Genomic DNA, 144,179 nt, shown 5'->3' with positions numbered 1-144,179 from the left:
AGTGCACATAGTAGAGTTCTTACATTTCCAGGAGGGATTGCAGAGGAAGTGCACAAAGTAGAGTTCTTACATTTCCAGGAGGGATTACAGAGGAAGTGCACAAAGTAGAGTTCTTACATTTCCACTATGGATTACAGAGGAAGTGCACAAAGTAGAGTTCTTACATCTCCAGGAGGGATTAGAGAGGAAGTGCACAAAGTAGAGTTCTTACATTTCCAGGAGGGATTACAGAGGAAATGCTCAAAGTAGAGTTCTTACATTTCAAGGAGGGATTACAGAGGAAGTGCATAAAGTTTTTACATTTCCAGGAGGATTTACAGAGGAAGTGCATAAAGTTCTTACATTTCCAGGAGGATTTACAGAGGAAGTGCAGAAAGTAGAGTTCTTACATTTCCAGGAGGGATTACAGGGGATGTGCACAAGGTAGAGTCCTTCCAATTCCAGGCGGATTTACAGAGGAAGTGCATAAAGTAAAGTTCTTACATTTCCAGGGAGAATTAAAGAGGAAGTGCAGAAAGTAGAGTCCTTACATTACCAGGAGGTATTACAGGGTATGTGCACAAAGTAGAGTCCTTACATTTCCATGAGGGATTACGGAGGAAGTGCACAAAGTAAAGTTCTTACATTTCCAGGAGTGATTAAAGAGGAAGTGCATAAAGTAAAGTTCTTACATTTCCAGGGGGAATTAAAGAGGAAGTGCAGAAAGTAGAGTCTTTACCTTTCCTGGATGGATTATTGAGGAAGTGCAGAAAGTAGAGTTCTTACATTTCCAGTAGGATTTACAGAGGAAGTGCATGAAGCAAAATTCTTACATTTCCAGGAGGGATGACAGAGGAAGTGCACAAAGTAGAGTTCTTACATTTCCAGGAGGATTTACATAGGAAGTGCAAAATGTAAAATTCTTACATTTCTAGGAGGGATTACAGAGGAAGTGCATAAAGTAAAGTTCTTACATTTCCAGGAGGATTTACAGAGGAAGTGCATAAAGTAGAGTTCTTACATTTCCAGGAGGGATTATAGAGGAAGTGCATAAAGGAAAGTTCTTACATTTCCAAGAGGGATTACAGAGGAAGTGCATAAAGGAAAGTTCTTACATTTCCAGGAGGGATTACAGAGGAAGTGCATAAAGGAAAGTTCTTACATTTCCAGGAGGGATTACAGAGGAAGTGCTTAAAGTAAAGTTCTTACATTTCCAGGAGGAATTATAGAGGAAATACATAAAGTAGAGTTCTTACATTTCCAGGAGGGATTACAGAGGAAGTGCACAAAGTAGAGTTCTTACATTTCCAGGAGGGATTACAGAGGAAGTGCAGAAAGTAGAATCCTTACATATCCAGGAGGATTTACAGAGGAAGTGCACAAAGTAGAGTTCTTACATTTCCAGGAGGGATTACAGAGGAAGTCCAGAAAGTAAAGTTCTTATATTTCCAGGGGGAATTAAAGAGGAAGTGCACAAAGTAGAGTCCTTACATTTCCAGAAGGATTTAAAGAGGAAGTGCATAAAGTTCTTACATTTCCAGGAGGATTTACAGAGGAAGTGCGTAAAGTAGAGTTCTTACATTTCCAGGAGGGATTACAGAGTAAGTGCACAAAGTAGAGTTCTTACATTTCCAGGAGGATTTACAGAGGAAGTGCATGAAGTTCTTACATTTCCTGGAGGATTTACAGAGGAAGTGCATAAAGTAAAGTTCTTACATTTCCAGGAGGGATTACAGAGGAAGTGCATAAACTAAAGTTCTTACATTTCCAGGGGAATTAAAGAATAAGTGCATGAAGTAAAGTTCTTACATTTCCAGGGGGAATTAAAGAGGAAGTGCATAAAGTAAAGTTCTTACATTTCCAGGAGGGATTACAGAGGAAGTGCACAAAGTAGAGTCCTTACATTTCCAGGGGGAATTACAGAGGAAGTGCAGAAAGTAAAGTTCTTACATTTCCAGGAGGGATTAAAGAGGAAGTGCATAAAGTAGAGTTCTTACATTTCCAGGAGGGATTACAGAGGAAGTGCACAAAGGAGAGTTCTTAAATTTCCAGGAGGGATTACAGAGGAAGTGCACAAAGTAGAGTTCTTACATTTCCAGGAGGGATTACAGAGGAAGTGCACAAAGTAGAGTTCTTACATTTCCAGGAGGGATTACAGAGGAAGTGCATAAAGTAAAGTTCTTACATTTCCAGGAGGGATTACAGAGGAAGTGCACAAAGTAGAGTCCTTACATTTCCAGGAGGATTTACAGAGGAAGTGCATGAAGTTCTTACATTTCCAGGAGGATTTACAGAGGAAGTGCATAAAGTAAAGTTCTTACATTTCCAGGAGGGATTACAGAGGAAGTGCACAAAAGTAAAGTTCTTACATTTCCAGGGGGAATAAAAGAGGAAGTGCATAAAGTAAAGTTCTTACATTTCCAGGAGGGATTACAGAGGAAGTGCAAAAAGTAGAGTCCTTACATTTCCAGGGGGAATTACAGAGGAAGTGCAGAAAGTAAAGTTCTTACATTTCCAGGAGGGATTACAGAGGAAGTGCATAAAGTAGAGTTCTTACATTTCCAGGAGGAATTGCAGAGGAAGTGCATAAAGTTAAGTTCTTACATTTCCAGGAGTAATTAAAGAGGAAGTGCACAAAGTAGAGTCCTTACATTTCCAGGGGGAATAACAGAGGAAGTGCAGAAAGTAAAGTTCTTACATTTACAGGAGGGATTACAGAGGAAGTGCATAAAGTAGAGTTCTTACATTTCCAGGAGGGATTACAGAGGAAGTGCATAAAGTAAAGTTCTTACATTTCCAGGAGGGATTACAGAGGAAGTGCACAAAGTAGAGTCCTTACATTTCCAGGAGGATTTACAGAGGAAGTGCATGAAGTTCTTACATTTCCAGGAGGATTTACAGAGGAAGTGCATAAAGTAAAGTTCTTACATTTCCAGGAGGGATTACAGAGGAAGTGCACAAAAGTAAAGTTCTTACATTTCCAGGGGGAATAAAAGAGGAAGTGCATAAAGTAAAGTTCTTACATTTCCAGGAGGGATTACAGAGGAAGTGCAAAAAGTAGAGTCCTTACATTTCCAGGGGGAATTACAGAGGAAGTGCAGAAAGTAAAGTTCTTACATTTCCAGGAGGGATTACAGAGGAAGTGCATAACGTAGAGTTCTTACATTTCCAGGAGGAATTGCAGAGGAAGTGCATAAAGTTAAGTTCTTACATTTCCAGGAGTAATTAAAGAGGAAGTGCACAAAGTAGAGTCCTTACATTTCCAGGGGGAATAACAGAGGAAGTGCAGAAAGTAAAGTTCTTACATTTACAGGAGGGATTACAGAGGAAGTGCATAAAGTAGACTTCTTACATTTCCAGGAGGAATTACAGAGGAAGTGCATAAAGTTAAGTTCTTACATTTCCAGGAGTAATTAAAGAGGAAGTGCACAAAGTAGAGTCCTTACATTTCCAGGGGGAATTACAGAGGAAGTGCGTAAAGTAGAGTTCTTCCATTTCCAGGAGGGATTACAGAGGAAGTGCATAAAGTAGAGTTCTTACATTTCCAGGAGGGATTACAGAGGAAGTGCATAAAGTTAAGTTCTTAAATTTCCATGAATAATTAAAAAGGAAGTGCACAAAGTAGAGTCCTTACATTTCCAGGGGGAATTAAAGAGTAAGTGCAGAAAGTAGAGTCCTTACATTTCCAGGAGGGATTACAGGGGATGTGCACAAAGTAGAGTCCTTACATTTCCAGGAGGATTTACAGAGGAAGTGCATAAAGTAAAGTTCTTACATTTCCAGGAGGGATTACAGAGGAAGTGCACAAAGTAGAGTTCTTACATTTCCAGGAGGGATTACAGGGGATGTGCACAAAGCAGAGTCTTTACATTTCCATGAGGGATTACGGAGGAAGTGCACAAAGTAAAGTTCTTACATTTCCAGTAGTAATTAAAGAGGAAGTGCAGAAAGCAGAGTCCTTACATTTCCAGGAGGGATGACAGAGGAAGTGCACAAATTAGAGTTCTTACATTTCCAGGAGAATTTACACAGGAAGTGCAGAAAGTAAAGTTCTTACATTTCCAGGAGGGATTACAGAGGAAGTGCATAAAGGAAAGTTCTTACATTTCCAAGAGGGATTACAGAGGAAGTGCATAAAGGAAAGTTCTTACATTTCCAGGAGGGATTACAGAGGAAGTTCCTAAAGTAAAGTTCTTACATTTCCATGAGGGATTACGGAGGAAGTGCACAAAGTAAAGTTCTTACATTTCCAGGAGTATTTACAGAGGAAGTGCATAAAGTAATGTTCTTACATTTCCAGTAGGAATTATAGAGGAAATGTATAAAGTAGAGTTCTTATATTTCCAGGAGGGATTACAGAAGAAGTGCAGAAAGTAAAGTTCTTACATTTCCAGGAGGAATTAAAGAGGAAGTGCACAAAGTAGAGTTCTTACATTTCCAGGAGTATTTACAGAGGAAGTGCATAAAGTAAAGTTCTTACATTTCCAGGAGGGATTACAGAGGAAGTGCACAAAGTAAAGTTCTTACATTTCCAGGAGGGATTACACAGGAAGTGCACAAAGTAGAGTTCTTACTTTTCCAGGAGGGTTTACAGAGGAAGTGCAGAAAGTAAAGTCCTTACATTTCCAGGAGGGATTATAGAGGAAGTGCACATAGTAGAGTTCTTACATTTCCAGGAGGGATTGCAGAGGAAGTGCACAAAGTAGAGCTCTTACATTTCCAGGAGGGATTACAGAGGAAGTGCACAAAGTAGAGTTCTTACATTTCCACTATGGATTACAGAGGAAGTGCACAAAGTAGAGTTCTTACATTTCCAGGAGGGATTAGAGAGGAAGTGCACAAAGTAGAGTTCTTACATTTCCAGGAGGGATTACAGAGGAAATGCTCAAAGTAGAGTTCTTACATTTCAAGGAGGGATTACAGAGGAAGTGCATAAAGTTCTTACATTTCCAGGAGGATTTACACAGGAAGTGCATAAAGTTCTTACATTTTCAGGAGGATTTACAGAGGAAGTGCAGAAAGTAGAGTTCTTACATTTCCAGGAGGGATTACAGGGGATGTGCACAAGGTAGAGTCCTTCCAATTCCAGGAGGATTTACAGAGGAAGTGCATAAAGTAAAGTTCTTACATTTCCAGGGAGAATTAAAGAGGAAGTGCAGAAAGTAGAGTCCTTACATTTCCAGGAGGTATTACAGGGTATGTGCACAAAGTAGAGTCCTTACATTTCCAGGAGGATTTACAGAGGAAGTACACAAAGTAGAGTCCTTACATTTCCATGAGGGATTACGGAGGAAGTGCACAAAGTAAAGTTCTTACATTTCCAGGAGTGATTAAAGAGGAAGTGCATAAAGTAAAGTTCTTACATTTCCAGGGGGAATTAAAGAGGAAGTGCAGAAAGTAGAGTCTTTACCTTTCCTGGATGGATTATTGAGGAAGTGCAGAAAGTAGAGTTCTTACATTTCCAGTAGGATTTACAGAGGAAGTGCATGAAGCAAAATTCTTACATTTCCAGGAGGGATGACAGAGGAAGTGCACAAAGTAGAGTTCTTACATTTCCAGGAGGATTTACAGAGGAAGTGCAAAATGTAAAATTCTTACATTTCTAGGAGGGATTACAGAGGAAGTGCATAAAGTAAAGTTCTTACATTTCCAGGAGGATTTACAGAGGAAGTGCATAAAGTAGAGTTCTTACATTTCCAGGAGGGATTACAGAGGAAGTGCATAAAGGAAAGTTCTTACATTTCCAAGAGGGATTACAGAGGAAGTGCATAAAGGAAAGTTCTTACATTTCCAGGAGGGATTACAGAGGAAGTGCATAAAGGAAAGTTCTTACATTTCCAGGAGGGATTACAGAGGAAGTGCTTAAAGTAAAGTTCTTACATTTCCAGGAGGAATTATAGAGGAAATACATAAAGTAGAGTTCTTACATTTCCAGGAGGGATTACAGAGGAAGTGCACAAAGTAGAGTTCTTACATTTCCAGGAGGGATTACAGAGGAAGTGCAGAAAGTAGAATCCTTACATATCCAGGAGGATTTACAGAGGAAGTGCACAAAGTAGAGTTCTTACATTTCCAGGAGGGATTACAGAGGAAGTGCAGAAAGTAAAGTTCTTATATTTCCAGGGGGAATTAAAGAGGAAGTGCACAAAGTAGAGTCCTTACATTTCCAGAAGGATTTAAAGAGGAAGTGCATAAAGTTCTTACATTTCCAGGAGGATTTACAGAGGAAGTGCGTAAAGTAGAGTCCTTACATTTCCAGGAGGGATTACAGAGTAAGTGCACAAAGTAGAGTTCTTACATTTCCAGGAGGATTTACAGAGGAAGTGCATGAAGTTCTTACATTTCCTGGAGGATTTACAGAGGAAGTGCATAAAGTAAAGTTCTTACATTTCCAGGAGGGATTACAGAGGAAGTGCATAAAGTAAAGTTCTTACATTTCCAGGGGAATTAAAGAATAAGTGCATGAAGTAAAGTTCTTACATTTCCAGGGGGAATTAAAGAGGAAGTGCATAAAGTAAAGTTCTTACATTTCCAGGAGGGATTACAGAGGAAGTGCACAAAGTAGAGTCCTTACATTTCCAGGGGGAATTACAGAGGAAGTGCAGAAAGTAAAGTTCTTACATTTCCAGGAGGGATTATAGAGGAAGTGCATAAAGTAGAGTTCTTACATTTCCAGGAGGGATTACAGAGGAAGTGCATAAAGTAGAGTTCTAACATTTCCAGGAGGGATTACAGAGGAAGTGCACAAAGTAGAGTTCTTACATTTCCAGGAGGGATTACAGAGGAAGTGCACAAAGTAGAGTTCTTACATTTCCAGGAGGGATTACATGGGATGGGCACAAAGTAGAGTTCTTACATTTCCAGGAGGGATTACATGGGATGTGCACAAAGTAGAGTTCTTGCATTTCCAGGAGGGATTACAGAGGAATTGCACAAAGTAGAGTTCTTAAATTTCCAGGAGGGATTACAGAGGAAGTGCACAAAGTTTAGTTCTTACATTTCCAGGAGGGATTACAGAGGAAGTGCACAAAGTAGAGTTCTTACATTTCCAGGAGGGATTACAGAGGAAGTGCATAAAGTAAAGTTCTTACATTTCCAGGAGGGATTACAGAGGAAGTGCACAAAGTAGAGTCCTTACATTTCCAGGAGGATTTACAGAGGAAGTGCATGAAGTTCTTACATTTCCAGGAGGATTTACAGAGGAAGTGCATAAAGTAAAGTTCTTACATTTCCAGGAGGGATTACAGAGGAAGTGCACAAAAGTAAAGTTCTTACATTTCCAGGGGGAATAAAAGAGGAAGTGCATAAAGTAAAGTTCTTACATTTCCAGGAGGGATTACAGAGGAAGTGCAAAAAGTAGAGTCCTTACATTTCCAGGGGGAATTACAGAGGAAGTGCAGAAAGTAAAGTTCTTACATTTCCAGGAGGGATTACAGAGGAAGTGCATAAAGTAAAGTTCTTACATTTCCAGGAGGAATTGCAGAGGAAGTGCATAAAGTTAAGTTCTTACATTTCCAGGAGTAATTAAAGAGGAAGTGCACAAAGTAGAGTCCTTACATTTCCAGGGGGAATAACAGAGGAAGTGCAGAAAGTAACGTTCTTACATTTCCAGGAGGGATTACAGAGGAAGTGCATAAAGTAGAGTTCTTACATTTCCAGGAGGAATTACAAAGGAAGTGCATAAAGTTAAGTTCTTACATTTCCAGGAGTAATTAAAGAGGAAGTGCACAAAGTAGAGTCCTTACATTTCCAGGGGGAATTACAGAGGAAGTGCGTAAAGTAGAGTTCTTCCATTTCCAGGAGGGATTACAGAGGAAGTGCATAAAGTAGAGTTCTTACATTTCCAGGAGGGATTACAGAGGAAGTGCATAAAGTTAAGTTCTTAAATTTCCATGAATAATTAAAAAGGAAGTGCACAAAGTAATGTTCTTACATTTCCAGGGGGAATTAAAGAGGAAGTGCAGAAAGTAGAGTCCTTACATTTTCAGGAGGGATTACAGGGGATGTGCACAAAGTAGAGTTCTTACATTTCCAGGAGGATTTACAGAGGAAGTGCATAAAGTAAAGTTCTTACATTTCCAGGAGGGATAACAGAGGAAGTGCATAAAGCAAAGCTCTTACATTTCCAGGAGGGATTACAGAGGAAGTGCATAAAGTAGAGTTCTTACATTTCCAGGAGGGATTACACAGGAAGTGCACAAAGTAGAGTTCTTACATTTCCAGGAGGGTTTATAGAGGAAGTGCATAAAGGAAAGTTCTTACATTTCCAGGAGGGATTACAGAGGAAGTGCATAAAGGAAAGTTCTTACATTTCCAGGAGGGATTTCAGAGGAAGTGCATAAAGTAAAGTTCTTACATTTCCAAGGGGAATTAAAGAGGAAGTGCAGAAAGTAGAGTCCTTACATTTTCAGGAGGGATTACAGGGGATGTGCACAAAGTAGAGTTCTTACATTTCCAGGAGGATTTACAGAGGAAGTGCATGAAGTAAAGTTCTTACATTTCCAGGAGGGATGACAGAGGAAGTGCATAAAGCAAAGCTCTTACATTTCCAGAAGGGATTACAGAGGAAGTGCATAAAGTAGAGTTCTTACATTTCCAGGAGGGATTACACAGGAAGTGCACAAAGTAGAGTTCTTACATTTCCAGGAGGGTTTACAGAGGAAGTGCAGAAAGTAAAGTTCTTACATTTCCAGTAGGGATTACAGAGGAAGTGCACAAAGTAGAGTTCTCACATTTCCAGGAGGGATTACAGAGGAAGTGCACAAAGTAGAGTTCTTACATTTCCAGGAGGGATTACAGAGGAAGTGCACAAAGTAGAGTTCTTACATTTCCAGGAGGGATTACAGAGGAAGTGCACAAAGTAGAGTTCTTACATTTCCAGCAGGGATTACAGAGGAAGTGCATAAAGTAAAGTTCTTACATTTCCAGGAGGAATTATAGAGGAAATGCATAAAGTAGAGTTCTTACATTTCCAGGAGGGATTACAGAGGAAGTGCAGAAAGTAGAATCCTTACATATCCAGGAGGATTTACAGAGCAAGTGCACAAAGTAGAGTTCTTACATTTCCAGGAGGGATTACAGAGGAAGTGCAGAAAGTAAAGTTCATACATTACCAGGGGGAATTAAAGAGAAAGTGCACACAGTAGAGTCCTTACATTTCCAAGAGGATTTACAGAGGAAGTGCATAAAGTTCTTACATTTCCAGGAGGGAATACAGAGGAAGTGCAGAAAGTAGAGTTCTTACATTTCCAGGAGGGATTACAGAGGAAGTGCAGAAAGTAAAGTTCTTATATTTCCAGGGGGAATTAAAGAGGAAGTGCACAAAGTAGAGTCCTTACATTTCCAGAAGGATTTAAAGAGGAAGTGCATAAAGTTCTTACATTTCCAGGAGGATTTACAGAGGAAGTGTGTAAAGTAGAGTTCTTACATTTCCAGGAGGGATTACAGAGGAAGTGCACAAAGTAGAGTTCTCACATTTCCAGGAGGGATTACAGAGGAAGTGCACAAAGTAGAGTTCTTACATTTCCAGGAGGGATTACAGAGGAAGTGCACAAAGTAGAGTTCTTACATTTCCAGGAGGGATTACAGAGGAAGTGCACAAAGTAGAGTTCTTACATTTCCAGCAGGGATTACAGAGGAAGTGCATAAAGTAAAGTTCTTACATTTCCAGGAGGAATTATAGAGGAAATGCATAAAGTAGAGTTCTTACATTTCCAGGAGGGATTACAGAGGAAGTGCAGAAAGTAGAATCCTTACATATCCAGGAGGATTTACAGAGCAAGTGCACAAAGTAGAGTTCTTACATTTCCAGGAGGGATTACAGAGGAAGTGCAGAAAGTAAAGTTCATACATTACCAGGGGGAATTAAAGAGAAAGTGCACACAGTAGAGTCCTTACATTTCCAAGAGGATTTACAGAGGAAGTGCATAAAGTTCTTACATTTCCAGGAGGGAATACAGAGGAAGTGCAGAAAGTAGAGTTCTTACATTTCCAGGAGGGATTACAGAGGAAGTGCAGAAAGTAAAGTTCTTATATTTCCAGGGGGAATTAAAGAGGAAGTGCACAAAGTAGAGTCCTTACATTTCCAGAAGGATTTAAAGAGGAAGTGCATAAAGTTCTTACATTTCCAGGAGGATTTACAGAGGAAGTGCGTAAAGTAGAGTTCTTACATTTCCAGGAGGGATTACAGAGGAAGTGCACAAAGTAGAGTTCTTACATTTCCAGGAGGATTTACAGAGGAAGTGCATAAAGTTCTTACATTTCCTGGAGGATTTACAGAGGAAGTGCATAAAGTAAAGTTCTTACATTTCCAGAAGGGATTACAGAGGAAGTGCACAAAGTAGAGTCCTTACATTTCCAGGAGGAATTACAGAGGAAGTGCATAAAGTTAAGTTCTTACATTTCCAGGAGTAATTAAAGAGGAAGTGCACAAAGTAGAGTCCTTACATTTCCAGGGGGAATTACAGAGGAAGTGCATAAAGTAGAGTTCTTTCATTTCCAGGAGGGATTACAGAGGAAGTGCACAAAGTAGAGTTCTTACATTTCCAGGAGGGATTACAGAGGAAGTGCACAAAGTAGAGTTCTTGCATTTCCAGGAGGGATTACAGAGGAAGTGCACAAAGTAGAGTTCTTACATTTCCATGAGGGATTACAGAGGAAGTGCACAAAGTAGAGTTCTTACATTTCCAGGAGGGATTACAGAGGAAGTGCATAAAGTAAAGTTCTTACATTTCCAGGGGGAATTAAAGAGGAAGTGCACAAAGTAGAGTCCTTACATTTCCAGGAGGATTTACAGAGGAAGTGCATTAAGTTCTTACATTTCCAGGAGGATTTACAGAGGAAGTGCATAAAGTAAAGTTCTTAAATTTCCAGGAGGGATTACAGAGGAAGTGCATAAAGTAAAGTTCTTACATTTCCAGGGGGAATTACAGAGGAAGTGCATAAAGTAAAGTTCTTACATTTCCAGGAGGGATTACAGAGGAAGTGCACAAAGTAGAGTTCTTACATTTCCAGGAGTATTTACAGAGGAAGTGCATAAAGTAAAGTTCTTACATTTCCAGGAGGGATTACAGAGGAAGTGCACAAAGTAAAGTTCTTACATTTCCAGGAGGGATTACAGAGGAAGTACAGAAAGTAGAGTTCTTACATTTCCAGGAGGGATTACAGAGGAAGTGCAAAAAGTAAAGTTCTTATATTTCCAGGGGGAATTAAAGAGGAAGTGCAATAAGTAAAGTTCTTACATTTCCAGGAGGGATTACAGAGGAAGTGCATAAAGGAAAGTTCTTACATTTCCAGGAGGGATTACAGAGGAAGTGCATAAAGGAAAGTTCTTACATTTCCAGGAGGGATTTCAGAGGAAGTGCATAAAGTAAAGTTCTTACATTTCCAAGGGGAATTAAAGAGGAAGTGCAGAAAGTAGAGTCCTTACATTTTCAGGAGGGATTACAGGGGATGTGCACAAAGTAGAGTTCTTACATTTCCAGGAGGATTTACAGAGGAAGTGCATAAAGTAAAGTTCTTACATTTCCAGGAGGGATGACAGAGGAAGTGCATAAAGCAAAGCTCTTACATTTTCAGGAGGGATTACAGAGGAAGTGCATAAAGTAGAGTTCTTACATTTCCAGGAGGGATTACACAGGAAGTGCACAAAGTAGAGTTCTTACATTTCCAGGAGGGTTTACAGAGGAAGTGCATAAAGGAAAGTTCTTACATTTCCAGGAGGGATTACAGAGGAAGTGCATAAAGGAAAGTTCTTACATTTCCAGGAGGGATTTCAGAGGAAGTGCATAAAGTAAAGTTCTTACATTTCCAAGGGGAATTAAAGAGGAAGTGCAGAAAGTAGAGTCCTTACATTTTCAGGAGGGATTACAGGGGATGTGCACAAAGTAGAGTTCTTACATTTCCAGGAGGATTTACAGAGGAAGTGCATAAAGTAAAGTTCTTACATTTCCAGGAGGGATGACAGAGGAAGTGCATAAAGCAAAGCTCTTACATTTCCAGGAGGGATTACAGAGGAAGTGCATAAAGTAGATTTCTTACATTTCCAGGAGGGATTACAGAGGAAGTGCACAAAGTAGAGTTCTTACATTTCCAGGAGGGATTACAGAGGAAGTGCACAAAGTAGAGTTCTTACATTTCCAGGAGGGATTACAGAGGAAGTGCACAAAGTAGAGTTCTTACATTTCCAGCAGGGATTACAGAGGAAGTGCATAAAGTAAAGTTCTTACATTTCCAGGAGGAATTATAGAGGAAATGCATAAAGTAGAGTTCTTACATTTCCAGGAGGGATTACAGAGGAAGTGCAGAAAGTAGAATCCTTACATATCCAGGAGGATTTACAGAGCAAGTGCACAAAGTAGAGTTCTTACATTTCCAGGAGGGATTACAGAGGAAGTGCAGAAAGTAAAGTTCATACATTACCAGGGGGAATTAAAGAGAAAGTGCACACAGTAGAGTCCTTACATTTCCAAGAGGATTTACAGAGGAAGTGCATAAAGTTCTTACATTTCCAGGAGGGAATACAGAGGAAGTGCAGAAAGTAGAGTTCTTACATTTCCAGGAGGGATTACAGAGGAAGTGCAGAAAGTAAAGTTCTTATATTTCCAGGGGGAATTAAAGAGGAAGTGCACAAAGTAGAGTCCTTACATTTCCAGAAGGATTTAAAGAGGAAGTGCATAAAGTTCTTACATTTCCAGGAGGATTTACAGAGGAAGTGTGTAAAGTAGAGTTCTTACATTTCCAGGAGGGATTACAGAGGAAGTGCACAAAGTAGAGTTCTCACATTTCCAGGAGGGATTACAGAGGAAGTGCACAAAGTAGAGTTCTTACATTTCCAGGAGGGATTACAGAGGAAGTGCACAAAGTAGAGTTCTTACATTTCCAGGAGGGATTACAGAGGAAGTGCACAAAGTAGAGTTCTTACATTTCCAGCAGGGATTACAGAGGAAGTGCATAAAGTAAAGTTCTTACATTTCCAGGAGGAATTATAGAGGAAATGCATAAAGTAGAGTTCTTACATTTCCAGGAGGGATTACAGAGGAAGTGCAGAAAGTAGAATCCTTACATATCCAGGAGGATTTACAGAGCAAGTGCACAAAGTAGAGTTCTTACATTTCCAGGAGGGATTACAGAGGAAGTGCAGAAAGTAAAGTTCATACATTACCAGGGGGAATTAAAGAGAAAGTGCACACAGTAGAGTCCTTACATTTCCAAGAGGATTTACAGAGGAAGTGCATAAAGTTCTTACATTTCCAGGAGGGAATACAGAGGAAGTGCAGAAAGTAGAGTTCTTACATTTCCAGGAGGGATTACAGAGGAAGTGCAGAAAGTAAAGTTCTTATATTTCCAGGGGGAATTAAAGAGGAAGTGCACAAAGTAGAGTCCTTACATTTCCAGAAGGATTTAAAGAGGAAGTGCATAAAGTTCTTACATTTCCAGGAGGATTTACAGAGGAAGTGCGTAAAGTAGAGTTCTTACATTTCCAGGAGGGATTACAGAGGAAGTGCACAAAGTAGAGTTCTTACATTTCCAGGAGGATTTACAGAGGAAGTGCATAAAGTTCTTACATTTCCTGGAGGATTTACAGAGGAAGTGCATAAAGTAAAGTTCTTACATTTCCAGAAGGGATTACAGAGGAAGTGCACAAAGTAGAGTCCTTACATTTCCAGGAGGAATTACAGAGGAAGTGCATAAAGTTAAGTTCTTACATTTCCAGGAGTAATTAAAGAGGAAGTGCACAAAGTAGAGTCCTTACATTTCCAGGGGGAATTACAGAGGAAGTGCATAAAGTAGAGTTCTTTCATTTCCAGGAGGGATTACAGAGGAAGTGCACAAAGTAGAGTTCTTACATTTCCAGGAGGGATTACGGAGGAAGTGCACAAAGTAGAGTTCTTGCATTTCCAGGAGGGATTACAGAGGAAGTGCACAAAGTAGAGTTCTTACATTTCCATGAGGGATTACAGAGGAAGTGCACAAAGTAGAGTTCTTACATTTCCAGGAGGGATTACAGAGGAAGTACATAAAGTAAAGTTCTTACATTTCCAGGGGGAATTAAAGAGGAAGTGCACAAAGTAGAGTCCTTACATTTCCAGGAGGATTTACAGAGGAAGTGCATTAAGTTCTTACATTTCCAGGAGGATTTACAGAGGAAGTGCATAAAGTAAAGTTCTTAAATTTCCAGGAGGGATTACAGAGGAAGTGCATAAAGTAAAGTTCTTACATTTCCAGGGGGAATTACAGAGGAAGTGCATAAAGTAAAGTTCTTACATTTCCAGGAGGGATTACAGAGGAAGTGCACAAAGTAGAGTTCTTACATTTCCAGGAGTATTTACAGAGGAAGTGCATAAAGTAAAGTTCTTACATTTCCAGGAGGGATTACAGAGGAAGTGCACAAAGTAAAGTTCTTACATTTCCAGGAGGGATTACAGAGGAAGTACAGAAAGTAGAGTTCTTACATTTCCAGGAGGGATTACAGAGGAAGTGCAAAAAGTAAAGTTCTTATATTTCCAGGGGGAATTAAAGAGGAAGTGCAAAAAGTAAAGTTCTTACATTTCCAGGAGGGATTACAGAGGAAGTGCATAAAGGAAAGTTCTTACATTTCCAGGAGGGATTACAGAGGAAGTGCATAAAGGAAAGTTCTTACATTTCCAGGAGGGATTTCAGAGGAAGTGCATAAAGTAAAGTTCTTACATTTCCAAGGGGAATTAAAGAGGAAGTGCAGAAAGTAGAGTCCTTACATTTTCAGGAGGGATTACAGGGGATGTGCACAAAGTAGAGTTCTTACATTTCCAGGAGGATTTACAGAGGAAGTGCATAAAGTAAAGTTCTTACATTTCCAGGAGGGATGACAGAGGAAGTGCATAAAGCAAAGCTCTTACATTTTCAGGAGGGATTACAGAGGAAGTGCATAAAGTAGAGTTCTTACATTTCCAGGAGGGATTACACAGGAAGTGCACAAAGTAGAGTTCTTACATTTCCAGGAGGGTTTACAGAGGAAGTGCATAAAGGAAAGTTCTTACATTTCCAGGAGGGATTACAGAGGAAGTGCATAAAGGAAAGTTCTTACATTTCCAGGAGGGATTTCAGAGGAAGTGCATAAAGTAAAGTTCTTACATTTCCAAGGGGAATTAAAGAGGAAGTGCAGAAAGTAGAGTCCTTACATTTTCAGGAGGGATTACAGGGGATGTGCACAAAGTAGAGTTCTTACATTTCCAGGAGGATTTACAGAGGAAGTGCATAAAGTAAAGTTCTTACATTTCCAGGAGGGATGACAGAGGAAGTGCATAAAGCAAAGCTCTTACATTTCCAGGAGGGATTACAGAGGAAGTGCATAAAGTAGAGTTCTTACATTTCCAGGAGGGATTACACAGGAAGTGCACAAAGTAGAGTTCTTACATTTCCAGGAGGGTTTACAGAGGAAGTGCAGAAAGTAAAGTTCTTACATTTCCAGGAGGGATTACAGAGGAAGTGCACAAAGTAGAGTTCTCACATTTCCAGGAGGGATTACAGAGGAAGTGCACAAAGTAGAGTTCTTACATTTCCAGGAGGGATTACAGAGGAAGTGCACAAAGTAGAGTTCTTACATTTCCAGGAGGGATTACAGAGGAAGTGCACAAAGTAGAGTTCTTACATTTCCAGCAGGGATTACAGAGGAAGTGCATAAAGTAAAGTTCTTACATTTCCAGGAGGAATTATAGAGGAAATGCATAAAGTAGAGTTCTTACATTTCCAGGAGGGATTACAGAGGAAGTGCAGAAAGTAGAATCCTTACATATCCAGGAGGATTTACAGAGCAAGTGCACAAAGTAGAGTTCTTACATTTCCAGGAGGGATTACAGAGGAAGTGCAGAAAGTAAAGTTCATACATTACCAGGGGGAATTAAAGAGAAAGTGCACACAGTAGAGTCCTTACATTTCCAAGAGGATTTACAGAGGAAGTGCATAAAGTTCTTACATTTCCAGGAGGGAATACAGAGGAAGTGCAGAAAGTAGAGTTCTTACATTTCCAGGAGGGATTACAGAGGAAGTGCAGAAAGTAAAGTTCTTATATTTCCAGGGGGAATTAAAGAGGAAGTGCATAAAGTTCTTACATTTCCAGGAGGATTTACAGAGGAAGTGCGTAAAGTAGAGTTCTTACATTTCCAGGAGGGATTACAGAGGAAGTGCACAAAGTAGAGTTCTTACATTTCCAGGAGGATTTACAGAGGAAGTGCATAAAGTTCTTACATTTCCTGGAGGATTTACAGAGGAAGTGCATAAAGTAAAGTTCTTACATTTCCAGAAGGGATTACAGAGGAAGTGCACAAAGTAGAGTCCTTACATTTCCAGGAGGAATTACAGAGGAAGTGCAGAAAGTAAAGTTCTTAAATTTCCAGGAGGGATTTCAGAGGAAGTGCATAAAGTAGAGTTCTTACATTTCCAGGAGGGATTACAGAGGAAGTGCATAAAGTTAAGTTCTTACATTTCCAGGAGTAATTAAAGAGGAAGTGCACAAAGTAGAGTCCTTACATTTCCAGGGGGAATTACAGAGGTAGTGCATAAAGTAGAGTTCTTACATTTCCAAGAGGGATTACAGAGGAAGTGCACAAAGTAGAGTTCTCACATTTCCAGGAGGGATTACAGAGGAAGTGCACAAAGTAGAGTTCTTACATTTCCAGGAGGGATTACAGAGGAAGTGCACAAAGTAGAGTTCTTGCATTTCCAGGAGGGATTACAGAGGAAGTGCACAAAGTAGAGTTCTTACATTTCCAGGAGGGATTACAGAGGAAGTGCACAAAGTAGAGTTCTTACATTTCCAGGAGGGATTACAGAGGAAGTGCATAAAGTAAAGTTCTTACATTTCCAGGGGGAATTAAAGAGGAAGTGCACAAAGTAGAGTCCTTACATTTCCAGGAGGATTTACAGAGGAAGTGCATTAAGTTCTTACATTTTCAGGAGGATTTACAGAGGAAGTGCATAAAGTAAAGTTCTTAAATTTCCAGGAGGGATTACAGAGGAAGTGCATAAAGTAAAGTTCTTACATTTCCAGGGGGAATTAAAGAGGAAGTGCATAAAGTAAAGTTCTTACATTTCCAGGAGGGATTACAGAGGAAGTGCAAAAAGTAGAGTCCTTACATTTCCAGGGGGAATTACAGAGGAAGTGCAGAAAGTAAAGTTCTTACATTTCCAGGAGGGATTACAGAGGAAGTGCATAAAGTAGAGTTCTTACATTTCCAGGAGGAATTACAGAGGAAGTGCATAAAGTTAAGTTCTTAAATTTCCAGGAGTAATTAAAGAGGAAGTGCACAAAGTAGAGTCCTTACATTTCCAGGGGGAATTACAGAGGAAGTGCGTAAAGTAGAGTTCTTCCATTTCCAGGAGGGATTACAGAGTAAGTGCATAAAGTAGAGTTCTTACATTTCCAGGAGGGATTACAGAGGAAGTGCATAAAGTTAAGTTCTTACATTTCCAGGAGTAATTAAAGAGGAAGTGCACAAAGTAGAGTCCTTACATTTCCATGAGGGATTACGGAGGAAGTGCACAAAGTAAAGTTCTTACATTTCCAGGAGTAATTAAAAAGGAAGTGCAGAAAGTAGAGTCCTTACATTTCCTGGATGGATTATTGAGGAAGTGCAGAAAGTAGAGTCCTTACATTTCCTGGATGGATTATTGAGGAAGTGCAGAAAGTAGAGTCCTTACATTTCCTGGATGGATTATTGAGGAAGTGCATAAAGTAAAGTTCTTACTTTTCCAGGAGGGATTACAGGGGATGTGCACAAAGTAGAGTTCTTACATTTCCAGTAGGATTTACAGAGGAAGTGCATGAAGTAAAATTCTTACATTTACAGGAGGGATGACAGAGGAAGTGCACAAATTAGAGTTCTTACATTTCCAGGAGAATTTACAGAGGAAGTGCAGAAAGTGAAGTTCTTACATTTCCAGGAGGGATTACAGAGGAAGTGCACAAAGTAGAGTTCTTACATTTCCAGGAGGGATTACAGAGGAAGTGCAAAAAGTAAAGTTCTTACATTTCCAGGAGGATTTACAGAGGAAGTGCATAAAGTAAAGTTCTTACATTTCCAGGAGGAATTATAGAGGAAATGTATAAAGTAGAGTTCTTACTTTTCCAGGAGGGATTACAGAGGAAGGGCACAAAGTAGAGTTCTTACATTTCCAAGAGGGATTACAGAAGAAGTGCAGAAAGTAAAGTTCTTACATTTCCAGGGGGAATTAAAGAGGAAGTGCACAAAGTAGAGTCCTTACATTTCCAGGAGTATTTACAGAGGAAGTGCATAAAGTAAAGTTCTTACATTTCCAGGAGGTATTACAGAGGAAGTGCATAAAGTAAAGTTCTTACATTTCCAGGAGGGATTACAGAGGAAGTGCAGAAAGTAGAGTTCTTACATTTCCAGGAGGGATTACAGAGGAAGTGCAAAAAGTAAAGTTCTTATATTTCCAGGGGGAATTAAAGAGGAAGTACAAAAAGTAAAGTTCTTACATTTCCAGGAGGGATTACACAGGAAGTGCATAAAGTAGAGTTCTTACATTTCCAGGAGGGATTACAGAGGAAGTGCATAAAGGAAAGTTCTTACATTTCCAGGAGGGATTACAGAGGAAGTGCATAAAGTAGAGTCCTTACATTTCCAGGAGGGATTACAGAGGAAGTGCAGAAAGTAGATTCCTTACATTTTCAGGAGGGATTACAGAGGAAGTGCATAAAGTAAAGTTCTTACATTTCCAAGGGGAATTAAAGAGGAAGTGCAGAAAGTAGAGTCCTTACATTTTCAGGAGGGATTACAGGGGATGTGCACAAAGTAGAGTAATTACATTTCCAGGAGGATTTACAGAGGAAGTGCATAAATTAAAATTCTTACATTTCCAGGAGGGATGACAGAGGAAGTGCACAAAGTAGAGTTCTTACATTTCCAGGAGGATTTACAGAGGAAGTGCAAAAAGTAAAGTTCTTACATTTCCAGGAGGATTTACAGAGGAAGTGCACAAAGTAGAGTTCTTAAATTTCCAGGAGGGATTACAGAGGAAGTGCACAAAGTAGAGTTCTTACATTTCCAGGAGGGATTACAGAGGAATTGCACAAAGTAGAGTTCTTACATTTCCAGGAGGGATTACAGAGGAAGTGCACAAAGTAGAGTCCTTACATTTCCAGGAGTATTTACAGAGGAAGTGCATAAAGTTCTTACATTTCTAGGAGGATTTACAGAGGAATTGCAGAAAGTAGAGTCCTTACATTTCCAGGAGGGATTACAGAGGAAGTGCAGAAAGTAGAGTTCTTACATTTCCAGGAGGGATTACAGGGGATGTGCACAAAGTAGAGTCCTTACAATTCCAGGAGGATTTACAGAGGAAGTGCATAAAGTAAAGTTCTTACATTTCCAGGGGCAATTAAAGAGGAAGTGCAGAAAGTAGAGTTCTTACATTTCCATGAGGGATTACGGAGAAAGTGCATAGAGTAAAGTTCTTACATTTCCATGAGTAATTAAAGAGAAAGTGCAGAAAGTAGAGTCCTTACATTTCCAGGAGGCATTACAGGGGATGTGCACAAAGTAGAGTTCTTACATTTCCAGTAGGATTTACAGAGGAAGTACATGAAGTAAAATTCTTACATTTCCAGGAGGGTTGACAGAGGACGTGCACAAAGTAGAGTTCTTACATTTCCAGGAGGATTTACAGAGGAAGTGCAAAAAGTAAAGTTCTTACATTTCCAAGAGGGATTACAGAGGAAGTGCATAAAGGAAAGTTCTTACATTTCCAGGAGGATTTACAGAGGAAGTGCACAAAGTAAAGTTCTTACATTTCCAGGAGTAATTAAAAAGGAAGTGCAGAAAGTAGAGTCCTTACATTTCCTGGATGGATTATTGAGGAAGTGCAGAAAGTAGAGTTCTTACTTTTCCAGGAGGGATTACAGGGGATGTGCACAAAGTAGAGTTCTTACATTTCCAGTAGGATTTACAGAGGAAGTGCATGAAGTAAAATTCTTACATTTCCAGGAGGGATGACAGAGGAAGTGCAGAAATTAGAGTTCTTACATTTCCAGGAGAATTTACAGAGGAAGTGCAGAAAGTAAAGTTCTTACATTTCCAGGGGGAATTAAAGAGGAAGTGCACAAAGTAGAGTCCTTACATTTCCAGGAGTATTTACAGAGGAAGTGCATAAAGTAAAGTTCTTACATTTCCAGGAGGTATTACAGAGGAAGTGCATAAAGTAAAGTTCTTACATTTCCAGGAGGGATTACAGAGGAAGTGCAGAAAGTAGAGTTCTTACATTTCCAGGAGGGATTACAGAGGAAGTGCAAAAAGTAAAGTTCTTATATTTCCAGGGGGAATTAAAGAGGAAGTACAAAAAGTAAAGTTCTTACATTTCCAGGAGGGATTACACAGGAAGTGCATAAAGTAGAGTTCTTACATTTCCAGGAGGGATTACAGAGGAAGTGCATAAAGGAAAGTTCTTACATTTCCAGGAGGGATTACAGAGGAAGTGCATAAAATAGAGTCCTTACATTTCCAGGAGGGATTACAGAGGAAGTGCAGAAAGTAGATTCCTTACATTTCCAGGAGGGATTACAGAGGAAGTGCATAAAGTAAAGTTCTTACATTTCCAAGGGGAATTAAAGAGGAAGTGCAGAAAGTAGAGTCCTTACATTTCCAGGAGGGATTACAGGGGATGTGCACAAAGTAGAGTTCTTACATTTCCAGGAGGATTTACAGAGGAAGTGCATAAAGTAAAGTTCTTACATTTCCAAGGGGAATTAAAGAGGAAGTGCAGAAAGTAGAGTCCTTACATTTTCAGGAGGGATTACAGGGGATGTGCACAAAGTAGAGTAATTACATTTCCAGGAGGATTTACAGAGGAAGTACATGAAGTAAAATTCTTACATTTCCAGGAGGGATGACAGAGGAAGTGCACAAAGTAGAGTTCTTACATTTCCAGGAGGATTTACAGAGGAAGTGCAAAAAGTAAAGTTCTTACATTTCCAGGAGGGATTACTGAGGAAATGCATAAAGGAAAGCTCTTACATTTCCAGGAGGGATTACAGAGGAAGTGCATAAAGTAGAGTTCTTACATTTCCAGGAGGGATTACACAAGAAGTGCACAAAGTAGAGTTCTTACATTTCCAGGAGGGTTTACAGAGGAAGTGCAGAAAGTAAAGTTCTTACATTTCCAGGAGGGATTACAGCGGAAGTGCACAAAGTAGAGTTCTTACATTTCCAGGAGGGATTACAGAGGAAGTGCACAAAGTAGAGTTCTTACATTTCCAGGAGGGATTACAGAGGAAGTGCAGAAAGTAGAATCCTTACATATCCAGGAGGATTTACAGAGGAAGTGCACAAAGTAGAGTTCTTACATTTCCAGGAGGGATTACAGAGGAAGTGCATAAAGTTAAGTTCTTACATTTCCAGGAGTAATTAAAGAGAAAGTGCACAAAGTAGAGTCCTTACATTTCCAAGAGGATTTACAGAGGAAGTGCATAAAGTTCTTACATTTCCAGGAGGGAATACAGAGGAAGTGCAGAAAGTAGAGTTCTTACATTTCCAGGAGGGATTACAGAGGAAGTGCAGAAAATAAAGTTCTTATATTTCCAGGGGGGATTAAAGAGGAAGTGCACAAAGTAGAGTCTTTACATTTCCAGAAAGATTTAAAGAGGAAGTGCATAAAGTTCTTACATTTCCAGGAGGATTTACAGAGGAAGTGCATAAAGTAAAATTCTTACATTTCCAGGAGGGATGACAGAGGAAGTGCACAAAGTAGAGTTCTTACATTTCCAGGAGGAATTATAGAGGAAGTGCATAAAGTAAAGTTCTTACATTACCAGGAGGAATTATAGAGGAAGTGCATAAAGTAAAGTTCTTACATTACCAGGAGGAATTATAGAGGAAGTGCATAAAGTAAAGTTCTTACATTTCCAGGAGGATTTACAGAGGAAGTGCATAAAGTAAAGTTCTTACATTTCCAGGAGGAATTATAGAGGAAATGCATAAAGTAGAGTTCTTACATTTCCAGGAGGGATTACAGAGGAAGTGCACAAAGTAGAGTTCTTACATTTCCAGGAGGGATTACAGAGGAAGTGCAGAAAGTAGAATCCTTACATATCCAGGAGGATTTACAGAGGAAGTGCACAAAGTAGAGTTCTTACATTTCCAGGAGGGATTACAGAGGAAGTGCATAAAGTAAAGTTCTTACATTTCCAGGAGGGATTACAGAGGAAGTGCAGAAAGTAGAGTTCTTACATTTCCAGGAGGGATTACAGAGGAAGTGCAAAAAGTAAAGTTCTTATATTTCCAGGGGGAATTAAAGAGGAAGTACAAAAAGTAAAGTTCTTACATTTCCAGGAGGGATTACACAGGAAGTGCATAAAGTAGAGTTCTTACATTTCCAGGAGGGATTACAGAGGAAGTGCATAAAGGAAAGTTCTTACATTTCCAGGAGGGATTACAGAGGAAGTGCATAAAATAGAGTCCTTACATTTCCAGGAGGGATTACAGAGGAAGTGCAGAAAGTAGATTCCTTACATTTCCAGGAGGGATTACAGAGGAAGTGCATAAAGTAAAGTTCTTACATTTCCAAGGGGAATTAAAGAGGAAGTGCAGAAAGTAGAGTCCTTACATTTCCAGGAGGGATTACAGGGGATGTGCACAAAGTAGAGTTCTTACATTTCCAGGAGGATTTACAGAGGAAGTGCATAAAGTAAAGTTCTTACATTTCCAAGGGGAATTAAAGAGGAAGTGCAGAAAGTAGAGTCCTTACATTTTCAGGAGGGATTACAGGGGATGTGCACAAAGTAGAGTAATTACATTTCCAGGAGGATTTACAGAGGAAGTACATGAAGTAAAATTCTTACATTTCCAGGAGGGATGACAGAGGAAGTGCACAAAGTAGAGTTCTTACATTTCCAGGAGGATTTACAGAGGAAGTGCAAAAAGTAAAGTTCTTACATTTCCAGGAGGGATTACTGAGGAAATGCATAAAGGAAAGCTCTTACATTTCCAGGAGGGATTACAGAGGAAGTGCATAAAGTAGAGTTCTTACATTTCCAGGAGGGATTACACAAGAAGTGCACAAAGTAGAGTTCTTACATTTCCAGGAGGGTTTACAGAGGAAGTGCAGAAAGTAAAGTTCTTACATTTCCAGGAGGGATTACAGCGGAAGTGCACAAAGTAGAGTTCTTACATTTCCAGGAGGGATTACAGAGGAAGTGCACAAAGTAGAGTTCTTACATTTCCAGGAGGGATTACAGAGGAAGTGCAGAAAGTAGAATCCTTACATATCCAGGAGGATTTACAGAGGAAGTGCACAAAGTAGAGTTCTTACATTTCCAGGAGGGATTACAGAGGAAGTGCATAAAGTTAAGTTCTTACATTTCCAGGAGTAATTAAAGAGAAAGTGCACAAAGTAGAGTCCTTACATTTCCAAGAGGATTTACAGAGGAAGTGCATAAAGTTCTTACATTTCCAGGAGGGAATACAGAGGAAGTGCAGAAAGTAGAGTTCTTACATTTCCAGGAGGGATTACAGAGGAAGTGCAGAAAATAAAGTTCTTATATTTCCAGGGGGGATTAAAGAGGAAGTGCACAAAGTAGAGTCTTTACATTTCCAGAAAGATTTAAAGAGGAAGTGCATAAAGTTCTTACATTTCCAGGAGGATTTACAGAGGAAGTGCATAAAGTAAAATTCTTACATTTCCAGGAGGGATGACAGAGGAAGTGCACAAAGTAGAGTTCTTACATTTCCAGGAGGAATTATAGAGGAAGTGCATAAAGTAAAGTTCTTACATTACCAGGAGGAATTATAGAGGAAGTGCATAAAGTAAAGTTCTTACATTACCAGGAGGAATTATAGAGGAAGTGCATAAAGTAAAGTTCTTACATTTCCAGGAGGATTTACAGAGGAAGTGCATAAAGTAAAGTTCTTACATTTCCAGGAGGAATTATAGAGGAAATGCATAAAGTAGAGTTCTTACATTTCCAGGAGGGATTACAGAGGAAGTGCACAAAGTAGAGTTCTTACATTTCCAGGAGGGATTACAGAGGAAGTGCAGAAAGTAGAATCCTTACATATCCAGGAGGATTTACAGAGGAAGTGCACAAAGTAGAGTTCTTACATTTCCAGGAGGGATTACAGAGGAAGTGCATAAAGTTAAGTTCTTACATTTCCAGGAGTAATTAAAGAGAAAGTGCACAAAGTAGAGTCCTTACATTTCCAAGAGGATTTACAGAGGAAGTGCATAAAGTTCTTACATTTCCAGGAGGGAATACAGAGGAAGTGCAGAAAGTAGAGTTCTTACATTTCCAGGAGGGATTACAGAGGAAGTGCAGAAAATAAAGTTCTTATATTTCCAGGGGGGATTAAAGAGGAAGTGCACAAAGTAGAGTCCTTACATTTCCAGAAGGATTTAAAGAGGAAGTGCATAAAGTTCTTACATTTCCAGGAGGATTTACAGAGGAAGTGCATAAAGTAAAATTCTTACATTTCCAGGAGGGATGACAGAGGAAGTGCACAAAGTAGAGTTCTTACATTTCCAGGAGGATTTACAGAGGAAGTGCAAAAAGTAAAGTTCTTACATTTCCAGGAGGGATTACTGAGGAAATGCAGAAAGGAAAGCTCTTACATTTCCAGGAGGGATTACAGAGGAAGTGCATAAAGTAGAGTTCTTACATTTCCAGGAGGGATTACACAGGAAGTGCACAAAGTAGAGTTCTTACATTTCCAGGAGGGTTTACAGAGGAAGTGCAGAAAGTAAAGTTCTTACATTTCCAGGAGGGATTACAGAGAAAGTGCACAAAGTAGAGTTCTTACATTTCCAGGAGGGATTACAGAGGAAGTGCACAAAGTAGAGTCCTTACATTTCCAGGAGTATTTACAGAGGAAGTGCATAAAGTTCTTACATTTCTAGGAGGATTTACAGAGGAATTGCAGAAAGTAGAGTCCTTACATTTCCAGGAGGGATTACAGAGGAAGTGCAGAAAGTAGAGTTCTTACATTTCCAGGAGGGATTACAGGGGATGTGCACAAAGTAGAGTCCTTACAATTCCAGGAGGATTTACAGAGGAAGTGCATAAAGTAAAGTTCTTACATTTCCAGGGACAATTAAAGAGGAAGTGCAGAAAGTAGAGTTCTTACATTTCCATGAGGGATTATGGAGAAAGTGCATAGAGTAAAGTTCTTACATTTCCATGAGTAATTAAAGAGAAAGTGCAGAAAGTAGAGTCCTTACATTTCCAGGAGGCATTACAGGGGATGTGCACAAAGTAGAGTTCTTACATTTCCAGTAGGATTTACAGAGGAAGTACATGAAGTAAAATTCTTACATTTCCAGGAGGGTTGACAGAGGACGTGCACAAAGTAGAGTTCTTACATTTCCAGGAGGATTTACAGAGGAAGTGCAAAAAGTAAAGTTCTTACATTTCCAAGAGGGATTACAGAGGAAGTGCATAAAGGAAAGTTCTTACATTTCCAGGAGGGATTACAGAGGAAGTGCGTAAAACAAAGTTCTTACATTTCCAGGAGGATTTACAGAGGAAGTGCATAAAATAAAGTTCTTACATTTCCAGGAGGAATTATAGAGGAAATGCATAAAGTAGAGTACTTACATTTCCAGGAGGTATTACAGAGGAAGTGCACAAAGTAAAGTTCTTACATTTCCAGGAGAATTTACAGAGGAAATGCATAAAGTAAAGTTCTTAAATTTCCAGGAGGAATTATAGAGGAAATGCATGAAGTAGAGTTCTTACATTTCCAGGAGGGATTACAGAGGAAGCGCACAAAGTAGAGTTCTTACATTTCCAGGAGGGATTACAGAGGAAGTGCAGAAAGTAGAGTCCTTACATTTCCAGGAGGATTTACAGAGGAAGTGCACAAAGTAGAGTTCTTACATTTCCAGGAGGTATTACAGAGGAAGTGCATAAAGTTAAGTTCTTACATTTCCAGGAGTAATTAAAGAGGAAGTGCACAAAGTAGAGTCCTTACATTTCCAGGGGGAATTACAGAGGAAGTGCATAAAGTAGAGTTCTTACATTTCCAGGAGGGATTACAGAGGAAGTGCACAAAGTAGAGTTCTTACATTTCCAGGAGGGATTACAGAGGAAGTGCACAAAGTAGAGTTCTTGCATTTCCAGGAGGGATTACAGAGGAAGTGCATAAAGTAAAGTTCTTACATTTCCAGGGGGAATTAAAGAGGAAGTGCACAAAGTAGAGTCCTTACATTTCCAGGAGGATTTACAGAGGAAGTGCATTAAGTTCTTACATTTCCAGGAGGATTTACAGAGGAAGTGCATAAAGTAAAGTTCTTATATTTCCAGGAGGGATTACAGAGGAAGTGCATAAAGTAAAGTTCTTACATTTCCAGGGGGAATTAAAGAGGAAGTGCATAAAGTAAAGTTCTTACATTTCCAGGGGGAATTACAGAGGAAGTGCAGAAAGTAAAGTTCTTACATTTCCAGGAGGGATTACAGAGGAAGTGCACAAAGTAGAGTTCTTACATTTCCAGGAGTATTTACAGAGGAAGTGCATAAAGTAAAGTTCTTACATTTCCAGGAGGGATTACAGAGGAAGTGCACAAAGTAAAGTTCTTACATTTCCAGGAGGGATTACAGAGGAAGTACAGAAAGTAGAGTTCTTACATTTCCAGGAGGGATTACAGAGGAAGTGCAAAAAGTAAAGTTCTTATATTTCCAGGGGGAATTAAAGAGGAAGTGCAAAAAGTAAAGTTCTTACATTTCCAGGAGGGATTACAGAGGAAGTGCATAAAGGAAAGTTCTTACATTTCCAGGAGGGATTACAGAGGAAGTGCATAAAGGAAAGTTCTTACATTTCCAGGAGGGATTTCAGAGGAAGTGCATAAAGTAAAGTTCTTACATTTCCAAGGGGAATTAAAGAGGAAGTGCAGAAAGTAGAGTCCTTACATTTTCAGGAGGGATTACAGGGGATGTGCACAAAGTAGAGTTCTTACATTTCCAGGAGGATTTACAGAGGAAGTGCATAAAGTAAAGTTCTTACATTTCCAGGAGGGATGACAGAGGAAGTGCATAAAGCAAAGCTCTTACATTTCCAGGAGGGATTACAGAGGAAGTGCATAAAGTAGAGTTCTTACATTTCCAGGAGGGATTACACAGGAAGTGCACAAAGTAGAGTTCTTACATTTCCAGGAGGGTTTACAGAGGAAGTGCATAAAGGAAAGTTCTTACATTTCCAGGAGGGATTACAGAGGAAGTGCATAAAGGAAAGTTCTTACATTTCCAGGAGGGATTTCAGAGGAAGTGCATAAAGTAAAGTTCTTACATTTCCAAGGGGAATTAAAGAGGAAGTGCAGAAAGTAGAGTCCTTACATTTTCAGGAGGGATTACAGGGGATGTGCACAAAGTAGAGTTCTTACATTTCCAGGAGGATTTACAGAGGAAGTGCATAAAGTAAAGTTCTTACATTTCCAGGAGGGATGACAGAGGAAGTGCATAAAGCAAAGCTCTTACATTTCCAGGAGGGATTACAGAGGAAGTGCATAAAGTAGAGTTCTTACATTTCCAGGAGGGATTACACAGGAAGTGCACAAAGTAGAGTTCTTACATTTCCAGGAGGGTTTACAGAGGAAGTGCAGAAAGTAAAGTTCTTACATTTCCAGGAGGGATTACAGAGGAAGTGCACAAAGTAGAGTTCTCACATTTCCAGGAGGGATTACAGAGGAAGTGCACAAAGTAGAGTTCTTACATTTCCAGGAGGGATTACAGAGGAAGTGCACAAAGTAGAGTTCTTACATTTCCAGGAGGGATTACAGAGGAAGTGCACAAAGTAGAGTTCTTACATTTCCAGCAGGGATTACAGAGGAAGTGCATAAAGTAAAGTTCTTACATTTCCAGGAGGAATTATAGAGGAAATGCATAAAGTAGAGTTCTTACATTTCCAGGAGGGATTACAGAGGAAGTGCAGAAAGTAGAATCCTTACATATCCAGGAGGATTTACAGAGCAAGTGCACAAAGTAGAGTTCTTACATTTCCAGGAGGGATTACAGAGGAAGTGCAGAAAGTAAAGTTCATACATTACCAGGGGGAATTAAAGAGAAAGTGCACACAGTAGAGTCCTTACATTTCCAAGAGGATTTACAGAGGAAGTGCATAAAGTTCTTACATTTCCAGGAGGGAATGCAGAGGAAGTGCAGAAAGTAGAGTTCTTACATTTCCAGGAGGGATTACAGAGGAAGTGCAGAAAGTAAAGTTCTTATATTTCCAGGGGGAATTAAAGAGGAAGTGCACAAAGTAGAGTCCTTACATTTCCAGAAGGATTTAAAGAGGAAGTGCATAAAGTTCTTACATTTCCAGGAGGATTTACAGAGGAAGTGCGTAAAGTAGAGTTCTTACATTTCCAGGAGGGATTACAGAGGAAGTGCACAAAGTAGAGTTCTTACATTTCCAGGAGGATTTACAGAGGAAGTGCATAAAGTTCTTACATTTCCTGGAGGATTTACAGAGGAAGTGCATAAAGTAAAGTTCTTACATTTCCAGAAGGGATTACAGAGGAAGTGCACAAAGTAGAGTCCTTACATTTCCAGGAGGAATTACAGAGGAAGTGCAGAAAGTAAAGTTCTTAAATTTCCAGGAGGGATTTCACAGGAAGTGCATAAAGTAGAGTTCTTACATTTCCACGAGGGATTACAGAGGAAGTGCATAAAGTTAAGTTCTTACATTTCCAGGAGTAATTAAAGAGGAAGTGCACAAAGTAGAGTCCTTACATTTCCAGGGGGAATTACAGAGGAAGTGCATAAAGTAGAGTTCTTACATTTCCAGGAGGGATTACACAGGAAGTGCACAAAGTAGAGTTCTTACATTTCCAGGAGGGTTTACAGAGGAAGTGCAGAAAGTAAAGTTCTTACATTTCCAGGAGGGATTACAGAGGAAGTGCACAAAGTAGAGTTCTCACATTTCCAGGAGGGATTACAGAGGAAGTGCACAAAGTAGAGTTCTTACATTTCCAGGAGGGATTACAGAGGAAGTGCACAAAGTAGAGTTCTTACATTTCCAGGAGGGATTACAGAGGAAGTGCACAAAGTAGAGTTCTTACATTTCCAGCAGGGATTACAGAGGAAGTGCATAAAGTAAAGTTCTTACATTTCCAGGAGGAATTATAGAGGAAATGCATAAAGTAGAGTTCTTACATTTCCAGGAGGGATTACAGAGGAAGTGCAGAAAGTAGAATCCTTACATATCCAGGAGGATTTACAGAGCAAGTGCACAAAGTAGAGTTCTTACATTTCCAGGAGGGATTACAGAGGAAGTGCAGAAAGTAAAGTTCATACATTACCAGGGGGAATTAAAGAGAAAGTGCACACAGTAGAGTCCTTACATTTCCAAGAGGATTTACAGAGGAAGTGCATAAAGTTCTTACATTTCCAGGAGGGAATGCAGAGGAAGTGCAGAAAGTAGAGTTCTTACATTTCCAGGAGGGATTACAGAGGAAGTGCAGAAAGTAAAGTTCTTATATTTCCAGGGGGAATTAAAGAGGAAGTGCACAAAGTAGAGTCCTTACATTTCCAGAAGGATTTAAAGAGGAAGTGCATAAAGTTCTTACATTTCCAGGAGGATTTACAGAGGAAGTGCGTAAAGTAGAGTTCTTACATTTCCAGGAGGGATTACAGAGGAAGTGCACAAAGTAGAGTTCTTACATTTCCAGGAGGATTTACAGAGGAAGTGCATAAAGTTCTTACATTTCCTGGAGGATTTACAGAGGAAGTGCATAAAGTAAAGTTCTTACATTTCCAGAAGGGATTACAGAGGAAGTGCACAAAGTAGAGTCCTTACATTTCCAGGAGGAATTACAGAGGAAGTGCAGAAAGTAAAGTTCTTAAATTTCCAGGAGGGATTTCACAGGAAGTGCATAAAGTAGAGTTCTTACATTTCCAGGAGGGATTACAGAGGAAGTGCATAAAGTTAAGTTCTTACATTTCCAGGAGTAATTAAAGAGGAAGTGCACAAAGTAGAGTCCTTACATTTCCAGGGGGAATTACAGAGGAAGTGCATAAAGTAGAGTTCTTACATTTCCAGGAGGGATTACAGAGGAAGTGCACAAAGTAGAGTTCTTACATTTCCAGGAGGGATTACAGAGGAAGTGCACAAAGTAGAGTTCTTGCATTTCCAGGAGGGATTATAGAGGAAGTGCACAAAGTAGAGTTCTTACATTTCCAGGAGGGATTACAGAGGAAGTGCACAAAGTAGAGTTCTTACATTTCCAGGAGGGATTACAGAGGAAGTGCATAAAGTAAAGTTCTTACATTTCCAGGGGGAATTAAAGAGGAAGTGCACAAAGTAGAGTCCTTACATTTCCAGGAGGATTTACAGAGGAAGTGCATTAAGTTCTTACATTTCCAGGAGGATTTACAGAGGAAGTGCATAAAGTAAAGTTCTTAAATTTCCAGGAGGGATTACAGAGGAAGTGCATAAAGTAAAGTTCTTACATTTCCAGGGGGAATTAAAGAGGAAGTGCATAAAGTAAAGTTCTTACATTTCCAGGAGGGATTACAGAGGAAGTGCAAAAAGTAGAGTCCTTACATTTCCAGGGGGAATTACAGAGGAAGTGCAGAAAGTAAAGTTCTTACATTTCCAGGAGGGATTACAGAGGAAGTGCATAAAGTAGAGTTCTTACATTTCCAGGAGGAATTACAGAGGAAGTGCATAAAGTTAAGTTCTTAAATTTCCAGGAGTAATTAAAGAGGGAGTGCACAAAGTAGAGTCCTTACATTTCCAGGGGGAATTACAGAGGAAGTGCGTAAAGTAGAGTTCTTCCATTTCCAGGAGGGATTACAGAGTAAGTGCATAAAATAGAGTTCTTACATTTCCAGGAGGGATTACAGAGGAAGTGCATAAAGTTAAGTTCTTACATTTCCAGGAGTAATTAAAGAGGAAGTGCACAAAGTAGAGTCCTTACATTTCCATGAGGGATTACGGAGGAAGTGCACAAAGTAAAGTTCTTACATTTCCAGGAGTAATTAAAAAGGAAGTGCAGAAAGTAGAGTCCTTACATTTCCTGGATGGATTATTGAGGAAGTGCAGAAAGTAGAGTCCTTACATTTCCTGGATGGATTATTGAGGAAGTGCAGAAAGTAGAGTCCTTACATTTCCTGGATGGATTATTGAGGAAGTGCATAAAGTAAAGTTCTTACTTTTCCAGGAGGGATTACAGGGGATGTGCACAAAGTAGAGTTCTTACATTTCCAGTAGGATTTACAGAGGAAGTGCATGAAGTAAAATTCTTACATTTCCAGGAGGGATGACAGAGGAAGTGCACAAATTAGAGGTCTTACATTTCCAGGAGAATTTACAGAGGAAGTGCAGAAAGTAAAGTTCTTACATTTCCAGGAGGGATTACAGAGGAAGTGCACAAAGTAGAGTTCTTACATTTCCAGGAGGGATTACAGAGGAAGTGCAAAAAGTAAAGTTCTTACATTTCCAGGAGGATTTACAGAGGAAGTGCATAAAGTAAAGTTCTTACATTTCCAGGAGGAATTATAGAGGAAATGTATAAAGTAGAGTTCTTACTTTTCCAGGAGGGATTACAGAGGAAGGGCACAAAGTAGAGTTCTTACATTTCCAAGAGGGATTACAGAAGAAGTGCAGAAAGTAAAGTTCTTACATTTCCAGGGGGAATTAAAGAGGAAGTGCACAAAGTAGAGTCCTTACATTTCCAGGAGTATTTACAGAGGAAGTGCATAAAGTAAAGTTCTTACATTTCCAGGAGGTATTACAGAGGAAGTGCATAAAGTAAAGTTCTTACATTTCCAGGAGGGATTACAGAGGAAGTGCAGAAAGTAGAGTTCTTACATTTCCAGGAGGGATTACAGAGGAAGTGCAAAAAGTAAAGTTCTTATATTTCCAGGGGGAATTAAAGAGGAAGTACAAAAAGTAAAGTTCTTACATTTCCAGGAGGGATTACACAGGAAGTGCATAAAGTAGAGTTCTTACATTTCCAGGAGGGATTACAGAGGAAGTGCATAAAGGAAAGTTCTTACATTTCCAGGAGGGATTACAGAGGAAGTGCATAAAGTAGAGTCCTTACATTTCCAGGAGGGATTACAGAGGAAGTGCAGAAAGTAGATTCCTTACATTTTCAGGAGGGATTACAGAGGAAGTGCATAAAGTAAAGTTCTTACATTTCCAAGGGGAATTAAAGAGGAAGTGCAGAAAGTAGAGTCCTTACATTTCCAGGAGGGATTACAGGGGATGTGCACAAAGTAGAGTTCTTACATTTCCAGGAGGATTTACAGAGGAAGTGCATAAAGTAAAATTCTTACATTTCCAGGAGGGATGACAGAGGAAGTGCACAAAGTAGAGTTCTTACATTTCCAGGAGGATTTACAGAGGAAGTGCAAAAAGTAAAGTTCTTACATTTCCAGGAGGGATTACTGAGGAAATGCATAAAGGAAAGCTCTTACATTTCCAGGAGGGATTACAGAGGAAGTGCATAAAGTAGAGTTCTTACATTTCCAGGAGGGATTACACAGGAAGTGCACAAAGTAGAGTTCTTACATTTCCAGGAGGGTTTACAGAGGAAGTGCAGAAAGTAAAGTTCTTACATTTCCAGGAGGGATTACAGAGGAAGTGCACAAAGTAGAGTTCTTAAATTTCCAGGAGGGATTACAGAGGAAGTGCACAAAGTAGAGTTCTTACATTTCCAGGAGGGATTACAGAGGAATTGCACAAAGTAGAGTTCTTACATTTCCAGGAGGATTTACAGAGGAAGTGCACAAAGTAAAGTTCTTACATTTCCAGGAGTAATTAAAAAGGAAGTGCAGAAAGTAGAGTCCTTACATTTCCTGGATGGATTATTGAGGAAGTGCAGAAAGTAGAGTTCTTACTTTTCCAGGAGGGATTACAGGGGATGTGCACAAAGTAGAGTTCTTACATTTCCAGTAGGATTTACAGAGGAAGTGCATGAAGTAAAATTCTTACATTTCCAGGAGGGATGATAGAGGAAGTGCACAAATTAGAGTTCTTACATTTCCAGGAGAATTTACAGAGGAAGTGCAGAAAGTAAAGTTCTTACATTTCCAGGAGGGATTACAGAGGAAGTGCATAAAGTAGAGTTCTTACATTTCCAGGAGGGATTACAGAGGAAGTGCAAAAAGTAAAGTTCTTACATTTCCAGGAGGATTTACAGAGGAAGTGCATAAAGTAAAGTTCTTACATTTCCAGGAGGAATTATAGAGGAAATGTATAAAGTAGAGTTCTTACTTTTCCAGGAGGGATTACAGAGGAAGGGCACAAAGTAGAGTTCTTACATTTCCAGGAGGGATTACAGAAGAAGTGCAGAAAGTAAAGTTCTTACATTTCCAGGGGGAATTAAAGAGGAAGTGCACAAAGTAGAGTCCTTACATTTCCAGGAGTATTTACAGAGGAAGTGCATAAAGTAAAGTTCTTACATTTCCAGGAGGTATTACAGAGGAAGTGCATAAAGTAAAGTTCTTACATTTCCAGGAGGGATTACAGAGGAAGTGCAGAAAGTAGAGTTCTTACATTTCCAGGAGGGATTACAGAGGAAGTGCAAAAAGTAAAGTTCTTATATTTCCAGGGGGAATTAAAGAGGAAGTACAAAAAGTAAAGTTCTTACATTTCCAGGAGGGATTAGACAGGAAGTGCATAAAGTAGAGTTCTTACATTTCCAGGAGGGATTACAGAGGAAGTGCATAAAGGAAAGTTCTTACATTTCCAGGAGGGATTACAGAGGAAGTGCATAAAGTAGAGTCCTTACATTTCCAGGAGGGATTACAGAGGAAGTGCAGAAAGTAGATTCCTTACATTTCCAGGAGGGATTACAGAGGAAGTGCATAAAGTAAAGTTCTTACATTTCCAAGGGGAATTAAAGAGGAAGTGCAGAAAGTAGAGTCCTTACATTTCCAGGAGGGATTACAGGGGATGTGCACAAAGTAGAGTTCTTACATTTCCAGGAGGATTTACAGAGGAAGTGCATAAAGTAAAGTTCTTACATTTCCAAGGGGAATTAAAGAGGAAGTGCAGAAAGTAAAGTTCTTACATTTCCAGGAGGGATTACTGAGGAAATGCATAAAGGAAAGCTCTTACATTTCCAGGAGGGATTACAGAGGAAGTGCATAAAGTAGAGTTCTTACATTTCCAGGAGGGATTACACAGGAAGTGCACAAAGTAGAGTTCTTACATTTCCAGGAGGGTTTACAGAGGAAGTGCAGAAAGTAAAGTTCTTACATTTCCAGGAGGGATTACAGCGGAAGTGCACAAAGTAGAGTTCTTACATTTCCAGGAGGGATTACAGAGGAAGTGCACAAAGTAGAGTTCTTACATTTCCAGGAGGGATTACAGAGGAAGTGCAGAAAGTAGAATCCTTACATATCCAGGAGGATTTACAGAGGAAGTGCACAAAGTAGAGTTCTTACATTTCCAGGAGGGATTACAGAGGAAGTGCAGAAAGTAAAGTTCTTACATTACCAGGAGGAATTATAGAGGAAGTGCATAAAGTAAAGTTCTTACATTACCAGGAGGAATTATAGAGGAAGTGCATAAAGTAAAGTTCGTACATTTCCAGGAGGATTTACAGAGGAAGTGCATAAAGTAAAGTTCTTACATTTCCAGGAGGAATTATAGAGGAAATGCATAAAGTAGAGTTCTTACATTTCCAGGAGGGATTACAGAGGAAGTGCACAAAGTAGAGTTCTTACATTTCCAGGAGGGATTACAGAGGAAGTGCAGAAAGTAGAATCCTTACATATCCAGGAGGATTTACAGAGGAAGTGCACAAAGTAGAGTTCTTACATTTCCAGGAGGGATTACAGAGGAAGTGCATAAAGTTAAGTTCTTACATTTCCAGGAGTAATTAAAGAGAAAGTGCACAAAGTAGAGTCCTTACATTTCCAAGAGGATTTACAGAGGAAGTGCATAAAGTTCTTACATTTCCAGGAGGGAATACAGAGGAAGTGCAGAAAGTAGAGTTCTTACATTTCCAGGAGGGATTACAGAGGAAGTGCAGAAAATAAAGTTCTTATATTTCCAGGGGGAATTAAAGAGGAAGTGCACAAAGTAGAGTCCTTACATTTCCAGAAGGATTTAAAGAGGAAGTGCATAAAGTTCTTACATTTCCAGGAGGATTTACAGAGGAAGTGCATAAAGTAAAATTCTTACATTTCCAGGAGGGATGACAGAGGAAGTGCACAAAGTAGAGTTCTTACATTTCCAGGAGGATTTACAGAGGAAGTGCAAAAAGTAAAGTTCTTACATTTCCAGGAGGGATTACTGAGGAAATGCAGAAAGGAAAGCTCTTACATTTCCAGGAGGGATTACAGAGGAAGTGCATAAAGTAGAGTTCTTACATTTCCAGGAGGGATTACACAGGAAGTGCACAAAGTAGAGTTCTTACATTTCCAGGAGGGTTTACAGAGGAAGTGCAGAAAGTAAAGTTCTTACATTTCCAGGAGGGATTACAGAGGAAGTGCACAAAGTAGAGTTCTTACATTTCCAGGAGGGATTACAGAGGAAGTGCACAAAGTAGAGTCCTTACATTTCCAGGAGTATTTACAGAGGAAGTGCATAAAGTTCTTACATTTCTAGGAGGATTTACAGAGGAATTGCAGAAAGTAGAGTCCTTACATTTCCAGGAGGGATTACAGAGGAAGTGCAGAAAGTAGAGTTCTTACATTTCCAGGAGGGATTACAGAGGAAGTGCATAAAGGAAAGTTCTTACATTTCCAGGAGGATTTACAGAGGAAGTGCACAAAGTAAAGTTCTTACATTTCCAGGAGTAATTAAAAAGGAAGTGCAGAAAGTAGAGTCCTTACATTTCCTGGATGGATTATTGAGGAAGTGCAGAAAGTAGAGTCCTTACATTTCCTGGATGGATTATTGAGGAAGTGCAGAAAGTAGAGTCCTTACATTTCCTGGATGGATTATTGAGGAAGTGCATAAAGTAAAGTTCTTACTTTTCCAGGAGGGATTAAACGGGGATGTGCACAAAGTAGAGTTCTTACATTTCCAGTAGGATTTACAGAGGAAGTGCATGAAGTAAAATTCTTACATTTACAGGAGGGATGACAGAGGAAGTGCACAAATTAGAGTTCTTACATTTCCAGGAGAATTTACAGAGGAAGTGCAGAAAGTGAAGTTCTTACATTTCCAGGAGGGATTACAGAGGAAGTGCACAAAGTAGAGTTCTTACATTTCCAGGAGGGATTACAGAGGAAGTGCAAAAAGTAAAGTTCTTACATTTCCAGGAGGATTTACAGAGGAAGTGCATAAAGTAAAGTTCTTACATTTCCAGGAGGAATTATAGAGGAAATGTATAAAGTAGAGTTCTTACTTTTCCAGGAGGGATTACAGAGGAAGGGCACAAAGTAGAGTTCTTACATTTCCAAGAGGGATTACAGAAGAAGTGCAGAAAGTAAAGTTCTTACATTTCCAGGGGGAATTAAAGAGGAAGTGCACAAAGTAGAGTCCTTACATTTCCAGGAGTATTTACAGAGGAAGTGCATAAAGTAAAGTTCTTACATTTCCAGGAGGTATTACAGAGGAAGTGCATAAAGTAAAGTTCTTACATTTCCAGGAGGGATTACAGAGGAAGTGCAGAAAGTAGAGTTCTTACATTTCCAGGAGGGATTACAGAGGAAGTGCAAAAAGTAAAGTTCTTATATTTCCAGGGGGAATTAAAGAGGAAGTACAAAAAGTAAAGTTCTTACATTTCCAGGAGGGATTACACAGGAAGTGCATAAAGTAGAGTTCTTACATTTCCAGGAGGGATTACAGAGGAAGTGCATAAAGGAAAGTTCTTACATTTCCAGGAGGGATTACAGAGGAAGTGCATAAAGTAGAGTCCTTACATTTCCAGGAGGGATTACAGAGGAAGTGCAGAAAGTAGATTCCTTACATTTTCAGGAGGGATTACAGAGGAAGTGCATAAAGTAAAGTTCTTACATTTCCAAGGGGAATTAAAGAGGAAGTGCAGAAAGTAGAGTCCTTACATTTTCAGGAGGGATTACAGGGGATGTGCACAAAGTAGAGTAATTACATTTCCAGGAGGATTTACAGAGGAAGTGCATAAATTAAAATTCTTACATTTCCAGGAGGGATGACAGAGGAAGTGCACAAAGTAGAGTTCTTACATTTCCAGGAGGATTTACAGAGGAAGTGCAAAAAGTAAAGTTCTTACATTTCCAGGAGGATTTACAGAGGAAGTGCACAAAGTAGAGTTCTTAAATTTCCAGGAGGGATTACAGAGGAAGTGCACAAAGTAGAGTTCTTACATTTCCAGGAGGGATTACAGAGGAATTGCACAAAGTAGAGTTCTTACATTTCCAGGAGGGATTACAGAGGAAGTGCACAAAGTAGAGTCCTTACATTTCCAGGAGTATTTACAGAGGAAGTGCATAAAGTTCTTACATTTCTAGGAGGATTTACAGAGGAATTGCAGAAAGTAGAGTCCTTACATTTCCAGGAGGGATTACAGAGGAAGTGCAGAAAGTAGAGTTCTTACATTTCCAGGAGGGATTACAGGGGATGTGCACAAAGTAGAGTCCTTACAATTCCAGGAGGATTTACAGAGGAAGTGCATAAAGTAAAGTTCTTACATTTCCAGGGGCAATTAAAGAGGAAGTGCAGAAAGTAGAGTTCTTACATTTCCATGAGGGATTACGGAGAAAGTGCATAGAGTAAAGTTCTTACATTTCCATGAGTAATTAAAGAGAAAGTGCAGAAAGTAGAGTCCTTACATTTCCAGGAGGCATTACAGGGGATGTGCACAAAGTAGAGTTCTTACATTTCCAGTAGGATTTACAGAGGAAGTACATGAAGTAAAATTCTTACATTTCCAGGAGGGTTGACAGAGGACGTGCACAAAGTAGAGTTCTTACATTTCCAGGAGGATTTACAGAGGAAGTGCAAAAAGTAAAGTTCTTACATTTCCAAGAGGGATTACAGAGGAAGTGCATAAAGGAAAGTTCTTACATTTCCAGGAGGATTTACAGAGGAAGTGCACAAAGTAAAGTTCTTACATTTCCAGGAGTAATTAAAAAGGAAGTGCAGAAAGTAGAGTCCTTACATTTCCTGGATGGATTATTGAGGAAGTGCAGAAAGTAGAGTTCTTACTTTTCCAGGAGGGATTACAGGGGATGTGCACAAAGTAGAGTTCTTACATTTCCAGTAGGATTTACAGAGGAAGTGCATGAAGTAAAATTCTTACATTTCCAGGAGGGATGACAGAGGAAGTGCAGAAATTAGAGTTCTTACATTTCCAGGAGAATTTACAGAGGAAGTGCAGAAAGTAAAGTTCTTACATTTCCAGGGGGAATTAAAGAGGAAGTGCACAAAGTAGAGTCCTTACATTTCCAGGAGTATTTACAGAGGAAGTGCATAAAGTAAAGTTCTTACATTTCCAGGAGGTATTACAGAGGAAGTGCATAAAGTAAAGTTCTTACATTTCCAGGAGGGATTACAGAGGAAGTGCAGAAAGTAGAGTTCTTACATTTCCAGGAGGGATTACAGAGGAAGTGCAAAAAGTAAAGTTCTTATATTTCCAGGGGGAATTAAAGAGGAAGTACAAAAAGTAAAGTTCTTACATTTCCAGGAGGGATTACACAGGAAGTGCATAAAGTAGAGTTCTTACATTTCCAGGAGGGATTACAGAGGAAGTGCATAAAGGAAAGTTCTTACATTTCCAGGAGGGATTACAGAGGAAGTGCATAAAATAGAGTCCTTACATTTCCAGGAGGGATTACAGAGGAAGTGCAGAAAGTAGATTCCTTACATTTCCAGGAGGGATTACAGAGGAAGTGCATAAAGTAAAGTTCTTACATTTCCAAGGGGAATTAAAGAGGAAGTGCAGAAAGTAGAGTCCTTACATTTCCAGGAGGGATTACAGGGGATGTGCACAAAGTAGAGTTCTTACATTTCCAGGAGGATTTACAGAGGAAGTGCATAAAGTAAAGTTCTTACATTTCCAAGGGGAATTAAAGAGGAAGTGCAGAAAGTAGAGTCCTTACATTTTCAGGAGGGATTACAGGGGATGTGCACAAAGTAGAGTAATTACATTTCCAGGAGGATTTACAGAGGAAGTACATGAAGTAAAATTCTTACATTTCCAGGAGGGATGACAGAGGAAGTGCACAAAGTAGAGTTCTTACATTTCCAGGAGGATTTACAGAGGAAGTGCAAAAAGTAAAGTTCTTACATTTCCAGGAGGGATTACTGAGGAAATGCATAAAGGAAAGCTCTTACATTTCCAGGAGGGATTACAGAGGAAGTGCATAAAGTAGAGTTCTTACATTTCCAGGAGGGATTACACAAGAAGTGCACAAAGTAGAGTTCTTACATTTCCAGGAGGGTTTACAGAGGAAGTGCAGAAAGTAAAGTTCTTACATTTCCAGGAGGGATTACAGCGGAAGTGCACAAAGTAGAGTTCTTACATTTCCAGGAGGGATTACAGAGGAAGTGCACAAAGTAGAGTTCTTACATTTCCAGGAGGGATTACAGAGGAAGTGCAGAAAGTAGAATCCTTACATATCCAGGAGGATTTACAGAGGAAGTGCACAAAGTAGAGTTCTTACATTTCCAGGAGGGATTACAGAGGAAGTGCATAAAGTTAAGTTCTTACATTTCCAGGAGTAATTAAAGAGAAAGTGCACAAAGTAGAGTCCTTACATTTCCAAGAGGATTTACAGAGGAAGTGCATAAAGTTCTTACATTTCCAGGAGGGAATACAGAGGAAGTGCAGAAAGTAGAGTTCTTACATTTCCAGGAGGGATTACAGAGGAAGTGCAGAAAATAAAGTTCTTATATTTCCAGGGGGGATTAAAGAGGAAGTGCACAAAGTAGAGTCTTTACATTTCCAGAAAGATTTAAAGAGGAAGTGCATAAAGTTCTTACATTTCCAGGAGGATTTACAGAGGAAGTGCATAAAGTAAAATTCTTACATTTCCAGGAGGGATGACAGAGGAAGTGCACAAAGTAGAGTTCTTACATTTCCAGGAGGAATTATAGAGGAAGTGCATAAAGTAAAGTTCTTACATTACCAGGAGGAATTATAGAGGAAGTGCATAAAGTAAAGTTCTTACATTACCAGGAGGAATTATAGAGGAAGTGCATAAAGTAAAGTTCTTACATTTCCAGGAGGATTTACAGAGGAAGTGCATAAAGTAAAGTTCTTACATTTCCAGGAGGAATTATAGAGGAAATGCATAAAGTAGAGTTCTTACATTTCCAGGAGGGATTACAGAGGAAGTGCACAAAGTAGAGTTCTTACATTTCCAGGAGGGATTACAGAGGAAGTGCAGAAAGTAGAATCCTTACATATCCAGGAGGATTTACAGAGGAAGTGCACAAAGTAGAGTTCTTACATTTCCAGGAGGGATTACAGAGGAAGTGCATAAAGTTAAGTTCTTACATTTCCAGGAGTAATTAAAGAGAAAGTGCACAAAGTAGAGTCCTTACATTTCCAAGAGGATTTACAGAGGAAGTGCATAAAGTTCTTACATTTCCAGGAGGGAATACAGAGGAAGTGCAGAAAGTAGAGTTCTTACATTTCCAGGAGGGATTACAGAGGAAGTGCAGAAAATAAAGTTCTTATATTTCCAGGGGGGATTAAAGAGGAAGTGCACAAAGTAGAGTCCTTACATTTCCAGAAGGATTTAAAGAGGAAGTGCATAAAGTTCTTACATTTCCAGGAGGATTTACAGAGGAAGTGCATAAAGTAAAATTCTTACATTTCCAGGAGGGATGACAGAGGAAGTGCACAAAGTAGAGTTCTTACATTTCCAGGAGGATTTACAGAGGAAGTGCAAAAAGTAAAGTTCTTACATTTCCAGGAGGGATTACTGAGGAAATGCAGAAAGGAAAGCTCTTACATTTCCAGGAGGGATTACAGAGGAAGTGCATAAAGTAGAGTTCTTACATTTCCAGGAGGGATTACACAGGAAGTGCACAAAGTAGAGTTCTTACATTTCCAGGAGGGTTTACAGAGGAAGTGCAGAAAGTAAAGTTCTTACATTTCCAGGAGGGATTACAGAGAAAGTGCACAAAGTAGAGTTCTTACATTTCCAGGAGGGATTACAGAGGAAGTGCACAAAGTAGAGTCCTTACATTTCCAGGAGTATTTACAGAGGAAGTGCATAAAGTTCTTACATTTCTAGGAGGATTTACAGAGGAATTGCAGAAAGTAGAGTCCTTACATTTCCAGGAGGGATTACAGAGGAAGTGCAGAAAGTAGAGTTCTTACATTTCCAGGAGGGATTACAGGGGATGTGCACAAAGTAGAGTCCTTACAATTCCAGGAGGATTTACAGAGGAAGTGCATAAAGTAAAGTTCTTACATTTCCAGGGACAATTAAAGAGGAAGTGCAGAAAGTAGAGTTCTTACATTTCCATGAGGGATTATGGAGAAAGTGCATAGAGTAAAGTTCTTACATTTCCATGAGTAATTAAAGAGAAAGTGCAGAAAGTAGAGTCCTTACATTTCCAGGAGGCATTACAGGGGATGTGCACAAAGTAGAGTTCTTACATTTCCAGTAGGATTTACAGAGGAAGTACATGAAGTAAAATTCTTACATTTCCAGGAGGGTTGACAGAGGACGTGCACAAAGTAGAGTTCTTACATTTCCAGGAGGATTTACAGAGGAAGTGCAAAAAGTAAAGTTCTTACATTTCCAAGAGGGATTACAGAGGAAGTGCATAAAGGAAAGTTCTTACATTTCCAGGAGGGATTACAGAGGAAGTGCGTAAAACAAAGTTCTTACATTTCCAGGAGGATTTACAGAGGAAGTGCATAAAATAAAGTTCTTACATTTCCAGGAGGAATTATAGAGGAAATGCATAAAGTAGAGTACTTACATTTCCAGGAGGTATTACAGAGGAAGTGCACAAAGTAAAGTTCTTACATTTCCAGGAGAATTTACAGAGGAAATGCATAAAGTAAAGTTCTTAAATTTCCAGGAGGAATTATAGAGGAAATGCATGAAGTAGAGTTCTTACATTTCCAGGAGGGATTACAGAGGAAGCGCACAAAGTAGAGTTCTTACATTTCCAGGAGGGATTACAGAGGAAGTGCAGAAAGTAGAGTCCTTACATTTCCAGGAGGATTTACAGAGGAAGTGCACAAAGTAGAGTTCTTACATTTCCAGGAGGTATTACAGAGGAAGTGCAGAAAGTAGAGTCCATACATTTCCAGGAGGATTTACAGAGGAAGTGCACAAAGTAGAGTTCTTACATTTCCAGGAGGGATTACAGAGGAAGTGTAGAAAGTAGAGTTCTTAAATTTCCAGGAGGGATTACAGGGGATGTGCACAAAGTAGAGTCCTTACATTTCCAGGAGGATTTACAGAGGAAGTGCATAAAGTTCTTACATTTCCAGGAGGGATTACAGAGGAAGTGCATAAAGTAAAGTTCTTACATTTCCAGGAGGGATTACAGAGGAAGTGCATAAAGTAGAGTTCTTACATTTCCAGGAGGATTTACAGAGGAAGTGCAAAAAGTAAAGTTCTTACATTTCCAGGAGGGATTACAGAGGAAGTGCATAAAGTAAAGTTCTTACGTTTCCAGGAGAATTTACAGAGGAAGTGCATAAAGTAGAGTTCTCACATTTCCAGGAGGGATTACAGAGGAAGTGCACAAAGTAGAGTCCTTACATTTCCATGAGGAATTAAAGAGGAAGTACAGAAAGTAGAGTCCTTACATTTCCAGGAGGGATTACAGAGGAAGTGCACAAAGTAGAGTTCTTACATTTCCAGGAGTATTTACAGAGGAATTGCGTAAAGTTAAGTCCTTACATTTCCAGGAGGATTTACAGAGGAAGTGCATAAAGTAAATTTCTTACATTTCCAGGAGGGATTACTGAGTAAATGCATGAAGGAAAGCTCTTACATTTCCAGGAGGGATTACAGAGGAAGTGCATAAAGTAGATTTCTTACATTTCCAGGAGGGATTACACAGGAAGTGCACAAAGTAGAGTTCTTACTTTTCCAGGAGGGTTTACAGAGGAAGTGCAGAAAGTAAAGTCCTTACATTTCCAGGAGGGATTACAGAGGAAATGCACAAAGTAGAGTTCTTACATTTCCAGGAGGGATTACAGAGGAAGTGCACAAAGTAAAGTTCTTACATTTCCAGGGGGAATTAAAGAGGAAGTGCACAAAGTAGAGTCCTTACATTTCCAGGAGGATTTACAGAGGAAGTACATAAAGTTCTGACATTTCCAGGAGGATTTACAGAGGAAGTGCAGAAAGTAGAGTTCTTACATTTCCAGGAGGGATTACAGGGGATGTGCACAAAGTAGAGTCCTTACAATTCCAGGAGGATTTACAGAGGAAGTGCATAAAGTAAAGTTCTTACATTTCCAGGTGGAATTAAAGAGGAAGTGCAGAAAGTAGAGTCCTTACATTTCCAGGAGGATTTACAGAGGAAGTGCACAAAGTAGAGTCCTTACATTTCCAGAAGTAATTAAAGAGGAAGTGCATAAAGTAAAGTTCTTACATTTCCAGGGGGAATTAAAGAGGAAGTGCAGAATGTAGTGTCCTTACCTTTCCTGGATGGATTATTGAGGAAGTGCAGAAAGTAGAGTTCTTACATTTCCAGTAGGATTTACAGAGGAAGTGCATGAAGTAAAATTCTTACATTTCCAGGAGGGATGACAGAGGAAGTGCACAAAGTAGAGTTCTTACTTTTCCAGGAGGATTTACAGAGGAAGTGCATAAAGTAAAGTTCTTACATTTCCAGGAGGGAATACAGAGGAAGTGCATAAAGTAAAGTTCTTATATTTCCAGGGGGAATTAAAGAGGAAGTGCACAAAGTAGAGTCCTTACATTTCCAGGAGGATTTAAAGAGGAAGTGCATAAAGTTCTTACATTTCCTGGAGGGATTACAGAGGAAGTGCACAAAGTAGAGTTCTTACATTTCCAGGAGGATTTACAGAGGAAGTTCATAAAGTTCTTACATTTCCTGGAGGATTTACAGAGGAAGTGCATAAAGTAAAGTTCTTACATTTCCTGGAGGGATTACAGAGGAAGTGCATAAAGTAAAGTTCTTACATTTCCAGGGGGAAATAAAGAGGAAGTGCATAAAGTAAAGTTCTTACATTTCCAGGAGGGATTACAGAGGAAGTGCACAAAGTAGAGTCCTTACATTTCCAGGGGGAATTACAGAGGAAGTGCAGAAAGTTAAGTTCTTACATTTCCAGGAGGGATTACAGAGGAAGTGCATAAAGTAGAGTTCTTACATTTCCAGGAGGGATTACAGAGGAAGTGCATAAAGTTAAGTTCTTACATTTCCAGGAGTAATTAAAGAGGAAGTGCACAAAGTAGAGTCCTTACATTTCCAGGGGGAATTACAGAGTAAGTGAAGAAAGTAAAGTTCTTACATTTCCAGGAGGGATTACAGAGGAAGTGCACAAAGTAGAGTTCTTACATTTCCAGGAGGGATTACTGAGGAAGTGCACAAAGTAAAGTTCTTACATTTCCAGGAGGGATTACAGAGTAAGTGCACAAAGTAGAGTTCTAACATTTCCAGGAGGGCTTACAGAGGAAGTGCTCAAAGTAGATTCCTTACATTTCTAGGAGGGATTACAGAGGAAGTGCAAAAAGTAGAGTTCTTACATTTCCAGGAGGGATTACATGGGATGTGCACAAAGTAGAGTTCTTACATTTCCAGGAGGGATTACATGGGATGTGCACAAAGTAGAGTTCTTACATTTCCAGGAGGGATTACAGAGGAAGTGCACAAAGTAGAGTTCTTACATTTCCAGGAGGGATTACAGAGGAAGTGCACAAAGTAGAGTTCTTACATTTCCAGGAGGGATTACAGAGGAAGTGCACAAAGTAGAGTTCTTACATTTCCAGGAGGGATTACAGAGGCATTGCATAAAGTAAAGTTCTTACATTTCCAGGGGGAATTAAAGAGGAAGTACACAAAGTAGAGTCCTTACATTTCCAGGAGGATTTACAGAGGAAGTGCATGAAGTTCTTACATTTCCAGGAGGATTTACAGAGGAAGTGCATAAAGTAAAGTTCTTACATTTCCAGGAGGGATTACAGAGGAAGTGCATAAACTAAAGTTCTTACATTTCCAGGAGGGATTACAGAGGAAGTGCAAAAAGTAGAGTCCTTACATTTCCAGGGGGAATTACAGAGGAAGTGCAGAAAGTAAAGTTCTTAGATTTCCAGGAGGGATTACAGAGGAAGTGCATAAAGTAGAGTTCTTACATTTCCAGGAGGAATTGCAGAGGAAGTGCATAAAGTTAAGTTCTTACATTTCCAGGAGTAATTAAAGAGGAAGTGCACAAAGTAGAGTCCTTACATTTCCAGGGGGAATTAAAGAGTAAGTGCAGAAAGTAGAGTCATTACATTTCCAGGAGGGATTACAGGGGATGTGCACAAAGTAGAGTCCTTACATTTCCAGGAGGATTTACAGAGGAAGTGCATAAAGTAATGTTCTTACATTTCCAGGAGTAGTTAAAGAGGAAGTGTATAAAGTAAAGTTCTTAGATTTCCAGGAGGGATTACAGAGGAAGTGCATAAAGTAGAGTTCTTACATTTCCAGGAGGAATTGCAGAGGAAGTGCATAAAGTTAAGTTCTTACATTTCCAGGAGTAATTAAAGAGGAAGTGCACAAAGTAGAGTCCTTACATTTCCAGGGGGAATTAAAGAGGAAGTGCAGAAAGTAGAGTCCTTACATTTCCAGGAGGAATTACAGGGGATGTGCACAAAGTAGAGTTCTTACATTTCCAGGAAGATTTACAGAGGAATTGCATGAAGTAAAATTCTTACATCTCCAGGAGGGATGACAGAGGAAGTGCACAAAGTAAAGTTCTTACATTTCCAGGAGGGATTACAGAGGAAGTGCATAAAGGAAAGTTCTTACATTTCCAAGATTGATTACAGAGGAAGTGCATAAAGGAAAGTTCTTTCATTTCCAGGAGGGATTACAGGGGATGTGCACAAAGTAAAATTCTTACATTTCCAGGAGGGATGACAGAGGAAGTGCACAAAGTAAAGTTCTTACATTTCCAGGAGGGATGACAGAGGAAGTGCACAAAGTAAAGTTCTTACATTTCCAGGAGGGAATACAGAGGAAGTGCATAAAGTAAAGTTCTTACATTTCCAGGAGGGATTACAGAGGACGTGCATAAAGAAAAGTTCTTACATTTCCAGGAGGGATTACAGAGGAAGTGCAGAAAGTAGAGTTCTTCCATTTCCAGGGCGAATTAAAGAGGAAGTGCATAAAGTTCTTACATTTCCAGGAGGGATTACAGAGGAAGTGCACAAAGTAGAGTCCTTACATTTCCAGGGGGAATTACAGAGGAAGTGCAGAAAGTAAAGTTCTTACATTTCCAGGAGGGATTACAGAGGAAGTGCATAAAGTAGAGTTCTTACATTTCCACGAGGGATTACAGAGGAAGTGCATAAAGTTAAGTTCTTACATTTCCAGGAGTAATTAAAGAGGAAGTGCACAAAGTAGAGTCCTTACATTTCCAGGGGGAATTACAGAGTAAGTGCAGAAAGTAAAGTTCTTACATTTCCAGGAGGGATTACAGAGGAAGTGCACAAAGTAGAGTTCTAACATTTCCAGGAGGGATTACAGAGGAAGTGCACAAAGTACAGTTCTTACATTTCCAGGAGGGATTACAGAGGAAGTGCACAAAGTAGAGTTCTTACATTTCCAGGAGGGATTACATGGGATGTGCACAAAGTAGAGTTCTTACATTTCCAGGAGGGATTACATGGGATGTGCACAAAGTAGAGTTCTTACATTTCCAGGAGGGATTACAGAGGAAGTGCACAAAGTAAAGTTCTTACATTTCCAGGGGGAATTAAAGAGGAAGTGCACAAAGTAGAGTCCTTACATTTCCAGGAGGATTTACAGAGGAAGTACATAAAGTTCTTACATTTCCAGGAGGATTTACAGAGGAAGTGCAGAAAGTAGAGTTCTTACATTTCCAGGAGGGATTACAGGGGATGTGCACAAAGTAGAGTCCTTACAATTCCAGGAGGATTTACAGAGGAAGTGCATAAAGTAAAGTTCTTACATTTCCAGTGGGAATTAAAGAGGAAGTGCAGAAAGTAGAGTCCTTACATTTCCAGGAGGTATTACAGGGGATGTGCACAAAGTAGAGTCCTTACATTTCCAGGAGGATTTACAGAGGAAGTGCACAAAGTAGAGTCCTTACATTTCCAGGAGTAATTAAAGAGGAAGTGCATAAAGTAAAGTTCTTACTTTTCCAGGGTGAATTAAAGAGGAAGTGCAGAAAGTAGAGTCCTTACCTTTCCTGGATGGATTATTGAGGAAGTGCAGAAAGTAGAGTTCTTACATTTCCAGTAGGATTTACAGAGGAAGTGCATGAAGTAATATTCTTACATTTCCAGGAGGGATGACAGAGGAAGTGCACAAAGTAGAGTTCTTACTTTTCCAGGAGGGATTACTGAGGAATTGCACAAAGTAGAGTTCTTACATTTCCAGGAGGGATTACAGAGGAAGTGCATAAAGTAAAGTTCTTACATTTCCAGGAGTGATTACAGAGGAAGTGCACAAAGTAGAGTTCTTACATTTCCAGGAGGGATTACAGATGAAGTGCATAAAGTAAAGTTCTTACATTTCCAGGGGGAATTAAAGAGGAAGTGCACAAAGTAGAGTTCTTACATTTCCAGGAGGATTTACAGATGAAGTGCATGAAGTTCTTACATTTCCAGGAGGATTTACAGAGGAAGTGCATAAAGTAAAGTTCTTACATTTCCAGGAGGCATTACAGAGGAAGTGCATAAAGTAAAGTTCTTACATTTCCAGGGGGAATTAAAGAGGAAGTGCATAAAGTAAAGTTCTTACATTTCCAGGAGGGATTACAGAGGAAGTGCAAAAAGTAGAGTCCTTACATTTCCAGGGGGAATTACAGAGGAAGTGCAGAAAGTAAAGTTCTTACATTTCCAGGAGGGATTACAGAGGAAGTGCTTAAAGTAGAGTTCTTACATTTCCAGGAGGGATTACAGAGGAAGTGCAGAAAGTAGAGTTCTTACATTTCCAGGAGGGATTACAGAGGAAGTGCAGAAAGTAAAGTTCTTACATTTCCAGGAGGGATTACAGAGGAAGTGCATAAAGTAAAGTTCTTACATTTCCAGGAGGAATTACAGAGGAAGTGCATAAAGTAGAGTTCTTACATTTCCAGGAGGGATTACAGAGGAAGTGGATAAAGTAAAGTTCTTACATTTCCAGGAGGATTTACAGAGGAAGTGCATAAAATCCTTACATTTCCAGGAGGGATTACAGAGGAAGTGCATAAAGTAAAGTCCTTACATTTCCAGGAGGGATTACAGAGGAAGTGCATAAAGTAAAGTCCTTACATTTCCAGGAGGGATTACAGAGGAAGTGCATAAAGTAAAGTCCTTACATTTCCAGGAGGGATTACAGAGGAAGTGCATAAAGTAAAGTCCTTACATTTCCAGGAGGGATTACAGAGGAAGTTCATAAAGTAGAGTCCTTACATTTCCAGGAGGGATTACAGAGGAAGTGCATAAAGTAAAGTCCTTACATTTCCAGGAGGGATTACAGAGGAAGTGCATAAAGTAGAGTCCTTACATTTCCAGGAGGGATTACAGAGGAAGTGCATAAAGTAAAGTCCTTACATTTCCAGGAGGAATTACAGAGGAAGTGCATAAAGTAGAGTTCTTACATTTCCAGGAGGGATTACAGAGGAAGTGCATTAAGTAAAGTTCTTACATTTCCAGGAGGAATTACAGAGGAAATGTATAAAGTAGAGTTCTTACATTTCCAGGAGGGATTACAGAGGAAGTGCATAAAGTAAAGTTCTTACATTTCCAGGAGGGATTACAGAGGAAGTGAGTAAAGTAAAGTTCTTACATTTACAGGAGGGATTACAGAGGAAGTGCATAAAGTAGAGTTCTTACATTTCCAGGAGGGATTACAGAGGAAGTGCATAAAGTAAAGTTCTTACATTTCCAGGAGGGATTACAGAGGAAGTGCATAAAGTAGAGTTCTTACATTTCCAGGAGGGATTACAGAGGAAGTGCATAAAGTAAAGTTCTTACATTTCCAGGAGGGATTACAGAGGAAGTGCATAAAGTAAAGTTCTTACATTTCCAGGAGGGATTACAGAGGAAGTCCATAAAGTAAAGTTCTTACATTTCCAGGAGGGATTACAGAGGAAGTGCATAAAGTAGAGTTCTTACATTTCCAGGAGGGATTACAGAGGAAGTGCATAAAGTAAAGTTCTTACATTTCCAGGAGGGATTACAGAGGAAGTGCATAAAGTAAAGTTCTTACATTTCCAGGAGGGATTACAGAGGAAGTGCATAAAGTAAAGTTATTACATTTCCAGGAGGGATTACAGAGGAAGTGAATAAAGTAGAGTTCTTACATTTCCAGGAGGGATTACAGAGGAAGTGCATAAAGTAAAGTTCTTACATTTCCAGGAGGGATTACAGAGGAAGTGAATAAAGTAAAGTTCTTATATTTCTAGGAGGGATTACAGCGCAAGTGCATAAAGTAAAGTTCTTACATTTCCAGGAGGGATTACAGAGGAAGTGAATAAAGTAGAGTTCTTACATTTCCAGGAGGGATTACAGAGGAAGTGCATAAAGTAAAGTCCTTACATTTCCAGGAGGGATTACAGAGGAAGTGCATAAAGTAAAGTCCTTACATTTCCAGGAGGGATTACAGAGGAAGTGCATAAAGTAAAGTCCTTACATTTCCAGAAGGGATTACAGAGGAAGTGCATAAAGTAGAGTCCTTACATTTCCAGGAGGGATTACAGAGGAAGTGCATAAAGTAAAGTCCTTACATTTCCAGGAGGGATTACAGAGGAAGTGCATAAAGTAAAGTTCTTACATTTCCAGGAGGGATTACAGAGGAAGTGAATAAAGTAAAGTTCTTATATTTCTAGGAGGGATTACAGCGCAAGTGCATAAAGTAAAGTTCTTACATTTCCAGGAGGGATTACAGAGGAAGTGAATAAAGTAGAGTTCTTACATTTCCAGGAGCGATTACAGAGGAAGTGCATAAAGTAAAGTTCTTACATTTCCAGGAGGATTTACAGAGGAAGTGCATAAAGTCCTTACATTTCCAGGAGGGATTACAGAGGAAGTGCATAAAGTAAAGTCCTTACATTTCCAGGAGGGATTACAGAGGAAGTGCATAAAGTAAAGTCCTTACATTTCCAGGAGGGATTACAGAGGAAGTGCATAAAGTAGAGTCCTTACATTTCCAGGAGGGATTACAGAGGAAGTGCATAAAGTAAAGTCCTTACATTTCCAGGAGGGATTACAGAGGAAGTGCATAAAGTAAAGTCCTTACATTTCCAGGAGGGATTACAGAGGAAGTGCATAAAGTAAAGTCCTTACATTTCCAGGAGGGATTACAGAGGAAGTGCATAAAGTAAAGTCCTTACATTTCCAGGAGGGATTACAGAGGAAGTGCATAAAGTAGAGTCCTTACATTTCCAGGAGGGATTACAGAGGAAGTGCATAAAGTAAAGTCCTTACATTTCCAGGAGGGATTACAGAGGAAGTGCATAAAGTAAAGTCCTTACATTTCCAGGAGGGATTACAGAGGAAGTGCATAAAGTAAAGTCCTTACATTTCCAGGAGGGATTACAGTTCACCTCTGGGAACAGTGTCTGGGAGGCTGTGGTGGCTGCTGCTCGCAATGTTGATAGAAAACAGATTAAGCAACTGACAGAATCTATGGATGGAAGGCTGCTGAGTGTCATCATAAAGAAAGGTGGCTATATTCATCACTAATTTTTTTTGTTTTTGCATGTCAGAAATGTTTATTTCTAAATTTTGTGCACTGATATTGGTTTACCTGGTGAAAATAAACAAGTGAGATAGAATTATATTTGGTTTTTATTAAGTTGCCTAATAATTCTGCACAGTAACAGTTACCTGCACACACAGATATCCTCCTAAGATAGCCAAATCTAAAAAAAACCACTCCAACTTCCAAAAATATTAAGCTGGGATATTTATGAGTCTTTTGGGTTGATTGAGAACATAGTTGTTGATCAATAATAAAAATAATCCTCTAAAATACAACTTGCCTAATAATTCTGCCCACAGTGTAGAAACATTTGTATCACAATGATATCACAATACGATCTTCTATTTAAAAAATGATGATAAGGAAACGCACATGAATATACAGCGCTCAGAAAGAGACCACTGCACAGTTTTCTAACAATCCCCATCTCTACATGTCTGACAGCCATTCTATTCCAGCGTCAGCTGAATTCCAACCACAGTCCACCTCATTCTACTTAATGTGCTTCTGATTAGGTGATCACCTGAACCAAATCTTATGTAACCAGGGAAAGTATAAAAAACACTGGTGTTTTCTTCACAATCCTCTTGCAATAGGACAAACTGGATGGCAAAACAAGTGCTAGGAAGAGCCCAAAAGTAATTTGAATGAAAAACTAACTTTTAACCATGCCAAAGGAGTTGAAAAGAAGTCTTGAGTGAGGAAAAGAAGGGCTCAATTCTGGCTTCTCTAGCAGAGGGATACAGTGAGCGTCATGTTGCCTCCATCCTTAAAATTTCAAAGACGGCAGTCCATTACAACAAGGTCAAGCAGCAGACATTGGGAACAACAAAGCTACAGACCGGCAGAGGGCGAAAGCGACTCTCCACTGACCGGGATGACCGTCATCTTATTCCAATGTCACTCAGCAACTGCAGGATGACATCAAGTGACCTACAAAAGGAATGGCAAATGGCAGCTGGGGTGAAGTGCACGGCAAGAACAGTTCATAACGGGCTCCTAGAGACAGGCCTCAAGTCATGTAAAGCTAGAAAAAAGCCTTTCATCAATGAGAAGCCAAGGAGAGCCAGGCTGAAGTAAGGTACTAGAGGACTGGAGTAAGGTAATCTTCTCTGATGAGTCTAATTTTCAGCTTTGCCCAACACCTGGTCGTCTAGTGGTTAGACGGAGACCTGGAGAGGCATACAAGCCACAGTGTCTTGCACCACTGTGAAATTTGGTGGAAGATCGGTGATGATCTGGGGATGCTTCAGCAAGGCTGGAATTGGGCAGGTTAATCTTTACGAACGACGTATGAATCAAGCCGCATACAAGGTTATCCTCGAAAACCACTTGCTTCCTTCTGCTCAGACAATGTTCCCCAACTCTGAGGACTGGTTTTTCCAGCAGGACAATGCCCCATGCCACACAGCTAGGTCAATCAATGTGTGGATGAAGGAGCACCACATCAAGACCCTGTCATGGCCAGCCCAATCTCCAGACCTGAACCCTATTGAAAACCTCTGGAATGTAATCAAGAGGAAGATGGATAGTCACAAGCCATCAAACAAAGAAGAACTGCTTACATTTTTGTGCCAGGAGTGGCATAAGGTCACCCAAAAGCAGCATGAAAGACTGGTGGAAAGCAGCCAAGACGCATGAAAGCTGGGATTAAAAATCATGGTTATTCCACCAAATATTGATTTCTGAACTCTTCCTGAGTTAAAACAGGAGTATTGTTGTTTCTAAATGAGTAAGAACTTGTTTTCTTTGCAGTATTTGAGGTCTGAAAGAACTGTTTCTTTATTATTTTGACGATTTCTCATTTGTTGCAAATAAATACAAAATTTTTAGCTTTGATTTTTGGAGACAAGTTGTCAGTAGTTTATAGAATAAAGCAACAATGTACATTTTACTCAAAAATAGACCTATAAAGAGAAAAATCAGAGAAAATGAAAATTTTGCAGTGGTCTTTTAATATTAACAACAGAATATAACTCCAAGTAAATCAAACTTCTGTGAAATCAAACTGTCCACTTAGGAAGAAACACTGATTGACAATCAATTTCACATGCTGTTGTGCAAATGGAATAGACAATAGATGGAAATTATTGGCAATTATCAAGACACCCTCAATAAAGGAGTGGTTCTGCATGTGGGGATCACAGACCACATCTCAGTACCAGTGCTTTCTGGCTGATGTTTTGGTCACTTTTGAATGTTGGTTGTGCTTTCACACTCGTGGTAGCATGAGACGGACTCTACAACCCACAGAAGTTGCTCAGGTAGTGCAGCTCATCCAGGATGGCACATCAATGCGAGCTGTGGCAAGAAGGTTTGCTGTGTCTGTCAGCGTAGTGTCCAGAGGCTGGAGGCGCTATCAGGAGACAGGCCAGTACATCAGGGGATGTGGAGGGGGCCGTAGGATGGCAACAACCCAGCAGCAGGACCGCTACCCCCGCCTTTGTGCAAGGAGGAACAGGAGGAGCACTGCCAGATCCCTGCAAAATGACCTCCAGCAGGCCACAAATGTGTATGTGTCTGCACAAACGGTTAGAAACCGACTCCATGAGGGTGGTATGAGGGTCCGACGTCCACAATTGGGGGTTGTGCTCACATCCCAACACCGTGCAGGACGTTTGGCATTTGCCACAGAACAGCAGGATTGGCAAAGTCGCCACTGGCGCCCTGTGCTCTTCACAGATGAAAGCAGGTTCACACTGAGCACATGTGACAGACGTGACAGAGTCTGGAGACGCCGTGGAGAGCGATCTGCTGCCTGCAACATCCTTCAGCATGACCGGTTTGGCAGTGGGTCAGTAATGGTGTGGGGTGGCATTTCTTTGGAGGGCCGCACAGCCCTCCATGTGCTCGCCAGAGGTAGCCTGACTGCCATTAGGTACCGAGATGAGATCCTAAGACCCCTTGTGAGACCATATGCTGGTGTGGTTGGCCCTGGGTTCCTCCTAATGCAGAACAATGCCAGACCTCATGTGGCTGGAGTGTGTCAGCAGTTCCTGCAAGATGAAGGCATTGAAGCTATGGACTGGCCGCCCATTCCCCAGACCTGAATCCGATTGAGCACATCTGGGACATCATGTCTCGCTCCATCCACCAACGTCACGTTGCACCACAGACTGTCCAGGAGTTGGCGGATGCTTTAGTCCAGGTCTGGGAGGAGATCCCACAGGAGACCATCCGCAGCCTCATCAGGAGCATGCCCAGGCGGTGTAGGGAGGTCATACAGGCACGTGGAGGCCACACACAACACTCAGCCTCATTTTGACTTGTTTTAACGACATTACATCAAAGTTGGATCAGCCTGTAGTGTGTTTTTCCACTTTAATTTTGGAGGTGACTCCAAATCCAGGTCTCCATTGGTTAATAAATTTGATTTCCATTGATGATTTTTGTGTGATTTTGTTGTCAGCACATTCAACTTTGTACAGAACAAAGTATTCAATGAGAATATTTCATTCATTCAGATCTAGGATGTGTTATTTGAGTGTTCCCTTTATTTTTTTGAGCAGTGTATATACACACAAACAGTTGAAACCAGAAGTTTACATACACTATATACTTACCTTGTAATGTCTTCACATCCTGTTCCGTCCAGATGTGTCCGGATCGCAAAATTCCAAGCGGCGGAAGTTCATCGACCGCTATATTGGGACACCCAAGTGATGGGTGGAAACCGCTGGTGGTACCAGCCTCTTGCGCGGTACCACCAGAGGAGCACCGTCGCGAACACGCCATACATGCCGCCGCCGGGATCAGCCGAATGATTCACTGACCGCTGCCATCTTTGTACAGGAGGAGCGCATGCACAGTTTTAATGTGACCGCCGCTATCTGCCTGCACAAAGATGGCGGCAGTCTGATTTACTGCGCGGGGAGACAGCTCAAACGAGAGAACACATGAGGGAAGAAGACAGCGCAGGGGTGGAGAGAGAGAGCAGACAAGGGGGATAGCACATGGGGTACACAGGTCAAAGAAGAGATCACATAAGAGGAGAAGACAGCAGATGGGGGAGAGAGAAAGTGCACGGAGGGGAAAGAGACAGAGCACAGGGAAGAGACTGCTCAAACGGGACAGCACATGAAGGGAGAACACAGCACAGGAAGGAGAGAGACAGCAGACAAGGGGGAGAGCACATGGGGTAGACAGGTCAAAGAAGAGATCACATGAGAGGAGAAGACAGCAGATGGGGGAGAGAGAAAGCACACAGAGGGGAAAGAGACAGAGCACAGGGGGGAGACAGCTCAAACGGGACAGCACATGAAGGGAGAACACAGTACAGGAAGGAGAGAGACAGCAGACAAGGGGGAGAGCACATGGGGTACACAGGTCAAAGAAGAGATCACATAAGAGGAGAAGACAGCAGATGGGGGAGAGAGAAAGTGCACGGAGGGGAAAGAGACAGAGCACAGGGGGGAGACAGCAGACAAGGGGGAGAGCACATGGGGTAGACAGGTCAAAGAAGAGAGCCCAGACGGGAGAAGTCAGCACATGGGGGAAAGAGAGAGTGGATAGGTGGGTGAGCACATGGGGGGGAGAGATTCTCAGCACTGCAAAGCCTGTCCCCATCGTGACATTACCGCCCTCCCGATGGGACAGCATCGGGCTTCCATCTAGTACACTATATAAATAGACACATATGCATGTTTTTCTCAATATCTGACATGAAATCAGAATAAACCTTTCCAGTTTTAGATCAATTAGGATTACCATAATTTTTAATATTTGCTAAATGCCAGTATAATGAGAAAGCGAATGTTTTAAGGCATCTGTCCCTGCTGAGAGGACACTATGAATATCATATCATATCCTTTATACAGTATATAAGTATAAAGTCAGTAGGCTGTAGGCTATAACATAATTGTGTGACAGGAGCCGTGCAGTAATCATCAGTAGCTGTGATAGGAGTTTCTAACCCCCTCGGTGGAGAACTTCAGGGGCCCCATATGGTTCCCCAAAGCGTAATGGCCCCATATGGTGCCCCACAGCATAATGGCCCCATATGGTGAGTCACAGCGTAATGGCCCCATATGATGAGCCACAGCGTAATGGCCCCATATGGTGAGCCACAGCGTAATGGCCAGTAGCGTAGCTACCGGGGGGGCAGAAGGGGCCCACCGGGAGCTACGCTAGTGTAACTGTATCCAGCGTGCGCATCAGGTCCCCGCGCCCATCACTGCCGCAAGTTCCCTCTCCCAACAGTCCCCTTTCTGTGACGGACGTCTCAGACGTCATCACTCGGCGCCCGGCCCGCTGTGCTGAAGATGTGTGCGGGCTGGGCGCTTGAGCAGCGAGGGAACGAGGAGGAGAGGTGAGTACTGTTTATTTATTTTTTGCTGGGTGGGGGAGGGAGGGGCATTATCCTAAAGACTCTGCCTATGGTGAGGGGGGCCATTATACTAAAGACTCTGCCTATGGGGAGGGGGGGACATTATACTAAAGACTCTGCCTATGGGGAGGGGGAATTATACTAAAGACTCTGCCTATGGGGAGGGGGCATTATACTAAAGACTCTGCCTATGGAGAGAGGGTGGGGGCATTATACTAAAGACTCTGACTATGGGGAGAGGGGGGGAAGCATTATACTACAGACTCTGCCTATGGGGAGGGGGGGAGCATTATACTAAAGACTCTGCCTATGGGGTGGGTTACTATACTACAGACTTTGCCTATGAGGAGGGGTAGAGCATTATACTAAAGACTCTGCATATGGGGAGGGGGGGAGCATTATACTAAAGACTCTGCCTATGAGGGGGCATTATACTACAGACTCTGCCTATGAGGAGAGGGGGAAAGCGTTATACTAAAGACTCTGCCTTTGGGGAGGGGGGGAGCATTATACTAAAGACTCTGACTATGGGGAGGGGGGGACATTATACTAAAGACTCTGCCTATGGGGAGGGGGCATTATACTAAAGACTCTGCCTATGGGGAGGGGGCATTATACTAAAGACTCTGCCTATGGGGAGAGGGTGGGGGCATTATACTAAAGACTCTGACTATGGGGAGAGGGGGGGAAGCATTATACTACAGACTCTGCCTATGGGGAGGGGGGGAGCATTATACTAAAGACTCTGCCTATGGGGGGGTTATTATACTACAGACTTTGCCTATGAGGAGGGGTAGAGCATTATACTAAAGACTCTGCATATGAGGAGGGGGGGAGCATTATACTAAAGACTCTGCCTATGAGGGGGCATTATACTACAGACTCTGCCTATGAGGAGAGGGGGAAAGCGTTATACTAAAGACTCTGCCTTTGGGGAGGGGGGGAGCATTATACTAAAGACTCTGACTATGGGGAGAGGGGGGGAAGCATTATACTACAGACTCTGCCTATGGGGAGGGAGCATTATACTAAAGACTCTGCCTATGGGGGGGGGGTCATTATACTACAGACTTTGCCTATGAGGAGGGGTAGAGCATTATACTAAAGACTCTGCATATGGGGAGGGGGGGAGCATTATACTAAAGACTCTGCCTATGAGGGGGCATTATACTACAGACTCTGCCTATGAGGAGAGGGGGAAAGCGTTATACTAAAGACTCTGCCTTTGGGGGGGCATTATACTACATACTCTACCTATGAGGAGGGGTGGAGCATTATACTGCAGACTCTGCCTATGGGGGGAGGGCATTATACTGCAGACTCTGCCTATGGGGGGGCATTATACTACAGACTCTGCCTATGAGGAGGGGGGGAAGCATTATACTACAAACTATCTGGTGTATTATACTATATGTAGGCTATTTATACAGTGTGGGAGATAATGTGGGGTCTTTGCATAGTGTGGGGGCCATCATACAGTGTGGGGGATAATGTGGGGTCTTTGTACAGTGTGGGGGCCAACATACAGTGTGGGAGATAATGTGGGGTCTTTGTATAGTGTGGGGGCCTTCATACAGTGTGGGAGATAATGTGGGGTCTTTGTATAGTGTGGGGGCCATCATACAGTGTGGATGATGAATAGGGACACACACCATAGTCACTTCAGTACCTTTTACTGGTGGTATTCAAGGCACAATCCGGAGCACTGTAGGGTGAGGAGTGCATATCAGGACTCTCCCCAGTGAGCGCGTGTATGGCCTCCTGTCTCTTGCCTTTGTTTGGTAAGTCTCTGACCTGCTTGGAGCTAGGCCTAACTTGGTTTCTGTCCTGCACTGGCTGATCTTGTGGTAGGGCCTTCTCTTGGAGATCACTCTCCCTGCTTGCGGTGCCTTTGTGACTCCTGGCTCTGGTACGTATCAGCTCTTGGGTGATCCTGGGACCTGAAGTCTTCTAGGGGATCCCGGTTGTCTCTACAGGGGAATATACGGCCCTGTAGACGCGGACCCGGTGTCCGGTATATGTTTTCTGGGGTGAGCTGGTAAAGCTCCTCTGCCCCCAATGCTACTGGGTCTTATTACACGGGTAGGCGCACTGGCATCGGGGTCTTATTACACGGGTAGGCGCGCTGGCATCGGGGTCTTATTACACGGGTAGGCGCGCTGGCATCGAGGTCTTATTACACGGGTAGGCGCTCTGGCAACGGGGTCTTATTACATGGGTAGGCACGCTGGCATCGGGGTCTTATTACACGGGTAGGGGCACTGGCATCGGGGTCTTATTACACGGGTAGGCACTCTGGCATCGGGGTCTTATTACACGGGTAGGCGCACTGGCATCGGGGTCTTATTACACGGGTAGGGGCTCTGTTCGGAGACAATGGGAAAACCAGTGGGCAAGGCTTCACAGATACAGAAAATAGCACAGAATTTACTAGTAGAAGTTGCCTATTTATTATGTGAACACACATTTGGAAATGATATAAGTAGATGGCCCAAGCCCTCCACAAAGCTTTTCATCCTGGAGGTCACAGGCTTTACCAATGTGACCCTCTGACATATGGGAGCATCATTATAATAGGGTACTGCCATTACATGCCAGCTAGTCCGTGTCCAGTTACTGCTTTCTCTATGACAGGGTGTACATATTTGCGTGAATGTAATGTGGATAATGACTGTATACGCCATCTTGTGCTTCAGGTCTGGAGGCAGATGCGGCACATGGGGGTAAAGCCGGATGTAATCACCTATAACCTGCTTCTTCGTGCCACCCGACACTGTGGGATTGGAGACACAGCTGACTCTCTACATTTACTTACGCACTCTAAGGAACTGGCAGCCCTGACTTTAAGTGCAGGCAAAGAGAAGCAAGACAGGAAAAGCCAGCAAGTGAAGAAAAGAAAGGATAGTCCTGAAGAGGTGGGGCACTTGCAAATGTCAATACCCCATCTGACCGATTGGCACTGATTGGCGACTTAGGGGGCGTTCTTCAGAAGATGAAAGAAGACAACGTCTGTCCTACAATAAAGACCTTCACCCTCCTAGCGGAAGTCATGAGAGCAGAAGTGGGGTCAGAATCTGCCGTCCTGGCCACTATGGACGCCTACGGAGTACAGCCAGATCTCACCTTTTTTAACACTTTGCTATTGAAGAGGAGTAAAACTCTGAAGCTGCAGTCGGCTTTGGTAAGGGAATGGTTTTTATTTTTTTCATTTAAATGTTAAAAAGCCATCATAAAATAATTAACACGGCTTGTGAGAAGATCCACGATATCTGACAGTAAAGAGGCTGAGGTACAGTAGGTGAATGATGTTACCGCATTGTGGGATTATATTTGCTGTATGAAATTATTTGTAAAGTGTGTGACAGATCTGCCTGACTTTTTATATATATTTTTTTTCTTTAAAGTGAATGCCTTTTTTTTTTTTTTTTTTTTTTTACTATTGCTTAATAACGATCCAAAACAAATGGTTCCAACCGTGTTCTTTTAATTGAATGCCTCTTTTTTTTCCCTGTACACTCTATGTTGATGCTTTTTCCCTAAAAGCTCTACTTTTGTCTCATCTGACCAGAGAACATTCTTCCAAAACGTTTTAGGCTTTCTCAGGTAAGTTTTGGCAAGCTCCAGCCTGGCTTTTTTATGTCTCGGGGTAAGAAGTGGGGTCTTCCTGGGTATCCTACCATACAGTCCCTTTTCATTCAGACGCCGACAGATAGTACGGGTTGACACTGTTGTACCCTCGGACTGCAGGGCAGCTTGAACTTGTTTGGATGTTAGTCGAGGTTCTTTATCCACCATCCGCACAATCTTGCGTTGAAGTCTCTCGTCAATTTTTCTTTTCCGTCCACATCTAGGGAGGTTAGCCACAGTGCCATGGGCTTTAAACTTCTTGATGACACTGCGCACGGAAGACACAGGAACATTCAGGTCTTTGGAGATGGACTTGTAGCCTTGAGATTGCTCATGCTTCCTCACAATTTGGTTTCTCAAGTCCTCAGACAGTTCTTTGGTCTTCTTTCTTTTCTCCATGCTCAATGTGGTACACACAAGGACACAGGACAGAGGTTGAGTCAACTTTAATCCATGTTAACTGGCAGCAAGTGTGATTTAGTTATTGCCAACACCTGTTAGGTGCCACAGGTACGTTACAGATGCTGTTAATTACACGAATTAGAGAAGCATCACATGATTTTTCAAAGGGTGCCAATACTTTTGTCCACCCCCTTTTTTAGGTTTGGTATGGAATTATATCCAATTTGGCTTTAGGACAATTCTTTTTGTGTTTTTTTCATTGAAGACAAATTAAATGAAGAGAATAATAAGATTTATTGCCTTATAAATGGGGTTGGGACCATCAGTTGTGTTGTGCAGAAGTCTGATGGATACACAGCTGATAGTCCTACTGAATAGACTGTAGACTTCTTGTATTATGGCAAGAAAAAAGCAGCTAAGTAAAGAAAAACAAATGGCCATCATTACTTTAAGAAATGAAGGTCAGTCAGTCCAAAAAATTGGGAAAACTTTGAAAGTGTCCCCAAGTACAGTTGCAAAAACCATCAAGTGCTACAAAGAATGTGGCTCACATGAGGACCGGCCCAGGAAAGGAAGACCAAGAGTCACCTCTGCTTCTGAGGCTAAGTTTATCCGTGTCACCAGCCTCAGAAATTGCAGGTTAACAGCAGCTCAGATTAGAGACCAGGTCAATGACACACAGAGTTCTAGCAGCAGACACATCTCTTCAACAACTGTTAAGAGGAGACTTTGTGCAGCAGGCCTTCATGGTAAAATAGCTGCTAGGAAACCACTGCTAAGGACAGGCAACAAGCAGAAGAGACTTGTTTGGGCTAAAGAACACAAGGAATGGACATTAGACCAGTGGAAATCTGTGCTTTTGTCTGATGAGTCCAAATTTGAGATCTTTGGTTCCAACCACCGTGTCTTTGTGCGAAGCAGAAAAGGTGAATGGATGGACTCTACATGCCTGGTTCCCACTGTGAAGCATGGGCCAACAAGTGCTAAGCTTCTCTGGGAACTCCTTCAAGATTGTTGGAAGACCATTTCCGGTGACTACCTCTTGAAGCTCATCAAGAGAATGCCAAGAGTGTGCAAAACAGTCATCAAAGCAAAAGGTGGCTACTTTGAAGAACCTAGAATATAAGACATAATTTCAGTTGTTTCACACTTTTTTGCTAAGTATATAACTCCACATGTGTTAATTAATAGATTTGATGCCTTCAGTGTAAATGTACAATTTTCAAAGTCATGAAAATACAGAAAAATCTTTAAATGAGAAGGTGTGTCCAAACTTTTGGTCTGTGCTGTACTCCTACCCAGGATGGATGGAGGGGCACATACATCTACCAAGGATGGATGGATGGAGAGGCATCTATGCCTTCCCAGGATGGATGGATGGCGGGGCATATACACATACCCAGGATGGATGGATGGGGCATATACACCTACCCAGGATGGATGCATGGATAGAGGGGAATATACTCCTACCGAGGATGGATGGATTAATGGAAAAGCATATACATCTACCCAGGATGGATGGCTAGCTAGAGGGGCATTTACACCTACCCAGGATGGATGGATGCAGGGGCATATACACCTACCCAGGATGGATGGATGCAGGGGCATATACACCTACCCAGGATGGATGGATGGAGGGGCATTTACACCTACCCAGGAGGGATGGATGGATGAAGGGGCATATACACCTACCCAGGATGGATGGATGGAGGTGCATATACACCTACCCAGGATGGATGGATGGAGGGGCATATACACCTACCCAGGATGGATGGATGGAGGGGCATATACACCTACCCAGGATGGATGGATGGAGGTGCATATACACCTACCCAGGATGGATGGATGGAGGAGCATTTACACCTACCCTGGATGGATGGATGGAGGGGCATATACACCTACCCAGGATGCATGGATGGATGGAGGGGCATATACACCTACCCAGGATGCATGGATGGATGGAGGTGCATATACACCTACCCAGGATGGATGGATGGAGGTGCATATACACCTACCCAGGATGGATGGATGGAGGGGCATATACACCCACCCAAGATGGGGACCTTATTCCATATACCAGGATGGGGCATATACAAGGATGAGGGGTATATACTGTAGGGCATATATTGGGCCATTACGCTGTAATGCAATATATAGGGCCATTGCTCTGTGGCTCACCATATGGTGTCATTACGCTTTGGCTCTTTTGATACCTGTGATACGTCTGACCTCATAGTATGTCCCCCCCTTTTTACTCTTTTGAAGGAGGCTGTTTTACACTTGAAGCATATATGTGTTACAATCCATAACTAAATCGTGTATATTTTTTATTTTTCCTCTTTAGTGGTTAACTCTGGAATGAAGCACCGCTTTGTATTCATTTATATGAGATATTTTCATGTGCTGAGTGTCGGCTTATTTGTTACCCCCCCCTCTTTTTCTCAGATATGATTGTAATTTGATTTATCATGAGACGATGGATTTTCGTTTTTTATACAGTTCTTCCCATTTTTGTATTGTTTTAGATAAACCTTGATAAAGGCTGAGGCCGAAGTGTTGGTCATACATCTGTATCATGAACAATTTATTGTCTGAATAAATACCTTGATTTGCATCAATATCCATTGTGCCTAAAGGTTTTCTTTACTTTTTTATATAGTGTATGTAAACTTCTGGTTTCAACTGTGTGTATATATATATATATTAAATATATATATAAAATAAGTATTTTTGCATGTGAGTTTTCTTATAATGTTTTTAAATAGAAGACCGTATTGCGATATCATTGAGATACAAATGTTTCTGTTGCGATCCTCAGCTCTACCTGAGAACACAATCTGCGTGGGACTGGGCCGAGTGGGGGGCATCTGGCCAACATATAGCGGCGGGCACTCTGCAGCAACTCAGCACTGTTGACTTTGGAGGTCCTCTTCATTCCCTGGTGATCAGCGGCTGCATGCATCCCCTAGAACTGGATATGCTAAGACTGTTTGCTGTGGAGCCCCCTAGTTTCGATCAGATAAATGTGGAGGACAGCTCAACATATCTGTTATCATAGACAATCTGTGCCGAATCTGCACCCCTCACTGCTGAGCAGCTACCCTGTCTAGGTGGCAGCACACAGTGCTTTGTGTGTGTCCCATTGTGTTACTAGTGATATAGCAGTATACTAGGGATGCACCAACTCCACATTTGTATTAATATTACTCCAGATATGGACGAAACCCTCCAAGATGCAGGCTTTATTATACTACAGAATTTTGGTGCATCCATAATATATGCTCAAACACTTTAATAGAAACCTGTTCCACCATGTCCATCCTTCACTGCGTTACTGGTATTTATTTGGAAACACAGGGATATTCCAGGAAAACGTGTTTTATGCTTAATAAGAATAAACTGATCACATTTTCTAAGAATTTCCATTGGTGTTTATCTCCTTTTTGTAATTTACCTGTCTGGTTAATTCACACCTTTCATGTTTTTTCTACAACCAGTTAATGGGGTGGTCTCAGTTTCTTAAAGGGAGTCTGTCACCCCCAATACTCAAATCATTTATGGATTTGTATAGGAATCTTGGCCCCTATAAAAAAAATTATACTTTAGGTACAGATGATATTTTTATGCAAAAACAGCATTTACACCCCACGCTTAATTACCATCCTCTGCCCTTCCCCTTATGATGATTGACAGCACTGCCTATATTGAATCCTCAGCCCTGCACACACTGACACTGCAGGAGCTGAAAACTCAGTGTCCGAGCTTGGGGGCATCCTCTGATCCCCTTGTCCAGTCTACAGTTGTCTCTTTCAGTGAGCAGAAACAAGCTTTTACTTAAAAATTGTAAGGCTCGATTTGAGTTTGCCAAAAGACATGTGGGAAACTCCCAAAATATATGGAGGAATGTGCTGTGGTCAGATGAGACCAAAATTTAACTTTTTGGCCACCAAGGTAAATGCTATGTCTGTCACCAAACCAACAGCTCATCACCCCAAGAACAACATCCCCACAGTGAAACATGGTGGTTGCAGTATCATGCTGTGGGTATGTTTTTCTGCAGCAGCCACCTCCATTATCTGAATGCAAGGAAGATTGTGAACTTGTGCTACTTGCGCAGTAACACTTTGTCATTTCTGCTCCATTCTGTCTTCAAGCACAGGGTTAACAATGCTCTGACTCCATATCCGGCTTCATGGCTTGATCATAGATGCTGGATCCTGATTCCCAAGAAAATCCCACCAACCCAAGATTGTGAAAGAAATGCGCAAAACACTTTTAGTGAATGTTAAATAGACCAAATTTTATTACAAATCATATTATTTCATTCAGTGTCTGAAATTTAGAATCAGCCAATTGCTATGAAAAAGACACTGAAAATGGCAAACCTCCGACTCACGAAGAATCATCCGTCAGCACTCAGGAGAGGAAAACCCCCTGTGGAGGAAACCTCTAGGGAACCATGGCTGGAGGACTTGCCCATCCCTCGGGCTTAGAAGGATAGTGCCAACAAGTAACAGCAAATTGTACTAGAATTTGTACATTGTATCATATTTACAGTGAGACATAATATACATCCACTATAGATATGATAGCAGTGACATCATATAGTCACACAAGTTACACATTACATCATCAGAAAACAGACAGTAATGGAGAAGGTCAAAGTAGGTGCCCTGTGCGAGCACCATATGGAGAAGTCTAATGCGACATCTCCAGGCCGTACACATAAAGGTGAAGGCAACTAGTACCGGACGTGAGGGAGATCTGGCTGCAACATCTGTCACCCCATTGATCGCTAGGGTTAGTTTGATCTGGCTGGCTAGGCAGTACGGCTGATCTGGCTGGCTAGGCGGTATGGCTGGCTAGGCGGTATGGCTGATCTGGCTGGCTAGGCGGTATGGCTGATCTGGCTGGCTAGGCCGTATCCCCTTCCTCCCTTACAGGTTGTGGAGTGATGAAGCTCCAGGTCTCCAGACACATCAAGTACGGCGCTTCATACGGCTGAATGACCTGTGGTTCCGGAATCATCTTCTATATCATAGATGTATGTGTTTATGACATCAGCACAGTTGCCGTAGTTACCACAGGTGTTCATTACTGGTGCTTCACTGGCTAGAAAGACTCTCTCAGTGTTCCAAAGAATTAACCCTTGAATGACTGGCATTGTACATTTGTCCAGAATCCTGTAACATAATCTTGTCACTGTGCAGGACCGTTATCAATATTATACTTTAAAATTGCCCTAAACAAAGTCTAATTAGTGAGCGCATCTACAGATTTGATGGGTAACAAGCACAATAATCCCCTTAAGCCCTACTAAATGCATAAATGTCCAATATGAGTACAGGGCAGTCCATACAGAATGGATGATATAGAGGGCAATACAGTTAGATAAAGAAGTAGAAAGCCAAACCAAGTAAATGTCTCCTGAGATCTCGGCTACTGAGGTCTCAATTGTGCATCTGCTGCCTCAGGCGGCCATTTGTGTAACACAAGCGATCGGAAGATCACAGCTTCTAGTCTGCTAAGGAGACTATTGAAGCATGTAAAAAGGAAAAAAAAAATATTTAAAAGTTCAAATCACCCCCCTTTTACCCCATTCAAAATAAAACAATCAAAAATCCACGTTTGGTATCTCCGCATTTAGAATCGCCCGATCTATCAATATATAAAAAGAATGACTTCCATCAGTAAACTGTATAACGAGAAAAAAAACAAAACTCCAGAATTAAGTTGTTTTGGTCACCGCAACATTGCATTAAAATGTAATAACAGGCGATCATAACATCATATCTACACCAAAACGGTATCAATAAAAATGTCAGCTCAGTGCGCAAAAAATAACCCCTGACCCGGCTCTAGATCACGAAAAATGGAGACGCTACAGGTCTCGGAAAAATGATTATTTTTTTTTACAAGCTTTGAATTTTGATTTAACCCCTTAAATAAAATAGAAGCTCCACATGTTTGGTAACTATGAACTCGTAATGACCTGGAGAATCATAATGGCCGGTCAGTGTTAGCATTTAGTGAACATGGTAAAAACAAACCTTTTGTGGAATTGCACTTTTTTGCCATTTCACTGCACTTGGATATTTTTCCCATTTTCCAGTGCACAATATGGTAAAATCAATGGTGGTGTTCAAAAGAATAACTCATCCCACAATAAAACAAGCCCTCACATGGCCATATTGACGGAAAAATAAAAAAGTTATGGCTCTGGGAAGAAGGGGAGCAAAAAATGAAAGCGCAAAAACGGAAAAACCTGAGGTGATAAAGGGGTTAACTGGAATTTTCTGCCATGGACTCATTGGCAAATCTGACATAGATATTTCTCGCTCCCTTATCAGTGTGGAAACATATATCTTTGGCCTCATTCAGACGTCTGTTTTTCATGTTTGTGTCCTCTCCATATTTGTTACGGATAGATCACATACACAATATAATCTGTGGAGTCGTCCACATGTCATTTTTTTGTTGAAAACCGCGTAGTGTCCGTTTTTTATCCTAGTGGTTGATGAAAATTCTCCAGTCAGATCTATGGGTCCATGACATCGCTGACAGCTGGCATTGCCATCCATGTGCTGTCTGTGATAACACTGTCACCAGAGGAGAAGCTTCTCAATTTATGGATTTATTTTGCATACAAGAAAAGCTGATGAAACGCTGAAGATAAAAACTGACCACTTTCAGACATTTTTTGCATATACGATAAGTCACTGACATCTGATTAAGGCCTAAGGCCCCGTTCACATGTCAGGTTTTAATCAGTGTTTTTTTCTCATTTTCATCTGATTTTGGTCAGTGTGGCAGTTTTTCTCCTCAGTGGGGCATATTTTTTATATGTAAAGTAAAAAGCTAAAGGTTTCCTGGCCTCGCTTGCCCGGCCTATAGACCCTGGAGAACAAGCAGTACAGGCAACATGGTTGGTTCTGGCCATTTTTCTGACAGACTCATTGACTTCAATAGATGATCTTTATCTACAAATCGGATGAAAATCGGACCGGTCTCGGTTCTGATTTACAGATCAATCGTCCACAAAAAATAGAGCTGTAAACCTGTCCCCGGTCTATAACGGAGCATATTCTACCTGTTAGAGAAATAACCAGACGTGAAAAGAGCCATGTGCTATTCTTACAGGGAAGGGGCCACCATTTTATGTTTTGTATTAATAATTATGTAATCAATTATTTTTAATACAAAAATTAAATGTACCACTTTATTAGTTTTTTATTTATTTATTTTTACATTGGCCACTAGGGGCTGCCATTTTTATTTGGGGGGTGTGTAAGAAGCGCTCTTACACACCTCATTTACAGCAGCCCTGGCCATAAGAGACAGTAGTCTGTCACCGACCCTATCTCTAACATTAGAGGCCGCTCCTCCTGCCTCTAGCTGTGACCTGGGCACGCCCCCTTGGCTGTTCAGGTCGCAGCCGTGGGAGGAGATTGCAGCCATCTTTGTGGAGCCTGCAGTGTAAGCTGTACATTCCCCCTGTCGTCGCACGCACTGCTCAGTCAGAGCGTGCCATGACAGGAGCTGCCGGGGAGGAAATGCCTAGGAGTGGAGGCCCCGAGTGAGTATCTGCGGCGGCGCCGTGCGGTGATCTCAGCTTCTCTGCTGTTATCACCGCCGACATCTTCAGGCAACACAGACACAGCGCTGCGTGGGAACGTGGAAGGTGAGTAGAAGCTTTTATTGTTTTGTTTTTTTTTCCTTTGCATTGAATATATGGGGGCATATACACACAAGGGTGGAGGAGGAGGCATAAACCCACCAGGATGGAGGAGGAGGCATAAACCCACCAGGATGGAGGAGGAGGCATATACCCACCAGGATGGAGGGGGCATATACCCACCAGGATGGAGGGGGGGCATATACCCACCAGGATGGAGGGGGGGCATATACCCACCTGGATGGATGGAGGGGGGGCATATACCCGCCAGGATGGAGGGTGCATATACCCACCAGGATGGAGGAAGGGCATATACCCACCAGGATGGATGGAGGCGGGGGCATATACCCACCAGTATGGAGGGGGGGCATATACCCATCAGGATGGATGTAGGGGGGGCATATACCCACCATGATGGATATAGGGGGGCATATACCCACCAGTATGGAGGGGGAGCATATACCCACCAGGATGGATGGAGGTGGGACATATACCCACCAATATGGAGGGGGGGGATATACCCACCAGGATGGATGGATGGAGGGGGGCATATACTGACCGGGATGGATGGAGGGGCATATACACCTACCCAGGATGGATGGAGGGGAATATACACCTACCCAGGATGAATGGATGGAGGGGAATATACACCTACCCAGGATGGATGGGTGGAGGGGCATATACACCTAACCAGGATGGATGAAGGTACATACGTTCCTCTCCCAAAACTCCAAAAATTGGTCTCCTCACTACCCGGAGGTTTCCTGACTGCTGTACAAAGAGGAGGAGATGCCACACAGTGGTAGACATGACCATGACCTGATTTTGAGTTGTGTTGCTGCCGTCAATTTCTACATTAGGTAAGTTTTTCAAATGAAATGGAAAATGTCTGATGTTCACCCTCTGATCTGTGATCTATGTTCTGTTGTGAATAAAATGTGGCTATAAGACATTTCCCAATCATTGCATTCTTGTTTTCTTTCCATTTTTACACACGGCCCCAACTTTTTGGGAATTGGGGCTGTAATTTATGGTCATGTTCACAATGTCCACAAAGATAAAACATGGATATATCCATTTTCCATCGGATTTGCAGATAAAACTCGCCCCTTAGAGTGAAAGTTTGTAAGGAGAATGCACAGCACTCGGATGCTATCCACGTCATTTGAGCGATGTTTGTCTTTTAGGTTTTAATGGGCAGGAGGCGCTTGGAAACGCTAAAGGGACGTCACATAAATGTGTCACATACATTGACATGATGCAGATTTTAATTCTACATTGCAAACAATTTCTGCATGAAATCAGCAGAGACATTTATTTTCAGCGTGCAGATTACATTTTGTAAACTTCCATCCGCTTTCCTGCTGCTATAATACGCTGCGGCTTTTCCACAGAGAGAGAACCCTGGTCCACAACATTTTGCTTATTTTGTTGGGAATTGGGCCCTCCGGAGTATGGGAGCTGACACTGATATGGGAGGTTTTATGCTGTTTGTGCAGTATTTGGGACATTAATTTACCAATTATTCGGCCAGGGTATAACAGTATTTTTAGGTAATGATTTGTATTGTACTAATATTTAAAACTTGAATACAATAAACTTTACGGTGTGATGTCAGGACTATGGCACAGTTATTTGGCCGGTGTATTTCAGTATTGTACAGCACTATTATTTGGGGACTTTCTGACGTGTATTTATGGACTGTGGGGTAGAATTATTTTGTGCGCTGTATTGCACTATTTTCCATAGAACTGTGTGGCTATATTATTTGGCCAGCATATGGTAGTAGTTTTTGGCACTATGGATACTATTATTCTGAAACTTTGTGTCATCATTTTATGGACTGTACAATTCTGTTCATACTAATGTAATTGCTTCTATTTTTATAGTCTATGTAACATTTTGAACACCGTACGGTATTATTTTATGACAGAATTATTTGACCACTTTATGGAATTATTTTCTTATGGACTGTATGGCGCCATTATTTAGTTATTGTATCGTCGTTTTTAGTAATTATGTGTTACTATTCTTTAGAGTTTCATATGGTGGGTATTTAGGGATTGTTTGGTGGAATTAATTTGACCACTGTATGGCAGTATTATTGAGGCATTATAATAGGCCCATTGTGTGACTGTTGAAAGTATATCCAGCGGAGCCGTCACCACAGGGAGTCTCACATGTAGACCCAGGTGATGTGTTTGACCTGAGAAAAATACCTCCACTAGCTTTGGGGGGGAGGGTGAGAGCAGTTCTGTCCATTCAGAGGGCTGATCCCAGTGAAGGAGAAAAGAAGCCACATGGTTAGAGTTGGTGGAATGTCGTTGAAGGGATAGTATCTAGTCTGAGGATCTGGACCATGGATGAATCGATGGCTTATGGCGTAGAGATCAGCTACCACCTGAGCTGAATAAATGTGCTACAGTTGTGGGATCCGGGATCCATTGTCTGGATTTGATACATTTTCTTAAAGGACTGTTGCTACTGGATACCTTTGCTTCTATCGTTTTATGTGTCATATGGAGGATCGTGGACTGTGACTACAGACTATACTTGCTGGAGATACGAAATATGTGGGCCAACCAAAAGTTGGGGGAAAGTGAGTATCGCTTGGCACAAAGGCAGTGGAATTACCTCCCCGGGGAGGGGATCTTGTGGACTGAGACAATTGTATTTTGGACATTTACCTGGAATTGCTGTATTACCATGGATGTAAGGAATAAAATAGTGTTGCTTGTAGATGGTAAGCTTAGGAGCAGGGACCTCTCTCCTCATGTAACAGTTTAAACTGTCTTACCTTGTATTGAACTTATTGTATGTACATGTCCGCGCTTAACTGTAAAGTGCTGCGGAATATGTTGGCGCTATATAAATAAAAATCATTATTATTATTAACCTGCCTAAGTAATTATTGAAATGCACCATCTCAGATCTTCACAGTATGGACCCCAAAATAGTAAGGATAAAAACTACAGCAAACACTGCAAAGAAAAAAAATAAGAAAGTTGGAAAGCAAAGAGGAAGCAATAGGACTATGTGACCCAGGACCTGGTGCAGCCATCTACTAACGTGCAGGACACCCTGGGGACAATGTCCTCCCCATCCATTAGAACTACAAGGTCCAGCAGACAAGCAGCAGAGCACATCACTCCTTCCCTCCATGTTCCGCTGCAAGTCCAGCGCCGACATTACCGCACATGGCCACTAGATGGCGGGGCACCTCTGCTGTTGCAGCCAATACTAGCGTGCAGGTGAAGTCGCTGGCCACTAGGTGGCGGGGCATCTGCTGTTGCTTCCATTACAATTGCTGGGTGCAGTCGCTGGCCACTAGGTGGCGGCAGACTTTTCCAGGCTGGAATGTTGCTCTCCTCTGCTCTTGCAGTCTGATATAACGCTGTGGATTGTGCGCAGCAGAGATCACAGCCGCCCTGTCTCCTCCACACTCCACGGAGAGATCCTGTCAGTGAGCCGCCCCTCCTGTCAGGGCGCCGGGGAGAGCCTGACCGCTGCCTCCATTCATCACCAGCCGCTGCTGCGGGCACAGGTAAGTAACAGCCCCGTGCCCGCAGCCCATGTCCCGGGCTGAGAAGCCTCCGGCTGTTGATTGCTGCTGGCAGAGGCAATGGCAGCCGGGACTGGCAGCAGGTGATGGGTCCTGTGTGATGTGGGCACATACTGGTCAGATGGGGGCGCAGCAGTGCCAGGGACGCTGGCAGGAGGAGATGCCCATAGTGTGTGGTGTCTGGGGTGATGGGGTGAGACTGGCACCTGCCCTGGTAACGCTGCCAGTGCCCGGGAGACTTGTGCCGCTCACTGTGCCCGGGGAGACTCGATCACCTGCTGATCTGCCAGTATTCTACAGCTGGGATTGGCTGTAAGAAGCTGATTGTAACCAAGTCCTAGTGATTAGCTGCAGCGTCGCTCTGTGCCATTGTGATTGTTATATACCAGGGATTAGCTGCAGCGTCGCTCTGTGCCATTGTGATCGTTATATACCAGGGATTAGCTGCAGTGTTGCTCTGTGCCATTGTGATCGTTATATTCCGGGTTACAATGTGACCCTATAAGGTGTGAGTAGCCCCTGAGTAATAGACACGAGGAGGTGAAGGACCCTCCTGCTGCTCCTCCTGGCCCGGTGGCCGTGACACATATGGACGTCCACTCCCGTGATGGGTATAAATGTTATTATATTATTTTCTGATAAAATATTCAGTTATCAACGGTGTTTTCTGCCGTTAATGTTAGTGTTGGTGCGGTCCCAGTGTGCTATGAGATATACCCCAGCGCCTTCTCTCCTGCTGATCCCCCCCCCTCCTCAGTCCTCCGTCCTGCTGATCCCCCCCCCTCCTCAGTCCTCCGTCCTGCTGATATCCCCCCCGTTCCTCCGTGCTGCTGATATCCCCCTCACTCCATTCCTCTGTGCTGCTGATATTACCCCCCCTCCATTCCTCCCTCCTCCTGCTATCCCCCCCTCCATTCCTCCCTCCTGCTGCTATCCCCCCCCCATTCCTCCCTCCTGCTGTTATCCCCCCCTCCATTCCTCCCTCCTGCTGCTATCCCCCCCCTCCATTCCTCCCTCCTGCTGCTATCCCCCCCCTCCATTCCTCCCTCCTGCTGCTATCCCCCCCTCTTCCATTCCTCCCTCCTGCTGCTATCCCCCCCCTCCATTCCTCCCTCCTGCTGATATCCTCCATTCCTCCGTCCTGCTGGCCAGGTCCCCGCCGGTTTCTTCTCTTCTTCCATTGTTGGCTCGTGCCTGTCCCATCCAAGCAGTGGTGGTAGCAGGTATGGCCACTGAATTGGCTGCAGAAGTCACATGCCAACAGTACTGGGAAAGGAGCCTGGTGGGACCCGACCAGCAGCATGGAGGACTAGGGGGGGATCAGCAGGGGCTGTTCAGTATTTCCATCCCACACTCAGCCCATACCTACATATAGAATGTGATGTCTGCAGCCGATCTATAGCTACTGATTGTCTGCAGCGGTCCTATGATCCACCACCAATAGAGAGGTTATTTCCCTGCCAGAGCGCTCAGCACATTGTGTATGGACTCCATAGAAAGTCTCTGGTCCTCACACCGCACTGTGTGCATGCTCCTGCAGCCGCTCACTGCTTCTGCTGCTCAGGGGTTTCTATAAAGTCTGTTGCATGATTGTTGGGGGGTCTGAGGACCCCAACCCCTCAATCTGCAGGACGTTTAATCCCCTGCAACATATAAAGGAATCTTGTGAACTCCTCGGTGCACTTCACTATTGGGGGCGCTGTCCGGGATCGTCCTCACCTACTGGGATTCTGGCAATAATGAGAAGCGATAAATGACGGGTGAGGAAAATCCTGGAGAAAAGCCGCAAAGAGAAACCTTCAGGGTGTTTCCTACTGATTCTATAGAAATCCTTTTCTCCTCCAGTAACATAGTCCATTAGCCCCCATAGTGACCGCCTGGTGGTCAGGGGGTCCGGGGTGTTGTGCCCTGGTGGTCAGGGGGTCCGGGGTGTTGTGGTCAGGTGGTCTGGTGTGTTGCACCTGTGGCCTCTGTACATTTATAAGGGTGGAGTCGCTGATATCAGCCACAATATAGTGAGACATAAAGATGGAGAAATGCTGGAGATCTCCGGATCCACTGTGATCTCCTAGAAGAGATCTGCCGGTGACGCCCCAGAAACGATGACTGTTCGGAGCTCCGCACCTTGGATACAAGTGGGGTCTCATTCACACCTCCGTGATCTTCACGTGTGCAAGAAAAATGCTCCCGTGGTCCTCAGTGTTCTGGATATAAGTATAAGGGTCTGTGTGCACCACGTCTTGTAGGTGGCGGCGACCCGCTCAACTTTACTACAGGAAGAAGCTGCAGAAACCGAGACAGGGAGAACTCCGAGCAGAAACCGTCTGGAGAACGGAGCGGTCACTTCTAACCGTGTTGCCTATCATAAACGTGAAACGGTTAAAGGACTGACCATGTGCACAGCGAGGCGGATTACATTGCAGGGTATATGGTCATTCTATCTATTTATTGGGTGGTTGTTCTTCAGACGGGTTGTGGGGTGTACCGGCCTGATAAAGGCGCTGTGTGCACAGAGCCTAAACCCGCAGCGGGAATCATAGGGTCAGCCATGAATCTCTGCTCGTAGATCACATTGCAAATGCACAAGGGATTTATTAGTGTGAACTCCCGGTAACAATGCTCACACTCACTGGGTGGATGTGGACCAAGCCTGCTCATATTCACCACCCAACATGTATGGTGTTTCTTCATGTCTGGGAAGGAAAGATCAGGCATATTGGATAGCAGCATGCCCAATCCTTTTCTTCTTAGAGAAGCTGTCACCAGAGGCGTCTGACAGCGGCTATCTCTCTGGTGAGAATAAATGCCCTCTTGGCTGTGGAGTGTGCATGTGTATAGTGGGGGCAGGAGGAATAGTGACGGCTGGACAAGCTTTCTTATGGCGGCTATCCCATGACTATTTCCCTGAACAAACAGCGGTGGAATAAGTATTCATCACCTCACTACTATTCTAAGTAAATATATTTCTAAAGGTGCTATTGCCATGAAATTCTCACCAGATGTCGGTAGCAGCCCATCCAATCCACACAGGCAAAGAAATCACCATAGATGTCCATAAATGAAGTTTTGTGTAATGAGAAATGACAATTTCTCAGCTGGAGGACTACGAGGCATCGAGTGATATCATTGCTACTAATGGAGACAAGTGTAGAGAATTCTGCTACTTCTGGGCTTAAGACCATTATGTGCAAAAAGTGTATGGTGTGTGTTAACAAAATAGGAATACCTCTTTAAAGGGGTTGTCCGAGCTTTTATACTTTTCAATGTGTGTGTCTAAATTGCAGAATGCTGACCCCTTGTAATATACTCACTGTCAGCATTCTGCACGGTTGCCTACATACTATACTTCAGCATGTGACCAGCCTCACTCCTGATTTTGGAGGACCTGGTCACATCCTGACTAGACTTTTCGTGTTCTGTTCGGAGACTAGTCATGAAGTCACAACTAACACCACACCCAGTTTCTGCCAGACCCTCCTCCTTCAGCCTCCTGTGCCTGCACACAGTGCAAGGCGGCAGTGGCATGTCACAGCTGGTGGCACTAACCAGTCCAATCAGCTGTTAGCAGAGACATACAGGTGAACTGAATGGTGGAACAAGGAACTGAAAGCTTCTTCCTCCACTGATCAATCTCAGGAAAGGCTGGAGGTCCTGTCACTGATGATGATGGTGAAACAGTGCTGCTGTAGGTGCAGCGCAAAATCACATTTTGCAAATGGGAAAGTAATCAGACCTAGGTATTTCTAATAGCTGCAGAGCAGGTGACATTACTTTGACCGATGTCCTAATAGACCTTTCTTCAGTCAAGGTCTAATAGGAGCAGTAAGATGTCAGTCATGGGGGTCACTGTTAGGACCCCAACTTCTATAGAAACTCATCTGCCCTGTAATCGTATCTCCCTCTCCTTCTGTCCAAACCATCTAGATGCTGTGGTTGCTACTGACGGTGGGGTATAAGGGGTTAAACTGCCAGGATCAGGAATAGCTCCGCCAGCAGCGGGACTGTGTAATACAGCTGTACGACTGCTGCAGATCTCGTAGGTGCCCTGACGACACCTTCCTGATGAAAATGTGCACTATTGAGCGGGTACTGGATCCTGACTGTGAAGTAGATTTTCGATGCTTCTCAGGAACCAGTTATTCTTAATCTTTCAGCAGGTTAAGGGTAGAGAGTCTGATTCCAGTGATGTGTCAATTACTGGGTGTGTTTTGCTGTTTTAATACAATCAGTATTTTATCAGCAGGACGTTGTCACTACAAGACTAGGTGTCTCGTGTCTCCTAGTCCAACCACACCGCCATCACTGGTTAGCGGCTTTCTGTCAATATACAGTGTACATAGAAAGCTGCCAATCAATGGTGTGTTCAGGGTTATACAGGGCTCAACATCTGAGCTCTGCTACAGAGAAAAGTGTGATTCTATCACAATTGCTGCACCCAGTAAGTGGCACATCGCTGGAATCAGGGTCTCTGTCCCTACATCATGCTGCTGTCAGATTACATAGCAAAAACCTGCTGACAGATTCCCGTTAAGGCCCAGCTATAATATCACTGTAACACTATCATTAGATACCTGTATACCTGCTGCTGTGGTGCTGCACAAAAAGTTATTCACAAAACGAGTGTATACATGTATATCTATATCTCCTGAATGGTATTACTGCTAGATTTACTATAGATATACAGTACAGACCAAAAGATGAAGCTCATCAAGAGAATGCCAAGAGTGTGCAAAGCAGTCATCAAAGCAAAAGGTGGCTACTCTGAAGAACCTAGAATATAAGACATATTTTCAGTTGTTTCACACTTTTTTGTTAAGTATATAATTCCACATGTGTTAATTCATAGTTTTGATGCCTTCAGAGTGAATGTACAATTTTCATAGTCATGAAAATACAGAAAAATCTTTAAATGAGAAGGTGTGTCCAAACTTTTGGTCTGTACTTTATATGATTGTGAACTAAAAGTAAACGACACAAAGTGAATAACAATTGATCAAACTTTCCATACGCTAATGAAAGTGCTACAGTGCATATATGAACAATAAAAAATGTGTATATAATTTCTTTAAAACAATAATAAATATATAAGGATTGAGAGGAGCCACTAATTTTAAAAACCTCTATATCAAAAAAGCTCTTGTATGAATATCCAGCAGCCTGTCACTGGTATTTATTCAGATAAGTATGATGAACAGAACCTGGAATGTGACGACCAATTCCTCGTTGGCGAAATATCATCAATTCAGATGCATTTTTATTGTGTAAAAGCGCCAACACATAAAAAAACTATATAGATGTAGTATAGCAGTAAATGTACTGACCCGAAGAATAAAGCTGCCTTATCAATTTTACCACACATGGAACAGCGTAAAAAAACAATTCCTGAATTGTTGATTTTTGTTTGTTCTGCCTCCCAAAAATAGGAGTAGAAAGCGATCAAAAAATGTCACGTGCCCGAAAATGATACCAATAAAGCCGTCAACTTGTCCCGCAAAAAACAAGCCCTTACATGACTCTCTCGGCCGAAATATGGAAAAATTATAGCTATCAAAATATGGGGATGCAAAAACTAGTCTTTACAAAAAAAGCGTCTTTTATGAATATGAATCTGGTATCGTTGTAATCGCACCAACCCAAAGAATAAAGTCGTCTAATCACTTATACCACACGAGGAACAGCGTAGAAAATAAACTCTAGCATTAGAGTTACGGTTAGACCACGGCCTCATTATCAGTATTTGGTCAGTATTCAGTCAGTATTTTTTCTCAGGAGTGGGAACCAAAACCAGGAGTGGGTGATAAATGCAGAGTTGGTGACTTGTTTCTATTCTACCTTTCCTCTGATTGTTCCTCTCCTGGTTTTGTCTCCCACTCCTGAGAAACAATACTGACCCAATACTGATAATGGGGCCCTGGCCTTAGGGTTGTTTTAGGGTTAGGGTTGTGTTGAGGTTGGGATTTTTTCAAAAGTAAAGAAAAAAAAAAAATGATGACGATATGGTGACTAGTCTTGAGCGCAAGTGCTCGCTACTTGAGTATGCATCGGGTGCCGGGTATGCATTGAGTATCGCAGGTGCTCAGGTGACATGCTCGAGTCTCTGCCCCATATGTTTCACGGCTGTTATACAGCCAAAAGAAAAAAACACATGGGGATTGCCTGCTATGCATCGGCAATCCCTGCATGTTTTTTTTTGTTGTTTTTTTGAGTGTCTAAAAACCGTGAAACATGCGAGGCGGGGACTCGAGCATGTCACTCGAGCCCCCGCGATACTTGTTTCATACCTGAGTACCTGATGCAAACTCAAGTAGCGAGCACTTGCGCTTAAGACTAATGACAACATATTCAATATGATGACATAATGTTATCAAACTCTGTGTTCTGTGTCGTACCTCTGGGTTCAAAATGTTCACTATACCCTGTGACAAAGTCACTGGCAAAGTACTGGAGGGAAGATGTGTAGCACTGAGATTAGGAGCTCCAGTAATTATAGGAAAAAGGTTCCAGCACACGAAGGGGTTACTCAGCCATCTTTAGTTCTAAGGTGGTTAAACACCTGTAGAAAGGAAGGAGGTCAGAGGATAAAATCCCAGCCTTTTAGAGCATTTGTGTGTAGGGTGGGTTTGGAGGTAAAAGCTCTGAGCTGTTTTGTCATGTGAAGGAAAGACAAACCTTGAGTTGTTTGTTCCTGAAGCGGACGGTTACTCGTAGCAACAAGGACTGTGCCATACGTTATGTTTTGTTTTTCCTGATAGCATAAACAAACACGGCATTCCTGGCCTATCTGTGCTGTGGTTTATGCTGCATTCTTAATAAACCCAGCAGAAGATTTAAAGAGACAATGTTCCTGTGTACTGCTAAATGCAACCAAGTGAGCCGATCTACAACAACCCCTTGATAAAATCCTTGGGGGGTCTAGTTTCCAAAATGGGGTCACTTGTGGGGGATGTCCACTGTTTAGGTGCATCAGGTGCACTCCAAATGCGACATAGCGTCCGCTCTCGATTCCAGCCAATTTTGCGTTCAAAAAGTCACACAGTGCTCCTTCCCTTCTGAACCCTGCCGTGCGCGCAAACAGTGGTTTTTCCCCACATATCAGGTATCGGCGTACTCAGGAGAAATTGCACAACAAGTTTTGGGGTCCATTTTCTCCTCTTACCCTTGTGAAAATAAAAAATTTGGGGCTAAAAGATCATTTTTGTGAAAAATGTTAAATGTTCATTTTTTTCTTCCACATTCCAAAAATTCCTGTGAAGCACCTGAAGGGTTAATAAATTTCTTGAATGCTGTTTTTAGCACCTTGAGGGGTGCAGTTTTTAGAATGCTGTCACTGTTGGGTATTTCTGTCATATAGTCACTTCCACCTCCTATCCACGATCTGTCACAAACTCTCGCAACCCTTCTAACCTTATTCCCATCCACCCAGCCCCCGCCTCCCCAGTCCCACTAACAGGAGCTCTATGCAATGCTCGCTCCATGTGCAACAAACTTTCCTACATCCATGATCTTTTCATTACTAACAAACTCTCCTTCATCGGCATCACCGATACCTGGCTCACCACCTCTGACACGCCGTCCCCAGCTGCACTTTCGTACGGTGGATTCCATCTTTCTCACACACCCCGCTCCAATTTCAAGCATGGTGGAGGAGTAGGTTTTCTCCTGTCAGGCAGCTGCTCCTTCACCCATATCCCACTGCCACTCTCCATTACTCTCCCCTCCTTTGAAGTACACTGTGTGCTCATCTACTCCCCCCTCCAACTGGCTGTCTTTTACCGCTCCCCAGGACTAGCCACCACCTTCTTTGACCACTTCAACACCTGGCTGCTTAATTTCCTTTCCGATGACATCCCCACTATCATCATGGGTGACTTCAACATCCCCATTGACACTTCCCACTCATCTGTCTCGAAGCTTCTATTCCTCACTTCCTCCTTCAGCCTTGCTCAATGGTCTTCAGCCCCCACTCACAAAGATGGCCACACACTGGACCTCATCTTCACCCTCCTCTGTTCCCTATCTAACCTCTCAAGCTCACCTCTCCCTCTTTCTGACCACAACTTACATTCTCTTACCTCTCCTCTCCAGGTACACAAGCCACACTCCACAAACTTGCACACCCTCACAGAAATCTCAAACACCTTGACCTACACTCAATCTCTGAATCCGTTCTCACTCTCACAGGAATAAGTTCATTACACAATGCCAATGCTGCTGCCACTTTATATAACACCTCACTCAATAGCTGCAGCTCTCAAATCGGTCGCCCCCTCACACTTATCACAGCTCGCCCATTCAACCGGCAACCCTGGCACACCAACCTGACTAAAGAACTGCGAAGGGCCTCCAGGGTTGCTGAGTGGAAATGGAAAAGGTCCCACTCCAACGAGCACTTCATTGCATTCTAACAGTCCCTCACTACCTTCAAGTCCACACTTACTGCAGCAAAACAAACATACTTCTCATCTCTCATATCCTCCCTGTCTCACAACCCTAAACAGCTATTCAAAACTTTCAGTTCTCTCCTCCGTCCCCCAGCGCCTCCTTCATCTCCTCTCATCTCAGCCGAAGACTTTGCCACATTCTTCAAGCAGAAGGTTGACACTATCAGACAAATCTTTTGACTAAAGTCCCCACAGCCCCTCCTCACACCTACTCAACCATCTTCCTCCAAAACCAGCTTCTCCACCATTACAGACAATCAACTCTCCTCTTTACTCTCCAAGTCACACCTCACCACCTGCAAACTTGACCCAGTCCCGTCCCACCTCATCCCTAACCTTAACACTATTCTCATCCCAACCCTAACCCACCTTTTCAACCTGTCACTAACAACTGGTGTCTTCCCCTCATGCTTCAAACATGCCTCAATCACACCCATCCTCAAAAAGCCATCCCTTGACCCATCCTCTCTGTCTAGCTATCGCCGCATATCACTTCTCCCCTATGGCTCAAAACTACTGGAACAACACGTCCATTCTGAACTGTCCTCCCACCTCTCCTCTTTGACCGCCTCCAATCTGGCTTCCGACCGCACCACTCCACTGAAACTTCCCTGACTAAAGTCACCAATGACCTACTAACTGTCAAATCCAAGCAACACTACTCTGTCCTCCTCCTCCTGGACCTGTCATCTGACTTTGACACAGTCGACCATTCCCTCTTACTACAGACTCTCATCTCTTGGCATCTCGGACTTGGTCCTATGTTGGATCTCTTCATACCTAACTGACCGGACATTCAGTGTCTGCCACTCACACACCACCTCCTCATCTCGCCCCCTATCTGTCAGTGTCCCCCAAGGTTCAGTCCTAGGACTCCTGCTCTTCTCCATCTACACCTTCGGCCTGGGACAGCTCATAGGGTCCCATGGCTTTCAGTATCACCTCTATGCTGATGACACACAGATCTACCTCTCTGAATCCGATTTCTCCTCCCTACTAACCAAAATCCCACAATGTCTGTCCGCTATTTTATCCTTCTTCTCTGACAGGTTTCTAAAACTTAACATAGACAAAACTGAATTCATCATTTTTCCACCGTCTCACTCAACCCCCCCCAACTGACCTATCCATCAAAGTCAATGGCTGCCCAATCTCCCTAGTCCCGCAAGCCTGCTGCCTCAGGGTAACCCTGGACTCTAACCTCTCCTTTAAACCACATATCCAAGCCCTTTCCACTTCCTTCCGACTCCAACTCAAAGAATATCTCCCGGATCCGCACATTCCTCAACCAGGAATCTGCAAAAACACTAGGCACGCCCTCATCATCTCCTGCCTTGACTACTGCAACCTCTTGCTCTGTGGTCTCCCTTCTACCACTCGCACACCTCCAATCTATCCTAAACTCTGCTGCCCGACTAATCCACGTGTCCCCCGCCTCTCCTCTCTGTCAATCCCTTCACTGGCCCCCCATTGCCCAGAGACTCCAGTGTAGGGCCAGCAATGGCAGCCCTGGGAGCAGCAGTACAGTATATCACTATAACCATAGTGAGCATCCAGGAGATGTGTGGCTGGCATGGCCGTGCTGTTTCTGTGGCAGAAGCCACATGATATAAAGACAAAGTAGCACTCTGTAGTGCTAAAGCATGGAAACATGAAATACATGGAATTTGAATGTCATTACTGCTTTAGATAATAAGAAAAAATGGAGATGTTTAGCACATAATTTGGCCAATTCATGCAAACCCAGCAGCCAACGACAAGGCACTTTCCGGTTTGCTGGGAACTGATGTAATGTGAATCCTCTGCTAGGCTAAAGCCTGCATTTATGGGTAGCTAGGATCCTGCTGCAATTAAATCCACCACAGGCTGGAGGGTGGAGCGCTCGGTCAGAGAGACAATATACAAAGAGCAAAAAACTGACTGTCACTTCCAAATCAGAAGACTGGTGTGTACAAGTCCCCTCTGGAGCGGGGCTGCGCCCACTAGTCGGGTTCTGCCCGGCAGTATGTATAATGCATATATCCCCGCCGTCCCCGGGTCAGAAACCAGCGACTCCGCACAGTGCACGGTCTCTGCGCTGGAGGATTTATAAGTCTGCAGTTACACACTGACCCCACAACCCCTTACAGCAAGCCAACCATTTGCTTTGTGTGTAATACCAGGGTGAACCCAAGGCTATGGAATGATTTGTACTCACAGAACTATAATAAAACAATATATTTGTCACTTAGTTGATTTCCTTATAGAATGATCAGACTCGCAGAATTGCAAGAAATCAGTTCTGCAGTTTTGGAGGAAAGACTTTGCCCATAAATCCAAAAGACTTTGCTAAACCATCTGAAAAGAATTCTGCCACCATCCCTTTCTTTTAGGAAGGATAATGGCCGTTCTCTTTCTTCCCTTTCAGAAGGCGTTTAATGTGTCCAGCGACTGCTCTGCACTTATACCGCTGGCAAACACCGCAATGAGGAGCGACGTCCAGGAAAGTCAGGCGCGCGGCTTACTATGTCTGGGGAGGCGCAAAGAAGCGCTGGAGAGCGCAGAACTGCTGGGAATGGAATTGGAGACATTATAGGGAAACATTATTTCTCCAACTTGAGAAGAAAAAGTTGCTTTATTATGTTTAAAAGTAAAAATGGATGAAACTTACCTTTTTTTTTTAACTAGAGCATAATAGTATGGAAAAGTTGGCATCTTTGCATTGGTCCAGGATCTCCTTCTGCCAGTGCCACCTATGTGAGAATGGAGCTGCCAACACCTGGGACCAGCGCTGATATAGTGTTGTGGGAAAACGCTGCAAAGTCAGAATGCTTTACAAAATAAGTGTTGTGTAGGGGGGCATGTCCGGCAGCCATTGGGTGCGTATGTGTCCAAGGGGGCTCCGAGCTACACAGAGGGCTCATCCCGGCATGGAGGCCATCAGTGTGACTCCTCTTGGTTACAAGAAGCTTATGGGCCATTTTCAGATGAGTTTGGCTGAGCTCCATTAGCATGGCCTACGCGATGCTCAGAGTTGCGGCCTCACTTGAGCTGAGGTGGGAGACCAGAGGACCTTGTCTGCCATTGTCCTGTTACGAATGGGCCCCAGACTGTGAGACCCGACTCAGAAACACATGGCCCCTTAGCAGCGCTTCACTAATTGGTACTGTCCCTTACCACAAGAGGGCGTAGTTGGCCCAGACCAAGGGTGCAGTTCTAGGTAGACATTGTTCCCCCTGATACCATCACCTATTTACCAGCGCTCAGAGGGAGAGCGAGAGGAGACTGAGGAACAGGGCACAGATACGCCCTCACAGACATTATCGGGCGCACGTACAGACTGATGTCAGCCATACCAGTGCAAGTGGCAGTATCTTTCATTAGTCAGCACATGTAATATGCAGGTACTGTTATGTCTGACCTTATTCTGAGCATAGTACTCTGCTGCCCTCATGTGGTGAATGTGAAAACTGAAACATCTCTGCACATATAAATAAAAATGATTATTCTATCATAGCACCAACATATTCTGCAGCACTTTCCAATTAAGTAAGGACCTGTACAGACAATAAAAACAATACAATGTAAGACATTTTATCCGTTACAGGAGGAGTGAGGGCCCTGCTCGCAAGCTTACAATTTATATACTGAACTCTCTCAGCATCTTAAAGAAGGAAGGGGGAGGAGCTAGCAGAAGGGGGAGGAGCTAGCGGAAGGCACAGACCTTCTGCTGCAAGTTCTCCTGAAACCACAGTTACTTCTCCATGGAAGATTGCAGCTGGTGTTTATACATAGAATCCTAGAACATTAGAATTGGAGGACCCTCCAGGGTCCTAGTGTCCAACCCCTGCTCAATGCAGGATTCACTAAACCATCTCAGACAAATGTCTGTCCAGCCTCTGTTTGAAGACTTCCATTGAAGGAGAATTCACCACCTCTCGTGGCAGCCTGTTCCATTGAAAAACGCACCAAATCTGCAGCGTGTGCACACAGCCTTGTTGTTCTTTTGGTCACAGGCAGGTCTTTGCACAGTCCTGAATGATAAGTACAGCACATACACGCTAAGGCTATGTGCCCACGTAGCAGATTTGATGCAGAGCGTTTTTGCCTCTCTCTGGCAGAAAAAAACGCATGCAGATTTACATGCAGATTTACATGCATTTTTTCTGCCAGAGAGAAGTGTTTTTTCAGCATTTTTTCAGCGTTTTTTCAAGCACTTTTCCAAGTGATTTTGAGCATCACTTGGAAAAGTGCTTGACAAGTTGGTCACACAATATAAATCCATGCAACCGGCATGGATTTATATTGTGTGACCAACTTAGATGCTTTAAATGCTGCATCTATAGTAAAAAAAAAGAATTAAAAAGTTAAAAATAAAATAAACCCTGTATACTCACCTCTCCAGTCTCCTCCCAGCAGCGTTCTCTCTCTTCAGCGTCCAGCGGTATACTGGCAGGACCTGCGGTGACGTCATTTAGTCAGCTGATGGTCACGCGACCATCACCTGACCTCTGACATCAGCGGTCGCGTGACCATCAGCTGACTAGATGACGTCACTGCAGGTCCTGCAAGTACACCGCTGGACGCCGAGGAGAGAGATCGCCGCCGGGAGCAGACCGGAGAGGGGAGTATACAGGGTTTATTTATTTTTAACTTATTTATTTCTTTTTTTCACCGCTTGGTAGCCGGGATGAAGAGGAGTTGTAGTCTCTTCTTCATCCTGGGTGCCACACGGGTTTGCTGCTTTTCAATGGACGCGTAATCGCGGTAGAAATGGTCATGCTGCGTTTTGCAACGCAATGTGAATTCGGCGCGCTAATTAGCGCATCATGTGCACAGCACATCCCAATTCACATTGCTTTGCATGGCAGACGGTTTTACATGGGCACATAGCCTAAGAGCGGGGAGCCGCTCTAGTGTCACCTGCTGGGATGGCACAATCACTGTCAGCAGGATACAGGGGACATTATCAGAAAGGAGGAGATGACGTCTCTGCCCTCTCGCCTATCAGAGAATAGATTGCTGTATACGGGGGGCCTTATCCTCCTCTATTACACAGCACTCAGCTCCTAAAGGGAATGATTTGACCATAATACAATATATTTGAGTGGGGCCAGTGCTCCAGTTTTACGTTCATAATGTTGAATGGAGATTGATCAGTTGCAGTGTGTCTGAACAGGGTCCGAGCCCACATCTCCTGAGCTCAGGCTTTACACTGAGCATCACTGTCACAGAGGTCAGATTAGAAGGGCATGGAGCACGATGTGGATGGTTGCCTCCGTATCCGCCATTACCTGGACTGCTAGCTTTACCTGGACACTCTGGATCAGCTCCTCCGTCTTGTCGAGACCTCTAAGGGCCGGTTCACACAAGGAGATAAAATATCATTCAGAGTTTCATCCAGAAAAGTGGGAGAATTCTTTCCTCACTTGTCGTCCATGTGCAGTCCAGATCTAATCTGGCTTTTTAACCATTTACAGTTTCCAGGGCTACAGGATTGCAATGTATCTGTATAAAGCAGATTTTTTTCTGTACCCATAGACTTGAATGGGTGAATCTTGTCTGACGGATGAAACAAGGACATGCTGCCATTTTCTTTCTTTATTTTTTGCTCACACACAGATTCGATCAGTGACAAAAAAGAAAAATGACTCCTCTGCACTTTCCCATTGAATCCCATTGGTCTGAGTGCCGTCCATTTGTTCCACAGACAACTTTCCTACTGAAAATACATTCGTGTGAACGAGTCCTAAGAAAGACATTGTAATTGGTTATTAGATGTTGACTGAAGTTTGGCTCTGAAAATGCAGGGCTCTTAAAGACGTTCTCTAATACTTTAATGCAGATGATTTCTGCATAAAATAGGTGGTCTATATCAGATCGTTGTAGGTCCGACTCTTGGCTCCCCACCAATAAGCTGTTTATAGCTCTGGCAACGGCCGGATGTAACTTGTGAACAGAGCGCACCCCAGTGGCCACTGCCTGGTGCTGCAGATCACCTCCCGTACTCCTCAATAGCTGGTCTGCACCCGGCAGCGGCCGCAGTGTACGGAGCGGTTTTGTTCCACTTTGAACATTGCCTGCATCTTGCCAGAGGTGATGACAGCTGATCATCGGGGGGCCGATGGTTGGACCCCCACCTATCTTATATTAATGACCTTTCCAGTGGAGTATAAAAGTGTTTGATAACTCCTTTTAAAATCTTGTTTCCATCCTTGTCTTATACAGCGTGTATCTGTGTTCTTTCTGTAACCAGATGGGCCTGACCTCTGATGGTTCTTCTAGGCTTCTATTACAGCTCTTACAGCCCCAGCGTGCATCATTTGTGCTGGAGAGGAATATGAAGACGCAGGAGCAAATAGAAGAACAATTAGGAAAGCTTGGATTATTAGAAGAGCAAAAAATGCTCATAGTGGAGGTGAGCCGATTATTTATTTTTATTTTTTTAACTTTCATTTTTATATTTTTTTATTTTTAGGACATTTGTTTCCTCTCCTCAGAAAATAACAGTAGATAAGATTGATTAAAGCTTCTGGAAAGGTGTTCAATAACGTCTGATCAGGTGGCTGGTTTGTAATGGTTGTCCCATTTTACCAATCCCTCTCTTCTACCATGAATGTGACATTGTGGGATGAATATATATATATATGTATATGTGTATGTGTGAAAAGTTGTTTGCCCCTTCCTGATTTCTCATTCTTTTGCATGTTTGTCATACTTAAATATTTCAGATCTCAAAACAAATTTTAATATTAGACAAAGATAACACAAGTAACCACAAAATGCAGTTTTTAAATGAAGACCCGAATTATTAAGGGAAAAAGAAATCCAAACCTACAGGGCCCTGTGTGAAAAAGTGATTGCCCTCTAAACCTAATAACTGGTTGAAGCACCCTCAGCAACAACAACTACAATCAAGTGTTTGGGATAATTGGCAATGAGTCTTTTACAACACTCTGGAGGAATTTTTGCCCACTCATCTTTGCAAAATTGTTGTAATTTAGCCACATTGGAGGGTTTCCGAGCATGAACCGCTTTCTTAAGGTCAGGACTTTGACTAAGCCACTGCAAAGTCTTAATTTTGTTTTCCTTAAGCCAATCAGAGGTGGACTTAATAGTGTGTTTTGGATCATTGTCCTGCTGCATAACCCAAGTGCACTTCAGCTTGAGGTCATGAACAGATGGCCGGACATTCTCTTTCAGGATTTTTTGGTTAACCAGCAGAATTCATGGTTCCATTTACCACAGCAAGTCTTCCAGGTCCTGAAGCAGCATAACAGTCCCAGACCATCACGCTACCGCCACCATATTTTACTGTTGGTATGATGTTCCTTTTTAGAAATGCAGTGTTACTTCTACGCCAGATGTAATGGGACATACACCTTCCAAAAAGTTCAACTTTTGTCTTGTCAGTCCACAGAGTATTCTCCCAAAAGTCTTGGCGATCATCAAGATGTTTTCTGCCAAAACTGAGATGAGCCTTTGTTCTTATTGCTCAGCAGTGGTTTTTGTCTTGGAACTCTGCTATGCGTCATTTTTGCCCAGTCTCTTTCTTATGGTGGAGTCATGAACACTGTCCTTAACTGAGGCAAGTGAGACCTGCAGTTCTCTGGATGTTGTTGTGGGGTCTTTTGTGACCTCTTGGATGAGTCGTTGCTGCGCTCTTGGGGTAATTTTGATCAGCCGGCCACGCCTAGGAAAGTTCACCATTGTTCCATATTTTCGCCTATTGTGGATAATGACTCCCACTGTGGTTCGCTGGAGTCCCAAATCTTTAGAAATGGCTTTAGACCTTTTTCCAGACTGATAGATCTCTATTACTTTGTTTCTCATTTGGTCCTGAATTTCTTTGGATCGCAGCATGATGTCTAGCTTTAGAGGATCTTTTGTTCTAGGGTTAAGATAATTGTGTAAATTCGCGCTAATGGTAGTGGGTTTGGAGAAAGAAAACCAGAGGTGGATAACTTAATTTGCTTGAAGCTTTTATTAAGATATAAAATATAAAATATATGGGGGTGGGAAAAAAAAAAAGTTTTAAAAGGGTGATATGTATCACCAGGATTAGTGTACAAATTTCTTTAAAAATGCTCCAGGCTAATATGATAAAAACATAAAACATAGAAAGAAATTTGATGATTGAAATTAATCTTCCTTCTCAGGTGCGACGGGTAGGTTAGATCGGCTGGGCCTGTTGTTGAGTACTTGTAGAATGTGGATAGGGACTCTCGTAGGAGAGGATTAGATACACAGCTCAGCAGACAGTATCACACAGGAGAGGATTAGATACACGGCTCAGCAGATAGTATCACACAGGACAGGATTAGATACACGGCTCAGCAGACAGTATCACACAGGAGAGGATTAGATACACAGCTCAGCAGAGAGTATCACACAGGAGAGGATTAGATACACAGCTCAGCAGACGGTATCACACAGGAGAGGATTAGATACACAGCTCGGCAGACACTATCACACAGGAGAGGATTAGATATACAGCTCAGCAGACAGTATCACACAGCATAGGATTAGATACACGGCTCAGCAGACAGTATCACACAGGAGAGGATTAGATACACGGCTCAGCAGACAGTATCACAAAGGAGTGGATTAGATACACAGCTCAGAAGACAGTATCACACAGGAGAGGATTAGATACACAGTTCATCAGACAGTATCACATAGGAGAGGATTAGATACACGGCTCAGCAGACAGTATCACACAGCATAGGAATAGATACACGGCTCAGCAGACACTATCACACAGGAGAGGATTAGATACACAGCTCAGCAGACAGTATCACACAGCATAGGATTAGATACACGGCTCAGCAGACAGTATCACAAAGGAGTGGATTAGATACACAGCTCAGCAGACAGTAGAACACAGGAGAGGATTAGATACACAGTTCATCAGACAGTATCACATAGGAGAAGATTAGATACACGGCTCAGCAGACACTATCACATAGGAGAGGATTAGATACACGGCTCAGCAGACAGTATCACATAGGAGAGGATTAGATACACAGCTCAGCAGACAGTATCACACAGCATAGGATTAGATACACTGCTCAGCAGACAGTATCACACAGCATAGGATTAGATACACTGCTCAGCAGACAGTATCACACAGCATAGGATTAGATACACAGCTCAGCAGACAGTATCACACAGGAGTGGATTAGATACACAGCTCAGCAGACAGTATCACACAGGAGAAGATTAGATACACAGTTCATCAGACAGTATCACATAGGAGAGGATTAGATACACGGCTCAGCAGACAGTATCACACAGCATAGGATTAGATACACAGCTCAGCAGACAGTATCACACAGCATAGGATTAGATACACAGCTCAGCAGACAGTATCACACAGCATAGGATTAGATACACAGCTCAGCAGACAGTATCAAAAAGGAGTGGATTAGATACACAGTTCATCAGACAGTATCACATAGGAAAGGATTGGATACACGGCTCAGCAGACAGCATCACACAGCATAGGATTAGATACACAGCTCAGCAGACAGTATCACACAGCATAGGATTAGATACACAGCTCAGCAGACAGTAGAACACAGGAGAGGATTAGATACACAGTTCATCAGACAGTATCACATAGGAGAGGATTAGATACACGGCTCAGCAGACAGTATCACACAGCATAGGATTAGATACACAGCTCAGCAGACAATATCACACAGCATAGGATTAGATACACAGCTCATCAGACAGTATCACACAGGATGGGATTAGATACACAGCTCAGCAGATGGTATTACACAGGATAGGATTAGATACACAGCTCAATAGACAGTATCACACAGGATAGTGTTATAGCAGAAGATGGAGTCCCTCAAGTTTAAAGGCTCCATCTATGCTATATAAGTCTGACAGTTATTTTAGGTGAAAACAACAGCTATGAATGTTCCTTCTTGTATCATTGGGAGAAGATAAAGTATACTCCCTGGCCAGATGTTTCTTCTTGTAGCAATAATGTGTTCTTGCAGAAAGATGAAATGACCTTGCTAACTAGATAAGTCTAATTAAATATTTTAAAGCATACAGAAACTAGCTTTTTTTCGCTTGTTCAGCTAAACTGTATAATCAAACCATATATGGCAAATCCGTTTCCTGCCTTTTAGGGTGTATATTAGCCCTGTGTTTTGTAATAAAGTTTTTAGAGTATGTTTAGACACAAACATCCTGTCCTGTGTCTTCATTCTCTCCGAGCTCGTAATCCAAAGGATAGAAGACCCAAAATTCAGTGACGACAGCTGGCGCCCGAACAGGGACCTTGAGTTAATCTACCCAAGGGTGCTCGACCGGTCAAAGACGTGGGACGAGTGAAGCTCTCTGTTGGTGATATATACAGCGCTGAGGTAAGAATAACTGTTATATTCTACCTAATTATATCACTGCATAGAAGAGACTCCCTCACCCCCGAGCGGTCGGCTCCCCAGGTAATTCAACAGATTGTTGTCTGGCTCAGGTCCCTTTGAACCAGTAGAATCCCTCAGATAAATTGACAGTCCTGCCTTCTATCCTTTAGAGAATTTAAGAATGAAAGTATGGATCCGATGATTGTGTTGTGGATGTGTCCCGGGATTGATGTTTTTGGTCTGTTTTTCTGGTTGGCGTATAAGTCCTAGAGAGGCTAGTAGTGGAATGGTTCAGAAACCTTTGTGGCCCATTGTCTAAGTGACCATTGTCTAAGTGACTGAGGAGTCTCTTCTAGGTGAGGAGAACCGAAAAAAATGGGGAACCAAAATGCCAAGGAAGGCATTATAGCCAAAGACTTAGTGGTACGCAGAGAAGGGAAACAGGCACTGATTGGAATTGACAAAATATTGTGTAAAGCGGGAATGAATGAGAATGGAGAGATGAATGGAGAGAAATGGAAATCCTTCTTTAACTCCTATCATGGATGGTTGAAAGATAAGGGTCTGTTGAAGACAGTGGATGTATGGATGAATGCATGCGCTTATTTTGAAGGAAAGATTGAAGAATTAGGAGACGGACGTTACAGACTGACAAAAACTGGAATGACAGATTTTCCTCCCTGTCCGCTCCCGACGTCACCCCCACCCCAGTACCAGAATTCTCAAGAACCTAAATGTTGGGTTTGCCCCAGATGTGGACAGCAGAACCCCTTGACAGTAGACATCTGTGTGGCATGTGGAGGACCGAGACCCCACCCAGCTAGACTATTCCCAATGAGGACGGTAGTTGTGCCGGGAGCAGCAGCAGCAGCAGCAGCAGGGGGGGATGCAGTGGTTCCAGGTCAGGAAGCTCGTACAATGTTAATGTATAGACCATGGAGTCCTTCAGAGCAGTTGGCACTGATCTCCCAGCTGCCAGACCCATCCCAGTCCCCTATGGGTTTCGCTAGAATGATCACCACCATACAGGATACGTATCATGCCACTAGAATAGATCTGCAGGGGGTAATTAAGGGAAAATTGGCAGATGAAGCCCGCTATGATAGGTTGATAGATGAGACAAAAGAACAGTATGCCAATAGGACCAGACCCGTAGATGCAGAATCTAATGATGCAGCAGCTGGAGTCCTATTCGCAGCAGCGTTGGTAAAAGCATGTCAAGACAGGCAAGCAGAAAAGCAAGTTACACTAGAAGATAGAGTGCAGGGAAAGGAGGAAGATCCTAAGGATTATTTCTATGCACTAAAGAAAACCTGGTCAGAAATGGGGTTCAACCCCGGGAATAAGACTAGTGAGAGGGTATTAGCAAGTGCTTTCATGAATGGACTAAAGAAAGAGATTGCAGAGAAGGTAAAAGCAAGTAGACCGGACTGGAGATCAGTGAAGGCAGAAGATTTAGCTAGAATAGCTCAGGGGGCACAGCATGACATAGCGCAGGCAAAAAGAGCTGCCAGAATACATATAGTAGAGACGACCCCCAGTAACAACAGAGGCAGAGGACGGACTGAAGGAGGAGGACAGAAACTGTGTTACGGATGTAAAAAGCCAGGACATTTTAGAAAGAACTGTAGGACCAACCCGTATCTAAATGCTCAGAGTACGGGTCCTCCAGCCGACCAAACAACGCCCCCATAGGATAAGGGTAGCTTACACATGAACCCCCTCATCTCCTTACCCCCAACTCCCAGTTGTATAGTGCAGGTGAACCTACCAGGGGGACATGAAATCGATTTCCAAGTAGATACGGGGGCCGACAATTCAGTAATTACGCAAGGTGATTGGCCATACACTGACACTGATTTTTCACATCATGTCATTGCCACCCCCTTCAATTCCCCGTCTGTCCTGCTTCCTGTCACTAAAAGAATTCTCCTGCAAATTCAAGGAGCTACTGTACATAGCCAGCTCATGGTATCGCCCCGAGGCCAATGTAACCTTTTGGGAAATGATGTGTTGTCCCAATTACAAGCACATATTGAGTATCATCCCGATGGCACTGTCACCATGACCCCAGGTTTAAAACCAAGTACCCTTTGCAAAATTATGTCACTAGATATTGCCAGCATAGAAGAGACAAATGAGTTTCCCCCGATATTGGAGCATGCTGTGCCACATGATTTTTGGGCCTCAGACAAAACAGATGTTGGTAGGTTAAGAGTTCAACCAGTAATGGTGAAATTAAAACCAGGAGCCATCTTGCCTCAACAGAGGCAGTATCCCCTTAGCTCGGCTCAGGAGAATGCCATAGCCCAGCAAGTCCAAAAATTACTACAGAGAGGAGTCCTAGTCAAAACCCAGTCCCCTTGCAACACTCCCCTGTTCCCAGTAAAGAAAAAGAGCGTGCCAGGACAACCAGCCGCATATAGAATGGTCCATGACCTCCGGTTGGTTAACAAAGCCACTGAACTTCTAACACCAGTTGTGCCCAACCCGAATACTCTTCTGTCACAGATACCTTCTAACTCTCTTTGCTTTTCAGTGGTCGATTTGGCAAATGCATTTTTCAGTGTACCATCCATTACATCCTGACAGCCAGTACCTGTTTGCTTTCACGTTCCAGGGCAGTCAATATACATGGACAGTGTTGCCACAGGGTGCCCAGAAGTCACCCACAATGTACACTGCAAGTCTGCAGGAAATACTGGAGGGATGGTCTGAACCACATATCGTTGTTCTGCAATATGTTGATGACCTGCTCATTTGTGCCCCCTCCAGGAAACAATGTCATAGTGCAACTATATCGCTTATGTTGTTTCTCTATCGCGCTGGCTGCAAGGCATCGAAAGATAAGCTTCAGTTTTGTAAATCTTCAGTCAGCTTTTTGGGACATTGCATTACACCAGGAGCTCGTCATTTAACAAATGCACGCAAACAAGCAGTACAGGCATTCACCGTCCCCATTAATGTTGCAGCCCTCAGAACTTTTCTTGGACTTGTTTCCTATTGCAGACAGTGGATTCATGCCGTCTCTATTTTGATGCAGCCCCTCTATGACTGTCTTACCCCAACACCTTTTGTACTAACATCAGAGGCAATAGACTGTTTTTATTCTCTCAAGAACCGTATTTTGGCCGCTCCAGCTTTGGGTACCCCTAATTATGAGCTCCCATTTACTCTGTACCTTCATGAGCAAGCTGGACATGCAGCAGGAGTTTTTACTCAAACACACGGTGATAATCAGAGACCTGTTGCCTACTTTAGTGGCAGATTGGATGCGGTAGCCAGAGGTGCACCATCCTGCGTACGTGCTCTGCATGCTGTTGGACTATTACTCCATAAATCCGCAGACATTGTTCTTGACCACCCGCTCACCGTTCTAACACCTCATGATGTCTACACTATATTGAATCAAGTGCAACCCGCTCACCTCTCAGCAGCACATAGTAACATAGTAACATAGTTTGTAAAGCCGAATAAAGACTTGCGTCCATCAAGTTCGACCTGTTAGTTCTGTAATTGCTAAAGTTGATCCAGAGGAGGGCAAAAACCCCAAATGATTTGGCCAATCTTCACCTGAGGAAAAATTCCCTCCCGACTCTGAAACCAGCAGTCAGAATAAATCCCTGTATCAACCTACTATTTTATTTTATTTTTAAGTATATGCTGAAATCTGCCTGGTATCTAGAAATGCATCCAGTCCCCGCTTGAACTGGTTTAGTGAATCCGACATTACCGTCTCCTCACTCAGTGAATTCCATATTCTCACTGCTCTTACCGTAAAGAACCCCTTCCTATGCTGGTGCTGAAACCTTTTCTCTTCCAGTCTTAGTGAGTGCCCTCTTGTTACTGTAATATCCCTCCTTTTGAACAAATCTCGGGCAAGATCTCTATACTGTCCCCTAACATATTTGTACACATTTATTATGTCCCCCCTCAACCTTCTCTTTTCCAGGCTGAATAGTTCTAGTTTTGCCAACCTCTCTGGGTATTGCAGTCCCTCCATTCCCCTTATTAATTTTGTTGCCCTCCTTTGTACCTTTTCAAGCTCATTTATATCCTTTCTATATAGTGGGGCCCATAACTGAGCACAGTATTCCAAGTATGGTCTGACCAGTGCTTTGTACAGTGGAAGAACAATGTTCTCATCCTTTGCAGCTATACCTCTTCTGATACATCCCATTACCCTGTTTGCCCTTACAGCAGCGGCCTGACTTTGGGCACTCCAATTTAGTTTGCTATCAATCAAGATGCCCAAGTCCTTCTCCATCTCTGAATTCCCCAATGATTTCCCATTCAGTGAGTACTGGTGACTTCCATTTTTCCTTCCCATATGTATGACCTTACATTTCTCCTCGTTAAACCTCATTTGCCATTTAATGCTCCACCTACCTAGCTTATCCAAATCCCTCTGTAGGTCTGCACTGTCCTCTTTTGTATTAATTGTTTTACATAACTTTGTGTCATCTGCAAATATTGATATTTTACTATTTATCCCGTTGACTATGTCGTTAATAAAGATATTAAATAACATTGGGCCTAGTACAGACCCCTGTGGTACCCCACTAGTGACGCTTACCCACTCTGAGTATATTCCATTTATAACCACCCTCTGCCTTCTATCCTTTAGCCAGTTAGCTACCCACTTGCAGACATTTTCCCCCAGCCCCATCATTCTCATTTTGTATACCAACCTATTATGTGGCACGCTATCGAACGCTTTTGAGAAGTCGAGATACACGACATCCACTGGTTCCCCCTGATCTACTCGAGAGCTCACCTCCTCGTAGAAGTCAATCAGGTTTGTTTGGCAGGAGCGATTCCTCATGAATCCATGTTGGTTCGGGATTAAAAGATTATTAGCATCAAGATGCTCCGTAACTGCCTCTTTAATGAAGCTTTCAAAAATTTTGCCCACAACGGACGTCAGACTCACCGGCTGATAGTTTCCGGCGTCACTTTTCGCTCCCTTTTTGAATATTGGCACTACATTCGCCTGTCGCCAATCAAGTGGCACAGACCCAGTCTCAACAGAGTCCTTAAATATAAGATATAACGGTCTGTCTATCACATTACTTAGTTCCCTTAGTACCCGTGGGTGTATGCCATCAGGTCCTGGTGATTTGTTTATTTTAATGTTACTGAGGCGTTTCTGTACCCCAGCTTGGGTTAGATTTGTCATACTTAGTGGAGGATTAAGTTTGTCACTTCTCATTTCTCCTGTTAGTTCGATTTCCTTTGTGAAAGTTGTCGAAAAAAAATTATTTAATAGATTAGCTTTATCCTCATCTTTCTCTATGATTTTGCCTTCCTCACTTTTTATCGGTCCAATATTATCCGATTTAATCCTTTTACTATTTATATATGTAAAGAACAGTTTGGGATTTGATCTACTTTCCCTAGCAATACGTCTCTCTGTTTCCTCCTTCGCTATTTTTATTTGTTTTTTGCAGGTTCTCGTTTTTTCCTTGTAACACATTAGTGCTTCCTTACTGTTTTCCTGTTTTAATCTCTTGAATGCCTCTTTTTTGCTATGTAACGCCCCTTTTACGTTCTTGTTCAACCATATTGGTTTCCTCTAATTTCTGGCCCTTTTATTCCCATACGGTATATATCTCTCGCACTGAGTATTCAGAATTCTTTTGAAGGTTTCCCATTTACTATTCGTATTCCTTTGATTAAGAACTTTGTCCCAGTCAATAAGTTGAAGGCTTTCTTTCAGCTGATCAAACTTCGCCCTCCTAAAGTTTAATGTTTTTGTTGTTCCCTTATTGATAACCCTACTGAAGGGCATTTTGAAGTCGATAATATTATGGTCGCTATTACCTAGGTGCCCCCCTATCTGTACCTCAGTTATTCTATCAGGCCTATTAGTCAATCTTAGGTTACCATGTGCACTGTTAATGCCTCCCAATGTTTCTTTACAGAGGTGTACTACCCTGAATCCAGCAACTTTGTTACCTCTCTCGGATCTAAAGGAGGAGTCAGGCACTGTGCTTTATAAGGAAGATCCAAGAGAGGAAGTTCCTCATGACTGTGTACAAATGATGGCACAAGAAACGGCAGGTTTACCTACTGTATTTGAACATGAATTACAAAATGCAGATTTTGAATTTTTTGTAGATGGATCCCGTCATCAGGACGATTCAGGTACCTTCCATACTGGATATGCAGTTGTCTCCCTCAATGCAGTAATCAAGGCAGAACCAATGCTCCCACACCAATCGGCTCAAGAAGCTGAACTTAGGGCCCTAACCGAGGCCTGTAAACTAGTGGAAGGTAGTAACATAGTTTGTAAAGCCGAATAAAGACTTGCGTCCATCAAGTTCGACCTGTTAGTTCTGTAATTGCTAAAGTTGATCCAGAGGAGGGCAAAAACCCCAAATGATTTGGCCAATCTTCACCTGAGGAAAAATTCCCTCCCGACTCTGAAACCAGCAGTCAGAATGAATCCCTGTATCAACCTACTATTTTATTTTATTTTTAAGTATATGCTGAAATCTGCCTGGTATCTAGAAATGCATCCAGTCCCCGCTTCAACTGGTGTAGTGAATCCGACATTACCGTCTCCTCACTCAGTGAATTCCATATTCTCACTGCTCTTACCGTAAAGAACCCCTTCCTATGCTGGTGCTGAAACCTTTTCTCTTCCAGTCTTAGTGAGTGCCCTCTTGTTACCGTAATATCCCTCCTTTTGAACAAATCCCGGGCAAGATCTCTATACTGTCCCCTAACATATTTGTACACATTTATTATGTCCCCCCTCAACCTTCTCTTTTCCAGGCTGAATAGTTCTAGTTTTGCCAACCTCTCTGGGTATTGCAGTCCCTCCATTCCCCTTATTAATTTTGTTGCCCTCCTTTGTACCTTTTCAAGCTCATTTATATCCTTTCTATATATTTGGGCCCATAACTGAGCACAGTATTCCAAGTGTGGTCTGACCAGTGCTTTGTACAGTGGAAGAACAATGTTCTCATCCTTTGCAGCTATACCTCTTCTGATACATCCCATTACCCTGTTTGCCCTTACAGCAGCGGCCTGACTTTGGGCACTCCAATTTAGTTTGCTATTAATCAAGATGCCCAAGTCCTTCTCCATCTCTGAATTCCCCAATGATTTCCCATTCAGTGAGTACTGGTGACTTCCATTTTTCCTTCCCATATGCATGACCTTACATTTCTCCTCGTTAAACCTCATTTGCCATTTAATACTCCACCTACCCAGCTTATCCAAATCCATCTGTAGGTCTGCACTGTCCTCTTTTGTATTAATTGTTTTACATAACTTTGTGTCATCTGCAAATATTGATATTTTACTATTTATCCCGTTGACTATGTCGTTAATAAAGATATTAAATAACATTGGGCCTAGTACAGACCCCTGTGGTACCCCACTAGTGACGCTTACCCAATCTGAGTATATTCCATTTATAACCACCCTCTGCCTTCTATCCTTTAGCCAGTTAGCTACCCACTTGCAGACATTTTCCCCCAGCCCCATCATTCTCATTTTGTATACCAACCTATTATGTGGCACGCTATCGAACGCTTTTGAGAAGTCGAGATACACGACATCCACTGGTTCCCCCGATCTACTCAAGAGCTAACCTCCTCGTAGAAGTCAATCAGGTTTGTTTGGCAGGAGCGATTCCTCATGAATCCATGTTGGTTCGGGATTAAAAGATTATTAGCATCAAGATGCTCCGTAATTGCCTCTTTAATGAAGCTTTCAAAAATTTTGCCCACAACGGACGTCAGACTCACCGGCTGATAGTTTCCGGCGTCACTTTTCGCTCCCTTTTTGAATATTGGCACTACATTCGCCTGTCGCCAATCAAGTGGCACAGACCCAGTCTCAAGTGGCACAGACCAGTATTGTTAACATTTACACAGATTCTAGGTACGCATTCGGTATATCGCATGATTTTGGTCCAATATGGAAGTCAAGAGGTACTGACGGCAGCAGGACACCCCATTAAGAATGCTGATGCGGTCCAGCAGTTAATTGATGCGCTACAACTACCTAAACAAGTAGCTGTCATAAAGGTAAGAGCACATACCAGACGCACCGACTAGGTAAGCAGAGGAAACGCGATGGCAGATGCAGCGGCAAAAACAGCAGCCTGTAAGCCGCAACAAGGGTCAACAGTACGTCAGTTAAGTGCCCCTAAAAACCCCTTTGTGTCGGAGGACATCTTATCCCAAATGCAGGCTCAGGCTCAAAAGGAGGAGGTTGATAAGTGGTTAAAGGAAGGTGCATGCCTGAATGAAGCAAATGGGGTATGGGGGAAAGGGACACGACGATGCCTTCCAAGGGCACTGTACCCAGCAGCTGCCCAGATACTACATGGGCCGACACACCAATCTAAAACGGGTGTGATGAGTGTGATGCAGAAACATTGGGTGGCACCAGGATTCTCCACCTGTATTGAAAACCTGGTACAAGGGTGCATGATATGTGCTACACATAATCAGGGTAGAGTAGTTAAAACACCACCCAAACACACCCCCCGGCCCCTCTATCCATTCCAGAGACTGCAAATTGATTATATTCAGCTGCCAAAGTCAGGATCATGGGAATATGTGTTGGTCTGTATTGATTTGTTCTCAGGATGGCCAGAGGCTTTCCCGATTGCCAAAGCCACGGCTGCGGCAACCGCAAAGAAACTGCTTGCGGAGGTGGTCTGCAGGTATGGGGTACCAGAGGTAATTGAGAGTGACAGAGGTACACACTTCACAGGTGAAATAATGAATGAAGTCATGTCAGCTCTAGGAATTCAACAAGCATTCCACACCCCATATCACCCACAAAGTAGTGGTAAAGTGGAAAGACTGAATGGGACATTGAAATTAAAAATTCAGAAAGCCATGGCTGAGACAGGAAAACCATGGCCGGACTGTTTACCACTTGCTCTGTTTTCAGTAAGATACACGCCTAATAGAAAGACTGGACTCTCTCCATATGAGATATTGTTTGGCAACGTACCCAGCCTAGGGTGTTTCTATCCGCAAGCATTAGAAATGGGTGGTTATAAAAAGACACGTGAGGAAAAGCCTAGATCCACGGTTTGACGGACCCTTTCACGTTCTGCTGACCACAAGTACAGCCGTTAAGCTAGAGGGAAAAGAGACCTGGATCCACGCGTCCCATTGCAAAAAGATACTAGGAGAACCAGCGGACAAAGAATGATGACATTGTTTATACTTACCTGCATACTTACAACCACAGGTGCATGGACTAGGTTAGGCACCATGGATGGAGATGACAATAGATTCATTAGACACCATCTTGCTCTAATCGATGGACTAAAGGAGCAAAACCAGACCATTGCTAATTGTTGGATATGTACACATGCCCCTGTGACGTCCACTAGCATACCCTTTCTCGCTGTCCCGGTTTCATGGGAAGAGATAAACTTTTGGGTGAACTGTTCAGATACTTGGGCCAATAATTCCACACAGAGATTTTCCTTTCTAAATCCCACAAATTGGTTTAAAGGTATTGGTGGGTGGTTGGCTGGTATAGTACAAGTGATTTTACAGGTTTTGCTAATGTGTCTTGCGGTTTACTTGGTTTTTAAGCTTTTTTTAATGCGTATTCAGCGTTGTACTAAAAGAAAACATAGAAATTCGTATTGATAAATGAAGGAACAAAAGGATGGAATGTTATAGCAGAAGATGGAGTCCCTCAAGTTTAAAGGCCCCATCTATGCTATATAAGTCTGACAGTTATTTTAGGTGAAAACAACAGCTATGAATGTTCCTTCTTGTATCAATAGCGTGTCCTTGGGAGAAGATAAAGTATACTCCCTGGCCAGATGTTTCTTCTTGTAGCAATAATGTGTTCTTGCAGAAAGATGAAATGACCTTGCTAACTAGATAAGTCTAATTAAATATTTTAAAGCATATAGAAACTAGCTTTTTTTCGCTTGTTCAGCTAAACTGTATAATCGAACCATATATGGCAAATCCGTTTCCTGCCTTTTAGGGTGTATATTAGCCCTGTGTTTTGTAATAAAGTTTTTAGAGTATGTTTAGACACAAACATCCTGTCCTGTGTCTTCATTCTCTCCGAGCTCGTAATCCAAAGGATAGAAGACCCAAAATTCAGTGACGACAATAGGATTAGATACACAGCTCAGCAGACAGTATCACACAGGAGAGGATTAGATACACAGCTCAGCAGACAGTATCACACAGGAGGGGATTAGATACACAGCTCAGGAGACAGTATCACACAGTATAAGATTAGATACACTGCTCAGCAGACAGTATCACACAGGAGAGGATTAGATACACAGCTCAGCAGACAGTATCGCACAGGAGAGGATTAGATACACTGCTCAGCAGACGGTATCGCACAGGAGAGGATTAGATACATGGCTCCGCAGACAGTATCACACAGGGTAGGATTAGAGATACAGCTCAGCAGACAGTATCACACAGGAAAGGATTAGATTCATAGCTCAGCAGACGGTATCACACAGGACAGGATTAGATGCATAGCTCAGCAGACAGTATCACACAGGATAGGATTAGATACACAGCTCAGCAGACAGTATCACACAGGAGGGGATTAGATACATAGCTCAGCAGACAGTATCACACAGGAGAGGATTAGATACACAGCTCAGCTGACAGTATCACACAGGAGAGGATTAGATACACAGCTCAGCAGACAGTATCACACAGGAGAGGATTAGATACACAGCTCAGCAGACAGTATCGCACAGGAGAGGATTAGATACACGGCTCAGCTGACAGTATCACACAGGAGAGGATTAGATACACAGCTCAGCAGACAGTATCACACAGGCGGATTAGAAACACAGTTCATCAGACAGTATCACACAGGAGTGGATTAGATACACGGCTCAGCAGACAGTATCGCACAGGGCGGGATTAGATACACGACTCAGCAGACAGTATCACGCAAGATAGGATTAGATACACAGTTCATCAGACAGTATCACACAGGATGGGATTAGATACACAGCTCAGCACACAGTTTCACACAGGAGAGGATTAGATACATGGCTCAGCAGACAGTATCACACAGGAGCGGATTAGATACACAGCTCAAAAGACAGTATCGCACAGGAGAGGATTAGATACACAGCTCAGCAGAAGGTATCACACAGCTTAGATACACTGCTCAGCAGATGGTATCACAAGGAGAGGATTAGATACACGGCTCAGCAGACAGTATCACACAGGAGAGGATTAGATACACTGCTCAGCAGACGGTATCACACAGGACAGGAATAGAGATACAGCTCAGCAGATGGTATCACACAGGGTAGGATTAGAGATACAGCTCAGCAGACAGTATCACACAGGAGAGGATTAGATACACAGCTCAGCAGACAGTATCACACAGGAGAGGATTAGATACACGGCTCAGCAGACAGTATCACACAGGAGAGGATTAGATACACAGCTCAGCAGACAGTATCACACAGGAGAGAATTAGATACATGGCTCAGCAGAAAGTATCACACAGGAGAGGATTAGATACACAGCTCAGCACACCAGTATCACACAGGAGAGGATTAGATACACGGCTCAGCAGACAGTATCACACAGGAGAGGATTAGATACACAGCTCAGCAGACAGTATCACACAGGATAGGATTAGATACACTGCTCAGCAGATGGTATTACACTGGATATGATTAGATACACAGCTCAGCAGACAGTATCACACAGGATAGGATTAGATACACGGCTCCGCAGACAGTATCACACAGGAGAGGATTAGATACATGGCTCAGCAGACATTATCACACAGGAGACGATTAGATACACAACATAGGATTAGATACATAGCTCAGCAGACAGTATCACACAGCATAGGGTTAGATACACGGCTCAGCGGACAGTATCACACAGGAGGGGATTAGATACACAGCTCAGCAGATAGTATCACACAGGAGTGGATTAGATGCATAGCTCAGCAAACAGTATCACACAGGAGAGGATTAGATACACAGCTCAGCAGACAGTATCACACAGGAGAGGATTAGATACACAGCTCAGCAGACAGTATCACACAGGAGAGGATTAGATGCATAGCTCAGCAAACAGTATCACACAGGAGAGGATTAGAGACACTGCTCAGCAGACAGTATCACACAGGAGGGGATTAGATACACAGCTCAGCAGATAGTATCACACAGGAGTGGATTAGATGCATAGCTCAGCAAACAGTATCACACAGGAGAGGATTAGATACACAGCTCAGCTGACAGTATCACTGAGGAGAGGATTAGATACACAGCTCAGCAGACAGTATCACACAGGAGAGGATTAGATACACAGCTCAGCAGACAGTATCACACAGGAGAGGATTAGATACACAGCTCAGCAGACAGTATCACACAGGAGGGGATTAGATACATGGCTCAGCAGACAGTATCACACAGCATAGGGTTAGATACACGGTTCAGCAGACAGTATCACACAGGAGGGGATTAGATACACAGCTCAGCAGATAGTATCACACAGGAGTGGATTAGATGCATAGCTCAGCAAACAGTATCACACAGGAGAGGATTAGATACACAGCTCAGCAGACAGTATCACACAGGAGAGGATTAGATACACAGGAGAGGATTAGATACACAGCATAGGATTAGATACACAGCTCAGCAGACGGTATCACACAGTATAGGATTAGATACATTTCTCAGCAGACAGAATCACACAGGAGGGGATTGGAGACACAGCTCAGCTGACAGTATCACACAGGAGAGGATTAGATACACTGCTCAGCAGACAGTATCACACAGCATAGGATTAGATACACAGCTCAGCAGACAGTATCACACAGGAGAGTATTAGATACACAGCTCAGCAGACAGTATCACACAGGAGAGGATTAGATACACAGCTCAACACACAGTATTACACAGGAGAGGATTAGATACACAGCTCAGCACACAGTATCACACAGGAGAGGATTAGATACACATCTCAGCAGACAGTATCACACAGGAGAGGATTAGATACACAGCTCAACTCACAGTATTACACAGGAGAGGATTAGATACACGGCTCAGCAGACAGTATCACACAGGAGAGGATTAGAGATACAGCTCAGTAGACAGTATCACACAGGAGAGGATTAGATACACGGCTCAGCAGACAGTATCACACAGGGTAGTATTAGAGATACAGCTCAGCAGACAGTATCACACAGTGTAGGATTAGATACACGGCTCAGCAGACAGTATCACACAGGAGGGGATTAGATACACAGCTCAGCAGACAGTATCACACAGGATAAGATTAGATACACTGCTCAGCAGACAGTATCACGCAGGAGAGTATTAGATACACAGCTCAGCAGACAGTATCACACAGGAGAGGATTAGATACATGGCTCAGCAGATAGTATCACACAGGATAGGATTAGATACACTGCTCAGCAGACAGTATCACACAGGAGTGGATTAGCTACACAGCTCAGCAGACAGTATCACACAGGAGAGGATTAGTTACACGGCTCAGCAGACAGTATCACACAGGGTACGATTAGAGATACAGCTCAGCAGACAGTATCACACAGGAGAGGATTAGATACACAGCTCAGTAGACAGTATCACACAGGAGATGATTAGATACACTGCTCAGCAGACGGTATCACACAGGAGAGGATTAGATACACAGCTCAGCAGACAGTATCACACAGGATAGGATTAGATACACAGCTCAGCTGACAATATCACACAGGATAGGATTAGATGCACAGCTCAGCAGACAGTATCGCACAGGACAGGATTGGATACACAGCTCAGCAGACAGTATCGCACAGGACAGGATTGGATACACAGCTCAGTAGACAGTATCACACAGGAGATGATTAGATACACTGCTCAGCAGACGGTATCACACAGGAGAGGATTAGATACACAGCTCATCAGACAGTATCACACAGGAGAGGATTAGATACACAGCTCAGCTGACAGTATCACACAGGATAGGATTAGATGCACAGCTCAGCAGACAGTATCGCACAGGACAGGATTGGATACACAGCTCAGCAGACAGTATCACACAGGGTAGGATTAGATACACAGCTCAGCAGACAGTATCACACAGGAGAGGATTAGATACACAGCTCAGCAGACAGTATCACACAGGGTAGGATTAGATACACAGCTCAGCAGACAGTATCACACAGGAGAGGATTAGATACACAGCTCAGCAGACAGTATCACACAGGATAGGATTAGATGCACAGCTCAGCAGACAGTATCACACAGGGTAGGATTAGATACACAGCTCAGCAGACAGTATCACACAGGAGAGGATTAGATACACAGCTCAGTAGACAGTATCACACAGGAGAGGATTAGATACACAGCTCAGCAGACAGTATCACACAGGGTAGGATTAGAGATACAGCTCAGCAGACAGTATCACACAGGAGAGGATTAGATACACAGCTCAGTAGACAGTATCACACAGGAGATGATTAGATACACTGCTCAGCAGACAGTATCACACAGGAGAGGATTAGATACACAGCTCAGCAGACAGTATCACACAGGAGAGGATTAGATACACAGCTCAGCAGACAGTATTACACAGGAGAGGATTAGATGCACAGCTCAGCAGACAGTATCGCACAGGACAGGATTGGATACACAGCTCAGCAGACAGCATCACACAGCATAGGATTAGATACACAGCTCAGCAGACAGTATCACACAGCATAGAATTAGATACACAGCTCAGCAGACAGTATCACACAGCATAGGATTAGATACACAGCTCAGCAGACAGTATCGCACAGGGCGGGATTAGATACACGGCTCAGCAGACAGTATCACACAGGATAGGATTAGATACACAATTCACCATCACTGAGTCATAATAGCACAGCGGTATGTGGTGAGGGACTACTACTCCCAGCAAGTGACAGCGCAGGCACCGATCATGTAACTAAACCATCACTGCGTCATAATAGCACTGCAGTATGTGGTGAGGGACTACAACTCCCAGCAAGTGACAGCACAGGCACCGATCATGTAACTAAACTATCACTGCATCATAATAGCACTGCAGTATGTGGTGAGGGACTACAACTCCCAGCAAGTGACAGCGCAGGCACCGATCATGTAACTAAACCATCACTGCGTCATAATAGCACTGCAGTATGTGGTGAGGGAATACAACTCCCAGCAAGTGACAGCGCAGGCACCGATCATGTAACTAAACCATCACTGCATCATAATAGCCCTGCAGTATGTGGTGAGGGACTACAACTCCCAGCAAGTGACAGCGCAGGCACCGATCATGTACCTAAACTATCACTGCATCATAATAGCATTGCAGTATGTGGTGAGGGACTACAACTCCCAGCAAGTGACAGCGCAGGCACTGATCATGTAACTAAACCATCACTGCGTCATAATAGCACTGCAGTATGTGGTGAGGGACTACAACTTCCAGCAAGTGACAACACAGGCACCGATCATGTAACTAAATCATCAGTGCATCATAATAGCATTGCAGTGTGTGGTGAGGGACTACAACTCCCAACAAGTGACAGCGCAGGCACCGATCATGTAACTAAACCATCTCTGCGTCATAATAGCACTGCAGTATGTGGTGAGGGACTACAACTCCCAGCAAGTGACAGCGCAGGCACCGATCATGTAACTAAACAATCACTGCATCATAATAGCACTGCAGTATGTGGTGAGGGACTACAACTCCCAGCAAGTGACAGCACAGGCACCGATCATGTAACTAAATCATCACTGCATCATAATAGCATTGCAGTGTGTGGTGAGGGACTACAACTCCCAGCAAGTGACAGCGCAGGCACCGATCATGTAACTAAACCATCACTGCATCATAATAGCACTGCAGTATGTGGTGAGGGACTACAACTCCCAGCAAGTGACAGCGCAGGCACCGATCATGTAACTAAACCATCACTGCATAATAATAGCACTGCAGTATGTGGTGAGGGACTACAACTCCCAGCAAGTGACAGTGCAGGCACCGATCATGTAACTAAACCATCACTGCATCATATAGCACTGCAGTATGTGGTGAGGGACTACAACTCCCAGCAAGTGACAGAGCAGGCACCGGTCATGTAACTAAACCATCACTGCATCATAATAGCACTGCAGTATGTGGTGAGGGACTACAACTCCCAGCAAGTGACAGCGCAGGCACCGATCATGTAACTAAACCATCACTGCATCATAATAGCCCTGCAGTATGTGGTGAGGGACTACAACTCCCAGCAAGTGACAGCGCAGGCATCGATCATGTAACTAAACCATCACTGCATCATAATAGCATTGCAGTATGTGGTGAGGGACTACAACTCCCAGCAAGTGACAGCGCAGGCACCGATCATGTAACTAAACCATCTCTGCGTCATAATAGCACTGCAGTATGTGGTGAGGGACTACAACTCCCAGCAAGTGACAGCGCAGGCACCGATCATGTAACTAAACCATCACTGCATCATAATAGCACTGCAGTATGTGGTGAGGGACTACAACTCCCAGCAAGTGACAGCACAGGCACCGATCATGTAACTAAACCATCACTGCGCCATAATAGCATTGCAGTGTGTGGTGAGGGACTACAACTCCCAGAAAGTGACAGCGCAGGCACCGATCATGTAACTAAACCATCACTGCGCCATAATAGCATTGCAGTATGTGCTGAGGGACTACAACTCCCAGCAAGTGACAGCGCAGGCACCGGTCATGTAACTAAACCATCTCTGCGTCATAATAGCACTGCAGTATGTGGTGAGGGACTACAACTCCCAGCAAGTGACAGCGCAGGCACCGGTCATGTAACTAAACCATCACTGCGTCATGATAACACTGCAGTATGTGGTGAGGGACTACAACTCCCAGCAAGTTTATTTCTTTTTATTTTACACGCTGCTGTTTTCCACAGTGAATTACCAGAAAGATCTGCACCATAATCATGCAGTGCAAATTTGCTGTTGTGGATTTTCTTGCGGATTCTTGCTAATTTGCTCTGATTTTCTATGGAAATCCTCCAGGAACAATCTGCCACATTTGAACAGATCTTCAGGCCTCATTCAGACATCTGTAGTTTTCTGGTACATTAAAAAAAAAGCAAAAAAAAACAAAACTGATTTTCATCAAAGGGATCGATCCGAATTGTATCAATGTTTGTTACTATATGCAAATAAAAAAAAAATATATATATGGATATGTGAGCTGCCCCATAGATGATAAAGGTGCGTATTATGTCTGTCAATAACATGGATGTAAAAAAACAGACGTCTGAATGAGACGTTCACCCACAAGATCATCTAGCAATAGTGCAGCTCTGACCTGACACATCGCATTCACAGAAAGGCTCCTGATCAGCACATATGATGTCTGTGATCTATAAAGAGTCCTCCACATTGTACCCACTACATATACATTCACAATAAAGCTGCCCCCGTAACATCAACTGCACCACACCTACCACATATAGCCAGGTCCCCGCTCCCCCACACACAGTATATAGCCAGGTCCCCGCTCCCCCACACACAGTATATAGCCAAGATCCCCGCTCCCCCACACAAAGTATATAGCCAGGTCCCCGCTCCCCCACACAAAGTATATAGCCAGGTCCCCGCTTCCCCACACACAGTATATAGCCAGGTCCCCGCTCCCCCACACACAGTATATAGCCAAGGTCCCCGCTCCCCCACACACAGTATATAGCCAGGTCCCCGCTCCCCCACACACAGTATATAGCCAAGGTCCCCGCTCCCCCACACAAAGTATATAGCCAGGTCCCCGCTCCCCCACACACAGTATATAGCCAGGTCCCCGCTCCCCCACACAAAGTATATAGCCAGGTCCCCGCTCCCCCACACAAAGTATATAGCCAGGTCCCCGCTCCCCCACACACAGTATATAGCCAAGGTCCCCGCTCCCCCACACAAAGTATATAGCCAGGTCCCCGCTCCCCCACACACAGTATATAGCCAGGTCCCCTCCTCCATGTATAGCATATTTATCCAGGTCTCCCTCCCCCACATATAGCAAAGAGAACCAAGTCCAGCACCCTCTCCCCCACCACACATCATACGGTATATAGACAAGTCCCCCCCACACAGCATACGGTATATAGACAAGTCCCCCACACACAGCATACGGTATATAGACAAGTCCCCCCCACACAGCATACAGTATATAGACAAGTCCCCCCCACACAGCATACGGTATATAGACAAGTCCCCCACACACAGCATACGGTATATAGACAAGTCCCCCACACACAGCATACGGTATATAGACAAGTCCCCCCCACACAGCATACGGTATATAGACAAGTCCCCCCCACACAGCATACGGTATATAGACAAGTCCCCCCCACACAGCATACAGTATATAGACAAGTCCCCCCACACAGCATACAGTATATAGACAAGTCCCCCACACACAGCATACGGTATATAGACAAGTCCCCCACACACAGCATACGGTACATAGACAAGTCCCCCACACACAGCATACGGTATATAGACAAGTCCCCCACACACAGCATACAGTATATAGACAAGTCCACCACACACAGCATACGGTACATAGACAAGTCCCCCACACACAGCATACGGTATATAGACAAGTCCCCCACACACAGCATACGGTACATAGACAAGTCCCCCACACACAGCATACGGTACATAGACAAGTCCCCCCCCACACAGCATACGGTATATAGACAAGTCCCCCACACACAGCATACGGTATATAGACAAGTCCCCCACACAGCATACAGTATATAGACAAGTCCCCCACACACAGCATACGGTATATAGACAAGTCCCCCACACACAGCATACGGTATATAGACAAGTCCCCCACACAGCATACAGTATATAGACAAGTCCCCCACACACAGCATACGGTATATAGACAAGTCCCCCACACAGCATACGGTATATAGACAAGTCCCCCCCAACACAGCATACAGTATATAGACAAGACCCCCACACACAGCATACGGTATATAGACAAGTCCCCCACACACAGCATACGGTACATAGACAAGTCCCCCACACACAGCATACGGTATATAGACAAGTCCCCCCCACACAGCATACAGTATATAGACAAGACCCCCACACACAGCATACGGTATATAGACAAGTCCCCCACACACAGCATACGGTACATAGACAAGTCCCCCACACACAGCATACGGTACATAGACAAATCCCCCCCACACACAGCATACGGTATACAGACAAGTCTCCCACACACAGCATACGGTATATAGACAAGTCCCCCCCACACAGCATACAGTATATAGACAAGACCCCCACACAGCATACGGTATATAGACAAGTCCCCCACACACAGCATACGGTATATAGACAAGTCCCCCACACACTGCATACAGTATATAGACAAGTACCCCACACAGCATACAGTATATAGACAAGTCCCCCACACACAGCATACAGTATATAGACAAGTCCCCCACACACAGCATACAGTATATAGACAAGTCCCCCACACACAGCATAAGGTATATAGACAAGTCCCCCCCACACAGCATACAGTATATAGACAAGTCCCCCACACACAGCATACGGTATATAGACAAGTCACCCACACACAGCATACAGTATATAGACAAGTCCCCCACACACAGCATACAGTATATAGAGAAGTCCCCCACACACAGCATACGGTATATAGACAAGTTCCCCACACACAGCATACAGTATATAGACAAGTCCCCCACACACAGCATACAGTATATAGAGAAGTCCCCCACACACAGCATACGGGATATAGACAATTCCCCACACACAGCATACAGTATATAGACAAGTTCCCCACACACAGCATACAGTATATAGACAAGTCCCCCACACACAGCATACAGTATATAGACAAGTCCCCCACACAGCATACGGTATATAGACAAGTCCCACACACAGCATACGGTATATAGACAAGTCCCCCACACACAGCATACGGTATATAGACAAGTCCCCCACACACAGCATACAGTATATAGACAAGTCCCACACACACAGCATACAGTATATAGACAAGTCCCACACACACAGCATACGGTATATAGACAAGTCCCCCACACACAGCAAACGATATATAGACAAGTCCCCCACACACAGCATACAGTATATAGACAAGTCCCTCACACACAGCATACGGTATATAGACAAGTCCCCCACACACAGCATACGGTATATAGACACGTCCCCCACACACAGCATACAGTATATAGACAAGTCCCTCACACACAGCATACAGTATATAGACAAGTCCCCCACACACAGCATACAGTATATAGACAAGTCCCCCACACACAGCATACAGTATATAGACAAGTCCCCCACACACAGCATACAGTATATAGACAAGTCCCCCACACACAGCATACAGTATATAGACAAGTCTCCCACACACAGCATACAGTATATAGACAAGTCCCACACACACAGCATACGGTATATAGACAAGTCCCCCACACACAGCATACGGTATATAGACAAGTCTCCCACACAGCATACAGTATATAGACAAGTCCCCCACACAGCATACGGTATATAGACAAGTCCCCCACACAGCATACAGTATATAGACAAGTCCCCCCCACACAGCATACAGTATATAGACAAGTACCCCACACACAGCATACGGTATATAGACAAGTCCCCCCCACACAGCATACGGTATATAGACAAGTCCCCCACACACAGCATACGGTATATAGACAAGTCCCCCCCACACAGCATACAGTATATAGACAAGTCCCCCCCACACAGCATACAGTATATAGACAAGTCCCCCACACACAGCATACGGTATATAGACAAGTCCCCCCCACACAGCATACGGTATATAGACAAGTCCCACACACACAGCATACAGTATATAGACAAGTCCCCCACACACAGCATACAGTATATAGACAAGTCCCCCCCACACAGCATACGGTATATAGACAAGTCCCCCCACACAGCATACGGTATATAGACAAGTCCCCCACACACAGCATACGGTATATAGACAAGTCCCCCACACACAGCATACGGTATATAGACAAGTCCCCCCCACACAGCATACAGTATATAGACAACTCCCCCACACACAGCATACGGTATATAGACAAGTCCCCCACACACAGCATACGGTATATAGACAAGTCCCCCACACACAGCATACAGTATATAGACAAGTCCCCCACACACAGCATACTGTATATAGACAAGTCCCCCACACACAGCATACGGTATACAGACAAGTACCCCCCACACACAGCATACAGTATATAGACAAGGCCCCCACACACAGCATACAGTATATAGACAAGTCCACCACACAGCATAAGGTATATAGACAAGTCCCCCACACACAGCATACAGTATATAGACAAGTCCCCCACACAGCATACGGTATATAGACAAGTCCCCCACACACAGCATACAGTATATAGACAAGTCCCCCACACACAGCATACGGTATATAGACAAGTCCCCCACACACAGCATACGGTATATAGACAAGGCCCCCACACACAGCATACAGTATATAGACAAGTCCCCCAAGCAGCATAAGGTATATAGACAAGTCCCCCACACACAGCATACAGTATATAGACAAGTCCCCCACACACAGCATACGGTATATAGACAAGTCCCCCACACACAGCATACGGTATATAGACAAGTCCCCCACACACAGTATATAGACAAGTCCCCCACACACAGCATACAGTATATAGACAAGTCCCCCACACAGCATACGGTATATAGACAAGTCCCCTACACAGCATACGGTATATAGACAAGTCCCCTACACAGCATACAGTATATAGACAAGTCCCCCACACACAGTATACGGTATATAGACAAGTCCCCCACACACAGCATACGGTATATAGACATGTCCCCCACACACAGCATACGGTATATAGACATGTCCCCCACACACAGCATACGGTATATAGACATGTCCCCCACACACAGCATACGGTATATAGACAAGTCCCCCACACACAGCATACGGTATATAGACAAGTCCCCCACACACAGCATACAGTATATAGACAAGTCCCCCAACACACAGCATACGGTATATAGACAAGTCCCCCCCACACAGCATACAGTATATAGACAAGTCACCCACACACAGCATACAGTATATAGACAAGTCCCCCACACACAGCATACAGTATATAGACAAGTGCCCCACACAGCATACGGTATATAGACAAGTCCCCCCCTACACAGCATACGGTATATAGACAAGTCCCCGCCCACACAGCATACGGTATATAGACAAGTCCCCCACACACAGCATACGGTATATAGACAAGTCCCCTACACACAGCATACGGTATATAGACAAGTCCCCCCCCACACAGCATACGGTATATAGACAAGTCCCCCACACAGCATACGGTATATAGACAAGTCCCCTACACACAGCATACGGTATATAGACAAGTCCCCCACACACAGCATACAGTATATAGACAAGTCCCCCACACACAGCATACGGTATATAGAAAAGTCCCCCACACACAGCATACGGTATATAGACAAGTCCCCCACACAGCATACGGTATATAGACAAGTCCCTCACACAGCATACGGTATATAGACAAGTCCCTCCCACACAGCATACGGTTTTTAGACAAGTCCCCCCCACACACAGCATACGGTATATAGACAAGTCCCCCCCACACACAGCATACGGTATATAGACAAGTCCCCCATACACAGCATACAGTATATAGACAAGTCCCCCACACACAGCATACAGTATATAGACAAGTCCCCCACACACAGCATACAGTATATAGACAAGTCCCCCACACAGCATACGGTATATAGACAAGTCCCCTACACAGCATACAGTATATAGACAAGTCCCCTACACAGCATACATTATATAGACAAGTCCCCCACACACAGTATACGGTATATAGACAAGTCCCCCACACACACAGCATACGGTATATAGACAAGTCCCCCACACACAGCACACGGTATATAGACAAGTCCCCCACACACAGCATACAGTATATAGACAAGTCCCCCACACACAGCATACGGTATATAGACAAGTCCCCCACACACAGCATACGGTATATAGACAAGTCCCCCACACACAGCATACAGTATATAGACAAGTCCCTCACACAGCATACGGTATATAGACAAGTCCCTCCCACACAGCATACGGTTTTTAGACAAGTCCCCCCCACACACAGCATACGGTATATAGACAAGTCCCCCCCACACACAGCATACGGTATATAGACAAGTCCCCCATACACAGCATACAGTATATAGACAAGTCCCCCACACACAGCATACAGTATATAGACAAGTCCCCCACACACAGCATACAGTATATAGACAAGTCCCCCACACAGCATACGGTATATAGACAAGTCCCCTACACAGCATACAGTATATAGACAAGTCCCCTACACAGCATACATTATATAGACAAGTCCCCCACACACAGTATACGGTATATAGACAAGTCCCCCACACACACAGTATACGGTATATAGACAAGTCCCCCACACACAGCACACGGTATATAGACAAGTCCCCCACACACAGCATACAGTATATAGACAAGTCCCCCACACACAGCATACGGTATATAGACAAGTCCCCCACACACAGCATACGGTATATAGACAAGTCCCCCACACACAGCATACAGTATATAGACAAGTCCCCCACACAGCATACAGTATATAGACAAGTCCCCCACACACAGCATACAGTATATAGACAAGTCCCCCACACAGCATACAGCATATAGACAAGTTCCCCCCACACAGCATACAATATATAGACAAGTCCCCCACACAGCATACAGTATATAGCCAAGTCCCCCCCCACACAGTATACGGTATATAGACAAGTCCCCCACACAGCATACGGTATATAGACAAGTCCCCCACACACAGCATACAGTATATAGACAAGTCCCCCACACACAGCATACAGTATATAGACAAGTCCCCCACACACAGCATACAGTATATAGACAAGTCCCCCACACACAGCATACGGTATATAGACAAGACCCCCACACAGCATACAGTATATAGACAAGTCCCCTCCACACAGCATACAATATATAGACAAGTCCCCCACACAGCATACAGTATATAGACAAGTCCCCCACCACACAGCATACGGTATATAGACAAGTCCCCCACACAGCATACGGTATATAGACAAGTCCCCCACACACAGCATACAGTACATAGACAAGTCCCCCACACACAGCATACGGTATATAGACAAGTCCCCCACACACAGCATACAGTACATAGACAAGTCCCCCACACACAGCATACGGTATATAGACAAGTCCCCCACACACAGCATACAGTATATAGACAAGTCCCCCACAAACAGCATACGGTATATAGACAAGTCCCCCACCACACAGCATACGGTATATAGACAAGTCCCCCACACACAGCATACAGTATATAGACAAGTACCCCACACAGCATACGGTATATAGACAAGTCCCCCCCCCCACAGCATACAGTATATAGACAAGTCCCCCACACAGCATACGGCATATAGACAAGTCCCCCCCACACAGCATACGGTATATAGACAAGTCCCCCCCCACACAGCATACGGTATATATACAAGTCCCCCACATAGCATACGGTATATAGACAAGTCTCCTACACACAGCATACAGTATATAGACAAGTCCCCCACACACAGCATACGGTATATAGACAAGTCCCCCACACAGCATACGGTATATAAACAAGTCCCCCATACACAGCATACAGTATATAGACTAGTCCCCCACACACAGCATACGGTATATAGACAAGTCCCCCACACACAGCATACGGTATATAGACAAGTCCAGCACACACAGCACACAGTATATAGACAAGTCCCCCACACACAGCATACGGTATATAGACAAGTCCCCCACACAGCATACGGTATATAGACAAGTCCCTCCCACACAGCATACGGTATATAGACAAGTCCCCCCCACACACAGCATACGGTATAAAGACAAGTCCCCCATACACAGCATACAGTATATAGACAAGTCCCCACACACAGCATACAGTATATAGACAAGTCCCCCACACACAGCATACAGTATATAGACAAGTCCCCCACACACAGCATACGGTATATAGACAAGTCCCCCACACACAGCATACGGTATATAGACAAGTCCAGCAAACACAGCATACAGTATATAGACAAGTCCCCCACACACAGCATACGGTATATAGACAAGTCCCCCACACAGCATACGGTATATAGACAAGTCCCTCCCACACAGCATACGGTATATAGACAAGTCCCCCCCACACACAGCATACGGTATATAGACAAGTCCCCCATACACAGCATACAGTATATAGACAAGTCCCCCAACACACAGCATACAGTATATAGACAAGTCCCCCACACACAGCATACAGTATATAGACAAGTCCCCCACACAGCATACGGTATATAGACAGGTCCCCTACACAGCATACAGTATATAGACAAGTCCCCCACACACAGCATACGGTATATAGACAAGTCCCCACACACAGCATACAGTATATAGACAAGTCCCCCACACACAGCATACAGTATATAGACAAGTCCCCCACACACAGCATACGGTATATAGACAAGTCCCCCACACACAGCATACGGTATATAGACAAGTCCAGCACACACAGCATACAGTATATAGACAAGTCCCCCACACACAGCATACGGTATATAGACAAGTCCCCCACACAGCATACGGTATATAGACAAGTCCCTCCCACACAGCATACGGTATATAGACAAGTCCCCCCCACACACAGCATACGGTATATAGACAAGTCCCCCATACACAGCATACAGTATATAGACAAGTCCCCCACACACAGCATACAGTATATAGACAAGTCCCCCACACACAGCATACAGTATATAGACAAGTCCCCCACACAGCATACGGTATATAGACAGGTCCCCTACACAGCATACAGTATATAGACAAGTTCCCCACACACAGTATACGGTATATAGACAAGTCCCACACACACACAGCATACGGTATATAGACAAGTCCCCCACACAGCATACAGTATATAGACAAGTACCCCACACACAGCATACAGTATATAGACTAGTCCCCCACACACAGCATACGGTATATAGACAAGTCCCCCACACACAGCATACGGTATATAGACAAGTCCAGCACACACAGCACACAGTATATAGACAAGTCCCCCACACACAGCATACGGTATATAGACAAGTCCCCCACACAGCATACGGTATATAGACAAGTCCCTCCCACACAGCATACGGTATATAAACAAGTCCCCACCACACACAGCATACGGTATATAGACAAGTCCCCCATACACAGCATACAGTATATAGACAAGTCCCCACACACAGCATACAGTATATAGACAAGTCCCCCACACACAGCATACAGTATATAGACAAGTCCCCCACACACAGCATACGGTATATAGACAAGTCCCAAACACACAGCATACGGTATATAGACAAGTCCAGCACACACAGCATACAGTATATAGACAAGTCCCCCACACACAGCATACGGTATATAGACAAGTCCCCCACACAGCATACGGTATATAGACAAGTCCCTCCCACACAGCATACGGTATATAGACAAGTCCCCCCCACACACAGCATACGGTATATAGACAAGTCCCCCATACACAGCATACAGTATATAGACAAGTCCCCCACACACAGCATACAGTATATAGACAAGTCCCCCACACACAGCATACAGTATATAGACAAGTCCCCCACACAGCATACGGTATATAGACAGGTCCCCTACACAGCATACAGTATATAGACAAGTTCCCCACACACAGTATACGGTATATAGACAAGTCCCACACACACACAGCATACGGTACATAGACAAGTCCCCCACACAGCATACAGTATATAGACAAGTACCCCACACACAGCATACAGTATATAGACAAGTCCCCCACACACAGCATACAGTATATAGACAAGTCCCCCACACACAGCATACAGTATATAGACAAGTCCCCCACACACAGCATACGGTATATAGACAAGACCCCCACACAGCATACAGTATATAGACAAGTCCCCTCCACACAGCATACAATATATAGACAAGTCCCCCACACAGCATACAGTATATAGACAAGTCCCCCACCACACAGCATACGGTATATAGACAAGTCCCCCACACAGCATACGGTATATAGACAAGTCCCCCACACACAGCATACAGTACATAGACAAGTCCCCCACACACAGCATACGGTATATAGACAAGTCCCCCACACACAGCATACAGTACATAGACAAGTCCCCCACACACAGCATACGGTATATAGACAAGTCCCCCACACACAGCATACAGTATATAGACAAGTCCCCCACAAACAGCATACGGTATATAGACAAGTCCCCCACCACACAGCATACGGTATATAGACAAGTCCCCCACACACAGCATACAGTATATAGACAAGTACCCCACACAGCATACGGTATATAGACAAGTCCACCCCCCCCCACAGCATACAGTATATAGACAAGTCCCCCACACAGCATACGGCATATAGACAAGTCCACCCCACACAGCATACGGTATATAGACAAGTCCCCCCCCACACAGCATACGGTATATATACAAGTCCCCCACATAGCATACGGTATATAGACAAGTCTCCTACACACAGCATACAGTATATAGACAAGTCCCCCACACACAGCATACGGTATATAGACAAGTCCCCAACACAGCATACGGTATATAAACAAGTCCCCCATACACAGCATACAGTATATAGACTAGTCCCCCACACACAGCATACGGTATATAGACAAGTCCCCCACACACAGCATACGGTATATAGACAAGTCCAGCACACACAGCACACAGTATATAGACAAGTCCCCCACACACAGCATACGGTATATAGACAAGTCCCCCACACAGCATACGGTATATAGACAAGTCCCTCCCACACAGCATACGGTATATAGACAAGTCCCCCCCACACACAGCATGCGGTATATAGACAAGTCCCCCATACACAGCATACAGTATATAGACAAGTCCCCACACACAGCATACAGTATATAGACAAGTCCCCCACACACAGCATACAGTATATAGACAAGTCCCCCACACACAGCATACGGTATATAGACAAGTCCCCCACACACAGCATACGGTATATAGACAAGTCCAGCACACACAGCATACAGTATATAGACAAGTCCCCCACACACAGCATACGGTATATAGACAAGTCCCCCACACAGCATACGGTATATAGACAAGTCCCTCCCACACAGCATACGGTATATAGACAAGTCCCCCCCACACACAGCATACGGTATATAGACAAGTCCCCCATACACAGCATACAGTATATAGACAAGTCCCCCACACACAGCATACAGTATATAGACAAGTCCCCCACACACAGCATACAGTATATAGACAAGTCCCCCACACAGCATACGGTATATAGACAGGTCCCCTACACAGCATACAGTATATAGACAAGTTCCCCACACACAGTATACGGTATATAGACAAGTCCCACACACACACAGCATACGGTATATAGACAAGTCCCCCACACAGCATACAGTATATAGACAAGTCCCCCACACACAGCATACGGTATATAGACAAGTCCCCCACACAGCATACGGTATATAAACAAGTCCCCCATACACAGCATACAGTATATAGACTAATCCCCCACACACAGCATACGGTATATAGACAAGTCCCCCACACACAGCATACGGTATATAGACAAGTCCAGCACACACAGCACACAGTATATAGACAAGTCCCCCACACACAGCATACGGTATATAGACAAGTCCCCCACACACAGCATACGGTATATAGACAAGTCCCCCACACAGCATACAGTATATAGACAAGTCCCCCACACACAGCATACGGTAGATAGACAAGTCCCCCACACAGCATACGGTATATAGACAAGTCCCCCCCACACAGCATACAGTATATAGACAAGACCCCCACACACAGCATACGGTATATAGACAAGTCCCCCACACACAGCATACGGTACATAGACAAGTCCCCCACACACAGCATATGGTATATAGACAAGTCCCCCCCACACAGCATACAGTATATAGACAAGACCCCCACACACAGCATACGGTATATAGACAAGTCCCCCACACACAGCATATGGTACATAGACAAGTCCCCCACACACAGCATACGGTATATAGACAAGTCCCCCACACACAGCATACAGTATATAGACTAGTCCCCCACACACAGCATACGGTATATAGACAAGTCCCCCACACACAGCATACAGTATATAGACAAGTCCCCCACACACAGCATACGGTACATAGACAAGTCCCCCCCCCACACAGCATACGGTATATAGACAAGTCCCCCACACACAGCATACAGTATATAGACAAGTCCCCCACACACAGCATACGGTACATAGACAAGTCCCCCACACACAGCATACGGTACATAGACAAGTCCCCCCCCCACACAGCATACGGTATACAGACAAGTCTCCCACACACAGCATACGGTATATAGACAAGTCCCCCCCACACAGCATACAGTATATAGACAAGACCCCCACACACAGCATACGGTATATAGACAAGTCCCCCACACACAGAATACGGTATATAGACAAGTCCCCCACACACAGCATACAGTATATAGACAAGTCCCCCCCACACAGCATACGGTATATAGACAAGTCCCCCACACAGCATACGGTATATAGACAAGTCCCCCACACACAGCATACAGTATATAGACAAGTCCCCCACACACAGCATACAGTACATAGACAAGTCCCCCACACACAGCATACGGTATATAGACAAGTCCCCCACACACAGCATACAGCATATAGACAAGTCCCCCACAAACAGCATACGGTATATAGACAAGTCCCCCACCACACAGCATACGGTATATAGACAAGTCTCCCACACACAGCATACAGTATATAGACAAGTACCCCACACAGCATACGGTATATAGACAAGTCCCCCCCCCCCACAGCATACAGTATATAGACAAGTCCCCCACACAGCATACGGCATATAGACAAGTCCCCCCCCACACAGCATACGGTATATAGACAAGTCCCCCCCCACACAGCATACGGTATATATACAAGTCCCCCACATAGCATACGGTATATAGACAAGTCTCCTACACACAGCATACAGTATATAGACAAGTCCCCCACACACAGCATACGGTATATAGACAAGTCCCCCACACAGCATACGGTATATAAACAAGTCACCCACACACAGCATACGGTATATAGACAAGTCCCCCACACACAGCATACGGTATATAGACAAGTTCAGCACACACAGCACACAGTATATAGACAAGTCCCCCACACACAGCATACGGTATATAGACAAGTCCCCCACACAGCATACGGTATATAGACAAGTCCCTCCCACACAGCATACGGTATATAGACAAGTCCCCACCACACACAGCATACGGTATATAGACAAGTCCCCCATACACAGCATACAGTATATAGACAAGTCCCCACACACAGCATACAGTATATAGACAAGTCCCCCACACACAGCATACAGTATATAGACAAGTCCCCCACACACAGCATACGGTATATAGACAAGTCCCCCACACACAGCATACGGTATATAGACAAGTCCAGCACACACAGCATACAGTATATAGACAAGTCCCCCACACACAGCATACGGTATATAGACAAGTCCCTCCCACACAGCATACGGTATATAGACAAGTCCCCCCCACACACAGCATACGGTATATAGACAAGCCCCCATACACAGCATACAGTATATAGACAAGTCCCCCACACCCAGCATACAGTATATAGACAAGTCCCCCACACACAGCATACAGTATATAGACAAGTCCCCCACACAGCATACGGTATATAGACAGGTCCCCTACACAGCATACAGTATATAGACAAGTTCCCCACACACAGTATACGGTATATAGACAAGTCCCACACACACACAGCATACGGTATATAGACAAGTCCCCCACACAGCATACAGTATATAGACAAGTACCCCACACACAGCATACAGTATATAGACTAGTCCCCCACACACAGCATACGGTATATAGACAAGTCCCCCACACACAGCATACGGTATATAGACAAGTCCAGCACACACAGCACACAGTATATAGACAAGTCCCCCACACACAGCATACGGTATATAGACAAGTCCCCCACACAGCATACGGTATATAGACAAGTCCCTCCCACACAGCATACGGTATATAGACAAGTCCCCACCACACACAGCATACGGTATATAGACAAGTCCCCCATACACAGCATACAGTATATAGACAAGTCCCCACACACAGCATACAGTATATAGACAAGTCCCCCACACACAGCATACAGTATATAGACAAGTCCCCCACACACAGCATACGGTATATAGACAAGTCCCCCACACACAGCATACGGTATATAGACAAGTCCAGCACACACAGCATACAGTATATAGACAAGTCCCCCACACACAGCATACAGTATATAGACAAGTCCCCCACACAGCATACGGTATATAGACAAGTCCCTCCCACACAGCATACGGTATATAGACAAGTCCCCCCCACACACAGCATACGGTATATAGACAAGTCCCCCATACACAGCATACAGTATATAGACAAGTCCCCCACACACAGCATACAGTATATAGACAAGACCCCCACACACAGCATACAGTATATAGACAAGTCCCCCACACACAGCATACAGTATATAGACAAGTCCCCCACACAGCATACGGTATACAGACAGGTCCCCTACACAGCATACAGTATATAGACAAGTTCCCCACACACAGTATACGGTATATAGACAAGTCCCACACACACACAGCATACGGTATATAGACAAGTCCCCCACACAGCATACAGTATATAGACAAGTACCCCACACACAGCATACGGTATATAGACAAGTCCCCCACACAGCATACGGTATATAAACAAGTCCCCCATACACAGCATACAGTATATAGACTAGTCCCCCACACACAGCATACGGTATATAGACAAGTCCCCCACACACAGCATACGGTATATAGACAAGTCCAGCACACACAGCACACAGTATATAGACAAGTCCCCCACACACAGCATACGGTATATAGACAAGTCCCCCACACACAGCATACGGTATATAGACAAGTCCCCCACACAGCATACAGTATATAGACAAGTCCCCCACACACAGCATACGGTATATAGACAAGTCCCCCACACAGCATACGGTATATAGACAAGTCCCCCCCACACAGCATACCGTATATAGACAAGACCCCCACACACAGCATACGGTATATAGACAAGTCCCCCACACACAGCATACGGTACATAGACAAGTCCCCCACACACAGCATACGGTATATAGACAAGTCCCCCCCACACAGCATACAGTATATAGACAAGACCCCCACACACAGCATACGGTATATAGACAAGTCCCCCACACACAGCATACGGTACATAGACAAGTCCCCCACACACAGCATACGTTATATAGACAAGTCCCCCACACACAGCATACAGTATAAAGACTAGTCCCCCACACACAGCATACGGTATATAGACAAGTCCCCCACACACAGCATACGGTACATAGACAAGTCCCCCACACACAGCATACGGTACATAGACAAGTCCCCCCCCCACACAGCATACGGTATACAGACAAGTCTCCCACACACAGCGTACGGTATATAGACAAGTCCCCCCCACACAGCATACAGTATATAGACAAGACCCCAACACACAGCATACGGTATATAGACAAGTCCCCCACACACAGCATACGGTATACAGACAAGTCCCCCACACACAGCATACAGTATATAGACAAGTACCCCACACAGCATACGGTATATAGACAAGTCCCCCACACACAGCATACAGTATATAGACAAGTCCCCCACACACAGCATACGGTATATAGACAAGTCCCCCACACACAGCATAAGGTATATAGACAAGTCCCCCCCACACAGCATACAGTATATAGACAAGTCCCCCACACACAGCATACGGTATATAGACAAGTCACCCACACAGCATACAGTATATAGACAAGTCCCCCACACACAGCATACAGTATATAGAGAAGTCCCCCCACACACAGCATACGGTATATAGACAAGTTCCCCACACACAGCATACAGTATATAGACAAGTCCCCCACACACAGCATACAGTATATAGAGAAGTCCCCCACACACAGCATACGGTATATAGACAAGTTCCCCACACACAGCATACAGTATATAGACAAGTCCCCCACACACAGCATACAGTATATAGAGTAGTCCCCCACACACAGCATATGGGATATAGACAATTCCCCACACACAGCATACAGTATATAGACAAGTTCCCCACACACAGCATACAGTATATAGACAAGTCCCCCACACACAGCATACGGTATATAGACAAGTCCCCCACACACAGTATACAGTATATAGACAAGTCCCGCACACACAGCATACAGTATATAGACAAGTCCGCCACACAGCATACGGTATATAGACAAGTCCCACACACAGCATACGGTATATAGACAAGTCCCCCACACACAGCATACGGTATATAGACAAGTCCCCCACACACAGCATACGGTATATAGACAAGTCCCACACACACAGCATACAGTATATAGACAAGTCCCACACACACAGCATACGGTATATAGACAAGTCCCCCACACACAGCATACGGTATATAGACAAGTCCCCCACACACAGCATACAGTATATAGACAAGTCCCCCACACACAGCATACGGTATATAGACAAGTCCCCCACACACAGCATACAGTATATAGACAAGTCCCCCACACACAGCATACGGTATATAGACAAGTCCCCCACACACAGCATACAGTATATAGACAAGTCCCCCACACACAGCATACAGTATATAGACAAGTCTCCCACACACAGCATACAGTATATAGACAAGTCCCACACACACAGCATACAGTATATAGACAAGTCCCCCAAAAACAACATACAGTATATAGACAAGTACCCCACCACACATCATACGGTATATAGACAAGTCCCCCGCCACACATCATATGGTATATAGACAAGTCCCCCACCACACATTATACGGTATATAGACAAGTCCCCCACACACAGCATACGGTATATAGACAAGTCCCCCACACACAGCATACGGTATATAGACAAGTCTCCCACACAGCATACAGTATATAGACAAGTCCCCCACACAGCATACGGTATATAGACAAGTCTCCCACACAGCATACAGTATATAGACAAGTCCCCCCCACACAGCATACAGTATATAGACAAGTACCCCACACACAGCATACGGTATATAGACAAGTCCCCCCCACACAGCATACGGTATATAGACAAGTCCCCCACACACAGCATAAGGTATATAGACAAGTCTCCCACACAGCATACAGTATATAGACAAGTCCCCCCCACACAGCATACAGTATATAGACAAGTCCCCCCCACACAGCATACAGTATATAGACAAGTCCCCCACACACAGCATACAGTATATAGACAAGTCCCCCACACACAGCATACGGTATATAGACAAGTCCCCCCCACACAGCATACGGTATATAGACAAGTCCCACACACACAGCATACGGTATATAGACAAGTGCACCCCCACACAGCATACAGTATATAGACAAGTCCCCCCCACACAGCATACGGTATATAGACAAGTGCACCCCCACACAGCATACAGTATATAGACAAGTCCCCCCCACACAGCATACAGTATATAGACAAGTCCCCCCACACAGCATACGGTATATAGACAAGTCCCCCACACACAGCATACGGTATATAGACAAGTCCCCCACACACAGCATACGGTATATAGACAAGTCCCCCCCACACAGCATACAGTATATAGACAAGGCCCCCACACACAGCATACAGTATATAGACAAGTCCCCCACACAGCATAAGGTATATAGACAAGTCCCCCCCACACAGCATACAGTATATAGACAAGTCCCCCACACACAGCATACTGTATATAGACAAGTCCCCCACACACAGCATACGGTATACAGACAAGTACCCCCCACACACAGCATACAGTATATAGACAAGGACCCCACACACAGCATACAGTATATAGACAAGTCCCCCACACAGCATAAGGTATATAGACAAGTCCCCCACACACAGCATACAGTATATAGACAAGTCCCCCACACAGCATACGGTATATAGACAAGTCCCCCACACACAGCATACAGTATATAGACAAGTCCCCCACACACAGCATACGGTATATAGACAAGTCCCCCACACACAGCATACGGTATATAGACAAGGCCCCCACACACAGCATACAGTATATAGACAAGTCCCCCAAACAGCATAAGGTATATAGACAAGTCCCCCACACACAGCATACAGTATATAGACAAGTCCCCCATACACAGCATACAGTATATAGACAAGTCCCCCACACACAGCATACGGTATATAGACAAGTCCCCCACACACAGCATACGGTATATAGACAAGTCCCCCACACACAGTATATAGACAAGTCCCCCACACACAGCATACAGTATATAGACAAGTCCCCCACACAGCATACGGTATATAGACAAGTCCCCTACACAGCATACGGTATATAGACAAGTCCCCTACACAGCATACAGTATATAGACAAGTCCCCACACACAGTATACGGTATATAGACAAGTCCCCCACACACAGCATGCGGTATATAGACATGTCCCCCACACACAGCATACGGTATATAGACATGTCCCCCACACACAGCATACGGTATATAGACATGTCCCCCACACACAGCATACGGTATATAGACATGTCCCCCACACACAGCATACGGTATATAGACATGTCCCCCTCACAGCATACGGTATATAGACAAGTCCCCCACACACAGCATACGGTATATAGACAAGTCCCCCACACACAGCATACGGTATATAGACAAGTCCCCCACACACAGCATACAGTATATAGACAAGTCCCCCACACACAGCATACGGTATATAGACAAGTCCCCCACACACAGCATACAGTATATAGACAAGTCCCCCCCACACAGCATACAGTATATAGACAAGTCCCCCCCACACAGCATACAGTATATAGACAAGTCACCCACACACAGCATACAGTATATAGACAAGTCCCCCACACACAGCATACAGTACATAGACAAGTCCCCCACACAGCATACGGTATATAGACAAGTCCCCCCCCACACAGCATACGGTATATAGACAAGTCCCCGCCCACACAGCATACGGTATATAGACAAGTCCCCCACACACAGCATACGGTATATAGACAAGTCCCCTACACACAGCATACGGTATATAGACAAGTCCCCCCCCACACAGCATACGGTATAGACAAGTCCCCCACACAGCATACGGTATATAGACAAGTCCCCTACACACAGCATACGGTATATAGACAAGTCCCCCACACACAGCATACAGTATATAGACAAGTCCCCCACACACAGCATACGGTATATAGACAAGTCCCCCACACACAGCATACGGTATATAGAAAAGTCCCCCACACACAGCATACGGTATATAGACAAGTCCCCCACACAGCATACGGTATATAGACAAGTCCCTCCCACACAGCATACGGTTTTTAGACAAGTCCCCCCCACACACAGCATACGGTATATAGACAAGTCCCCCCCACACACAGCATACGGTATATAGACAAGTCCCCCATACACAGCATACAGTATATAGACAAGTCCCCCACACACAGCATACAGTATATAGACAAGTCCCCCACACACAGCATACAGTATATAGACAAGTCCCCCACACAGCATACGGTATATAGACAAGTCCCCTACACAGCATACAGTATATAGACAAGTCCCCTACACAGCATACATTATATAGACAAGTCCCCCACACACAGTATACGGTATATAGACAAGTCCCCCACACACACAGCATACGGTATATAGACAAGTCCCCCACACACAGCACACGGTATATAGACAAGTCCCCCACACACAGCATACAGTATATAGACAAGTCCCCCACACACAGCATACGGTATATAGACAAGTCCCCCACACACAGCATACGGTATATAGACAAGTCCCCCACACACAGCATACAATATATAGACAAGTCCCCCACACAGCATACAGTATATAGACAAGTCCCCCCCCACACAGTATACGGTATATAGACAAGTCCCCCACACAGCATACGGTATATAGACAAGTCCCCCACACACAGCATACAGTATATAGAAAAGTCCCCCACACACAGCATACAGTATATAGACAAGTCCCCCACACACAGCATACGGTATATAGACAAGTCCCCCACACAGCATACAGTATATAGACAAGTCCCCCCACACAGCATACAATATATAGACAAGTCCCCCACACAGCATACAGTATATAGACAAGTCCCCCCACACACAGCATACGGTATATAGACAAGTCCCCCACACAGCATACGGTATATAGACAAGTCCCCCACACACAGCATACAGTATATAGACAAGTCCCCCACACACAGCATACAGTACATAGACAAGTCCCCCACACACAGCATACGGTATATAGACAAGTCCCCCACACACAGCATACAGTATATAGACAAGTCCCCCACAAACAGCATACGGTATATAGACAAGTCCCCCACCACACAGCATACGGTATATAGACAAGTCCCCCACACAGCATACGGTATATAGACAAGTCCCCCCCCCCCACAGCATACAGTATATAGACAAGTCCCCCACACAGCATACGGCATATAGACAAGTCCCCCCCCACCCAGCATACGGCATATAGACAAGTCCCCCCCCACACAGCATACGGTATATATACAAGTCCCCCACATAGCATACGGTATATAGACAAGTCTCCTACACACAGCATACAGTATATAGACAAGTCCCCCACACACAGCATACGGTATATAGACAAGTCCCCCACACAGCATACGGTATATAAACAAGTCCCCCATACACAGCATACAGTATATAGACTAGTCCCCCACACACAGCATACGGTATATAGACAAGTCCCCCACACACAGCATACGGTATATAGACAAGTCCAGCACACACAGCACACAGTATATAGACAAGTCCCCCACACACAGCATACGGTATATAGACAAGTCCCCCACACAGCATACGGTATATAGACAAGTCCCTCCCACACAGCATACGGTATATAGACAAGTCCCCCCCACACACAGCATACGGTATATAGACAAGTCCCTCATACACAGCATACAGTATATAGACAAGTCCCCCACACACAGCATACAATATATAGACAAGTCCCCCACACACAGCATACAGTATATAGACAAGTCCCCCACACACAGCATACGGTATATAGACAAGTCCCCCACACACAGCATACGGTATATAGACAAGTCCAGCACACACAGCATACAGTATATAGACAAGTCCCCCACACACAGCATACGGTATATAGACAAGTCCCCCACACAGCATACGGTATATAGACAAGTCCCTCCCACACAGCATACGGTATATAGACAAGTCCCCCCCACACACAGCATACGGTATATAGACAAGTTCCCCATACACAGCATACGGTATATATACAAGTCCCCCACACACAGCATACGGTATATATACAAGTCCCCCACACACAGCATACGGTATATAGACAAGTTCCCCATACACAGCATACGGTATATAGACAAGTTCCCCATACACAGCATACGGTATATAGACAAGTCCCCCACACACAGCATACAGTATATAGACAAGTCCCCCACACACAGCATACAGTATATAGACAAGTCCCCCACACAGCATACGGTATATAGACAGGTCCCCTACACAGCATACAGTATATAGACAAGTTGCCCACAGACAGTATACGGTATATAGACAAGTCCCACACACACACAGCATACGGTATATAGACAAGTCCCCCACACAGCATACAGTATATAGACAAGTCCCCCACACACAGCATACGGTATATAGACAAGTCCCCCACACAGCATACGGTATATAAACAAGTCCCCCATACACAGCATACAGTATATAGACTAGTCCCCCACACACAGCATACGGTATATAGACAAGTCCCCCACACACAGCATACGGTATATAGACAAGTCCAGCACACACAGCACACAGTATATAGACAAGTCCCCCACACACAGCATACGGTATATAGACAAGTCCCCCACACAGCATACGGTATATAGACAAGTCCCTCCCACACAGCATACGGTATATAGACAAGTCCCCCCCACACACAGCATACGGTATATAGACAAGTCCCCCATACACAGCATACAGTATATAGACAAGTCCCCCACACACAGCATACAGTATATAGACAAGTCCCCCACACACAGCATACAGTATATAGACAAGTCCCCCACACACAGCATACGGTATATAGACAAGTCCCCCACACACAGCATACGGTATATAGACAAGTCCCCCACACACAGCATACGGTATATAGACAAGTCCCCCACACAGCATACGGTATATAGACAAGTCCCTCCCACACAGCATACGGTATATAGACAAGTCCCCCCCACACACAGCATACAGTATATAGACAAGTCCCCCACACACAGCATACGGTATATAGACAAGTCCCCCACACAGCATACGGTATATAGACAAGTCCCTCCCACACAGCATACGGTATATAGACAAGTCCCCCCCACACACAGCATACAGTATATAGACAAGTCCCCCATACACAGCATACAGTATATAGACAAGTTCCCCACACACAGTATACGGTATATAGACAAGTCCCACACACACACAGCATACGGTATATAGACAAGTCCCCCACACAGCATACAGAATATAGACAAGCCCCCCCCACACAGCATACGGTATATAGACAAGTCCCCCACACAGCATACGGTATATAGACAAGTCCCCCACACACAGCATACAGTATATAGACAAGTCCCCCACACACAGCATACGGTATATAGACAAGTCCCCCACACACAGCATACAGTATATAGACAAGTCCCCCACACACAGCATACAGTATATAGACAAGTCCCCCACCACACAGCATACGGTATATAGACAAGTCCCCCACACACAGCATACGGTATATAGACAAGTCCCCCACACACAGCATACAGTATATAGACAAGTACCCCACACAGCATACGGTATATAGACAAGTCCCCCCCCCACAGCATACAGTATATAGACAAGTCCCCCACACAGCATACGGCATATAGACAAGTCCCCCCCCACACAGCATACGGTATATAGACAAGTCCCCCACACACAGCATACAGTATATAGACAAGTCCCCCACACACAGCATACAGTATATAGACAAGTCCCCCACACAGCATACGGCATATAGACAAGTACCCCCCCCACACAGCATACGGTATATAGACAAGTCCCCCACACACAGCATACAGTATATAGACAAGTCCCCCACACAGCATACGGCATATAGACAAGTACCCCCCCCACACAGCATACGGTATATATACAAGTCCCCCACATAGCATACGGTATATAGACAAGTCTCCTACACACAGCATACAGTATATAGACAAGTCCCCCACACACAGCATACGGTATATAGACAAGTCCCCCACACAGCATGCGGTATATAAACAAGTCCCCCATACACAGCATACAGTATATAGACTAGTCCCCCACACACAGCATACGGTATATAGACAAGTCCAGCACACACAGCATACAGTATATAGACAAGTCCCCCACACACAGCATACGGTATATAGACAAGTCCCCCACACACAGCATACGGTATATAGACAAGTCCCCCACACACAGCATACAGTATATAGACAAGTCCCCCCACACAGCATACAGTATATAGACAAGTCCCACACAAACAGCATACGGTATATAGACAAGTCCCCCACCACACAGCATACGGTATATAGACAAGTCCCCCACACACAGCATACGGTATATAGACAAGTCCCCCACACACAGCATACAGTATATAGACAAGTACCCCACACAGCATACGGTATATAGACAAGTCCCCCCCCCCCCCACAGCATACAGTATATAGACAAGTCCCCCACACAGCATACGGCATATAGACAAGTCCCCCCCCACACAGCATACGGTATATAGACAAGTCCCCCACACACAGCATACGGTATATATACAAGTCCCCCACATAGCATACGGTATATAGACAAGTCTCCTACACACAGCATACAGTATATAGACAAGGCCCCCACACACAGCATACGGTATATAGACAAGTCCCCCACACAGCATGCGGTATATAAAGAAGTCCCCCATACACAGCATACAGTATATAGACTAGTCCCCCACACACAGCATACGGTATATAGACAAGTCCCCCACACACAGCATACGGCGGTATATAGACAAGTCCAGCACACACAGCATACAGTATATAGACAAGTCCCCCACACACAGCATACGGTATATAGACAAGTCCCCCACACACAGCATACGGTATATAGACAAGTCCCCCACACACAGCATACGGTATATAGACAAGTACCCCACACAGCATTAGGTATATAGACAAGTCCCCCACACACAGCATACGGTATATAGACAAGTCCCCCACACAGCATACGGTATATAGACAAGTCCCTCACACAGCATACGGTATATAGACAAGTCCCCCCCACACACAGCATACGGTATATAGACAAGTACCCCACACAGCATTAGGTATATAGACAAGTCCCCCACACACAGCATACGGTATATAGACAAGTCCCCCACACACAGCATACGGTATATAGACAAGTCCCTCACACAGCATACGGTATATAGACAAGTCCCCCCCACACACAGCATACGGTATATAGACAAGTCCCCCACACACAGCATACAGTATATAGACAAGTCCCGCACACACAGCATACAGTATATAGACAAGTCCCCCACACACAGCATACAGTATATAGACAAGTCCCCCACACACAGCATACAGTATATAGACAAGTCCCCCACACACAGCATACAGTATATAGACAAGTCCCCCACACAGCATACGGTATATAGACAAGTCCCCCACACAGCATACGGTATATAGACAAGTCCCCCACACACAGCATATAGTATATAGACAAGGCCTCCACACACAGCATACGGTATATAGACAAGTCCCCACACACAGCATACAGTATATAGACAAGTCCCCCACACACAGCATACAGTATATAGACAAGTCCCCCACACACAGCATACGGTATATAGACAAGTCCCCCACACAGCATACAGTATATAGACAAGTCCCCCCCACAGCATACAATATATAGACAAGTCCCCCACACAGAATACAGTATATAGACAAGTCCCCCCACACACAGCATACGGTATATAGACAAGTCCCCCACACAGCATACGGTATATAGACAAGTCCCCCACACACAGCATACAGTATATAGACAAGTCCCCCACACACAGCATACAGTACATAGACAAGTCCCCCACATACAGCATACGGTATATAGACAAGTCCCCCACACACAGCATACAGTATATAGACAAGTCCCCCACAAACAGCATACGGTATATAGACAAGTCCCCCACCACACAGCATACGGTATATAGACAAGTCCCCCACACAGCATACAGTATATAGACAAGTACCCCACACAGCATACGGTATATAGACAAGTCCCCCCCCCCCCACAGCATACAGTATATAGACAAGTCCCCCACACAGCATACGGCATATAGACAAGTCCCCCCCCACCCAGCATACGGCATATAGACAAGTCCCCCCCCACACAGCATACGGTATATATACAAGTCCCCCACATAGCGTACGGTATATAGACAAGTCTCCTACACACAGCATACAGTATATAGACAAGTCCCCCACACACAGCATACGGTATATAGACAAGTCCCCCACACAGCATACGGTATATAAACAAGTCCCCCATACACAGCATACAGTATATAGACTAGTCCCCCACACACAGCATACGGTATATAGACAAGTCCCCCACACACAGCATACGGTATATAGACAAGTCCAGCACACACAGCACACAGTATATAGACAAGTCCCCCACACACAGCATACGGTATATAGACAAGTCCCCCACACAGCATACGGTATATAGACAAGTCCCTCCCACACAGCATACGGTATATAGACAAGTCCCCCCCACACACAGCATACGGTATATAGACAAGTCCCCCATACACAGCATACAGTATATAGACAAGTCCCCCACACACAGCATACAGTATATAGACAAGTCCCCCACACACAGCATACAGTATATAGACAAGTCCCCCACACACAGCATACGGTATATAGACAAGTCCCCCACACACAGCATACGGTATATAGACAAGTCCAGCACACACAGCATACAGTATATAGACAAGTCCCCCACACACAGCATACGGTATATAGACAAGTCCCCCACACAGCATACGGTATATAGACAAGTCCCTCCCACACAGCATACGGTATATAGACAAGTCCCCCCCACACACAGCATACGGTATATAGACAAGTTCCCCATACACAGCATATGGTATATATACAAGTCCCCCACACACAGCATACGGTATATATACAAGTCCCCCACACACAGCATACGGTATATAGACAAGTTCCCCATACACAGCATACGGTATATAGACAAGTTCCCCATACACAGCATACGGTATATAGACAAGTCCCCCACACACAGCATACAGTATATAGACAAGTCCCCCACACACAGCATACAGTATATAGACAAGTCCCCCACACAGCATACGGTATATAGACAGGTCCCCTACACAGCATACAGTATATAGACAAGTTGCCCACACACAGTATACGGTATATAGACAAGTCCCACACACACACAGCATACGGTATATAGACAAGTCCCCCACACAGCATACAGTATATAGACAAGTCCCCCACACACAGCATACGGTATATAGACAAGTCCCCCACACAGCATACGGTATATAAACAAGTCCCCCATACACAGCATACAGTATATAGACTAGTCCCCCACACACAGCATACGGTATATAGACAAGTCCCCCACACACAGCATACGGTATATAGACAAGTCCAGCACACACAGCACACAGTATATAGACAAGTCCCCGCTCCCCCACACACAGTATATAGCCAGGTCCCCGCTCCCCCACACACAGTATATAGCCAAGGTCCCCGCTCCCCCACACACAGTATATAGCCAGGTCCCCGCTCCCCCACACACAGTATATAGCCAAGGTCCCCGCTCCCCCACACAAAGTATATAGCCAGGTCCCCGCTCCCCCACACACAGTATATAGCCAGGTCCCCGCTCCCCCACACAAAGTATATAGCCAGGTCCCCGCTCCCCCACACAAAGTATATAGCCAGGTCCCCGCTCCCCCACACACAGTATATAGCCAAGGTCCCCGCTCCCCCACACAAAGTATATAGCCAGGTCCCCGCTCCCCCACACACAGTATATAGCCAGGTCCCCTCCTCCATGTATAGCATATTTATCCAGGTCTCCCTCCCCCACATATAGCAAAGAGAACCAAGTCCAGCACCCCCTCCCCCACCACACATCATACGGTATATAGACAAGTCCCCCCCACACAGCATACGGTATATAGACAAGTCCCCCACACACAGCATACGGTATATAGACAAGTCCCCCCCACACAGCATACAGTATATAGACAAGTCCCCCCCACACAGCATACGGTATATAGACAAGTCCCCCACACACAGCATACGGTATATAGACAAGTCCCCCACACACAGCATACGGTATATAGACAAGTCCCCCCCACACAGCATACGGTATATAGACAAGTCCCCCCCACACAGCATACGGTATATAGACAAGTCCCCCCCACACAGCATACAGTATATAGACAAGTCCCCCCACACAGCATACAGTATATAGACAAGTCCCCCACACACAGCATACGGTATATAGACAAGTCCCCCCCACACAGCATACAGTATATAGACAAGACCCCCACACACAGCATACGGTATATAGACAAGTCCCCCACACACAGCATACGGTACATAGACAAGTCCCCCACACACAGCATACGGTATATAGACAAGTCCCCCACACACAGCATACAGTATATAGACAAGTCCACCACACACAGCATACGGTACATAGACAAGTCCCCCACACACAGCATACGGTATATAGACAAGTCCCCCACACACAGCATACGGTACATAGACAAGTCCCCCACACACAGCATACGGTACATAGACAAGTCCCCCCCCACACAGCATACGGTATATAGACAAGTCCCCCACACACAGCATACGGTATATAGACAAGTCCCCCACACAGCATACAGTATATAGACAAGTCCCCCACACACAGCATACGGTATATAGACAAGTCCCCCACACACAGCATACGGTATATAGACAAGTCCCCCACACAGCATACAGTATATAGACAAGTCCCCCACACACAGCATACGGTATATAGACAAGTCCCCCACACAGCATACGGTATATAGACAAGTCCCCCCCAACACAGCATACAGTATATAGACAAGACCCCCACACACAGCATACGGTATATAGACAAGTCCCCCACACACAGCATACGGTACATAGACAAGTCCCCCACACACAGCATACGGTATATAGACAAGTCCCCCCCACACAGCATACAGTATATAGACAAGACCCCCACACACAGCATACGGTATATAGACAAGTCCCCCACACACAGCATACGGTACATAGACAAGTCCCCCACACACAGCATACGGTACATAGACAAATCCCCCCCCCACACAGCATACGGTATACAGACAAGTCTCCCACACACAGCATACGGTATATAGACAAGTCCCCCCCACACAGCATACAGTATATAGACAAGACCCCCACACACAGCATACGGTATATAGACAAGTCCCCCACACACAGCATACGGTATATAGACAAGTCCCCCACACACAGCATAAGGTATATAGACAAGTCCCCCCCACACAGCATACAGTATATAGACAAGTCCCCCACACACAGCATACGGTATATAGACAAGTCACCCACACACAGCATACAGTATATAGACAAGTCCCCCACACACAGCATACAGTATATAGAGAAGTCCCCCACACACAGCATACGGTATATAGACAAGTTCCCCACACACAGCATACAGTATATAGACAAGTCCCCCACACACAGCATACAGTATATAGAGAAGTCCCCCACACACAGCATACGGGATATAGACAATTCCCCACACACAGCATACAGTATATAGACAAGTTCCCCACACACAGCATACAGTATATAGACAAGTCCCCCACACACAGCATACAGTATATAGACAAGTCCCCCACACAGCATACGGTATATAGACAAGTCCCACACACAGCATACGGTATATAGACAAGTCCCCCACACACAGCATACGGTATATAGACAAGTCCCCCACACACAGCATACAGTATATAGACAAGTCCCACACACACAGCATACAGTATATAGACAAGTCCCACACACACAGCATACGGTATATAGACAAGTCCCCCACACACAGCAAACGATATATAGACAAGTCCCCCACACACAGCATACAGTATATAGACAAGTTCCTCACACACAGCATACGGTATATAGACAAGTCCCCCACACACAGCATACGGTATATAGACACGTCCCCCACACACAGCATACAGTATATAGACAAGTCCCTCACACACAGCATACAGTATATAGACAAGTCCCCCACACACAGCATACAGTATATAGACAAGTCCCCCACACACAGCATACAGTATATAGACAAGTCCCCCACACACAGCATACAGTATATAGACAAGTCCCCCACACACAGCATACAGTATATAGACAAGTCTCCCACACACAGCATACAGTATATAGACAAGTCCCACACACACAGCATACAGTATATAGACAAGTCCCCCACCACACATCATATGGTATATAGACAAGTCCCCCACCACACATCATACGGTATATAGACAAGTCCCCCACACACAGCATACGGTATATAGACAAGTCCCCCACACACAGCATACGGTATATAGACAAGTCTCCCACACAGCATACAGTATATAGACAAGTCCCCCACACAGCATACGGTATATAGACAAGTCCCCCACACAGCATACAGTATATAGACAAGTCCCCCCCACACAGCATACAGTATATAGACAAGTACCCCACACACAGCATACGGTATATAGACAAGTCCCCCCCACACAGCATACGGTATATAGACAAGTCCCCCACACACAGCATACGGTATATAGACAAGTCCCCCCCACACAGCATACAGTATATAGACAAGTCCCCCCCACACAGCATACAGTATATAGACAAGTCCCCCACACACAGCATACGGTATATAGACAAGTCCCCCCCACACAGCATACGGTATATAGACAAGTCCCACACACACAGCATACAGTATATAGACAGGTCCCCCACACACAGCATACAGTATATAGACAAGTCCCCCCCACACAGCATACGGTATATAGACAAGTCCCCCCACACAGCATACGGTATATAGACAAGTCCCCCACACACAGCATACGGTATATAGACAAGTCCCCCACACACAGCATACGGTATATAGACAAGTCCCCCCCACACAGCATACAGTATATAGACAAGTCCCCCACACACAGCATACGGTATATAGACAAGTCCCCCACACACAGCATACGGTATATAGACAAGTCCCCCACACACAGCATACAGTATATAGACAAGTCCCCCACACACAGCATACTGTATATAGACAAGTCCCCCACACACAGCATACGGTATACAGACAAGTACCCCCCACACACAGCATACAGTATATAGACAAGGCCCCCACACACAGCATACAGTATATAGACAAGTCCCCCACACAGCATAAGGTATATAGACAAGTCCCCCACACACAGCATACAGTATATAGACAAGTCCCCCACACAGCATACGGTATATAGACAAGTCCCCCACACACAGCATACAGTATATAGACAAGTCCCCCACACACAGCATACGGTATATAGACAAGTCCCCCACACACAGCATACGGTATATAGACAAGGCCCCCACACACAGCATACAGTATATAGACAAGTCCCCCAAACAGCATAAGGTATATAGACAAGTCCCCCACACACAGCATACAGTATATAGACAAGTCCCCCACACACAGCATACGGTATATAGACAAGTCCCCCACACACAGCATACGGTATATAGACAAGTCCCCCACACACAGTATATAGACAAGTCCCCCACACACAGCATACAGTATATAGACAAGTCCCCCACACAGCATACGGTATATAGACAAGTCCCCTACACAGCATACGGTATATAGACAAGTCCCCTACACAGCATACAGTATATAGACAAGTCCCCCACACACAGTATACGGTATATAGACAAGTCCCCCACACACAGCATACGGTATATAGACATGTCCCCCACACACAGCATACGGTATATAGACATGTCCCCCACACACAGCATACGGTATATAGACATGTCCCCCACACACAGCATACGGTATATAGACATGTCCCCCACACACAGCATACGGTATATAGACATGTCCCCCTCACAGCATACGGTATATAGACAAGTCCCCCACACACAGCATACGGTATATAGACAAGTCCCCCACACACAGCATACGGTATATAGACAAGTCCCCCACACACAGCATACAGTATATAGACAAGTCCCCCAACACACAGCATACGGTATATAGACAAGTCCCCCCCACACAGCATACAGTATATAGACAAGTCACCCACACACAGCATACAGTATATAGACAAGTCCCCCACACACAGCATACAGTATATAGACAAGTGCCCCACACAGCATACGGTATATAGACAAGTCCCCCCCTACACAGCATACGGTATATAGACAAGTCCCCGCCCACACAGCATACGGTATATAGACAAGTCCCCCACACACAGCATACGGTATATAGACAAGTCCCCTACACACAGCATACGGTATATAGACAAGTCCCCCCCCACACAGCATACGGTATATAGACAAGTCCCCCACACAGCATACGGTATATAGACAAGTCCCCTACACACAGCATACGGTATATAGACAAGTCCCCCACACACAGCATACAGTATATAGACAAGTCCCCCACACACAGCATACGGTATATAGACAAGTCCCCCACACACAGCATACGGTATATAGAAAAGTCCCCCACACACAGCATACGGTATATAGACAAGTCCCCCACACAGCATACGGTATATAGACAAGTCCCTCACACAGCATACGGTATATAGACAAGTCCCTCCCACACAGCATACGGTTTTTAGACAAGTCCCCCCCACACACAGCATACGGTATATAGACAAGTCCCCCCCACACACAGCATACGGTATATAGACAAGTCCCCCATACACAGCATACAGTATATAGACAAGTCCCCCACACACAGCATACAGTATATAGACAAGTCCCCCACACACAGCATACAGTATATAGACAAGTCCCCCACACAGCATACGGTATATAGACAAGTCCCCTACACAGCATACAGTATATAGACAAGTCCCCTACACAGCATACATTATATAGACAAGTCCCCCACACACAGTATACGGTATATAGACAAGTCCCCCACACACACAGCATACGGTATATAGACAAGTCCCCCACACACAGCACACGGTATATAGACAAGTCCCCCACACACAGCATACAGTATATAGACAAGTCCCCCACACACAGCATACGGTATATAGACAAGTCCCCCACACACAGCATACGGTATATAGACAAGTCCCCCACACACAGCATACAGTATATAGACAAGTCCCTCACACAGCATACGGTATATAGACAAGTCCCTCCCACACAGCATACGGTTTTTAGACAAGTCCCCCCCACACACAGCATACGGTATATAGACAAGTCCCCCCCACACACAGCATACGGTATATAGACAAGTCCCCCATACACAGCATACAGTATATAGACAAGTCCCCCACACACAGCATACAGTATATAGACAAGTCCCCCACACACAGCATACAGTATATAGACAAGTCCCCCACACAGCATACGGTATATAGACAAGTCCCCTACACAGCATACAGTATATAGACAAGTCCCCTACACAGCATACATTATATAGACAAGTCCCCCACACACAGTATACGGTATATAGACAAGTCCCCCACACACACAGTATACGGTATATAGACAAGTCCCCCACACACAGCACACGGTATATAGACAAGTCCCCCACACACAGCATACAGTATATAGACAAGTCCCCCACACACAGCATACGGTATATAGACAAGTCCCCCACACACAGCATACGGTATATAGACAAGTCCCCCACACACAGCATACAGTATATAGACAAGTCCCCCACACAGCATACAGTATATAGACAAGTCCCCCACACACAGCATACAGTATATAGACAAGTCCCCCACACAGCATACAGTATATAGACAAGTTCCCCCCACACAGCATACAATATATAGACAAGTCCCCCACACAGCATACAGTATATAGCCAAGTCCCCCCCACACAGTATACGGTATATAGACAAGTCCCCCACACAGCATACGGTATATAGACAAGTCCCCCACACACAGCATACAGTATATAGACAAGTCCCCCACACACAGCATACAGTATATAGACAAGTCCCCCACACACAGCATACAGTATATAGACAAGTCCCCCACACACAGCATACGGTATATAGACAAGACCCCCACACAGCATACAGTATATAGACAAGTCCCCTCCACACAGCATACAATATATAGACAAGTCCCCCACACAGCATACAGTATATAGACAAGTCCCCCACCACACAGCATACGGTATATAGACAAGTCCCCCACACAGCATACGGTATATAGACAAGTCCCCCACACACAGCATACAGTACATAGACAAGTCCCCCACACACAGCATACGGTATATAGACAAGTCCCCCACACACAGCATACAGTACATAGACAAGTCCCCCACACACAGCATACGGTATATAGACAAGTCCCCCACACACAGCATACAGTATATAGACAAGTCCCCCACAAACAGCATACGGTATATAGACAAGTCCCCCACCACACAGCATACGGTATATAGACAAGTCCCCCACACACAGCATACAGTATATAGACAAGTACCCCACACAGCATACGGTATATAGACAAGTCCCCCCCCCCACAGCATACAGTATATAGACAAGTCCCCCACACAGCATACGGCATATAGACAAGTCCCCCCCACACAGCATACGGTATATAGACAAGTCCCCCCCCACACAGCATACGGTATATATACAAGTCCCCCACATAGCATACGGTATATAGACAAGTCTCCTACACACAGCATACAGTATATAGACAAGTCCCCCACACACAGCATACGGTATATAGACAAGTCCCCCACACAGCGTACGGTATATAAACAAGTCCCCCATACACAGCATACAGTATATAGACTAGTCCCCCACACACAGCATACGGTATATAGACAAGTCCAGCACACACAGCACACAGTATATAGACAAGTCCCCCACACACAGCATACGGTATATAGACAAGTCCCCCACACAGCATACGGTATATAGACAAGTCCCTCCCACACAGCATACGGTATATAGACAAGTCCCCCCCACACACAGCATACGGTATATAGACAAGTCCCCCATACACAGCATACAGTATATAGACAAGTCCCCACACACAGCATACAGTATATAGACAAGTCCCCCACACACAGCATACAGTATATAGACAAGTCCCCCACACACAGCATACGGTATATAGACAAGTCCCCCACACACAGCATACGGTATATAGACAAGTCCAGCACACACAGCATACAGTATATAGACAAGTCCCCCACACACAGCATACGGTATATAGACAAGTCCCCCACACAGCATACGGTATATAGACAAGTCCCTCCCACACAGCATACGGTATATAGACAAGTCCCCCCCACACACAGCATACGGTATATAGACAAGTCCCCCATACACAGCATACAGTATATAGACAAGTCCCCCACACACAGCATACAGTATATAGACAAGTCCCCCACACACAGCATACAGTATATAGACAAGTCCCCCACACAGCATACGGTATATAGACAGGTCCCCTACACAGCATACAGTATATAGACAAGTCCCCCACACACAGCATACGGTATATAGACAAGTCCCCACACACAGCATACAGTATATAGACAAGTCCCCCACACACAGCATACAGTATATAGACAAGTCCCCCACACACAGCATACGGTATATAGACAAGTCCCCCACACACAGCATACGGTATATAGACAAGTCCAGCACACACAGCATACAGTATATAGACAAGTCCCCCACACACAGCATACGGTATATAGACAAGTCCCCCACACAGCATACGGTATATAGACAAGTCCCTCCCACACAGCATACGGTATATAGACAAGTCCCCCCCACACACAGCATACGGTATATAGACAAGTCCCCCATACACAGCATACAGTATATAGACAAGTCCCCCACACACAGCATACAGTATATAGACAAGTCCCCCACACACAGCATACAGTATATAGACAAGTCCCCCACACAGCATACGGTATATAGACAGGTCCCCTACACAGCATACAGTATATAGACAAGTTCCCCACACACAGTATACGTTATATAGACAAGTCCCACACACACACAGCATACGGTATATAGACAAGTCCCCCACACAGCATACAGTATATAGACAAGTACCCCACACACAGCATACAGTATATAGACTAGTCCCCCACACACAGCATACGGTATATAGACAAGTCCCCCACACACAGCATACGGTATATAGACAAGTCCAGCACACACAGCACACAGTATATAGACAAGTCCCCCACACACAGCATACGGTATATAGACAAGTCCCCCACACAGCATACGGTATATAGACAAGTCCCTCCCACACAGCATACGGTATATAAACAAGTCCCCACCACACACAGCATACGGTATATAGACAAGTCCCCCATACACAGCATACAGTATATAGACAAGTCCCCACACACAGCATACAGTATATAGACAAGTCCCCCACACACAGCATACAGTATATAGACAAGTCCCCCACACACAGCATACGGTATATAGACAAGTCCCAAACACACAGCATACGGTATATAGACAAGTCCCCCCCACACACAGCATACGGTATATAGACAAGTCCCCCATACACAGCATACAGTATATAGACAAGTCCCCCACACACAGCATACAGTATATAGACAAGTCCCCCACACACAGCATACAGTATATAGACAAGTCCCCCACACAGCATACGGTATATAGACAGGTCCCCTACACAGCATACAGTATATAGACAAGTTCCCCACACACAGTATACGGTATATAGACAAGTCCCACACACACACAGCATACGGTATATAGACAAGTCCCCCACACAGCATACAGTATATAGACAAGTACCCCACACACAGCATACAGTATATAGACAAGTCCCCCACACACAGCATACAGTATATAGACAAGTCCCCCACACACAGCATACAGTATATAGACAAGTCCCCCACACACAGCATACGGTATATAGACAAGACCCCCACACAGCATACAGTATATAGACAAGTCCCCTCCACACAGCATACAATATATAGACAAGTCCCCCACACAGCATACAGTATATAGACAAGTCCCCCACCACACAGCATACGGTATATAGACAAGTCCCCCACACAGCATACGGTATATAGACAAGTCCCCCACACACAGCATACAGTACATAGACAAGTCCCCCACACACAGCATATGGTATATAGACAAGTCCCCCACACACAGCATACAGTA

Source organism: Phyllobates terribilis, unplaced genomic scaffold (assembly GCF_046119375.1).
Source record: "Phyllobates terribilis strain yellow unplaced genomic scaffold, ASM4611937v1 Scaffold_155__1_contigs__length_4435156, whole genome shotgun sequence".
NCBI classification, from domain to species: Eukaryota; Metazoa; Chordata; class Amphibia; order Anura; family Dendrobatidae; genus Phyllobates; species Phyllobates terribilis.
The sequence above is the reverse complement of the archived record's forward strand: the minus strand, read 5'-3'. Positions refer to the sequence as shown.